This window comes from Oncorhynchus tshawytscha, linkage group LG20, assembly GCF_018296145.1.
Source record: "Oncorhynchus tshawytscha isolate Ot180627B linkage group LG20, Otsh_v2.0, whole genome shotgun sequence".
Classification (NCBI taxonomy): Eukaryota; Metazoa; Chordata; class Actinopteri; order Salmoniformes; family Salmonidae; genus Oncorhynchus; species Oncorhynchus tshawytscha.
The window spans coordinates 37379917-37481409 of record NC_056448.1 but is presented as its reverse complement, the minus strand read 5'-3'; the positions used below and the strand labels follow the sequence as shown (position 1 = coordinate 37481409).

Below are 101493 nucleotides of genomic sequence, written 5' to 3'. Positions count from 1 at the left end.
ACCTTGATGATGGGACTATGGTTGAATGATTGGTAAAAATATACAATGACTTCCAGAATTTAGAAATCCTGCCACATAGTGGTACAGCATCACTGGTTATTAAACTTGGTTTGGTACTGAGCTTTCAGCAGCTTGTTTCCATGGAAACCCCTCCCTTACTTCCACCATAGACCACTTGGTGCCTATGATTATTTTTCCTCTGTAAGCGATGATAGGTTGTTGTCAACGTTTTATACTAGGCCCAATTTGTTGAATTTGTCAATCTTACAAAATATCAGTCTTATGTTTGACTTGGGAAAGACGGAAATCGTAGCGGGTTACGAGGAGTCTTGTCGCATCTGCCAGACCAGGCATCACGGGAATATTCCGTAAATTCTACCTGTCTCTCACACGAGCTAAACACCAAGGGCTTTAAAGAGAGGAATATAACTATTTATAATTTCCGTAAAATAAATGTTAGTTATTTGACAAACATAGGGCCAGTGTGTGGCTCAGTATTGTATTTGACTAAATAGCCTACATTTAATCTACGATACATTTGCACACCAGTCTAGCCTATCATATGATGTCACGAAGGCCCCATACTAGGCTATGTGATCACATTTGTTTTTAATGCCGGCTTTGAGATTTTGGTGACAGCTACACTAGACTACAGCAGGCACCCAATATAGATTATATTCATGTCTGTAATGTAGCTATTTCAGATTGAGGTCAAATCTGCCCTGGCTGGCTGCGCACGCAGAATTCAGCGCGAGTGGGTCGTGAGGTTTGTCCGTATTCCCTCTGTTCTTCATCTCATCGACAACCGGCTGGCGGGGAGCGCGACTGATTATTCTGCCCGACCGGGACTACACCAAGGAACAACACTGGGACAATTTTGAGAATTAATGATTTTATGCTTGCTTCGGGGCTCAGAAATGACAATCCGCTCCGGCGCAGGGTATGCTGCGAAATTGACGTAAAGCCCAAGACACAGGCATCCCAGCCTCGTCAATAACAGCTCGTGGGTACCGAAGCGTTCCAATTTCATTTGCTAACATCGTGCGTTGTGGATGCCAGTGAATTTTCGTTTACTTGTACATGTCGTTTATTTGTACATGTCCACCTTTCTCGTTCTGTATTTAAATGCGTCTGCTTGGCTAAAACAGGACTCGCTTCTCACCATGCTATTTATGGGGTTAGTATTTTTTTCTCAACGGAACAGCCAACACCTCAGAGGCATATGAAGGAGGGATATGACAACGATTCCACACATCCCGAAGGAGTCTGCTCAGAGAAGAATATGAAAAAGCAAGACATTGGAGAGACCATCCATTTTGTGTCAGGAGAATATTTTGATGAAGGATACACTGGGATAATTATAGAAACGGGAGCCTCTGGATATACATATATCGACATGGGGAGCACCCAGCTCTGAAAATACATGTTGGGCTTATTAATTGTATGATTATAATGACTATAGGCTAATGGTTGGATCATATTCAAAACAAAATCATAAAATGTGATGGCATCTTGTCGGGAAAAATGCAATAGGAAAAGATGACCCAGAAATCGGAATCGCCCTGTCATCCATCTGTGCCTTCAGCATCATGTTATGAGGTGGAGTGGCTGCGAGAGAATATCAATTGAATTGTACATGGATATCGCTGATTTATAGCCCTATGCCGTTTTTTAAATTCATATTTCATAATGTAACTGACTTTTACATATTTCTTTCAAGGCCAACATTGAATTATTGTGTCTATCGGGATCGTATCCATTCCACTTGGTCTCCAAGTGTCAAATTAAATCAATATAATTGAGAATTTAAAGGGTGCAACCTCGATATAATCAAGAGTTATTTTTCGAACCAAGCAAACATCCCGTTTCACACAGATAGGGGGGCAGGTACCAGTAACAGAAAAGTCGCTGGTTCGAATCCCCGAGGCGACTAGGTGAAACATCTGTCGATGTGCCCTTGAGCAAGGCACGTAACTTTAATTGGTCCTGTAAGTGGCTCTAAATAATAGCGTCAGATACATTACTAAAATGTAAATATAGATACAGCATATAGCTGTCATATGAATATATGGCCTATCCATGCATGAAGTGAAGGCCGTTTGTTTTTCATTCTAATATTGTCCCACTGTGATCTATTTTTCTATTTTTCTCAATGTTATTTGTCCAAGCTCCGCCACAAATTTCTGGAGAAAAAATCGGACTGCGGGTTTATCACCCTGAATAGAAACCATATGTGGCCCACTTGATTTGAAACAAGTGTCTTTTCCATTACTGAGGATATTTTTCTTACTCGGCCATTAGTCTAACTTTCAAGTGCGATAAGCTTTTTTAATGCTTACAGTCTGATTTTTAGTGAGTGCCATCAACAGAGGTGGAATTGATGACACATCTGTACACGGCTGTTGTATTCCGAGGATATTGCACTGTAAAAGCCACGAGCACTAGGCTACTACAGTCACGGGGAATTCGACACGTTTCAAGTGCGCTGTCAGTGGGTTTTTGGCTGTTTCGCTCGAAATGTGGAGAGTTTTATTGTAGGAGTGCCTCACGACGCGTCGACATTTGCCAGGAAAAGAAAAGGAAGGGGATATGAATCCAAGAAGAAGATGATGATGATGATGCTGGATACACAGGTAACAAAATACTTATAGTTTGCTTTAAGTTATTTTTGGCAAAGGTGAAGTAATTCGTTTTTTTTCATCTGTTGCTCTAGTTGAAGTTCTAGGCTACCCGGACAGACATTTAAAGAGACAAAGCCTGATCGCTATATATAAGCCGTATTTATTTACTTTCTCACGGTAAATGCAAAAAAAGCATTCAGAATAAAAACTAAGATAAACAACCTGCTAGAACGCAGTTGCTAGAATGGTTTGGAATGAATTACCATAATAATGCACTATTCAAATAACTTCCCCAGGCAGGGGATCATCATTGTATGGTCTTTACAAAAGAGATTAGGGCCTGGCACAAGGCCATGTCTTTTGTACATCTGTCATGGCATGCAGAATGAGGGCAGTGCGGGGGACATGGGATGGTGTAGTGCACAGCACTGCCCACCCTCCTTCCTCAACATGATGGGTCAGAAAAGCTTGTTATAAAATAGCCTAGAGTACTGTGTATGTGTGAGAGAGAGAATGTGTGTGTTCCCCATACTGAATCCTGAAAAACATTTAATCCTGAGATGCTCTAAAATGTTGATGTGGCGTTTTTCTGTGCTTTAGCAGAAATCATCCTGTAAATGGCAGTCACACTATGTTAACAAAGCCAATGAGGGAGGTTATGAGGATATTAAGGAAGTGATCCTCCACCACATTTCCTCTACACTAAAAAATACAAATAAAATAAAATGGTTTGTCACATACACCGGATATATGCAGTTTTACAGCCATAGTAGTATGGCGCCCCTGGAACAAATTAGGGTTAAGTGCCTTTACAGCCTGGAATTGAACCAGGGTCTGTAGTGACACCTCTAGCACTGAGATGCAATGCCTTAGACCGGTGTACCACTCGGGAGCCCGTGATATGATGGAATGTCACAAAACATTTACAAGAAGGAATCAATCCAAAGGCAACACGTGTAGGAGACGAGGAGAGGAAGTCACGTAAGCGCATTAGACCCAACCTCATCATCCTCTCACACTCCATCCATGTCATATGACCTGTTGGCCACAGAGTAATACTGTTCCATTTCACCTCCTAAGGCATTCAAAATCCATTGAGATTCCGGCCCTGGGGGCTCCATTTGTTGCATGTGTTTTGGGAAGGTCCGAAGGGTTGAGCACTGGGGGGCCGTCGTTGGTTTGTTTGTTGGTCCGACTCTCGGGGTCGCAGAAGGAGTAGGTGGTTGTGCTGTTCCCTTGGGCCTTGCCTCTACTGCAGAGTTCTCCAACTCCAGGCCTGGAGCGGCACTACCACACCAGTTCCACGAGTTTGGTGATATGAAACTATTTACAACATGTACCTATGATGTAGTTGCACTACCAACCTATGTAATTACTTTATTATCAAGTAAATACAAGGTTTTGGTCCATAATATAAAGTAGAATCCATCTTTTCATAAAATATTTTGTTACTGTGATTTTTGTCAGTATATCTGTTTTTTTGTTTGTTACTGCTTACTGTTTGAACTCTCCTGGGTGTCTGTCTGTCTCTCTCTCTCTCTCTGTTTCACCTAGTTACAGTGTATTCCTCTATGACTTATTTATTCATCTTAATGCATTATACATTGGTCCGATTACCTTGGAGCTCCTCAAATGCATTTTATCCAGATCTTCCTTTCACTATTACCTGGAGGACTTGTATTTAATGGCCACAAGACATTAGCGGGTGCAGCACTGCAACATTGGATAACCAGCCTGGTCTCATAGACTAGATGTAAATGTAAATCCTGTATGTTACGTTTGGTATGGTTACTAAGACAGATGGTTAATTAAGTAGGGTGGTTGGATGGGTGGGCGTATAACGCAAACTTCTAGCGATCATAAGGTTGCAAGTTTGAATGTCATCACGGCCAACTTTAGCATTTTAGAAACTTTTCAACTACTTAGTGCTTTTTAGCTACTTTGAAACTACTTAACAAGTTAGCTAACCCTTCCCCTAACCCTTTAATCTAACTCCTAAACTTAACACTAAGCTTAACCCTGACCCCTGACCCCTAACCCTTAGCCTAGCTAACGTTAGAATTCATACCATATTGCATCAGAATAATACGTAATGCTCTGAGACCAGGCTGGATATTCCCACATCTTGAGGCATCAGTATGGTAAAGTACACCTTTAACTTGTGGTGCTAATGTTAGGCTAACTCAGTGTGGGAACTGGGAAGCAGTTTCAGTTTAGGTCTCATTCTCTGGCAGTCTGAATGGGAACAAATGGGCTGGAGGGAGTTGTAGGTGTGAGATTGTGAAGTCTCGCTGGGCTTGAGCTAGAGCCAGGTCAATAAATAACAGATAACAGGGTAGAGTGACAGATGCTGCGTTGGAATGTATCCGGGAGGGATCAATAGATAGACACTTTGTACATTTTCAGAAACTTCATGTCCTCGATTAGCTACACTTCCAATCTCTGTTTCTCTCTGTTCCTTTAGTCTTTAAAGCTACACTCTGCAAGCCTCCTATGACAACAAAAACATGAATGCAGTAGTAGGTCTTCATTTTTAAGCATGACTCAATAAGACAGCTGTACTAATCTGATTATGAAGCTATTTTGAAGTCATATTTTTCCAAATCAAGGGGTGTAGGCTATTTCATTAGTTAAAATTAGTAGAAATCTTACAGACTGTGGCTCTTTCTGCTTTCCTTCTCTTTCATACGATTTGTCTGATTGGAGATCAGTCTCATTGTGCGGGCCAAGCACACCCATTCACCCCAGCCAGATCAGTCTTATTGTGCGGCCAAGCACACCCATTCACCCCAGCTAGATCAGTCTCATTGTGCGGCCAAGCACACCCATTCACCCCAGCCAGATCAGTCTTATTGTGCGGCCAAGCACACCCATTCACCCCAGCCAGATCAGTCTCATTGTGCGGCCAAGCACACCCATTCACCCCAGCCAGATAAGTCTCATTGTGCGGCCACACACCCATTCACCCCAGCCAGATCAGTCTCATTGTGCGGCCAAGCACACCCATTCACCCCAGCCAGATCAGTCTTATTGTGCGGCCAAGCACACCCATTCACCCCAGCCAGATCAGTCTCATTGTGCGGCCAAGCACACCCATTCACCCCAGCCAGATCAGTCTTATTGTGCGGCCAAGCAAAACACATGCGGCCAAGCACACCCATTCACCCCAGCCAGATCAGTCTCATTGTGCGGCCAAGCACACCCATTCACCCCAACCAGATCCGTCTCATTTTGCGGCCAAGCACACCCATTCACCCCAGCCAGATCAGTCTCATTGTGCGGCCAAGCACTCCCATTCACCCCAGCCAGATCAGTCTCTCTCTGTGCAACCAAAGTATTGCTGTGTGTGTGCGTGCATGCGTGGATGCATGCTTGTGTGTGCACGCGTGCGTCTGTGTTACAGGAAGCACTGTAGGACCCCCCACTTATAATGTGTTTGTAATTTGACACAGGAACCGGAGATTGACACTGCTGTCTGTGACCCTTAGTAAACTTTTGGTTATGAGAATGAGTGTTCTCGAAAACAGATATATGTGTTTGTATTTGTGAGTGTGTGTGTGTGCAAGCATGTTGCCTAGTACTAGTACGTCTGACTTCAGGAATGGCAGCCTATGTACAGTATAGTGTGAACATAAACTTTAGAGTAGCCCCTATAAAACAGATCACACACTATGTGTCCTCTGCTGCCCCCTTTGCGAGAGCGTTGCTATGCTAACAGGTTAGACAGCCAAGCCTGTGGACCTAAGCCCCCTTTGGCAGACAGCCCAGCTCGGACCACTGGGGGAAAATGGGGAGTCCTCCAATTCACTGAGACAGAACTGTACTCACTGCCGTTGCACTGCCTTCAAAAATGAGTGCATTGTAGGAGACGACTTGAAAAGGATGGCTGCATGAAATTATTATGCATTCGTGGGGTTTCACAAATATAGTTTTTAGTTTGTAGGCTATGTGACCATCACAACTTAAATAGCTCCTAAGCATAATTTACACAAGTGAACTATCTACATATCTTCTATTGCTTGGGTGAACATGAGGAAGTAGGTGCTTCAGGTTTTGGGTGTGAGTTGGACGATACAGTGGAACCAGCTGAGATAGAGTTGTGTGACCTGGTATGTCCAGTAGGTGTCTCTGTCACTCCGGTGAATTGTTGCCCGACCCAACTGTTTACAGCTGTGGTTCTCAAACCTCTCCTCTGTGACCCCCAGACGTTTCATATCTTTGTTGTAGCCTTGAATTAGCTCACCCGATTCACATTCAGGGTTGATGATTAGTTGGTAAGTTGACTCAGGTGTGCTAACTCTGGAATAGATGAAATACATGGAAGGACTGGGGGTCCCTGAGGAGAGGTTTGAGAACCACTGGTTTACAGTGTGAGCTGGTCTTTTCCAGATGTTTCTGCTCGCTGTGCTGGTACTTGTATTCAGGGACTTCTTTTGAAAGCTCAGGAGAAGAATGTTATAAAAAGGCTGAAAAAAGTTGCATGTGTTCACAGGACATGAAGGCAGAGGTACATGAGCAATGGGAAAATAATCATCATGAATACGGTTAATGAACTTCACAGCTTTTCACAGTATCATGCTGATTTGGTGAACGTGATATTACGAATTGTCAGTGAGTTCATTCTATTTGTACATTGTGTACATTTATGCATTCCTTGCAATGGCCACAGAGAACACATATCCAAACAAATTTCAGAATAAGGATTGGATAACTATCAATTAACCAAATAGTCCAAATAGTACACCCAATATGGCCACCAAACCACACATCACGGAACATGGATTTGAATTGTAATGTATTTTATACCCATTGTAATTCTATGGCGTCAACTCCTCTAGGAATAGGGCCTGACAGTCATCCATGCTTTATGGGAAGTCACATGACACACTGCCCTCATCAATCATCATCAACAACTCCCCCAACCAACCACTACAGGGGATGATGTCACAAAGGGCCAGCCAGCCACCTTCCCATAATCCCCCTCCCCTCTCTCTCATTATAATGAACTCAAGGTCAACGATATGAATATGATCTAATTACCAGCAGTGTAGCTGATGAGCAACCACGAACCATGAGCGACACTTGCGGTTCATAGGCCAATGGCCGCACAAAAATGTTCTGTCCGTTACAATCAACCGTTAACATGGTTTCTCGTAGCTGCGCGTGGTCTACTTGTCGAGACCTTTGTTCATGTTTGAGTTTTTTTGCCTCCATTACGCTCATAGGCAGACAAAGGAGTGCAATCATGAAGAACGTGAGGGCGGGTAAACGCCACTTCCTTTGGCAAGGAGACAATACGAGGAGTTGAATGGAGTCTGACCTCTGGTCACCAGCCTAAGGTCACGCTGTCACAATGTGAGGGGACACTAGTTGTTGTTTCTGCCTGGGTGTTAGTGTGTATGACCGCGAGGGGCCGAAGGTGTTGTGCCATCCTCATGTAGGCTAGTAGTGAGAGCTGCTTGAAGCTTAAATGTGTTGTCGTTTTGTAGCCGTCCGTGGAGTTATCGTAGAGAAGCCTGAAACTGCGGAAAGGAAATAATGTTAAAAGTCTAGTTTTAGCCTAGTCAATGTGTTTGATTGGTTTGGTGTGTTTTGATTGGGTGCGTTTGATTGGTTTGGTTTGGCTTGAATGTGTTATACAGAGTAGTTATGTCACTGGTGACATCTATACACTCACAAATACATATTATTATGCACACACCTCTCACTCTCACTGATTAACCTTCAATATCAATCACAGAACAAGCAAACATACACACTCTCTCTCTCTGTTTCTCTCTATCTCTGTCTCTCTATTTCGTCCTTTTTCCGTCTCTCTCTCTCTCACTTGCTTTCTCTCACTCACTGACGAATAGCCCAGAGACACCGGAAGGATTGTAAAACGTTTGCCTGCAGACAGTACTTAGTATAATCTCTTTTGTGTTCACACAGCAAAGAAGTTGAAGTCGTCAGCCACTCAGCCTTGTTAAAATACTCCAAACCAGAAGGTGGCAGTAGCATTGTTTGGCAATGCATGTCCTTCTGTGTTGCTTAGTTAACGGTCTAGAACCCAATGTTACCCAATGATGACGAAGAAACAATTTAATTCACTCTCCATAATCCCATACTGCCAGTGCAAGTCCATAGCCAAATGTTTAGCTAGCTGTTCCCATAGGAGAACACTTTTGGATTCCAGGTAGAGCCCTTTTGGGTTCTATGTAGAACCTTCTGTAGAAATGGTTCTACATGGAATCCAAAAGGGTTCTACCTTGAACTAAAAGGGTTCTACCTGCAACCAAAAATGTTTTTTCTCTAGCTAGAACAAAAATGGTACCCGCTGCGTGCCGACCCGCTAGCGACAAACCTGGCATTTGCAATTGTAGAATCGCAATGCTCGTCAGTGGCCAATAACTTGACTTATAGCCAATCAGAGAGCAGAAACTCCCACGTGAAACTCCCACGTGGGGAGGCCAACAGACAACAAAAATAAATGGGGCATTTTCTCTGTAAATACATGATTAAATGTCATCAGCCAGTCATATTTCAAATGAAAGGTAGGCTATGGGATTGTAGCTAGCTAAATGCACAGACACAATGCACACAACACTAAATACTACCTCCAAGCTAACTAACCACTGTAGCTAGTATTGACATTATAATTCAATCACAATGAATTAGTTTGCTCTGCTAGCTAGCGAATATGCTAAAGTTAGCTGGCCGAAGAACCCTTTTTTCTAAGTGTGTAGTCAGTTCTTCATTTGTTGTGACTATACCTGCAGTGCTCGATCCCACTGCTGACACCAACTGTTGTGTTATTAGCTGTATGGATGAGGCAAAGAGATGTGAGTTAAGATAACATGTTTACTGACAAGATAATGTAGCAACTACTATTTGCATTACTATCCAGGATAGTCTATTTTTTAGTACTGGGATGCATCTCTCTGCACCTCATTCCATTTTCTCACTTCCTTCCTTCTGAAAAGGCCTTATGTAGTGCTGGGTGAGGCTTCTCCCCCAGCGTTTTGAGCTCATTTGTGCCTCTGTCCCTTGGTTGCAAATTGAATGATAGACTGCACCTGGTTTACACCCCCCCTCACAGATGGTAGGCAATGCCCAACAGAACACAGGTCATTTGCCACTAACAATAGTGTCATGTCTGAGGCTCCGTTTGTGTGCCTGTCTGCAGTGCTGTCGCCTTGATTGGCTGTGCATGGTGTTCCCGGACGCCCCAGATGTACAGTGGGGCAAAAAAGTATTTAGTCAGCCACCAATTGTGCAAGTTCTCCCACTTAAAAAGATGAGAGAGGCCTGTAATTTTCATCATAGGTACACTTCAACTATGACAGACAAAATGAGAACAAAAATCCAGAAGATCACATTGTAGGATTTTTAATTTATTTATTTGCAAATTATGGTGGTCAATAACAAAAGTTTATCTCAATACTTTGTTATATACCCTTTGTTGGCAATGACAGAGGTCAAACGTTTTCTGTAAGTCTTCACAAGGTTTTCACACACTGTTGCTGGTATTTTGGCCCATTCCTCCATGCAGACCTCCTCTAGAGCAGTGATGTTTTGGGGCTGTTGCTGGGCAACACGGACTTTCAACTCCCTCCAAAGATTTTCTATGGGGTTCAGATCTGGAGACTGGCTAGGCCACTCCAGGACCTTGAAATGCTTCTTACGAAGCCACTCGTTCGTTGCCCGGGCGGAGTGTTTGGGATCATTGTCATGCTGAAAGACCCAGCCACATTTCATCTTCAATGCCCTTGCTGATGGAAGGAGGTTTTCACTCAAAATCTCACGATACATGGCACCATTTATTCTTTCCTTTACACGGATCAGTCGTCCTGGTCCCTTTGCAGAAAAACAGCCCCAAAGCATGTTTCCACCCCCATGCTTCACAGTAGGTATGGTGTTCTTTGGATGCAACTCAGCATTCTTTGTCCTCCAAACACGACGAGTTGAGTTTTTACCAAAAAGTTATATTTTGGTATCATCTGACCATATGACATTCTCCCAATCTTCTTCTGGATCATCCAAATGCTCTCTAGCAAACTTCAGATGAGCCTGGACATGTACTGGCTTAAGCAGGGGGACACCACTGGCACTGCAGGATTTGAGTCTCTGGCGGCGTAGTGTATTACTGATGGTAGGCTTTGTTACTTTGGTCCCAGCTCCCTGCAGGTCATTCACTAGGTCCCCCCGTGTGGTTGTAGGATTTTTGCTCACCGTTCTTGTGATCATTTTGACCCCACAGGGTGAGATCTTGCGTTGAGCCCCAGATCGAGGGAGATTATCAGTGGTCTTGTATGTCTTCCATTTCCTAATAATTGCTCCCACAGTTGATTTATTCAAACCAAGCTGCTTACCTATTGCAGATTCAGTCTTCCCAGCCTGGTGCAGGACTCCAATTTTGTTTCTGGTGTCCTTTGACAGCTCTTTGGTCTTGGCCATAGTGGAGTTTGGAGTGTGACTGTTTGAGGTTGTGGACAGGTGTCTTTTATACTGATAACAAGTTCAAACAGGTGCCATTAATACAGGTAACGAGTGGAGGACAGAGGAGCCTCTTAAAGAAGTTGTTACAGGTCTGTGAGAGCCACAAATCTTGCTTGTTTGTAGGTGGCCAAATACTTGTTTTCCACCATAATTTGCAAATAAATTCATAAAAAATCCTACAATGTGTTTTCTGGATTTTTTTTCTCATTTTGTCTGTCATAGTTGAAGTGTACCTATGATGAAAATGACAGGCCTCTCTCATCTTTTTAAGTGGGAGAACTTGCACAATTGGTGGCTGACTAAATACTTTTTTGCCCCACTGTACCTTGTCTTTATTAGAAAAAAACACATTTAATTATCTGCTACATCAACAGCATCAGCTGCTGATGCTTTATTCTGGTCTGGTAGAAAGCAGATACTATTAATGCCTTGGAGTATTTATATCTGTGCCTTTCTTCAGTAACTTATAGCGGTGACATAATTTATTTTTCCCTCGTTGCTATAGAAGCGGTGGGCATGTTTTGCTTCAGTGTGATAATGGTGGTAGATCAGACTCTGGGCCCCTCTGGTCATGGGGTTGATTGGTTATGCCTGGCTGCACCAATCAAACTGTACAATGCTATAATTGTATATAAAGTTTGTGTGTGTTTTCGACATTGATACATATTTTATGTGCAAATTATAGCATTGTACATATACTTGGATTTAAGGTTGGAGTAGTGAGTGAGTGTAACTGGACAATTTAAAAAAATGTTTTTACCTTTATTTAACTAGGCAAGTCAGTTAAGAACAAATTCTTATTTTCAATGACGGCCTAGGAACAGTGGGTTAACTGCCTGTTCAGGGGCAGAATGACAGATTTGTACCTTGTCAGCTCGGGGATTTGAACCTGCAACCTTCCGGTTACTAGTCCAACGCTCTAACCACTCTAACCACTAGGCTACCCTGCCGCCCCGGGGTAAAGACGGATGGAAAGTTTACATGCATTGTTCCCCTCAATTATATCTGGCAGGGTAAACACTGGTTTATAACTTACTCCTGTTTTCTGTGCTAACCCCATAAATGACATCAACCACTATCACCATGTTTCCCCTCTACCATGCTTCCCTTGCTGAGGGCTCAAGGAAGCACATCCTTATGTCTGTGTACAGCATGGACGGTGTGTGCTGTACAGTACAGGGATAGGGTGTGGAAGCATCCGTCCTCAATTAAGGGTGATGAGAGCCAAATGGAGGAACATTCATGGAGGGGTTGACCAGGTGGGATGACTTGCAGACTATGAAAGGCCAAGGGAGGATGATCATGATATCATACGTCATAAAGGATATAAAGCACCAACCTCCAACCTCCCACTCAACCTTTTTTCAGAGCTAACATTTCAGCTTCTGGCGCCAGACCCTGTGACGTCTCCTCAATGCGCTTGTAATGAAACCCGACAATGGATCTGTCAGCGGTTAGCTGAGAAAAGGTAAACAGATGGGAGTAAAGGTTGGTGGAACAGGGAGGATATATGCTGTTGATGTCCAAAGCCCACCCTGTTTCACTATGGTACACGAAGTCTCAGAGACAAAGAGCATGTACATTGAGTTATGACACAATAATAGCCACAATTCATCGAAACACGTGTCGCTATAAAGAGAGAGTTTGGTCCTGATAGATGTATCATCTTGCACTGCAAATCAGCGAGACTGTGCCAGACCTGTCCAGAAGTCACTTAGGGCAAGTTCGAGTCAAGTCTTTGAGCACAAACCAGAGTCACGAACCATAGTCAACCAGAGTTGAACCGAGTGGCACAGTCGTCTAAGGCACTGCATCTCAGTGGTAGAGGCATCACTACAGACCCTGGTTTGATTCCAGGCTCTATTACAACCGGCCGTGATTGGGTGTCCCATAGGGCGGAATCACAATTGGCCCAGCTTCCTCCGGGTTAGTGTTTGGCTGGGGTAGGCCGTCATTGTAAATAAGAATTTGTTCTTAACTGACTTGCCTAGTTAAATAAAGGTTAAATAAAGTCTCAAGTCTTTAAATAAAGTCTCAAGTCTTTGAGCATGATTCAGAGTAAAGTCTCAAGCATTTGAGGATGAGTCAGACTCAAGTCTCTCAAGGCATTGACCATGACTCTGGGACAAGTCTCAAGTCATTGAGCATGACTCTGAGTTGAGTCTCAAGTCATTGAGCCAGAAGTCAAGTCTCAAGTCTTTGAATAAGTCAGTCAAGTCTTGAATCTTAAAGGACGATCATAGTCTCATAATCTGTTGTTGCTGCAAGACACGTCTGTGGGTTGTTGCAGTTTTATGTGTGTCTGTTCTGCCTCTATAACGACCCCTGACCTGACTCCTGACCTTTGGCCTCCCCTGTGCTGGGGTGGCTTGTTAGACTGTTCTGGAGACAGTGGGGATCAGGACATCAGATGGCTGAGAAGCTTCTTGGCTGTGAGCCCATCTCCATCCCTCTGACAGACAGTTGTTTTCCACTCTGCCAGTCAGACGCGCCGCTCGTTAATTGTTGAAAGCCTCTCAACGGGGATAAGCTTTTGTGATCAGGCGGCTGGGAGGACCCCCGAGGGGTCTTCCCTGAGACAAAACACATGAATGCGTGTCATATATGCCTAGTCAGACGTGGTAGTATTTATGACATGATGAAGAGTTGACATGAGACATGAAAATGCCTGTAGCTAGAAAGTCAATGTCCCCGTTCTAACAAAACAACTATGTGAATAGCAAAGCTGTAATTACGGGGCCTGCCAATGAGGCCTCAATAAATATCTCTCTGCCTATTGTGTCTTAAGGAGGGGGGGCAGGGAATGGTCACTTTGTTGCCATGGCAGCTGGCCAGTCGCTGCACCTGGCCAGTCAGGGACAGTATGTGAACAAAGGAGTAGCCTAGCGCTTGTTTTGCCACATCGTCAAATCCCGGTTTAGCTGCTCTTTGACACAGCAACCATTTTCTCCTTCCAGTTGAGTAGACGCAGGTCAAACACACACACACACCTCTCTGTCTCCTGTCGTCTGTCAGAGAGAGGAAGGAGGCTGATCCATCCCTACATCTGGGCTTCCCTGGAGGAAGCTGCTATCTCACTGTGATGATGTACTTTTGGATTAAGTTGTGAAGCATATAGCATGCACTTAAATGTGATCCTCTGTGGAGTGTTGACATGATACATGTCTGTATGGATGGGGGAAGATGTGGCCAGCACACTCAGGAAGTGAAATGCAGATAGAAACATATGATGATGGAGATGTGCCTGACCACCATCATCACACCTCCGTAGGTGTAGGTGGAGCCATGTTCTTATTTTCTACCGAAGGGGTATCAGGCAAAGAGCTGGAGATAAATATGGGACCGAGCATATGACCCACAGGAAGTGGAGTTGACTTATCATCCAGTGAACAGACTCCAGATCCTTCACACTTCCTGTCACATGACATGGGATCCCAAACACTTTGGTCTTCCTAGCCCTTGGTACTTATTTTTACTGTAGATGTATCTAATATGCCAGAATCTTACTTGGGCTTTAGGTTATAGAGGTTTAAAGAACATTCCCTAAACATTTGTTCCGGGTTCTCCTGATGCTCCGGGAACATTTGCTTTTTGTCCAGTGAGCACTCCCTCCTTGTCAGGCTAAACATGTTCAAGACATGAGAGGTGGCTACCTGCCTGAAAGGTTTTGGAGAATTACCAACATTTTGTAAAGCAGGATGAGACATTTACCATTTTGGACGTGTCCATCTTGGAGGAGTGCCTTGGTGTCTTGGCCGGCAGTCAGAACTCACACGGGCAAGGCTGGTAGTGCGCATGAGTGCTCGGCTGTCTCCATAACGACGGAAGCTCCGCGGCGTCGGCTGAGTTTGGCTTCTGCATCTTAATATGGGTTCTGCTGCTGCTTCCTAACATACCTGGTGCACAGATTCAGTCTTATCCCCAAGGTCTTGGTTTGTAATTAGTTTGTCTGCGTTCTCATCCATCCTTTGTTTGAGTGCACTTTATTTACTGTCAGTTTATGCATTTCCCCTCCATTTTCTCTCTTTAATCCACCCATTACTGTTTCTGTCCATAAACTCTCTATATATCCAATTCATTCTTTGACCTTTTCACCTCAGCTATCTGTTTAGTTTGCCCTCATCATCATAATTGCTATCTATCCCTTGATCCCCATGCTCCTTGGCACTGACTCTCTGAAGTCAAGCCTTGTTTGCCTTCATACTGCCACCTCACGCTCTGATGAAAGGTGAAATAATACAATCCTGACAACCGGCTTTGCGTCAGACTTGATAGCTATCATCCAGCGAGGGAATTTGACATTTGTTATGTGATAAGAAAGCGCGTCTGGTCTCTGTGTGATACCGCATTCATCTTAATGTCCACATTTCCCCCGAGGTGGGATATCACACTGATAATCATTAGAAGTGTCTGGCAGAGGCACATTTTCAAAAGAGCAAAGCATTTAGATGGAGTAAGACTCCTTTATTACAGTCACGTATCACGTTCCGGTCAGTGGTAAATCTGAGTCATAGCTGGAATAGCACTGTGGAGCTAGTTCCCATCCCGTACATATTCCACTCTGGACGTCCTGGATGCACATCCCAGATCAACCCCCATATTTCGTTCTACCCCGGATGATCCCCCCATATCATGATCCCCCCATATTTCGTTCTACCACGGATGATCCCCCATATTTCGTTCTACCCCGGATGATCCCCCATATTTCGTTCTACCCCGGATGATCCCCCATATTTCGTTCTACCCGGATGATCCCCCATATTTCGTTCTACCCCGGATGATCCCCCATATTTCGTTCTACCCCGGATGATCCCCCATATTTCGTTCTACCCCGGATGATCCCCCATATTTCGTTCTAACCCGGATGATCCCCCATATTTCGTTCTACCCGGATGATCCCCCATATTTCGTTCTACCCCGGATGATCCCCCATATTTCGTTCTACCACGGATGATCCCCCCCCATATTTCATTCTACCCCGGTCTGTTGTTGTGTCCCAGTTATGCTTTTGTGTAGAATTAACATTCATCACAAACTTACAGAACATTTTTAAGAGCAGGTGAAGTGTACTTAGTGGTGAATTTGCGAGGCACCTTGTCCTGTGTAATTATACTTTAACAGTGACTTCCGAATTCGGTGGCTGATGTGGTGTTTTATGGTTCAGGCATGCCGTCAGGTAACCTTACACATGAGAGACGCATAGAACAGGAAAAACAGCCGTGTTAGAGTGCTCTTTTTGTGCTATGTGCAGTGGAAAGAGACTGCTGACTGTATATTCCATGCTCATGCATACATTTCCCAATGCAGTGCTCTTAAACTGGTCAGCCATGGCCCTCAGCACTGTAGGCACACACACACACCAACACACATACATGATTTGTCCGTTGTGTCGTAGATGTTTATGTTAGATGATCACACACACACAAAGCATCACCACTGACCTTGGCAACAGAGGTCCCTTGGAAAATAAAGCATGTAGAAGCTTGTTTTCTTCCCTCTCTGGTACTCAATCATTAATAGTCCTCTCTCTCTCTCGCCCCTGGCTCATACGAACACCACACACACACACACACACACACACACACACACACACACACACACACACACACACACACACACGCTCCAGTAACACTCCATAGCCTTCTATCAGCAGCTGTTCAGAGAGGAGAGCGAGGGAGTGGTGAGTACCTGCTCGCTGATTCGCCTCCTATACACCCCAGCACTCCTTTAAGGTTTACAATGTGTGAGTGTCTCAAAGTAGTGGACAGGCGTGCTCTAACGTGTAGCAGCATGTCATAAGGATCTTACAGCGACTTTAAGAACAAGGAAAAGACAAGGAGAGAGAGTGGCGGAGGAGGAGACCAGGAGAGAGAGAGACGGAGAAGAGAAAGAGACAAGGGGAGAGAGAGAGACAGAGGAGACAAGGAGAGAGAGAGACGGAGAAGGAGACCAGGAGAGAGAGAGACGGGAAAGAGAAAGAGACAAGGGGAGAGAGAGAGAGAGGAGACAAGGAGAGAGAGACGGAGAGAGAGGGAGACGGGAAAGAGAAAGAGACAAGGGGAGAGAGAGAGACAGAGGAGACAAGGAGAGAGACGGAGAAGGAGACCAGGAGAGAGAGAGACGGGAAAGAGAAAGAGACAAGGGGAGAGAGAGAGACAGAGGAGACAAGGAGAGAGACGGAGAAGGAGACCAGGAGAGAGAGAGACGGGAAAGAGAAAGAGACAAGGGAGAGAGAGAGACAAGGAGAGAGAGACGGAGAAGGAGACCAGGAGAGAGGGAGACGGGAAAGAGAAAGAGACAAGGAGAGAGAGAGAGACAGAGGAGACAAGGAGAGAGAGACGGAGAAGGAGACCAGGAGAGAGGGAGACGGGAAAGAGAAAGAGACAAGGAGAGAGAGAGAGACAGAGGAGACAAGGAGAGAGAGAGACGGGAAGGAGAAAGAGACAAGGAGAGAGACGAAGAACAAGAAAAAGACAAGAAGAGAGAGAAAGACGGAGAAGGAGACAAGGAGAGAGAGAAGGGAAGGAGAAAGAGACAAGGAGAGAGAGAGAAAGGAAGGAGAAAGAGACAAGGGGAGAGAGAGAGACAGAGGAGACAAGGAGAGAGACGGAGAAGGAGACCAGGAGAGAGAGAGACGGGAAAGAGAAAGAGACAAGGGGAGAGAGAGAGACAAGGAGAGAGAGACGGAGAAGGAGACCAGGAGAGAGGGAGACGGGAAAGAGAAAGAGACAAGGAGAGAGAGAGAGACAGAGGAGACAAGGAGAGAGAGACGGAGAAGGAGACCAGGAGAGAGGGAGACGGGAAAGAGAAAGAGACAAGGAGAGAGAGAGAGACAGAGGAGACAAGGAGAGAGAGAGACGGGAAGGAGAAAGAGACAAGGAGAGAGACGAAGAACAAGAAAAAGACAAGAAGAGAGAGAAAGACAGAGAAGGAGACAAGGAGAGAGAGAAGGGAAGGAGAAAGAGACAAGGAGAGAGAGAGAAAGGAAGGAGAAAGAGACAAGGAGAGAGAGACAGGAAAGAGAAAGTCTGAGTAGAAAGAAGAGGCGTCTACTTGGTCTACTTTTGACATTTTTCCCCTTCGTTCATTTTGGAAAACAACAAGTGAGAAAAATAGATAAAGGAAAGTGCAGCAGAAGACTCATAAGGAGAGATCTCTTTGGTTCAGCTTCAGCCTTTGGTTCAGTTTCGCTCTGAGAACTGGAGGACCACAGCCCCAGCCAGGGGCGCCCTGCCACCCAAGCCCAAGCCAAGACTCTGTCCCTGGGGCCGCATGGGGTCCAAGTCCCCCTTCAGCCTCCACCGAGCCCTGGTACAGCCCATGATGATGTGCATGCTGGATGTTCCTCTCATACTGGACCACCTGGTAGGTGTCTGTTGTGGAGACTGAGAGGGGATCACTGACTGCAGATGTCTGGTGTGGAGACTGAGAGGGGATCACTGACTGCAGATGTCTGGTGTGGAGACTGAGAGGGGATCACTGACTGTAGGTGTCTGGTGTGAAGACTGAGAGGGGATCACTGACTGTAGGTGTCTGGTGTGAAGACTGAGAGGGGATCACTGACTGGGTGTCTGGTGTGGAGACTGAGAGGGGATCACTGACTGTGGGTGTCTGGTGTGGAGACTGAGAGGGGATCACTGACTGCAGATGTCTGAGACTGGGGGGATCACTGACTGTGGGTGTCTGGTGTGGAGACTGAGAGGGGATCACTGACTGCAGATGTCTGGTGTGGAGACTGAGAGGGGATCACTGACTGCAGATGTCTGGTGTGGAGACTGAGAGGGGATCACTGACTGTGGGTGTCTGGTGTGGAGACAGAGAGGGGATCACTGACTGTGGGTGTCTGGTGTGGAGACTGAGAGGGGATCACTGACTGCAGATGTCTGGTGTGGAGACTGAGAGGGGATCACTGACTGCGGGTGTCTGGTGTGGAGACTGAGAGGGGATCACTGACTGCAGATGTCTGGTGTGGAGACTGAGAGGGGATCACTGACTGTGGGTGTCTGGTGTGGAGACTGAGAGGGGATCACTGACTGCAGATGTCTGGTGTGGAGACTGAGAGGGGATCACTGACTGTGGGTGTCTGGTGTGGAGACTGAGAGGGGATCACTGACTGTGGGTGTCTGGTGTGGAGACTGAGAGGGGATCACTGACTGCAGATGTCTGGTGTGGAGACTGAGAGCTAGGACAGTGGTAGTGTGGGAATCTGTTGTGACTGCTTACAATATGCTTGTGTAATATGCTACAGTTCACCTTTGAATTGAACGCATATGCAAACTGATATGAACTCTATAGTGTGCACGTTATCTGGACAGTGGCGTGAGGATTTTTTACTTATGTACTATTTCTCTGATCCTAGGTCAGTTTCCTGTTATGTGGTAGAATCTGTAAGTTAACACCGGTTGGTGGGTAGGAGGTGGGGAGGAGACAGCCTATCAGGTCAGGTCGCTCTTTTAGGCTTTGGTCAGCATGGTTTCGCCATGGGAACAGGTCAGGGTGCCCACTCAGGCAGGTCCTAAGTGAAGTACTTTATTCTTATTGGCCAGGAGAAAGAATGTAGCTGTACAGTTGAAGTCAGAAGTTTATACACACTTAGGTTGGAGTCATTAAAACTAGTTTTTCAACCACTCCACAAATTTCTTGTTAACAAACTATAGTTTTGGAAAGTCGGTTAGGACATCTACTTTAAGTAATTGTTCCAACAATTGTTTACAGACAGATTATTTCACTTATAATTCACGGTACCACAATTCCAGTGGGTCAGAAGTTTACATACACTAAGTTGACTGTGCCTTTAAACAGCTTGGAAAATTCCAGAAAATGATGTCATGGCTTTAGAAGCTTCTGATAGGCTAATTGACATCATTTGAGTCAATTGGAGGTGTACCTGTGGATGTATTTCAAGGCCTACCTTCAAACTCAGTGCCTCTTTGCTTGACATCATGGGAAAATCAAAAGAAATCAGCCAAGACCTCAGAAGAAAAATTGTAGACCTCCACAAGTCTGGTTCATCCTTGGGAGCAATTTCCAAACGCCTGAAGGTACCAGGTTTATCTGTACAAACAATAGTAGGCAAGTATATACACCATGGGACCACACAGCCGTCATACTGCTCAGGAAGGAGACGCTTTCTGTCTCCTAGAGAGGAACGTACTTTGGTGCGAAAAGTGCAAATCAATCCCAGAACAACAGCAAAGGACCTTGTGAAGATGCTGGAGGAAACAGGTACAAAATTATCTATATCCATAATAAAACGAGTCCTATATCGACATAACCTGAAAGGCCGCTCAGCAAGGAAGAAGCTACTGCTCCAAAACCGCCATAAAAAAACAGACTACAGTTTGCAACTGCACATGGGGACAAAGATCGTACTTTTTAGAGAAATGTCCTCTGGTCTGATGAAACAGAAATAGAACTGTTTGGCCATAATGAACATCGTTATGTTTGGAGGAAAAAGGGGGAGGCTTGCAAGCTGAAGAACACCATCCAAACCGTGAAGTACGGGGGTGCAGCATCATGTTGTGGGGGTGCCTGGCTGCAGGAGGGACTGGTGCACTTCACAAAATAGATGGCATCATGAGGAGGGAAAATGATGTGGATGTATTGAAGCAACATCTCAAGACATCAGTTAAAGCTTGGTCGCAAATGTGTCTTCTAAATGGACAATGACCACAAGCATACTTCCAAGTTGTGGCAAAATGGCTTAAGGACAACAAAGTCAAGGTACAAAGCCCTGACCTCAACCCATAGAAAATTTGTGGGCAGAACTGATAAGGCTTGTGTGAGCAAGGAGGCCTACAAACCTGACTCAGTTACACCAGCTCTGTCAGGAGGAATGGGCCACAATTCACCTAACTTATTGTGGGAGGCTTGGGGGAGGCTACCCGAAACGTTTGACCCAGGTCAAACAATTTAAAGGCAATGCTACCAAATACTAATTGAGTGTATGTAAAATTCTGACCCACTGGGAATGTGATGAAAGAAATAAAAGCTGAAATAAATCATTCTCTCTACTATTATTCTGACATTTCACATTCTTAAAATAAAGTGGTGATCATAACTGACCTAAGACAGGGCATTTTTACTAGGATAAAATGTCAGGAATTGTGAAATACTGAGTTTAATTGTATTTTGCTAAAGTGTATGTAAACTTCCGACTTCAACTGTATTTATGTGTGCACTGATGCTATTATTAACATGGCACAGGGCAACAGCCTTTCATGGATGCTCATTGAATCAGGACTGAGTAGCATTGTAGCAAGCAAGCAACACAATACAAAACATGATCTAGTGTCACTTTGATATAATGATCTACAACCGAAAGTGGCCATTTTACTGTGTAAAACGTGTCACAATGACAAGTTATTGTCGGAACGTTTGAAGTAGGTTCAGAGGTATCTGGCGTGCGTGTGAATCCCTTTGCGGTCAACTTCAGACATGTTCTGTGTGTACTGGTTTGTGTGATGTGTGTTTGGTTTTATAGGTCAGGTCATGTATGATTGATGTAATGTAGTTCTAGAAAGAGAAGGCACTATTAGTGAGTGACAAAACTAAGTAGCAAAATTAGGATAATTTCCCATCTTTCCACAGACACCAGCCAACCAGCTTTGACTGAATTAGTTTCTCCTTGCCCTGTAAGTGGACCCATCACTTTAGAAGTCTATGGATCATGCCATGTCATGACATGCTTGGACCACCTATTGAGATGTGCCTTTTAAGTCAATCAGTTGTTAAATAAGGTGAAAAGGAGACTGGAGTGCCACTGTAATGGTTTCATGCCATTGTTATTTCTGTATTTTGAATGTTGCATATCTTAAACTTGAGTGCTGTCAAAGTAAGCATTTTGGGACTGGTATTTCTATTTTGACACAAGTTTGGAAAGTCACCAGATCATTTCCCATCTTACTTGGCAAATGTTCCAGTGGTTACTTTTATTTCCTCAGACAACCAGGCTTTTGCCAAAACGCCTCTTCATTTCCCAATTCACAAGCCCACCCGGCCCGGCTATAGTATCAGCCAGGCTCTGTTCCTGGATGTGGTGTCCCAGAGATAAGAGGTGGAAATTGGCAGTCTGTATTGTTGTCAGCCCCCTTGGAGTTTTTATCAGCTACAGTGTCATTACTCTGTAGTCTCTGTAATTTCCAGTATCTTCTCTGCTCTACCTTTCTAATGACAACTTATTTACACTTCTCAACCAGGAGGGGGAGAAGGAGAGGGGGAGAAGGGGGAGAAGGAAGGAGAAGGAGAGAGGGAGAGAGGGAGAAGGAGAGGGGGAGAAGGAGAGGGGAGGAGGAGAGGGGAGGAGGAGGGGAGAAGGAGAGAGGGTGAAAGAGAGGGGGCGAAGGAGAGGGGAAGAGAGGGAGAAGGAGAGGGGGAGAAGGGAGGGGGAGGAGGAGGGGAGGTCGACCACATCTGTAATGATGACCTCTACTCTGCTGTACAGTAGGTTGGGGGAGAGAGAATAAGAGAGAGAGAAAAAGAGAGTTCCATGTTTTATCCCCAAGCATTACTTTGTGAGCGTCTTTAAAAGTGTTGAACTTATCATACTATTTTTATGCCACTGAATATCCACAGTATCTCAGTTTTAAGATGTGAAAGATATTGATGACCTCTGCTGTGTGAGTGAGAGTGAGAGAGAGGGTGGGTGGTTCGGTCACCTACAATAGTAGGTAAGGGAACGGTTTATTCCAGTGCATCCTGAATGCTTTGCAGTTCAGAGCTGGTGAACTATGCCTGGTTTCAAATATATTTACCAGTGTAGTAATTATAAAGACGAGGTGAGGTGACACTGGGAGAAATGCTCTTCCATTTCCATCTCCTCCATTACACTCTTAGAAAGAAAAGGTGCTATCTAGAACCTAAAAGGGTTCTTTGGCTGTTCCCATAGGAGAAACCTTTGAATAACCCTTTTTGGTTCCATGTAGAACGCTTTCCACAGATGGCTCTACGTGGAACCCCAACGGGTCCCACCTAGAACCAATAAGGGTTCTCCTGTGGGGACATCGAAGAACCCTTTCAGAACCCTTTTTTTTAAGAGTTTATACAAGTGTGCCTGTACACTTTGGGAAGGTTTCCCGGATGAAAATTAAGAATATTTTTAGTCCAGGAATTGGCTTATTCTGTGTAAGCATGCTATTTTCAAATTAATTTCTCTCATCTAGACAGCAAAACATGTTTGATGAGCAAAAAATAAGAGGAAATCTCTGCAGTGCTTCACCCATTGGTGATGACAGAGGTTGATAGCTCCCACACCATTATATAAAGTGCTTGAGAATCATAAAAACTACAGAACAAATGCACCGCAGTAGCACACAAGCTATTTCCACTACAATAAAAATGTAATATTCTGGGATCACAAAAAAGCCAGTCCAACTAATAAAATGGCTTCCTATAATTATTTTCTGAACCTCACCTGCAGGTTACCGTGGATACTGACAAAGCGTCTAATTATAGCCCGTAGTAAGCCTCCACAAAGCAACAGGGAAGAGCCTCTATGCCCTGTCATTGGTGTTACATAACGACAGGAGCCAGGACTGAGTACCACACCAGTGTTACACCATAATCATGACTACTATATCACCCCCCGTTGTTGTGCTACAGGGACTGTTCGCTAACAGTGTGTGAACGACCTTGGGGTCCCATCTCTTTCCCACCCAGTAAATGACAACCATGTCTTCTTTGGTTAGTAGTAGACTCTGTGGCCTGCATCTGGGTTTATCTTCCCTTTGCATGTTTTCCCTTTTTTTTTTGCCCAGTAATTCCTGTTGTGCTTGAGTGGAATTCTGCATATGTGGGAAAAGGGCTAGCCAATCGGAGTGCATGTTGTTTTAATTTGACCAGCCTTGTTTGACACACGGCCCGCTAAGGGATGGATGGGAAGAGGATGGATGGGAAGTTAGTGATCAAATCACATTTTATTTGTCACATGCTTCGTAAAATATACAGTGGGGAGAACAAGTATTTGATACACTGCCGATTTTGCAGGTTTTCCTACTTACAAAGCATGTAGAGGTCTGTAATTTTTATCATAGGTACACTTCAACTGTGAGAGACGGAATCTAAAACAAACATTCAGAAAATCACATTGTATGATTTTTAAGTAATTAATTTGCATTTTATTGCATGACATAAGTATTTATTGGCAGATGAGAGAGGCCTGTAATTTTCATCATAGGTACACTTTAAGATATAAAATTTGATCTGATCTTCATCAAAGTCACAACAATAGACAAACACAGTCTGCTTAAACTAATAGCACACAAACAATTATACGTTTTCATGTCTGTAATTGAACACAGTGTGTAAACATTCACAGTGCAGGTTGAAAAAAGTAGGTTTTAATAACTGGTTGACCCTACTTTGGCGGCAATAACCTCAACCAAACTATTTCTGTAGTTGCGGATCAGACCTGCACAACATTCAGGATGAATTTTGGACCATTCCTCTTTACAAAACTGTTTCAGTTCAGCAATTTTCTTGGGATGTCTGGTGTGAACCGCACTCGAGGTCATGCCACAGCATCTCAATCGGGTTGAGGTCAGGACTCTGACTAGGCCTCTCCAGAAGGTCAGGACTCTGACTGGGCCACTCCAGAAGGCGTATTTTCTTCTGTTCAAGCCATTCTGTTGTTGATTTACTTTTGTTTTGGGTCGTTGTCCTGTTGCATCACCCAACTTCTGTTGAGCTTCAATTGGCGGACAGATAGCCTTACATTCTTCTGCAAAATGTCTTGATAAACTTGGGAATACATTTTTCCTTCGATGCAAACTTTCCATGCCCTGAGGCAGCAAAGCAGCTCCAAACCATGATAATCCATTCACCTTACTTTACAGTTGGGATGAGGTTTTGATGTTGGTGTGCTGTGAATTTTTTTCTCCACACATAGTGTTGTGTGTTCCTTCCAAACAACTCAACTTTAGTTTCATCTGTCCATTCTTGTTTAGTGTTTTACGTGTTTTACGTCTGCACTGTGCTCTTGCAGTCATCTTTGCAGGATGGCCACTCCTAGGGAGAGTACCAACAGTGCTGAACTTTCTCCATTTATAGACAATTTGTCTTACCGTGGACTGATGAACATCAAGGCTTTTAGAGATATTTTGCTAACCCTTTCCAGCTTTATGCAAGTCAACACCTCTTAATTTTGGGTCTTCTGAGATCTCTTTTGGTCAAGGCATAGTTCACATCCAGCAATGCTTCTTGTGAATCGCAAACTCAAATTTTGTGAGTGTTTTTTATAGGGCAGGGCAGCTCTAACCAACATCTCCAATCTCGTCTCACGGATTATACTCCAGGTTAGCTGACTCCTGACTCCAATTAGATTTTTGGAGAAGTCATTAGCCTAGGGGTTAACATACTTTTCCCAACCTACACTGTGAATGTTTAAATGATGTATTCAATTTGTGTTTTATTAGGTTGATCACAGTATGTATGTCTATTGTTGTGAGTTAGATGAAGATCAGATCTAATTTTATGACCAATTTATGAAGAAATCCAGATAATTCTAAAGGGTTCATTTTCTTTTTCTTGCCATTGTTTAACTAGGAATAGAGTGACTAGGCAACAGGATAGATAATAAACAATAGCAGCTGCGTTTGTTATGAGTTTAAAAAAAATGTGTTCAAGGAGGTTCAATGCAGATAGTTAAACAGTTAACCAAATAGCTACCTGGACTAACTACATATTAGCATCCTTATGGCTTGGGGGTAGAAGCTGTTCAGGGTCCTGCTGGTTCCAGACTTAGTGCATTGGTACTGCTTACCGTGCGGTAACAGAGAGAACAGTTTATGACTTGGGTAGCTGGAGTCTTTGACAATTTGTAGGGCCTTCCTCTGACGTGCCTGGTATAGAGGTCCTGGATGGCAAGGAGCTCGGCCCCAGTAAAGTACTGGCCGTACGCTTTACCCTCTGTAACGCCTTGTGGTCGGATGCCAAGCAGTTGCCATACCAAACAGTGATGCAGCCAGTCAAGATGCTCTCAATGGTGCAGCTGTAGACATTTTTGAGGATCTGAGGGCCTGTAGTCGACAATCCGCTCCTTTGTCTGGCTGACGTTGAGGGAGAGGTTGTCCTTGCACCACACTGCCTGGTCTTTGACCTCCTCCCTATAGGCTGATTGACTTTTGTCGGTGATCAGGCCTACCACGTCATATCGTAAATAAACTTAATGATGGTGTTGGAATCGTGCGAGGCCATGCAGTCGTGAGTGAACAGGGAGTACAGGAGGGGACTAAGCACGCACCCTTGAGGGGCCCCCGTGTTGAGGGTAAGCATGGCGGATGTGTTGTAGCCTACCTTCACCACCTGGGGGAAGCCTGTCAGGAAGTCCAGGAAGTGTTCAGTCCCAAGGTCCTTAGCTTAGTGATGAGTTTAGATGGCACAATGGTGTTGAATGCTGAGCTGTAGCCGATAAACAACATTCTCACATAGGTGTTCCTCTTGTCCTGGTGGGAGAGGGCAGTGTGGAGTGCAATTGCGATTGCACAATACTGTACATTTATTGGGGCAGTATGCGAATTGGAGTGGGTTCAGGGTGTCTGGGATGATAGTGTTGATGTGAGTAATGACCAGCCTTTCAAAGCATTCCATGGCTACAGACATGAGTGCTACAGGGCGATAGTAATTTAGACAAGTTACCTTTGCGTTCTTGGGCACAGGACTATGGTAGTCTGCTTGAAACATGTAGGTATTACAGACTGGGTTAAAAATGTCAGTGAAGACACTTTCCAGCTGGTTAGCACATGCTCAGAGTATTTGTCCTGGTAATCCATGGGTGAATATTTACCTGTTTAAAGGTCTTACCCACATCGGCTACCCACATCGGCACATCACATAGTCATCAAGAACAGCTAGTGCTCTTGCATGGTTCAGTGTTGCTTGTCTCGAAGCGAGAGAAGGTATTTAGTGCATCTGGTAGGCTTGCGTCATTTACATTTGTCATTTAGCAGACGCTCTTATCCTGAGTGACTTACAGTCATGAGTGCATACATGTTTTGTATGGGCCCCTGTGGGATTTGAACCCACAACCTTAGCATTCCAAGCACCATGCTCTACCAAGTAAACCACATGGGACGTCTTCACTGGGCAGCTCGCGGGTGGGTTTCCCTTTGTAATCCGTGATAGTTTGCAAGCATTTCCACATCCGACAAGCGTCAGAGTTGGCGTGCTAGGATTCGATCTTAGTCCTTTATTGACACGTTGGCTGTTTGATGGCTCGTCAGAGGTCGTAGCGGGATTTATTAGAGTCCTGCTACTTGAAAGAGGCAGCTCTAGCCTTTAGCTCGGATGTTTCCAGTAATCCATGGCTTCTGGTTGGGATATGTACGTATGGTCACGGTGGGGACAACGTCGATGCACTTATTAATGAAGCCAGTGACTGATGTGGTAAACACCTCAATGCCATTGGATGAATCCTGGAACATATTCCAGTCTGTGCTAGCAAAACAGTCCTGTAGCTTAGCATCCTCTTCGTCAGACCACTTCCATATTGGGCACGTTACCGGTACTTCCTGTTTGAGTTTTTGCTTGTAAGCAGGAATCAGGAGGATATGGTTTTTTAAATACATTTGATATGGTCAGATTTGCAAAATGGAGGGCGATGGTTTGTATGCATTTGTAACAAAGATGCTGAGAGTCGAGAAGCAGGTGGTACGTTTAATAAACCAACGAACATGGAACGAGACAACATCGTAGTGGCGTCTTAACATACAGAAACAATACTGACTTGGGAAAAAAAACCTAAGGGAGTGCCACATATAGGGTAATGGAGTCTAGGTGTGCCTCATGAAGTGCAGGTGTGCGTAATGATGGATGCCAGGACCGGTGGTTAGTATACCGGTGACGTTGAACGCCGGAGGGGAGGAGTGGGAGCGGGAGTAGATGTGACAGTACCACCCCCGACGCGCGGCTCTAGCCACAGCGGCAAAAGTGAAAAATCAAGGATGATGTTGGGATCCAGAATGTCCTCCACGACCCCCACAACATTGGGAGTCCAGTAGGGATCTGACGGCATAGGCTGGACCCCCCTTGATGTCCAGGGGGGAGGGTGGAGGGGTGTCGTGGGGGACAGCATCAGCTAGGGGACCAGGAACCATTGGCCTGAGAAGGGAGACATGAAAAGAAGGTGAGATACGGTAGTCACTTCCATATTGGGCGCTTCACCGGTACTTCCTGTTTGAGTGTTTGCAAGCAGGAATCAGGAGGATAGAGTTATGGTTAGATTTGCAAAATAGAGGGCAATGGAGAGCTTTGTATGCATTTGTAACGAAGACGCTGAGAGTCGAGAAGCAGGTGCAGGTGGTACGTTTAATAAGCCAACAAACATGGAACAAGACAACATCGTAGTGGCGTCTTAACATAGACACAGAAGCAATATTGTCTGGGACAAGAACCTAAGGGAGTGCCAGTGACCGGTGGCGGTCTGCCTGCTCCTTCTGACGGTGGACGGCACACTGGAGTCTCACGTGAGCGTCGCTCCACACTTCTGAGCGCCTGAACCACTCATCAACCACAGGCGCTTCGGTCTGGTCCGGGGTCCACGGAGCCAGGGCCGGCTGAAAACCCAGAACACACTGGAAGGGGTCAGCCCAGTGGAGGAGTGACGTAGCGAATTCTGGGCGTACTCCGCCCATGGAAGGAATCGGGCCCACTCTCCCTGCAGGTCCTGACAGTGACTCCTCAGGAACCTCCCCAGCCTCTGGTTCATCCTCTCCACCTGCCCGGAAGTGAGGCTGACCGTGACCCCGAGTTTCTCCATAAAGGTTCTCCATACCCGTGATGTGAATTGGGGGCCACGGTCGGAGACGATGTCCTCCGGAAGGCCATAATGCCGGGAGACCTGCTGGAGTAGTACCGCAGTGACCTGGAGAGCAGTAGGGAGACCAGAGAGATGGATAAAACGACAGGATTTGGAAAATCGATCCACAACCACCAAAATGGCAGTGAAACCGACAGAGGGGAGCTCAGTAAGAGCGTACGAAGTGCCGGCTCATTCCATCTGCTGGATGCTGCTACTGCCCGGAAGGTGAGTGCGTACTCGGCAGCCTTCAGGCCCTCCTGCCCTCCGATTGCTGATCGAAGATACATTTGAACAGAGCCATGAACCCCTCATATGAATATAGGTCCTCCTCTCCTCTCTCCAAGACAGCAGTGGCACATTCCAATACCCGCCCCGTCAGCAGAGAAATAACCGTGGCAACCTCGGACCTCTCGGTGGTGGGGGCTCCCATCTGGTGCGCAAAGTAGAGGGAGCACTGAAGTAGGAAGCCACGGCATTTAGATGTGGTGCCTTCATATTTATCCAGGAGGATAAACGGGGATCACTGACCTGAGCTTGTTGCTGAATGGGCTGTTGTGCTGGGTCGACTGGTTGTAGAGTATCCTCTGCTAGTTCACTGAAACACCTCCCGGGTATGCTCAAGATGTTGCACACTGCGAAGAACCTCTTCCATAGCTGTCTCCAGTTGTGCCAGCTGGTCGTGGTGTTGACGAAGAAGGTATCCCTGCTCGTCGACTGTCTGGGAGATATTCTGTTTTCCTGCTGCTTCCATTGTTAGAGTCAGTATTCTGTAACAAATATGCTGAGAGTTGAGAAGCAGGTGATATGTTTAATAAACCAACAAACATGGAACGAGACACATTCATAGTGGTGTCTTGACATAGACACAGAAACAATACTGACTGGGGAAAGAACCTAAGGGAGTGCCACATATAGGGTAATAAGTGAGGTAATGGAGTCCAGGTGTGCCTCATGATGAAGTGCAGGTGCACGTAATGATTGGTGCCAGGTGTGCGTATTGAAGGATGCCAGGAACAGTGGTTAGTATACTGGCGACGCGGAGGGGAGGAGCGGGAGTAGACGTCACAGCATTTCTGTGTGTGTAAGTGATCTCGAGTTTTTTGCCTCTAGTTGCACAGGTGGCATGCTGGAAGAAATGAGGTGAAAGGGATTTAAGTTTCCCTGCATAACAAAATCACTGGCAACTAGGAGCGCCGCCTATGTATGAGCATCTTCTTGTTTGAGTATGGCACTATACAGCTTGTTGAGGTCAGTCTTAGTGCCAGCATCGGTTTATGGGGATAAATAGACAACTATGAAAAATATAGATGAAAACTCTCTTGGTCAATAATATGGTCTACAGCTTATTCTAACTCAGGGAAGCACAACCTCGAGACTTCCTTAATATTAGAGGTCACGGACCAGCTATTGTTAACAAAGCTTACCTGAAGTTGTCATTCTGTCCTGCCGATGTTTAGGAAAACCAGAGATGTACATTATATTGTCCTTGTTCAACCACAACTCAGAGGAACATAAGATATTACAGTTCTTCAGTCTCAAATGGAGCTCGTCCATTTTTTTTTCAACCAGCTGTTTGAGGAACTGGCTCTCACTACGCAACAGGTGATACCCGGTTCCTGGGGAGCTACCCTTTTGAATGTTTTCACTTCAACCTCAGATGTTACTAACCTGATTCAGTTTATCAACCAGCTAATTATTAGCCTCACATCAAATATGCGTCTCAGATAGCTGCTGTTGTGTTTGGCTTTGAGTTTGAAATAAGATCCACGGAGACCATGGAATGTTTTAAAAATGTATTTTTGCATATCGGGTCTGGGTGGGAAATCCCCGGGTCCATTTCGGAACAGGACCTCTAACTTCCATCATCAATAATTTATTCTCATCGTTCAGATTATTCCAATTTAATCATAAAGTGTTTGATTTTAAATCAATTTGATTGAATGATTGAGTACTAGGCCATTTGTGACTTGAGGGCTGTTAGCAAGTTTGGCTATTAACGCCTATCAGCGCCATTCATTTACAGAGCGCAGTTTTGTAGTGGTTACCGTGACTCAACAGTCACGTGGAATTTGACCCATGACCGCTGGTGCAGCGTTAATAGGGTTACCATTACATCCCTACACACACGCGGGCACTCACACACACGCTCAAACACAAAATTAATACATACTATTACATGTTTTATTACAATAACACATTCACATTTCTGCAAAGATACACTTACATTTATATTTGAGTCATTTTAGTTATCCAGTCAGCTTAAGATAGCTAGGTGAAGCAACCTCATCTCACTTAAATATTATACTCACTTCAAAACCCACTAATGACCTTAGTTTTTCACTGAAAACAGCAGCACCCCAACATTGTCCCTAGCTAGTCAGCCCCAACCCCTAAACCCCCACCCCTCTCTGCTCTCCATTCTCCCTCTTCGCATTCCTCAGCCTCCCTGACTTTGTTTTCAGCTTGCGTTTACTGGCAGTGACTCGGGCGGCTCAGCCCACACATAACGCAAAACAGATGTAGAAAGTGGAGCAACCAAAAGGTTGCTGAGGATATGTGTGGGGGCAGCTCAGACTGCCCTGTTCTATACTCAACAAAACAAATGAGTTAGTTTCTGTCTCCTTCAAGTATTTCACATTCACAGCTTAATCTTTAAACTGTGAAAGACACATGGTATTTAAAACATTGCCTTTAATAATAATAATAATAATAATAACAATAACTTTATTTGAATAGCGCTTTCCAATACAGGTAACAAAGTGCTTATCGTAAAATAATCAAATACAAGTACTAACAAAGACTGGAGGAAGGAGAATGAAAAAATATGAAATATGCATCAATGCTTTAATGTAATATAATATATGTCAGTGTTTCTATCATGGAAGACAGTAAGGAGGCAGGTTATAATGTAGGTAGGCTTAATAGATTTAATAGAAATGACAATGAACAGAAGGTTAGGCAACACATACATACAGGATAGCTATAGCTAGGCCTATATTCAAAATGTAAAAAAAGGGTAACATAGCCTAATATTGCTCTCATGGTATGGATGCAGAGCATAGAAATACTTTGGACTCCCGAGTGGTGCAGCGGTCTAAGGTACTGCATTGCAGTGCTAGAAGCTTCACTACAGACCCTGGTTCGTTCCCAGGCTGTGTCACAACCGGCCGTGATCGGGAGTCCCATAGGGCGGTGCACAATTGTCCCAGCGTCGTCCGGGTTAAATAAAAATACAAAAAAAGCAAGTGCTATTTGCGAGTTCAAATTTCATGAGACATTTTTCACCGTTTACATTTCTGTTGGTCGCCCTCTCAAACGTACATTTTTGTAGTGCAAGAATACAGCATAGGATGGATAACATAAGGGTGTGAATCGTTTTAAGAGCTGTACAGTTTACGACCTATGTCCTACAGAACGACTTTCTGCCCACATCACGTTGCTGCGAAAATGACATCACCTTCCCACGAGGGGGCAGGCGTTCCTGCGTCGGGGGAGGAGCTATGGACCCGGCTGAATGGGCCAGTTCGTTTTGCATGGCCCGGTGACCCGGTAACGGAGTTTCAATATTTTTAGATCATTCCATTGGTCCTTAAGTTAAATCGCCACTAAACCCGGGCACCGGGCCATGCAAAACGAGCTGGCCCATTCTTTCCAAGCCAACCCAGCCAACCTCTGTCCCCGCTTCCCGGAGCAGAGCAGACATAAAAACAACAAACACAGAGAGCAGTCAGTAGTAGCCTACATACTCCTGGGTGTTCGGTTTGTCAAGGGCTTTTATGAGAGAAAAAACAGGACGCCGTTTTACCCGCAAGACATGGGGGAAGACTACCACGGTGTAGGCTTCATATGACATTGTTGCTGTTGTAGCGATACCGACGGACGACACCAATGGTTTATCTAACGGGAGCTCAGTGCGAGGGACGCAGTATCAAGCTGGGTTCCCCTGATGTGATGTTCGATGCCAGCACCTGGAGGATACGCAACATCTGGGACGGGGTGAAACTAGAGGTCGCCGGGGATGCGAGCCCTGTTGTCTTGCATAGCTTCACCCAACTGGACCCTGACCTTCCGCAGTTGGAGGTAACGAAATAACTTATTTACTGCGCACTGTAGCCTTGTGTGCGGTTTTCAATGCGTTTGTTAACAGATCTGTTATCCAAGCTACCACAGATGATCGATGAAGGTTTAACGCCTAGGGGTTTGAGAGGATACGATCTGTGTTCTGTTGTGTTTTGTTGTTTACTTCTGCCTTAGTGTCAATGACACAGTTATTGAAGTCCAATACGTTTAAGTGCGCATCAACATTAGTAGGCTATAGTTGTAATCCTTTTGAAATGCATCAACATAGTTTGAGTATCCCGTTTCTTTCCAGAAAAGTTCAACACACGTTGTGAAATCGATATGTTTTATTGATGAAGAACAAACATGTAACTGTTTATTATTTCATAATATAGCCTGTTTTTATTTGATTTTGTATGTATCCTTTATTTGTACAGGGATTGAACATTGAGACACATGTCTGTTTAGCAAGTGAGCCCTTCAAACAACATAAGTACCCTGATTTTAGTTTTTAGTACAACTAATTAGTTAACAATATATTGGTCCACAATGCATAGACACTGAACAAGAAAATCGTTATAGTCACTGTTATAATTTTACAAAAGTAATTGCTCAACAAGTCTATGCTGCTTATTAAATGAAATGAATACCAGTCATAAATAATCATCAATGAAACCCCTTTAGAGGACAAGGTTATATGAAAACAACTAGTGACACCCGTCACTAGTTGTTTTCCCCCAAAATGGTACAAGACAGCTTTTAAAACGAAGCCAGTGAACCAGCTACAATAATTGATTCAATTGGATCTCAATACGTCACAGTGTTGACTGCTGTCCAAGCAGTATGTTTTCTACTTTCCAAATAACACACTGCCTCGCTGGTGATGTCAGTAATAGGCTACGTCCCTCAAACTCAACTCTGGACTTCGAAGCCAGTTCCACTGCATTTCTTCATTTTCACCCTTGAATCAGGGACTGATTTTAGATGTGGGACACAACCTGTCTGGCATGGTCGTGTTTCGGAGGACGTATGCTTCTCGACCTTCGCCTCTCCTGTGTCCATACGGGAGTTTCAGTGATGGGACAAGACTACCAATGGGACAAGACTACCAATGGGATATCATGAAAAGGGGGTAAAAGTAAAAAAAATATATTTACATTATATTTACAGTACCAGTCTAAAGTTTGGACACACTTACTCAATACAGGGTTTTTCTTTCGGTTTACTATTTTTTTTGCATTGTAGAATAATAGTGAATTCATCAAAATTATGAAATAAACACATATGGAATCATGTAGTAACCAGAAAAGTGTTAAACAAATAAAAAATAGACATTTTATATTCGAGATTCTTCCAGGTAGCCACCCTTTGCCTTGATGACATTTTTTGCACACCTTGGAATTCTCTCAACAAGCTTCATGAGGTAGTCTTGTTAGAAGGTCATTTGTGGAGTTTCTTTCCTTCTTAATGCATTTGAGCCAATCAGTTGTGTTGTCACAAGGTAGGGGGGTATACAGAATATAGCCCTATTTGGTAAAATACCAAGTCCATATGTAACAGTATAACTTTAGACCGTCCCCTCGCCCATACCCGGGCGCGAACCAGGGACCCTCTGCACACATCAACAACAGTCACCCACGAAGCATCGTTACCCATCGCTCCACAAAAGCCGCAGCCCTTGCAGAGCAAGGGGAACTACTACTTCAAGGTCTCAAAGCAAGTGGCGTCACCGATTGAAACGCTATTTATCGCGCACCACCGCTAACTAGCTAGCCGTTTCACATCCGTTACACATATTATGGCAAGAACAGCTCAACTAAGTAAAGAGTAATGACATTCCATCATTACTTTAAGTTATGAAGGTCAGTCAATCCGGATCATTTCAAGAACTTTGAACGTTTCTTCAAGTGCAGTCGCAAAAACCATCAAGCGCACTGATGACATTGGCTCTCATGAGGACCGCCACAGGAAAGCAGAGTTCCCTCTGCGGTAGAGGATAAATTCATTCGAGTTACCAGAACCCAAATGAGTTCAAGTAACAGACATCTTAACATCAAACGTTCAGAGGAGACTGTGTGAATCAGGCCTTCATGGTCAAATTGCTGCAAAGAAACTACTACTAAAGGACACCAATAATAATAAGAGACTTGCTTGGGCCAAGAAACACGAGCAATGAACATTAGACCGGTGGAAATCTGTCCTTTGGTCTGATGAGTCCAAATTTGAGATTTTTGGTTCCAACCGCTGTGTCTTTGTGAGACGCACAGTAGGTGAACAGATGATATCCGAATGTGTAGTTCCCACCGTGAAGCATGGAGGAGGAGGAGTGATGGTGTGGAGGTGTTTTGCTGGTGAGACTGTCTGTGATTTATTTAGAAGTCTAGGCACACTTAACCAGCATGGCAACCACAGCATTCTGCAGCGTTTCGCCATCCCATCTGGTTTGCGCTGTTTTTCAACAGGGCAATGACCCAACACACCTCCAGGCTGTGTATGGGCTATTTGACCAAGAAGGAGAGTGACAGAGTGCTGCATCAGATGACCTGGCCTCCACAATCACCTGACCGCAACCCAACTGAGATGGTTTGGGATGAGTTGGACCGCAGAGTGATGGAAAAGCAGCCAACATGTACTCAGCATATTTAGGAAATCCTTCAAGACTGTTGTAAAAGCCTTCCAGAGTGTGCAAAGCTGTCATCAAGGCAAACGGTGGCTACTTTGAAGAATCTTGAATATAAAATATATTTTGATTTATTTAACATTATTTCATAGTTTTGATGTCTTCACTATTATTTTACAATGTAAAAATAAAGAACCCTTGAATGAGGGTGTGTGGGCAGGGGGATGTGGCTGTGTGTGCACTCTGCCGACAGCTGTGTGTGTGAGTCACTACAGCTTTCTAATTCTCTCTCCTGGCTCCAAGGCGGCAATAAGATCAGGGGTTTTCTAAAGCACAGACAGGTCAGACTGCCTCCAACCCACAGCCTCTCTGGTGTCCAATCTCAGTGTACGGGGTTGAAATCCTTCAACTCCACACTCTTCCCCTATTATAACCAATTAACTAAAATAACCAGAGAAAAAACTGGATGGGTTTGGGAGAAGCCAAATGTATTGAAGTAGTCTCATACTGAAATATCTTTTATGTCTGTGGGGGAAATAATGCCTCTTAAATGACTGAAACGTTCCTGTACAGTAATGACCTTTTGTGAGTAGTGTGTGACTGTGAAGCGTGTCGTCCATCCATGGATCTTCGAAATCTTTGTTAGAATAATTTTCTTTGTTCAAGTCTTCTCCCTCGTGTAGTTCTGGAGGGGGGTCCGGGAGAGTTGGCTAACTGAATAACTCCACTGCTGCTTGTCCTTTGGGAAAATAATGGCCTCAGCTGAATTTTACATCTGCTGTTTCATTGAGCAACAACTATACTTCCTCCACCCATACTGTACTGTACAAAATCAGAGGAAGCTTGAGCGAGAGCAACTGGCAAATTTCGTGCCAGGCTCTTAGTTCTAGTGTGCTGGCAGAAGGAAACGGGTGTATCGTGTTCACTGACACACTCTGTAGCCATATCTTATGGCCCTAAATCACCAGCAAAACTAGGTCAAAGAGAAGAATAGAAAGTGACCACACTGATTACTCTCTGCTTGGAGTCGTCTGCGCATTAGGAATGGAGGTGTAGTAGTTTGGACTGAATATTACCTGAACGATAGGGAATTCAATTGAACCTTGAATACAGTATTTAGTCAGTAGTAGAGATGTAGGATCTTACCTGGACCTGTATTGGTGCAGCAAAATAATTCTGCAGCGTTAGGATTTGAATGTTTTGTCTATAATGTTGCTTGATCGGTGGTTAGGCTATTAGCAGGTCAAAATGAGGCTACATAAAAAGTGGAATACATAACATTGTGTTAGTGCAGGTTTTCAGTGAATTTATGTAAATCCTAAAGCTTGTGTATTTCCTGTGACCCAGGAAAATTCTCAGCAACAAAAGAGTGATCAAATTAGGACCCTACATCTGTAGATATGCAGCAGTTTGCAGTAAAAATGAGATGAAATTAAATTTTATTGGTCACATACACATGGTTAGCAGATGTTAATGTGAGTATAGTGAAATTCTTGTGCTTCTAGTTCCGACAGTGCAGTAATATCTAACAATTCCACAACAACTACCTAATACACACACATCTAAAGGGATGGAATAAGAATATGTACATAAAAATATATGGATGAGCGATGACCGAGCGGCATATGCAAGATGCAATAGATGGTATAAAATACAGTATATGAGTAATGTAAGATATGTAAACATTATTAAAGTGACTAGTGATCCATTTATTAAAGTGGCCAAGGATTTTGAGTCTGTATGTAGGCAGCAGCCTCTCTGTTAGTGATGGCTGTTTAACAGTCTGATAGCCTTGAGATAGAAGCTGTTTTTCAGTCTCGGTCCCAGCTTTGATGCACCTGTACTGATCTCGCCTTCTGGATGGTAGCGGGGTAAACTCGGGTGGTTGTTGCCCTGGTTGTTGTCCTTGTCCTGGAGGGCAGGTAGTTTGCCCCCGGTGATGCGTTGTGCAGACTGCACCACCCTCTGGAGAGCCTTGTGGTTGTAGGCGGTGCAGTTGCTGTATACAGCCCAACAGGGTGCTATCAATTGTGCATCTGAAAAAGGTTTGGGAGGGTTTTGGGTGACAATCTCAATTTCTTCAGCCTCCTGAGGTTGAAGAGGCACTGTTGCTGTTGCTCCTTCTTCACCACACTGTCTGTGTGGGTTGACCATTTCAGTTTGTCCTTGATGTGTATGCTGAGGAACATAGTTGTTTTCCAATAAACTAACAGAATGGTTTTGAGTAGGCTACTCTAGCTTCCATATGGACTCCGCTCGCACACATTTCAGAACTGTTCAAGAATAAGACAGGTGTGTGTGTGCCCTGCGGGTAGTCAATAATAAGACCGGTGTGTGTGTGCCCTGCGGGTAGTCAATAATAAGACAGGTGTGTGTGTGCCCTGCGGGTAGTCAATAATAAGACAGGTGTGTGTGTGCCCTGCGGGTAGTCAATAATAAGACAGGTGTGTGTGTGCCCTGCGGGTAGTCAAGAATAAGACAGGTGTGTGTGCCCTGCGGGTAGTCAAGAATAAGACCGGTGTGTGTGCCCTGCGGGTAAAGAATAAGACAGGTGTGTGTGCCTTGCGGGTAGTCAAGAATAAGACAGGTGTGTGTGTGCCCTGCGGGTAGTCAAGAATAAGACAGGTGTGTGTGTGCCCTGCGGGTAGTCAAGAATAAGACAGGTGTGTGTGCCCTGCGGGTAGCTGTAAACAAAGATACTGAATACACATTGCTTGAACAGATTAGATTTGATTGTAGTTTCCATTATACTATAATGATAATATTACAGACCATAGAGATCTTCACGGTAAAAACATTTAGTTCATCCAGCATTTCCCCCCCGTAGACACAGTGGGACGTAGGTCTCAGCCGGCTGACACATTCTTTCCACGGCCAACTTTCCCTCCAATAAACATAAATAGACCAAATCGAGAAGAAAAAAGAAGTGACCAGCCAGTCACTCTATTTGAGCAATTTATGTGTTCAACCTACTTTTCAGTACTTCTCAGTCTGCAAGAGATATAGTCCTAGACCATAGTGTGTTGAAATGGTTTGCCTTGGCCTGTCAAGTACATTTTAGTAGTTCATGGAAAGGGAAATATTAACACACATACAACATCCATGTCTCTCAGGTGCTTACTGTATACCATTATTTCGTAAACAGAAAAAAACACTAAACTGTGTCAAACATAGCAGAGGTCTGTTAAGGCGTCTGCATGCTTCCTATCCGGAACAACTAATGCATATATTATGATGACATTTTGTGATGTTTTTGGCAATGGTTTTTTCGACTGTACGTGCACACACAAACATTTCTCGAGGCAAGCCCAAGTTCGGAGGCGAAGTCTATGCCCCTACGTCGGTCATTGGTCAACAGTAGGGATTCTTCAGTGAAGTGTTTGTTTTTTATTCAGCGATAGACAACTCATTTTCATTCACACTTTTTCACTTGAGAAATACTGCACCAAACATCTTAGTTAGATGTAAAATTACGCAACTAAGATCTCCTCTGCAAAAAAAAAAAATTATTGACAGATTTCTTGAGTTATCTTTCTGACTATTTTGAGGAAGTGTATACTGGCTACGGCGTCTCAAGATGGACAAACAGCACTTTTGCCGCTTTTTCATATTTTTTCAGGCGAAGGTCTTTTAAAACGTGTTAAGGATCTTGAGTCCCAATTGGGAACCGGCCCTCCCACCGTCAGCTGGAATGTGGCGCATGGAACGCAAAAAATATTCTTAAAAATATTTAACCTCCACACATTAACAAGTCCAATAGCTCAAATGAAAGATAAACAACTTGTTTATCCTCCCAGCAAGTCAGATTTCTAAAATGTTTTACGGCGAAAACATAGCACATATTTCTGTCAAACCACCACCGAAGACACACCGAAGACACAGCTAATTTCCATAGCCAAATTGAACAAAATATGCAATCACCAAACGCAGGATTAAAAGAAAAATAATTTCACTAACCTTTTGAAATCTTCATCAGATGACAGTAATATAACATGTTACACAGTACATTTATGTTTTTTTTCAATAATATGCTATATATATCCATAAATCTCTGTTTACAATGACGCATTGTTCAGAAAATGCTACTCGAATGTCCGGAGAAATGCGATAGCTCCGGCAGATGCCGTCAGCTAACAAGGAATACACATTATAAACTTTGACTAAATATGCATGTTCTACATATATATATAGAAAGATACACTTCTTCTAAATGCAATCACTGTGTTACATTTATTTTTAACGTTACAGATTTCGTTCACTATGTAATAATATGAGACGGCGCTCAGAAATTAGCATTATGGCTCCTCTACTTCGGAGTCCACAGAAACCCATAATAAACACATAAATATTCCCTTACCTTTGCTGTTCTTCCATCAGAAGACGTGGAAGGGTTTATACTTACCAAAAACAGCTTTAGTTTGGAAGTCTGTGTCTTTCGGTGATCAAACACGACATATTCCGGTTGAAATGCGGCCAAAAAGTCGAGTGGATGCGCACCAAAACGTTGAAATTACATATTATATGTCGACTAAACTTGTCAAACTATGTTCAGAACACAGCGTTAGCATGTTATCTAGGTTCACAGCAATCCTGAGGACGATCAGAAACACACGCGTCGTTTAATCAATCTTGGAAGAAAGACATCACCCGAGCAGAGCGCGCATGAGAGTAACCTGTTTTTTCGCGTGACCGAAAGGTTTCGGCCCGCCAAAACTCTCGTGAGCGCGCGATTCTCACAATGAGAAGCCCCATTGAAAGCAGACATTGCGCTGAAGACATAGAAACTGTTCCCAGGACTGTAGGTGCTTGGGAAGGGTGGGGGCGATGACGTCAAAGTTGGGCCAACTTTTATGATGACAAGAGAGAGTTTGGGAGAATTAGTGCCCTGAGAGTTCTGCTTTACATAGAGACATAATTTAAACGGTTTTAGAAGCTTTAGAGTGTTTTCTATTCAATAATAATTGTTATATGCATATATTAGCAATTTTTGACAGATTTCTTTTCTGTTTACTATGGGCACGCAATTCCTCCAAAGGGGGCAGTAATCAGCCCTATCTTTAACACTAAGGGAGTATGCGAGTACACTGAAGCATGCAGAAGCCTTTAGCCCTCTGTCTCGATAACCATCCGTAGTCAATAGGTCTACATTATGTTTTGAAGAAATTAAATGATTTTAGTCTTGGCTGAGTCCCTGTTTCTGAAATCCCAAACTGACAATATATAAATCTACTCTATATCTTCCTCTAAATGCAGAGAATGACACGAGGCTATCGAACAAGCATGGGGTTTGTCTCATGATTCCTGTTGATCAAGGTGGGGATCATTCCCCGAGCTGACAAGGTTAAAATCTGTCGTTCTGCCCCTGAACAAGGCAGTTAACCCACTGTTCCTAGGTCGTCATTGTAAATAAGAATTTGTTCTTAACTGACTTGCCTAGTTAAACAAAGATAAAATATATATTTTATTAAAGGCACGGATTGGCACATTTTCAGCTTGGCATTTTGGGAATCTGCATGTGTGTATCGCCAATGCTGGTCACGTGCCTGGAGAGTGGCGGTACTGTGCCTTCATCTAATCCCTCCAACTCTTAATCCTGTTAGTTGATTAAGGCTAATCAGTCTTCTCACTCCAGGGCACTCGCTGCATAAACACACCACTGCAAACCAAACACACAAGCTCCTTTTTGGCCTTCAAGAACCATCGAGAGAGCCAGCTTCTGCTGGGTGGCTTTTTCATCTTAGTATTATATTTTGTTTTCGTCTGCAAATTGACTGTGAGTTTGAGGCAAGAATTTCAGGCCGTTTATCTCATTTCTGTAAAATAGAACAGACATTTTCAAAGAATGGTTTGTTTGACGCATGCCTGTTTTATGTTTTCTTTGGTCCTCTAAAAAGCGGAGAATGTTACATTATGGCATTTCTGTCAAATTGAATGTCTCCCAACACTCACTTTATAGACCCTATTCTGCCTTTTCACTAGACATATAAATCCTCTCCGTGACCCTCAGTGAAAGTGAAGGCCCTCCCTTCCTACCACAGTCCTAATACCCTCATTGTGATTAGCTAACTTCTATGTCAGGTCCCCTCTTCTCTTCGATTTTAAAAGACAGGCCTCTCATACCCAATTCGTCTTACACCAGTTTCTCATTGGGTTTAGCTCAAGACATTCTGAAGATACATTTTAGCATTTTATCAGATGCTCTTAACTGCTCCTGTTAGTCGCTCTGGATAAGTGCCTTGCTCAAGGGCACATTGACGAGATTTTTCACCTAGTTGGCTTGAGGATTTGAACCGACAACCTTTTGGTTACTGGCCCATAACCACTAAGCTACCTGCACACTCACTCTCCACACCTGTCTTGAGGCCATAAAAGCAGATGGTGTTCAACTTCAGGCCCAGTTGTAGCTTTGATACCTCTGGAGATGTATTGACCCTCGACTGTCTGTATTCAGTGTTTTCCTGGAAACCCAATACCTGCCTTCTCCCATCTGATAGTGTGTGAGTGGTTGTGTAATCGTAGGATATTGAGCCAGTCTGGGTTTGAGAGAGGCTTCCCCAGAATCCTGTAAACACTCTGTCTCCACGTGTCAGTTTCCTTCTACCTATATTCTCCATCAGTCCCTCTCTTAATCTCTCCTCCCTCTCTTTTCATCCATTTTCCTCCCTCATTTTCCATGTCCCTCCCTCTTTCTGCCCTTCCTTTTAACCTTCCACTAGGAAATTCAATTAAGATGCTCCCAGCGAAGGATATCAGATCGATTCCACTCATCTACAGTTGATGATGTCATGCATCCAGCACTACTACTTAATTCCTTGTTATCCTCTGGTCATAAACAATAACATGATGTTCTTCTAGGTCAAAGCACTAAAGCAAAACGTATTTACGTGATTAGACGCCAAAGAGTCCGGGTCGTTAAAACGGCTCAGGGAATGCAGGCCGAACTTAACTGTTCACAACAAGACACTGGATGAGATTACTCTGCCCTCGGGTTAGAACTGTTGAAAAAGGTTTTGAATACCTCAAAAGTAATTCAGGATAAGGCTTTAGTTTCAGAAAGATTCAAAGCGTTATTGAATGGCTTTCAAGGTTCTGCTTTTATTATAAATGCTACGTCATTCTTCTTATGGTCAGGTCAGCTTTTTGTCATTTCTGTATTGCTTTGATATTTTCAGTTTGAAACTCCTGTGTTAGCTCTTGCAGATTAGAAAAACAACACTGTTGTTAAGCCTGTTCTAGTATGTTCTATAGGTCATGCATATAGATAAGGACCCAAACAGCTGAATGTAGTTGTTACCTTATCCTTAGGTCATAGGATCAGGGAGTTAATGGATTGCATATCACAACACATTGACAGCATTACATATTTTTCTAGGTCATATAAAGAAAAGGGAACATCTCTGGTTTTGGCTGGTAGTTTTGGTTTTGTGCCGTGGTGGAAAAAGTACCCAATTGTCATACTTGAGTAAAAGTATAGATACCTTTTTAATAGAAAGCTCCTCAAGTAAAAGTGAAAGTCAACTGGTAAAATACTACTTGAGTAAAAGTCTAAAAGTATTTGGTTTTAAATATACTTTAGTATCAAAAGTAAATGTAATTGCTAAAGTATACCTAAATATCAGAAGTAAATGTATAAATCATTTAAAATTCCTTATATTAAGCAAAGCACAGTACTTTACACCACTGGTTTTGTGTGTATTCATTGTCGAGTTCTCTCCGATCAGAGGCCTATAGTTCAGACATGACAAACCAAAGCAGAGTCTGCCCGGCACGGAGTCTGATAGAAACAGAGCTCCTTGTGTTGTCGTCACGTCATTGTTGTATTATCGATTGAGAGAACACTGAACAGCATTGAATGACAAAAAGGGCTGGACAATAGAAGGGACAGTGATTTAGAGTTGAAAGCGAGAGAGAGAGAGAGGGGGGAATTGATTTAGGGCAGTGAAAAGGAGTGAACAGGAGTGCTGCTATAGAGGATAGTAGATGTGAGAGCAGGGTTTGAAGAGGGCAGAATTGCAGAGGGATGTGAATGGAGGCCATATTGTGGTGACAGGGCTCTCTAAAGGGAGACTGAGGCTCAAGCAGTACAGTACTACAGCTGCACATCTGGACCCCATCAGGCCTAGTTCTTTATCTCCCTGTTTTCCCTTTAAACGTCCACCCCCGCAGAGCTCTGGCAGCCAGAGCTAGGTGTTGATTTACGGCCATTGAGAGAACATAATCATTTCAAAAACAAGTTTACGTTACGCTCGATCTGATTATCACATGGAAAAAGATGACACTTAAGTCTGGGGGAATTTACGGAACAGGGACAAAATATTTGCTAGCAATGTGAAAATGTAAAATAAAGATTGGTCTTGAAATTCAACCCTGTGGTACCCCTTTTCCCCCTTAGTTGCTTCCAGTCCTCATTCCTCTCCTCCATATTGTCATAGTAAAGTGCGACAGTGTTATTCTTACAGATTCCTGCACAGAGGAATGTGTGTGTGTGACCCAAAACAGAAGACGCAGGCTAGCAGCACACAGTGTTGTCTCCAATATTATCCTATTATCTTACACCTTCCCATAGCCACAGCAATGAAAGAACTTGACCTTCTTCACCGACACCAAACAAAGGAGGGTGAAACACAAAGACCCAACCTTGGGCTTGCTCCGGTTAGATATCCAATGGCCAGTCTGTGCTGTTTTAAAGGGAGTTTACTTCTGGTGATAGCATTACTCCTCCACGCTAACACTGGTCTAATAAATTGTTTTTGCGTGGGTGTCTTGCAGACAGACTCGCTCCTTTGGTCAGCTACAGATTGACAGTATCAATCCTTTCAAACCTAACTCCCACCGCTAAGAAGACTGATGGTGCCTTTTGGGTGAAATAAATACAGAGAGGATTTTCAGAGAGCCCAACTTTTCAGGTCTCTGTAAGCAAATGGGCACTAACACCCTCTTTTATTTATTCTACATTGCTGAAGTATTGATTTGGAATATTGTGTGCCAAATCATTTTAACTAGCCCAAAATACATAAATGAGGACAAAACAAGAGTTGTCATAACAGACTGAATTAGATCAGTGTCTGCTTTGCTTAGTCCTCCCCCGGTTTGCGTAGGTGTCCACCTGATGTTTCATGTGCTGACTCTCACTGCTCTGTTAAAACCAGCAGCAACGTGCCAGAACAAACCAGGCCAGATATCCTGCTCCAACTTCGGACCAAAGCACACATTTATTTAATTGTAGGGTAATCATTTCCTTAGGAGATGAAGGGCTAGTGTGTGAGATGGAAAATGAAAAGAAAGTTCGACCCTGTGACCCTTTGTTACCGTAGTAAAGGATACATGCGTTCAGTATGTTCCCTCACAAAATAACAGTTTATAATATATATATATATATATATATATATATATATATATATATATATATATATATATATATATATATATATATATGCATCCAGCACTACTTCTTTATTTTTATATATATATATATATATATTCGCATCCAGCACTACTTCTTTATTTTTATATATATATATATATATATATATATATATATATATATATATTCGTTGAGAAGTCATTAAGGACATGATCAAAAGCTTCATATTATTGAAGGACCAAAGGATATGAGATTCAATATTCTTTAGTTTCAAAAGGATACGTGTGTGTGCGTGTGTGTGTGTGTGTGTGTGTGTGCGTGTGCGTGCATGCATTAGAAAGCTAAATCAACCCCTAACACTGCACGGTGAAAGTGATCCAGCTGAGGAAGGACTTTAGAGATGTCACAGCAGACGCCACCAGCATTAGCCCTTTGCCAAAGAACTTCCCCTCTCTATCGCTCTCCTTACTCTCTCTCTGGCCTTCTCCTCCACATATCCTCTGTAGCATTCTCTAAAACCAAGAATTGATTCCATTAATGATACTTTGCCCACCCATACTGTACATTGTACACGTACCTGGATGGATAGTAGGAGGAGTGTCCTTATTATAACCACATTAATACATTATAAACTGACGGGGTTCGATCCCTGAATGCTGATTGGCTGACAGCCGTGGTATATCAGACTGTATACCATGGGTATGACAAACATGTATTTTTACTGCTCTAATTATGTTGGTAACCAGTTTTTAATAGCAATAAGGTGTTTGTGTTATATTGCCAATATACCACAGCCTAGGGGCGTTGCGACGTACCTAAAAATAGCCCTTAACCATGGTATATTGGACATATACCACACCCCCTTGGACCTTAGCTTAATTATAGCAACCATAAAGTCATCGTGAGAGACGTGGCTGAATGAGAAAAGGAGAGAGAAGGGATTGAATGTGGCAGCCGTGGAGGGACTGAAGGCAAGATATAAACAATCGCCCGGGCCGATCAGAGATCTAAGTGGCACATGATATCATCGCTTCACTTCAAGGGCCATCAGGGTTCGCGAGAAGGGGGGTAGAGAGTGACTGTTGGCCACTGAGACATCAGTCTCTGGCAGGGAGGGCTGTTCTGTCCCCGACACACACCCCCTTGTTTGATTTTTGGTTCAGTCCATTCGTAGGTTGGTGGTAAGTGTAGTAATTTAAGGGTGATGTTGGCAAGAGGCATTCCAAAATGTGTCCCAAAATGCAATCCCTAACCTTAAGTTAGGATTAAGTTAGCCAGCTAACTTAGATAAATGTTCAGATATAGCTCTTGATAGTTTTCTGGTTCATTAATAAAAGCACAACTTTCATATTGTTTTTTGTTGGGAGTGTTGAGTCAGTTATAGCATCCCAAAATATGAAGTTATTTCACAATAGGAAAGTTAGGGCCAATGAATTGATTCTGTGTTGTGACATACCCCAAAGGACAGAGTATGTGGCTCTAAAATAAATATATACAGTGCCTTCGGAAAGTATTCAGACCTCTTGACTTTTTCCACATTTTGTTAGGTTAGGTCAGAGCTAAAACCAAGTCATGAGTGAGAAGGAATTGTCTGTAGAGCTCAGAGACAGGATTGTGTTGAGGCACAGATCTGGGTAAGGCTACCAAAATATTTCTGGGGCATTTGAAGGTCCCCAAGAGCACAGTGACCTCCATCATTCTTAAATGGTAGAAGTTTGGAACCACCAAGACTCTTCCTAGAGCTGGCCTCCCGGCCAAACTGAGCAATTGGGGGAGAAGGGCCTTGGTCAGGGAGGTGACCAAGAACCCATTGGTCACTTTGACAGAGCTCAAGAGTTCCTCTGTGGAGATGGGAGAACCTTTCAGAAGGACAACCATCTCTGCAGCACTCCACCAATCAGGCCTTTATGGTAGAGTGGCCAGACGGATGCCACTCCTCAGTAAAAGGTACATGACAGCCTGGAGTTTGCCAAAAGGCACCTATAGACTCTCAGACCATGAGAAACAAGATTCTCTGATGAAACCAAGATTGAATACTTTGACCTGAATGCCAAGCATCACTACTGGAGGAAACGTTAAAATCCAATAACATTTTATTGGTCACATACACATGGTTAGCAGATGCTATTGCGTGTGTAGCGAAATACTTGTAGACATTGCACCATCCCTACGGTGAAGCATGGTGGTGGCAGCATCATGCTGTGGGGATGTTTTTCTGCGGCCGGGACTGGGAGACTAGCCAGGATCGAGGCAAAGATGAACAGAGCAATGTACTCGATTAAAACAACAGGACAATGACCCTAAGCACACAGCCAAGACAACGCAAGAGTGGCTTCGGGACAAGTCTCTGAATGTCCTTGAGTGGCACAGCCCGGACTTGAACCTGATCGAACATCTCTGTAGAGACCTGAAAATAGCTGTGCAGCGACACTCCCCATCCAATGTGACAGAGCTTGAGAGGATCTGCAGAGAAGAATGGGAGAAACTCCCCAAATACAGGTGTGCCAAGCTTGTAGCATCATACCCAAGAAGACTCTATGCTGTAATCGCTGCCAAAAGTACTTCAACAAAGTACTGAGTAAAGGGTCTGAATCCTTATGTAAATGTGATATTTTATAATTTTGCAATCATTTCTTAATGTGTTTTTGCTTCATCGTTATGGGTTATTGTGTGTAGATTGATGAGCGAAAAAAAAAAGTTTTAGAATACGGCTGTAACGTAACAAAATAGGGAAAAAGTCAAGGGGTCTGAATACTTTCTGAAGGCTCCATATATAAACAAAATGTTTCTCAATAAACTAACTCTTTTGACAATGTTATGATAACATTTATATGGTCTTTTCCACCACCAGTGCAGTCACATTTGTTGCAAGCTATTTTCTGTATAGTTTGGGAAGGTTTTTGTCCTGTTTTCTTTCTAGTGCTATTTGGTCTGCAAGTGCAGGAATTTGTGTGCCTGTGTGTAGGAAACTGGGTACTTGAGCTGATGAACACTCTTAAGAAACACACAAACATTTGCACACACACACACACACACACACACACACACAATTTTAGACTAATGGGGATTACACTCAGTGTGTGTGTGTGTGCATACTTGTGTGTTCTATGAGTATTCGTGTTACTTGCATGAGCCCCATTGTGGTTATGCTTCCAGATTACATTGAGGGAAAGGAACCAGGTGAAGCTTGGAGTGAATAGAAACTTTAGAGGGAAGAGAAAGAAAGAGAGAGGTGGACAGTGTCTTACAGAGGGAAGAGAAAGAAAGAGAGAGGTGGACAGTGTCTTACAGAGGGAAGAGAAAGAAAGAGAGGTGGACAGTGTCTTACAGAGGGAAGAGAAAGAAAGAGAGAGGTGGACAGTCTTACAGAGGGAAGAGAAAGAAAGAGAGAGGTGGACAGTGTCTTACAGAGGGAAGAGAAAGAAAGAGAGAGGTAGACAGTGTCTTACAGAGGGAAGAGAAAGAAAGAGAGAGGTGGACAGTGTCTTACAGAGGGAAGAGAAAGAAAGAGAGAGGTAGACAGTGTCTTACAGAGGGAAGAGAAAGAAAGAGAGAGGTGGACAGTCTTACAGAGGGAAGAGAAAGAAAGAGAGAGGTGGACAGTCTTACAGAGGGAAGAGAAAGAAAGAGAGAGGTAGACAGTGTCTTACAGAGGGAAGAGAAAGAAAGAGAGAGGTAGACAGTGTCTTACAGAGGGAAGAGAAAGAAAGAGAGGTGGACAGTCTTACAGAGGGAAGAGAAAGAAAGAGAGAGGTAGACAGTGTCTTACAGAGGGAAGAGAAAGAAAGAGAGAGGTAGACAGTGTCTTACAGAGGGAAGAGAAAGAAAGAGAGAGGTAGACAGTGTCTTACAGAGGGAAGAGAAAGAAAGAGAGGTAGACAGTGTCTTACAGAGGGAAGAGAAAGAAAGAGAGAGGTAGACAGTGTCTTACAGAGGGAAGAGAAAGAAAGAGAGGTAGACAGTGTCTTACAGAGGGAAGAGAAAGAAAGAGAGAGGTAGACAGTGTCTTACAGAGGGAAGAGAAAGAAAGAGCGAAGTGGACAGTGTCTTACAGAGGGAAGAGAAAGAAAGAGAGAGGTAGACAGTGTCTTACAGAGGGAAGAGAAAGAAAGAGAGGTGGACAGTGTCTTACAGAGGGAAGAGAAAGAAAGAGAGAGGTGGACAGTGTCTTACAGAGGGAAGAGAAAGAAAGAGCGAAGTGGACAGTGTCTTACAGAGGGAAGAGAAAGAAAGAGAGGTGGACAGTGTCTTACAGAGGGAAGAGAAAGAAAGAGAGGGTGGACAGTGTCTTACAGAGGGAAGAGAAAGAAAGAGAGAGGTGGACAGTGTCTTACAGAGGGAAGAGAAAGAAAGAGAGAGGTGGACAGTGTCTTACAGAGGGAAGAGAAAGAAAGAGAGAGGTGGACAGTGTCTTACAGAGGGAAGAGAAAGAAAGAGAGAGTGGACAGTGTCTTACAGAGGGAAGAGAAAGAAAGAGAGAGGTGGACAGTGTCTTACAGAGGGAAGAGAAAGAAAGAGAGAGGTGGACAGTGTCTTACAGAGGGAAGAGAAAGAAAGAGAGAGTGGACAGTGTCTTACAGAGGGAAGAGAAAGAAAGAGCGAAGTGGACAGTGTCTTACAGAGGGAAGAGAAAGAAAGAGAGGTGGACAGTGTCTTACAGAGGGAAGAGAAAGAAAGAGAGAGTGGACAGTCTTACAGAGGGAAGAGAAAGAAAGAGAGAGGTGGACAGTGTCTTACAGAGGGAAGAGAAAGAAAGAGAGAGGTGGACAGTGTCTTACAGAGGGAAGAGAAAGAAAGAGAGAGGTGGACAGTGTCTTACAGAGGGAAGAGAAAGAAAGAGAGAGGTGGACAGTGTCTTACAGAGGGAAGAGAAAGAAAGAGAGAGGTAGACAGTGTCTTACAGAGGGAAGAGAAAGAAAGAGAGAGGTGGACAGTGTCTTACAGAGGGAAGAGAAAGAAAGAGAGAGGTGGACAGTCTTACAGAGGGAAGAGAAAGAAAGAGCGAAGTGGACAGTCTTACAGAGGGAAGAGAAAGAAAGAGAGGGTGGACAGTGTCTTACAGAGGGAAGAGAAAGAAAGAGAGAGGTGGACAGTGTCTTACAGAGGGAAGAGAAAGAAAGAGAGGTGGACAGTGTCTTACAGAGGGAAGAGAAAGAAAGAGAGGTGGACAGTGTCTTACAGAGGGAAGAGAAAGAAAGAGAGGTGGACAGTGTCTTACAGAGGGAAGAGAGAGGTGGACAGTGTCTTACAGAGGGAAGAGAGAGGTAGACAGTGTCTTACAGAGGGAAGAGAAAGAAAGAGAGGTGGACAGTGTCTTACAGAGGGAAGAGAAAGAAAGAGAGGTAGACAGTGTCTTACAGAGGGAAGAGAAAGAAAGAGAGAGGTGGACAGTGTCTTACAGAGGGAAGAGAAAGAAAGAGAAGTGGACAGAGAAGAGAGACTATTTCCAGATGTGTCTTACAGAGGGAGAGAGGAGATAATTAGGGAGGGGAAGAGAAGGAGAGGATAAAAGAGGGAGTGAGAGAGAGAGGGAGAGAGGGAGTGAGTGGTCAAAACACAGCTGTCTGCCTTTCTAGACTTACAGGAACATTGCAACAACAAGGGAAATCCGTATAGCGTCCTTATCGAAACACTTCCTTACAGGAAGTTAATACTCTTAACAGCATTTTGTTATTTACATTTGGACGGATTGCATCATGGGCTAAAACTCAACAAAACATACACTAGTGGTTTGTATTGGCACCTAAACAAAGTTTGCTCAGTGTCAACATGGATCCTTTCATGTGTCCATTACACCACCCTATTGCATGTTGCTACCCATCCATTCACCATCCATCTGTCCCTTCGTGTTTTTTCCTTTAAGTCCAGAGGAAGGATGTCATCCCTCTCTCTTGCCCTAGTACAGGACACACACACACCACTTTTCAGTGCTGATGAAGTAGACAAATGCAGACAGGCATAAGAGATTCTCATTACTAGAGCCATGAGTGTGTGTGCGTGCAGTGTGTGTGTGTGTGTGTGTGAGGTCCCGTCTTCCCATCTCACCCCCCTCTTTTAAGTCCCCGCAGAGCAGAGAGAAGTGCCTAAACTTCAAGCCTCCACTTGTAACCCTCCTGGGAAGTCTGTGTGTGTGTGAGAGAGAAAGAGAAACCTTCCTGGAATAGGCCACAATAACCCCCAGAATGGTCTCACATCAGCACAACTTTGTCTTAGTACCACACACACACACTGATTATACAGTACACATGCACAAAGGTCCTTATTCCCTTTAGTTAACGTCCTGTCCCCCTTACTTCTCACTTTCTTTCTCTCTCCCTTTTGTCTGCCCTCTTTCCTTTTCTTCCTCTGTCTATTCCCCCCCCCCACCATCTCTATCCCTCTCTCGATGGCGGCAGGCTGAGACGGCCTGTGGAGCGCCAGTGGAATGTCTGTCTGTAAATAATAATAATGAGAGGAACCACACAAAAGAGACAGAGAGATAATGTCCAAGTAATCCAAACGCTTTCAGGGTTGTCAGTTTGTTGTAGTTACTAAGGAAAGTCAGTTGGTCATTGTGAATAATGTTCTGTGTGTTTCTGTGGTGCTGTGTGTGAGTAAGCCAATCCCAGCTAACTGTGGGGTCCTAGCAATCTGGTGTCTCACCCACTGGAGCCTGTTGATTGACAACCGTTTCTTCATGTGCTTTTTCTTTGCCTGCAGTGGGTGTGTTTGTTTGTATGCAGGATCTCCCTTATGTTGTCATAGTGACGTCCTAAACAGATCATACATGTATGTGTAGGTAAGTGTAACCAGCTGTGGGTGTATCCTCACTGCATACATCCTATTCTGAAAGCAGTTGAAGCTCTTGACATACTCTCATATCCGGTACTCACACACAGTCAGGGGAAGATCTGACTGTAGGCACGTAAGGTACTTCACACACACACACACACACACACAGACCCTGTCTCCTGAACTAGGAAAGTCCCCTGACGGTTACTGCTATGTGTGTGTTAGACAGGAGGTTGGGGTTGAGGGGATAATAATACCATCCAATACGGAGCACTGGGCAATAACTTCTAACAGCTAACCGACATCGTTATGGAGACAAGGGGTGTTTTATGACCCTACTGTCACCCCAAGGGTAGACACACTGACATTTGGAACTTAGGAACCGCCTTAAACATGCCAAAATGGAACGATCCATCTACTGTGGAGTGTGGACAGCCAGCAACAGATTAGAGGAAATACATTTAATAACAGGCAGATAGCTGCTTTTCAGAACAACGTTCTCTCAGACACACACACGCGTTTTGTTCTTCTGTCATGGGGACCTAAAATTGATTTCCATTCAAAATCCTATTTTCCCTAACATTAACCATAACCCTAAACCCAACCCCAATTCCTAAGCTTAAAATAGCCCTTGTCCTCATGGGGACATGGGGAAATGTACCCACGAGGGGGAATTTTCCTTGTTTTACTATCCTTGTGGGGACTTTGGGGGATTTTAGGTCACCACAGGGCTAGATGAACAAGACCACACACACACACTGGAGTTGACAACTCTAACTCTCTGTGGAGTCAAAGTTATCTGGTGTGTGTTAGGTGACATGCCAGAACAGCCAGACAGGCCGGGGCCCGGGACCAGACTACAGGGCAGACAGCCAGACAGACAGACAGACAGGCTGGGACCAGACTACAGGGCTGATAGACAGACAGACAGACAGGCTGGGACCAGACTACAGGGCAGACAGCTAGACTGGCCGGGACCAGACTACAGGGCAGACAGCCAGAGAGGCCGGGGCCAGACTACAGGGCTGATAGACAGACAGGCCGGGGCCGGGACCAGACTACAGGGCAGACAGCCAGACAGGCCGGGACCAGACTACAGGGCTGATAGACAGACAGGCCGGGGCCGGGACCAGACTACAGGGCAGACAGCCAGACAGGCCGGGACCAGACTACAGGGCTGATAGACAGGCCGGGGCCGGGACCAGCCTACAGGGCTGATAGACAGACAGACAAACAGGCCAGGGCCGGGACCAGACTACAGGGCAGACAGCCAGACAGGCCGGGACCAGACTACAGGGCTGATAGACAGAAAGAGACAGACAGACAGAGACAGAGAGACAGAGACAGACAGGCACAGACTACAGGGCTGATTAGACAGACAGAGACAGACAGACAGAGACAGACAGACAGAGACAGACAGACAGAGACAGAGACAGACAGACAGAGACAGACAGACAGACAGAGACAGACAGAGACAGACAGGCCGGGACCAGACTACAGGGCTGATAGACAGACAGACAGACAGAGACAGACAGACAGACAGAGACAGACAGACAGACAGACAGACAGACAGACAGACAGACAGACAGACAGACAGACAGACAGACAGGCCAGGGAGGCAAGCAGGCAAAACAACAACAATGCAGCATCTGTGTCCGCTCTCCTTGAGCGATTACATTCCCTCACCCTGGCAAACACTTCTGTGTTTTTTTCTTATCCCCCTCATGTGGAAGAGGCGCTCTCTCTCTCTCTCTCTCTCTCTCTCTCTCTCTCTCTCTCTCTCTCTCTGTTCTTGAAGTAATTTTACAATGGTACTGTGTATCATTATTTGAGTATAGTTTGTATAGTTTGTTTATCGACATGTCTGTAGACATTTGTCGTATGGACATCATGAAGATTCTATTGTCATCTGACAATAGTTAGGAAGAAGTATAAACACAAAAGACAGCCTCTGCATGACATCAGCAACCCGATGCTCCAAACAGCAGACTTGATATATTTTAACACCAATAAACCCATCTGTTGAAAAATGAATTCGGTAATTGTCAACCAAGCAGCAAGCCAGGCAACTAAAAGCAATTTTCTAAACAATGTTTTTGTTCGTTGTTAGCTAGCTGGCTAACCAGTTTAAATAATGACCAGCGTCTTCACTCTCTCTCCCTCTAGCTGACAGCGTCTTCACTCTCTCTCCCTCTAGCTGACAGCGTCTTCAATCTCTCTCCCTCTAGCTGACAGCGTCTTCAATCTCTCTCCCTCTAGCTGACAGCGTCTTCACTCATTCTCTCCCTCTAGCTGACAGCGTCTTCACTCATTCTCTCCCTCTAGCAGACAGCGTCTTCACTCTCTCTCTCCCTCTAGCAGACAGCGTCTTCACTCATTCTCTCACTCTAGCAGACAACGTCTTCACTCTCTCTCTCCCTCTAGCAGACAGTGTCTTCACTCATTCTCTCCCTCTAGCAGACAGCATCTTCACTCATTCTCTCCCTCTAGCAGACAGCATCTTCACTCATTCTCTCCCTCTAGCAGACAGCGTCTTCACTCATTCTCTCCCTCTAGCAGACAGCGTCTTCACTCATTCTCTCCCTCTAGCAGACAGCGTCTTCACTCATTCTCTCCCTCTAGCAGACAGCGTCTTCACTCATTCTCTCCCTCTAGCAGACAGCGTCTTCACTCATTCTCTCCCTCTAGCAGACAGCGTCTTCACTCATTCTCTCCCTCTAGCAGACAGCGTCTTCACTCATTCTCTCCCTCTAGCAGACAGCGTCTTCACTCATTCTCTCCCTCTAGCAGACAGCGTCTTCACTCATTCTCTCCCTCTAGCAGACAGCGTCTTCACTCATTCTCTCCCTCTAGCAGACAGCGTCTTCACTCATTCTCTCCCTCTAGCAGACAGCGTCTCACTTTAGCTACTTTTTTATTTCTTATCACAGGAAAATAAACCCACAACCACATTATAGTTCGCAAGTTAATGGTGAGCTTACAGAAAATAACATTACTGCCACAGTGTGACCAAATAAAAGTAGGTCCTTCTATCAGAGAATTTTAGAACTCCTGCATCATCTTGTCACAGGAGGATTTGGTCTGGTTGCTGTGGCAGTCCAGTAACCGCAACAACAGACGTTGCGACAGTCTCATAGACTTAAACTTTTTTCATGTCTGTGCATCAAGAAAACTGACAGTCGCAGCGACTTTCTACAGACATTCCACCGGAGTATAAATGAAATGTCGTTGTCACATTGTCATTGTCTACAGACATGTCTTTAGACCAAGTATAAACTGGCCTTAACATATCAAATTCTCCCAATCAAAGTCTTGAATAAAGACTATGGTTAGTTTACTAGTAAAATTGTTACTGCTTGGCTAGAATAAAAGGATAAGATTGCCCATCTTCGCTTTAGCATGTGAGATAAGTTCTGACCCATATAATAGCTCAAGGAGCGTATCAGTCATGAGACTGACTGTTTATATAGTCATAGACACCACAGCAGGATAACATCTGTTCTAAGATCAGCCCCTTGGCTGACACTGATCCTGCATGTGCAACACAGCACAAGCTCACATTTGGGTAAATATTTATACAACATGTTTTATGATATCTAATATTTTCCAGACGAGTTTCAGTCTGGCTCAAAACTTCCTCAACACGACCCAGAAAGGGAACGCAGGCTGTTTGCCTTCAACTTCAGACTGTTGACCCATCCGATTGCGTGGGTGTCCCCTATCCGTGGTTTAATGAAATTGCATAGTTGAATAGAGTGTCTTGGCAGTGGCTTTTGACATTGTGATCAAAACTTTCCATTGTGAAAAGGGACAACGGCACAGTCAATCAGCGCAACCTCAGATAAATGCAATCATCAATTTATTTAAACCATTTTTGAAGTGCCGTGAAACAAGTGCTGTGCTGGAAAGCCTAAAGCACTAGCAGCTACTTTAACAACTGGACTATTTTTAAAATATCACCCAGTGTGTCAGCAGGCAGTCATAATGTCCATCCTCTACAGCACAGCTGTTCGGTCCTCACTCTGTTTACGTCTGTCCGCTTCTGCTATCAGGCCTTATCCACATCCTGTATGCCATCTGATAAGAAGGCCGTGCTCTGTGCTGTGCCCTGTGTTTTGTTGTGCTGGCGAGGCGAGCAGCTGGCCGAGGAACCAAAAACTACTGGGAACATGTCGTGGCATAACGTTGCGTGCCAGAATAGTTTTTGGCCTGAGACTAAGGGGCTAGTTCAATTTTGAGTGTTATTGCATTGGACTCTGATCTAAAAATAACGCATATTGAACAAGTGGGTCACAGGATGATGGAGTGACTATTGTTTGGCCAGACTGGTATGGGTGTTAGTGCAACAAATCAACAGAAGGAGAGGGACCAAAGGCGTTGTGATGGTCTGTCACTGGGAAATGGAGTTGTTATAGCCTAGACCAGAGGCAAATAAAATAAATTCCTTCTAAAACTGTCACGCAATAATACCAATAACATTGGAATACTTGGATACTTGGAATCCTCCAATACTGTATTATACAGCAATAGTCTGTTAATCAATGGTTATGTATTGTATTACATAGCAATAGTCTATTAATCAATGGTTATATGTACTGTATTACACAGCAATAGTCTATTAATCAATGGTTATATGTACTGTATTACACAGCAATAGTCTATTAATCAATGGTTATATGTACTGTATTACACAGCAATAGTCTGTTAATCAATGGTTATGTATTGTATTACATAGCAATAGTCTGTTAATCAATGGTTATGTATTGTATTACATAGCAATAGTCTGTTAATCAATGGTTATGTATTGTATTACACAGCAATAGTCTGTTAATCAATGGTTATGTATTGTATTACATAGCAATAGTCTATTAATCAATGGTTATGTATTGTATTACATAGCAATAGTCTATTAATCAATGGTTATATGTACTGTATTACACAGCAATAGTCTATTAATCAATGGTTATATGTACTGTATTACACAGCAATAGTCTGTTAATCAATGGTTATATGTACTGTATTACACAGCAATAGTCTGTTAATCAATGGTTATATGTACTGTATTATACAGCAATAGTCTGTTAATCAATGGTTAAATGTACTGTATTACACAGCAATAGTCTATTAATCAATGGTTAAATGTATTGCATCGTTCAATGTGTAACTAAAGTAAAAGCCAGCTCCAATCTTTTAGAGAAAAAGCTAAATTAGTATGGACCAGGCTTCATTTGGTTTTCAGGTGTGTCATAGCCCCTAGAAGTAAAAAAGATTGAGTATCTAACCCTCTCTCTCTCTCTCGTGCCCTCTGTATTCCAGAATACGACCCAGGAGATCGGTGAGGAGGTGGAGGACGGGGCGGTGTACACCATCACCCTGCGGAAGGTTCAGATGCTCCACCACCACCACCACCACCATCCTGGCCATCACAGTGGCGGCAGCGGGGCAAGTAAGGGCCAGCGCTGGCTGGGTGTAGAGACAGACGCGGCCCTCAGCCTGTACGAGACGTGCAAGGTGCGCACCATCAAGGCAGGCACGCTGGAGAAGCTGGTGGAGTACATGGTCCGGGGCAACGATTCCACCTACGTCACCATCTTCCTCTGCACCTACCGCTCCTTCACCTCCACCAAGCAGGTCCTGGACCTACTGCTCAACAGGTGAGTAGAGGGAGGGCGGAGAGATAGAGGGCGGGATAGATGGATGAATTGACAGATGGATGGATAGATCCATCGGTTGATTGGTGGAAGAATTATAGATGGATGGAAAAGCTAGGTGGATGGAGATACACATAAATGAATGGATGAGTGGATGGGTGGGTGGGTGGAGGAGAGGATGGATGGATGGTGGGTGGAGGATGAGTGGATGGGTGGATGAGTGGGTGGGTGGAGGAGAGGATGGATGGATGGTGGGTGTAGGATGAGTGGATGGGTGGGTGGATGAGAGGATGGATGGATGGTGGGTGGAGGAGAGGATGATGGGTGGATGGATGGATTAGAGGATGGATGGGTGGATGGATGGATTAGAGGATGGATGGGTGGGTGGAGGAGAAGATGGTGGGATGGATGGGTGGGTGGAGGAGAGGATGGATGGATGGGTGGGTGGAGGAGAGGATGGATGGATGGGTGGGTGGAGGAAGAGATGGATGGATGGTGGGTGGAGGAGAGATGGATGGGTGGATGAGAGGATGGTGGGATGGATGGGTGGGTGGAGGAGGATGGATGGATGGGTGGGTGGAGGATGGATGGATGGTGGGTGGAGGAGAGGATGGGTGGGTGGGTGGGTGGGTGGAGGAGAGGATGGGTGGGTGGGTGGGTGGATGAGAGGATGGATGAGTGGGTGGATGGATGAGGGATGGATGAGTGGATGGATGGATGAGGGGATGGGTTGATGGGTGGGTGAAGGAGAGGATGGATGGATGGTGGGTGGAGGAGAGGATGGGTGAATGAGGATGGATGGATGGATGGGTGGGTGGATGGGTGGATGAGAGGATGGTGGGATGGATGAGAGGATGGGTGGGTGGGTGGAGGAGAGGATGGATGGTGGATGGATGGGTGATGGATGGATTAGAGGATGGGTGGGTGGGTGGAGGAGAGGATGGATGGGTGGGTGGAGGAGAGGATGGATGGTGGGTGGAGGAGAGGATGAGTGGATGGGTGGGTGGGTGGGTGGGTGGGTGGGTGGGTGGGTGGGTGGAGGAGGATGGATGGGTGGATGAGAGGATGGTGGGATGGATGAGAGGATGGGTGGGTGGGTGGAGGAGAGGATGGATGGTGGGTGGAGGAGAGGATGGATGGGTGGATGGATGGATTAGAGGATGGGTGGGTGGGTGGGTGGAGGAGAGGATGGATGGGTGGATGAGAGGATGGTGGATGGATGGGTGGGTGGATGGATGGATGGTGGGTGGAGGAGATGGGTGGGTGGGTGGGTGGAGGAGAGGATGGATGGGTGGATGAGAGGATGGATGGTGGGTGGAGGAGAGGATGGGTGGGTGGGTGGGTGGGTGGAGGAGAGGATGGATGGATGGGTGGGTGGATGAGAGGATGGATGAGTGGATGGATGGATGAGGGGATGGGATGGGTGGGTGAAGGAGAGGATGGATGGATGGTGGGTGGAGGAGAGATGGGTGAATGAGGATGGATGGATGGATGGGTGGGTGGGTGGATGGGTGGATGAGAGGATGGTGGGATGGATGAGAGGATGGGTGGGTGGGTGGAGGAGAGGATGGATGGTGGGTGGAGGAGAGGATGGATGGGTGGATGGATGGATTAGAGGATGGGTGGGTGGGTGGAGGAGAGGATGGATGGATGGTGGGTGGAGGAGAGGATGGATGGGTGGGTGGGTGGGTGGGTGGAGGAGAGATGGATGGGTGGATGAGAGGATGGTGGGATGGATGGGTGGGTGGAGGAGAGGATGGTGGGTGGAGGAGAGGATGGTGGATGGATGGATTAGGATGGGTGGGTGGGTGGGTGGAGGAGAGGATGGATGGGTGGATGAGAGGATGGTGGATGGATGGGTGGGTGGAGGAGAGGATGGATGGTGGGTGGAGAGAGGATGGGTGGGTGGGTGGGTGGATGGAGAGGATGGATGGGTGGATGAGAGGATGGATGGTGGGTGGAGGAGAGGATGGGTGGGTGGGTGGGTGGGTGGAGGATGGATGGATGGATGGGTGGGTGGATGAGAGGATGGATGAGTGGATGGATGGATGAGGGGATGGGTTGATGGGTGGGTGAAGGAGAGATGGATGGATGGTGGGTGGAGGAGAGGATGGGTGAATGAGGATGGATGGATGGATGGGTGGGTGGGTGGATGGTGGATGAGAGGATGGTGGGATGGATGAGAGGATGGGTGGGTGGGTGGAGGAGATGGATGGTGGGTGGAGGAGAGGATGGATGGGTGGATGGATGGATTAGAGGATGGGTGGGTGGGTGGAGAGAGAGGATGGATGGATGGTGGGTGGAGGAGAGGATGAGTGGATGGGTGGGTGGGTGGGTGGGTGGAGGAGAGGATGGATGGGTGGATGAGATGGGATGGATGGGGGGGTGGAGGAGAGGATGGATGGTGGGTGGAGGAGAGGATGGATGGTGGGTGGAGAGAGGATGAGGGATGGGTGGGTGGGTGGGTGGAGGAGAGGATGGATGGTGGGTGGAGGAGGAGGATGAGATGGATGGGTGGGTGGGTGGGTGGAGGGAGAGGGATGGATGGGTGGATGGAGGATGGTGGGATGGATGGGTGGGTGGAGGAGGGATGGATGGTGGGTGGAGGAGAGGATGGGTGGGTGGGTGGGTGGAGGAGAGGATGGATGGATGGGTGGGTGGATGAGAGGATGGATGAGTGGATGGATGGATGGGGGATGGGTGGATGGGTGGGTGAAGGAGAGGATGGATGGGTGGGTGGGTGGGGAGAGGATGGGTGGATGAGGATGGATGGGTGGGTGGATGGGTGGATGAGAGGATGGTGGGATGGATGAGAGGATGGGTGGGTGGGTGGATGGAGAGGATGGATGGTGGGTGGAGGAGAGGATGGATGGGTGGATGGATGGATTAGGGATGGGTGGGTGGGTGGAGGAGAGGATGGATGGATGGTGGGTGGAGTGGAGGATGAGTGGATGGGTGGGTGGGTGGGTGGGTGGGTGGAGGAGGGGATGGATGGGTGGATGAGAGGATGGTGGGATGGATGGGTGGGTGGAGAGAGGATGGATGGATGGTGGGTGGAGGAGGATGGATGGTGGGTGGAGGAGAGGATGGTGGATGGGTGGGTGGGTGGGTGGAGGAGAGGATGGATGGTGGGTGGAGGAGAGGATGAGTGGATGGGTGGGTGGGTGGGTGGAGGAGAGGATGGATGGGTGGATGAGAGGATGGTGGGATGGATGGGTGGGTGGAGGAGAGGATGGATGGTGGGTGGATGAGAGGATGGGTGGGTGGGTGGGTGGAGGAGAGGATGGATGGATGGGTGGGTGGATGGAGGATGGATGAGTGGATGGATGGATGAGGGGATGGGTGATGGGTGGGTGAAGGAGGGATGGATGGATGGTGGGTGGAGGAGAGGATGGGTGAATGAGGATGGATGGATGGGTGGGTGGATGGGTGGATGAGAGGATGGTGGGATGGATGAGAGGATGGGTGGGTGGGTGGAGGAGGGATGGATGGTGGGTGGAGGAGAGGATGGATGGGTGGATGGATGGATTAGAGGATGGGTGGGTGGGTGGAGGGAGGGATGGATGGATGGTGGGTGGAGAGATGATGGATGGGTGGGTGGGTGGGTGGAGGAGAGGATGGATGGGTGGATGGAGGATGGTGGGATGGATGGGTGGGTGGGTGGAGGATGGGATGGGTGGGTGGAGGAGAGGATGGATGGGTGGGTGGGTGGAGGAGAGGATGGATGGGTGGATGGATGGGATGGGTGGGATGGATGGGTGGGTGGAGGATGGATGGATGGATGGTGGGTGGAGGAGAGGATGGATGGGTGGATGGAGGATGGTGGGATGGATGGGTGGATGGATGGATGGTGGATGGGTTGATGGGTGGGTGGGAGAGGATGGATGGATGGTGGGTGGATGAGAGGATGGATGGGTGGACAGGAAGGATGGATGGGTGGGTGGGTGGGTGGATGGATGGATGGGTGGGTGGATGGAGGGTGGGTGGGTGGAGGAGAGGATGGATGGGTGGATGAGAGGATGGTGGGATGGATGGGTGGGTGGAGGAGAGGATGGATGGATGGTGGGTGGAGGAGAGGATGGATGGGTGGATGAGAGGATGGTGGGATGGATGGGTGGATGGATGGATGAGTGGATGGGTTGATGGGTGGGTGAAGGAGAGGATGGATGGATGGTGGGTGGAGGAGAGGATGGGTGAATGACAGGAAGGATGGATGGGTGGGTGGGTGGGTGGAGATGGATGGATGGGTGGGTGGATGGATGGATGAGTGGATGGATGGATGAGGGGATGGGTGATGGGTGGGTGGGTGGGTGGAGGAGAGGATGGGTGGGTGGGTGGGAGAGGATGATGGATGGGTGGGTGGAGGAGAGATGGATGGTGGGTGGGTGGATGAGAGGATGGATGAGTGGATGGATGGATGAGGGGATGGGTGGGTGGGTGGGTGGGTGAAGAGAGGATGGATGGATGGTGGGTGGAGGAGAGGATGGGTGAATGAGAGGATGAGTGGATGGATGGGTGGGTGGGTGGATTAGCCTGGATGGTGGGTGGAGGAGAGGATGGGTGGATGAGTGGATGGATGGATGGGTGGGTGGGTGGGTGGAGGAGAGGATGGATGAGTGGATGGATGGATGAGGGGATGGGTGGAGGAGAGGATGGGTGGGTGGGTGAAGGAGAGATGGATGGGTGGAGGAGAGGATGGATGAGTGGAATGATGGATGAGGGGATGGGTGGAGGAGAGGATGGGTGGGTGAAGAGAGGGTGGGTGGGTGGGTGGGTGGAGAGGATGGTGGGATGGATGGGTGGATGAGAGGATGGTGGGATGGATGGGTGGAGATACACATAGATGGATGGAGATACACATAAATGAATGGATGAGTGGATGGATGGATGGGTGGGTGGGTGGGTGGGTGGAGAGGATGGATGGGTGGAGGAGAGGATGGATGAGTGGAATGATGGATGAGGGGATGGGTGGAGGAGGATGGGTGGGTGAAGGAGAGGGTGGGTGGGTGGGTGGGTGGGTGGAGAGGATGGTGGGATGGATGGGTGGATGAGAGGATGGTGGGATGGATGGGTGGAGATACACATGGATGGATGGAGATACACATAAATGAATGGATGAGTGGATGGATGGATGGGTGGGTGGGTGGGTGGGTGGAGGAGAGATGGATGGATGGTGGGTGGAGGATGAGTGGATGGGTGGGTGGGTGAAGGAGAGGATGGATGGGTGGGTGGGTGGAGGGATGGATGGGTGGATGAGAGGATGGTGGGATGGATGGGTGGATGAGAGGATGGTGGGATGGATGGGTGGATGGGTGGGTGGGTGGAGGATGGATGGATGGGTGGGTGGGTGAGAGGATGGATGAGTGGATGGATGGATGAGGGATGGGATGGGTGGGTGGGTGGGTGGGTGGATGAGAGGATGGATGAGGGGATGGGTTGATGGGTGGGTGGAGGAGAGGATGGGTGGGTGGGTGAAGGAGAGGATGATGGATGGATGGGTGGGTGGATGGATGGGTGGGTGGGTGAATGGATGATGATGGATGGATGGATGGATGGATGGATGGTGGGATGGATGGGTGGATGAGAGGATGGATGGGTGGGTGGGTGGATGGATGAGTGGATGGATGGATGAGGGATGGGTTGATGGGTGGGTGGGTGGAGGAGAGGATGGGTGGGTGGGTGGGGAGAGATGGATGGATGGTGGGTGGATGGAGGATGGGTGAATGAGAGGATGAGTGGATGGATGGATGGGTGGGTGGGTGGGTGGAGGAGAGGATGGATGGATGGTGGGTGGGTGGAGGAGGGATGGATGGGTGGGTGGATGGATGGATGGGTGGGGGGTGGATGGTGGGTGGATGGATGGGTGGATGAGAGGATGGATGGATGGGTGGATGGGTGGGTGGAGGAGGATGGATGGGTGGGTGGGTGAGAGGATGGATGGGTGGATGGATGGATGGTGGGGGATGGGTGGATGGATGGATGGATGGGTGGGTGGATGAGAGGATGGATGAGTAAATGGATGGGTGGGTGGAGGAGAGGATGGATGGATGGGTGGAGGATAGCCTGGATGGTGGGTGGAGGAGAGGATGGGTGGATGGGTGGGTGGTTGGGTGGGTGGGTGGAGGAGGATGGGTGGATGAGTGGATGGATGGATGGGTGGGTGGGTGGGTGGATGAGAGGATGGATGGGTGGGTGGGTGGGTGATGGAGGATGGATGAGTGGATGGATGGATGAGGGGATGGGTTGATGGGTGGGTGGGTGGAGGAGAGGATGGGTGGGTGGGTGAAGGAGAGGATGGATGGATGGTGGGTGAATGGTGGGTGAATGAGAGGATGAGTGGATGGATGGATGGGTGGGTGGGTGGGTGGAGGAGAGGATGGATGGATGGTGGGTGGGTGGAGGAGAGGATGGATGGGTGGGTGGATGGATTAGAGGATGGGTGGGTGGGTGGAGGAGAAGATGGGTGGATGGATGGGTGGATGAGAGGATGGTGGGATGGATGAGAGGATGGATGGGTGGGTGGAGGAGAGGATGGATGGTGGGTGGAGGAGAGGATGGATGGGTGGATGAGAGGATGGTGGGATGGATGGGTGGATGAGAGGATGGATGGGTGGGTGGATGAGAGGATGGATGAGTAAATGGATGGGTGGGTGGAGGAGAGGATGGATGGATGGATGGGTGGAGGATAGCCTGGATGGTGGGTGGAGGAGAGGATGGGTGGATGGGTGGTTGGGTGGGTGGGTGGGTGGAGGAGAGGATGGGTGGATGAGTGGATGGATGGATGGGTGGGTGGGTGGGTGGAGGAGATGGATGGGTGGGTGGGTGGGTGGGTGGATGAGAGGATGGATGAGTGGATGGATGGATGAGGGGATGGGTTGATGGGTGGGTGGAGGAGAGGATGGGTGGGTGGGTGAAGGAGAGGATGGATGGTTTGGTGGGTGGGTGGGTGGAGAGGATGGTGGGATGGATGGGTGGATGAGAGGATGGTGGGATGGATGGGTGGATGAGAGGATGGATGGATGGGTGGGTGGGTGGAGGAGAGGATGGATGAGTGGATGGATGGATGAGGGGATGGGTGGGTGGAGGAGAGGATGGGTGGGTGGGTGGAGGAGAGGATGGGTGGGTGGGTGAAGGAGAGGATGGGTGCGTGGGTGGATGGAGGAGAGGATGGATGGGTGGATGAGAGGATGGGTGGGTGGGTGGGTGGGTGGGTGGAGGAGAGAGGATCGGGGGTGGATGGGTGGGTGGGGATGTGGATGGGTGGAGGAGAGAATGGGTGGATGAATGGATGGGTGGATGAGAGGATGGGTGGGAGGGTGGATGAATGGATGGGTGGATGAGAGGATGGGTGGGTGTGTGGATGGATAGATGGGTGGATGGAGATACACATAAATGACTGGATGGGTGGATGAGAGGATGGAAATCTGGGTGGATGGAGATACACATAAATGACTGGGAGGATGGATGAGAGGATGGGTGGTTGGAGGAGAGGATTAATGGGGGTGGAGGAGAGGATGGATGGGTGGGTGGGTGGGTGGATGAGAGGATGGGTGGATGGATGAGAGAATGGGTGGATGAGAGGATGGATGGGTGGATGGATGGATAGATTGGTGGGTGGGTGGATGAGAGGATGAAAAATATGGGTGGATGGAGATACACATAAATGACTCGATGGGTGGATGAGAGGATGGATGCATGGGTGGGTGCAGGAGAGGATGGATGGGTGGGTGCAGGAGAGGATGGATGGGTGGGTGGAGGAGAGGATGGGTGGGTGGATGAGTGGGTGGATGGATGGGTGGATGAATGGATGGGTGGATCAATGGATGGGTGGATGAGAGGATGGGTGGGTGTGTGGATGGATAGATGGGTGGATGGATGGAGGAGAGAATGGGTGGATAAGAGGATAGATGGGTGGATGGATAGATTGGTGGGTGGGTGGGTGAGAGGATGAAACATATGGGTGGATGGAGATACACATAAATGACTCGATGAATCGATGGGTGGGTACAGGAGAGGATGGATGGGTGGAAGAGAGGGTGGGTGGATGAGAGGATGGATGGATGAAAGGGTGGATGGATGGGTGGGTGGATGGATGACTAACAAACTGATTACTGTGTTCAGGTATGCCAAACTCCAGCTTGGATCAGAGGGCCACAGACTGACTCACGAGGATCGTACAGAACTGAGGAAGTAAGTCTATCTGACTCTGACACACATTGTGGACAATACATCTTACCCAAATAGCCTATATTCAACACATGCTGTACAGAAGACCTTGTTAGATTGTTTGCTTAATTTTCACATTTTGTTGCCTGGAATTTGTATTGCTTGCCTTATACCTATGACATTCTTCTGAGACAGGAGGACACTTCACAAGTCGTGACATCCCTACAAACGTGTACCTCTTTATCTCTCCATACCACCAGTACTATCCTGCTGGCATAAGCAGTTCTGCCATTGGGAACATTGGATATGTTTCTATTGTGTTCATATGGGTGTTGTATCGCGTTACAAAGTTCATCATTGTCCTATATTTTGTGACCCATATCCTCAGGGCAAACATTTTTTATGTATCTCTTTCCTATCCTTCTCCAGTTTCATGGTAGCTAGTCCCTTTATCTACTGTGTCTTTCCTACCTCCCCACTCTTTTTTTTCTCATTTCCACCCTCTTTTTTAACATTATAAAAGGTAATATGTTTAACTCTCTCTTTCACTCTCCTTTTTTGTCTCTCTCTCTCTCTCTTCCTCAGCACAATATCCTCCATCTTGGGGGCGTGGCTGGACCAGTATTCTGAGGACTTCTGGAAGCCTCCGGAGTACAGCTGCCTGCGACGGCTAATCTCCTACCTGCACCTCAACTTCCCAGGATCGGACCTGGAACGCCGCGCCTGCAACCTCCTGACACACTTCCACCGCCGACAGCTCCAGGAGCCCGAGCACGAGTGTAAGATGACCGGCCGACTCCCAGCTGAACTTTTGACCTTTGACCCTGACCCCAGCTCCTCAACATGAGCATGGAGAGTCCAAAGTATTAGTGGAAGGCCACAGATGTTTCCGGTGGTACTCCAAATCAGATAACACTGTTGTTAGTCAATCCCTTAGGGAAAGTGTTACAGACAACCAAGAGCTTGTGTGTGTGTGTGTGTGTGTGAGAGAGAAGCAAAGGAAGGAAGCAAAGTCAAACCAACACAGTCAGATGCTCTAGTTTAGTCCAACACATACCTGTATTGTCTTACAATACTTGATCCACATCTTCCACGAAAGGTATATTTGAGTCTGTGGGCCCTCACTTCCCTACATTAAGTAGTTTACTAAACCCAGCTGTGTGTTTCATGTTCTTTTGCTAATGAATGGTGATGTTATCCCTCAGTGCTGGACCATGGTGGCTATCCGTTCACCCTACTGGAGGAGAATGGCTACGAGGATGAGCAGCTGGACTTCCTGAACTTTGACCCGGCGGTGGTGGCCGAGCAGTTCACCCTCATGGATGCGGTAGGATGCCAAAACATCACGAAACTCAGAAAACTTTAGTCCCAAATGCACATATTTGTGTACACAAAGTTCATGTGTATTTTTCCATGCCAGCAAGTCTCCTTGGATTTGATCGAAAATGAAAAATTAAACACTGTAACTGTGTCCTGTTGGAGCCAAGGGGCTTCCTTGACCGGTCTTCAGGGGCTGTTAGATAAGACAGGAAGTGAGGACAGAAGACAGAGGGCTTTAGGCCCACACTGCTGTTGAGTTTCCGCTCATAAACAAATGTCACTCCAAAAGCTTTCTTACCTGCATTTATTAGGAGACTTGTGTACAACAGGCAATTTTATCAATTGTCCTCAAAGCCTTCTGAAGTATCTGCCTGTTTCTGATTTCTCCCTCGCTTCTGCATAGGAGTAAAAACATGTTCATCTCATCCAAAATACATCTCTGGTTGCAGCAAGAAACCAAGCCTCCATTTTGTTTGTCTTCCTCCAAACCCCCTCTTCTTTACTCCCCTTTTTCCTCATAGGAGCTCTTTAAGAAGGTGGTTCCCTACCACTGTCTGGGGAGTATTTGGTCGCAGCGGGACAAGAAGGGCAAGGAACACCTGGCCCCCACCATCCGTGCCACTGTCACCCAGTTCAACTGCGTCACCAACTGTGTCATCGCCACATGCCTGAGCGAGCGCTCGCTCAAACCCACGCAGCGCGCCAAGCTGGTGGAGCGCTGGATCGAAGTGGCCAGGGTGAGACACTGTTGTTAGCAGGAGTTGGTGTGGGATTACATTTGAATTAATAGTAATTTAGCAGACACTCTTAGCCAGAGCAATTTAGTAGTGAGCTCATACATTTTCATACTTCTTTTTCATACTGATCCCCCATGGGAATCAAACCCACAACCCTGGCGTTGCAAGTGCCATGCTTTACCAACTGAGCTACACGGGTAAAGCATGGTGTCCTTCCCCTTCAGTCCTGCAGAGGTGCAGTTTGTGCTGTGTAGCATGATGATTACAGTACCCATAATGCTCTGTTCCAAAGAGTTAGTCTTATTTGAGTAAAACAATTCTGAAGCTTATCTAGTGGTGTTCTGTCTCCTTACCAATACATTGGATTGATTTGCCCCTGGTGCTGAAATGAGTCCATTGATATTCATCTGAATATTTACTGTCTTTTTTTCTCTTCAGGAGTGTCGAATCCTGAAGAACTTTTCTTCACTGCGGGCTATCCTCTCTGCTCTGCAGTGCAACCCGGTCCACCGGCTGAAGAGGACATGGGACGAGGTGTCCAGGGAGAACTTCCGCATCTTCCATGAGTTGTCAGAAATCTTCTCTGACGAGAATAATCATTCGCTCAGCAGAGAGCTGCTCATTAAGGTAGGTTAATGAGCAGGTGTGTGTTAGTGAAGGAGTACTCGTAGAGGGGTGTGACCCCACACAAGGGAACCTATATCACTCCACTGCCTGAAATCAGAGGACTACTGTAGTCAGAGCAGTGTGTATATATATTTTTTTGCTAATGCTTTATTGATTCTGCGCCCCAATCACAAATGCGCTCTCACACACACACTCTGATTATAGTAGTGCTCTGATTTCAGGCAGTTAGAATGATGGGGTGTAAGGGTTTTCTTCTGGTGAAAGAGAGGCGGACCAAAATGCAGCATGGTTGTTCATGTTCTTTAATTTAGACGACTATACATGAACAGACTAAACAAAACAAGAAAAGTAAAAACCTAAACAGTCCTATCTGGTGCAAACACAGAGACAGGAACAATCACTCACAAAACCCAACACAAAACAGGCTACCTAAATATGGTTCCCAATTAGAGACAATGACTAACACCTGCCTCTGATTGAGAACCAGGCCAAACATAGAAATAGACAAACCAGACACACAACATAGAATGCCCACCCAGCTCACGTCCTGACCAACACTAAAACAAGGAAAACACATACGAACGATGGTCAGAACGTGACATGGGGTTTCCCCTGTGTGAGGTCACACAACTCTAGGGGTACTCCTGCTCTCACACAGACGGTGTCATCACCCAAGATGAGATGACAGTGTTACACTGCAGTAGATTCATGGTGTAACAGGGTGTGGTCACACACTACCCTGCAGTAGCATCATGGGGTGACAGGGCATGTGCATGCGAGTGTGACGCACTTGGAGACAGAATAAAAGGACATCCTGAAAGTCATTTCCAGCACATAAAAACACAAAGTGAAAAACAAAATATGGGATTTTGTCATCTGGAGTTTCCTATCTTAGTTGAATATCTTGGTGAGATATTTGGTCATCCTCCTAATGAGAAGAGTTCTTAGCTAACAATGTATTGCACTTTGGCAACATGATTCATAGGGCCAATCCATTATCAACTGTTATGGAACAGCATAGAACACTACAGAACAGTATAGAACAGAACAGTATAGCAGTATAGAACAGAACAGTATAGCAGTATAGAACAGAACAGTATAGCAGTATAGAACAGAATAGTATAGCAGTATAGAACAGTGTAGCAGTATAGAACAGTATAGCAGTATAGAACAGTGTAGCAGTATAGAATAGAACAGTATAGCAGTATAGTACAGAACAGTATAGAACAGTGTAGCAGTATAGAACAGTATAGCAGTATAGAACATAACAGTATAGCAGTATAGAACAGTATAGCAGTATAGAACAGAACAGTATAGCAGTATAGAACAGTGTAGCAGTATAGAACAGTGTAGCAGTATAGAACAGTGTAGCAGTATAGAACAGTATAGCAGTATAGAACAGAACAGTATAGCAGTATAGAACAGTATAGCAGTATAGAACAGACCAGTATAGCAGTATAGAACAGAACAGTATAGAACAGAACAGTTTTTAGAACAGAACAGTATAGCAGTATAGAACAGTGTAGCAGTATAGAACAGTATAGCAGTATAGAACAGAACAGTATAGCAGTATAGAACAGAACAGTATAGAACAGTGTAGCAGTATAGAACAGTGTAGCAGTATAGAACAGAACAGTATAGAACAGAACAGTATAGAACAGAACAGTATAGCAGTATAGAACAGAACAGTATAGCAGTATAGAACAGAACAGTATAGCAGTATAGAACAGAACAGTTTTTAGAACAGAACAGTATAGCAGTATAGAACAGTATAGCAGTATAGAACAGTATAGCAGTATAGAACAGAACAGTATAGCAGTATAGAACAGAACAGTATAGAACAGAACAGTATAGAACAGAACAGTATAGCAGTATAGAACAGAACAGTATAGAACAGAACAGTATAGAACAGAACAGTATAGAACAGAACAGTATAGCAGTATAGAACAGAACAGTATAGCAGTATAGAACAGAACAGTATAGAACAGAACAGTATAGCAGTATAGAACAGAACAGTATAGCAGTATAGAACAGAACAGTATAGAACAGAACAGTTTTTAGAACAGAACAGTGTAGCAGTATAGAACAGTGTAGCAGTATAGAACAGAACAGTATAACAGTATAGAACAGAACAGTATAGAACAGTATAGCAGTATAGAACAGAACAGTATAGCAGTATAGAACAGAACAGTATAGCAGTATAGAACAGTGTAGCAGTATAGAACAGAACAGTGTAGCAGTATAGAACAGAACAGTATAGAACAGAACAGTATAGAACAGAACAGTATAGCAGTATAGAACAGAACAGTATAGCAGTATAGAACAGTGTAGCAGTATAGAACAGAACAGTGTAGCAGTATAGAACAGAACAGTATAGAACAGAACAGTATAGCAGTATAGAACAGAACAGTATAGCAGTATAGAACAGAACAGTATAGAACAGTGTAGCAGTATAGAACAGTGTAGCAGTATAGAACAGTGTAGCAGTATAGAACAGTATAGCAGTATAGAACAGAACAGTATAGCAGTATAGAACAGTATAGCAGTATAGAACAGACCAGTATAGCAGTATAGAACAGAACAGTATAGAACAGAACAGTTTTTAGAACAGAACAGTATAGCAGTATAGAACAGTGTAGCAGTATAGAACAGTATAGCAGTATAGAACAGAACAGTATAGCAGTATAGAACAGAACAGTATAGAACAGTGTAGCAGTATAGAACAGTGTAGCAGTATAGAACAGTGTAGCAGTATAGAAGAGTATAGCAGTATAGAACAGAACAGTATAGCAGTATAGAACAGAACAGTATAGCAGTATAGAACAGAACAGTATAGAACAGAACAGTTTTTAGAACAGAACAGTATAGCAGTATAGAACAGTGTAGCAGTATAGAACAGTGTAGCAGTATAGAACAGAACAGTATAGAACAGAACAGTATAGAACAGAACAGTATAGCAGTATAGAACAGAACAGTATAGCAGTATAGAACAGAACAGTTTTTAGAACAGAACAGTATCGCAGTATAGAACAGTATAGCAGTATAGAACAGTATAGCAGTATAGAACAGAACAGTATAGCAGTATAGAACAGAACAGTATAGAACAGAACAGTATAGAACAGAACAGTATAGCAGTATAGAACAGAACAGTATAGAACAGAACAGTATAGAACAGAACAGTATAGCAGTATAGAACAGAACAGTATAGCAGTATAGAACAGAACAGTATAGAACAGAACAGTATAGCAGTATAGAACAGAACAGTATAGCAGTATAGAACAGAACAGTATAGAACAGAACAGTTTTTAGAACAGAACAGTGTAGCAGTATAGAACAGTGTAGCAGTATAGAACAGAACAGTATAACAGTATAGAACAGAACAGTATAGAACAGTATAGCAGTATAGAACAGAACAGTATAGCAGTATAGAACAGAACAGTATAGCAGTATAGAACAGTGTAGCAGTATAGAACAGAACAGTGTAGCAGTATAGAACAGAACAGTATAGAACAGAACAGTATAGAACAGAACAGTATAGCAGTATAGAACAGAACAGTATAGCAGTATAGAACAGTGTAGCAGTATAGAACAGAACAGTGTAGCAGTATAGAACAGAACAGTATAGAACAGAACAGTATAGCAGTATAGAACAGAACAGTATAGCAGTATAGAACAGAACAGTATAGAACAGAACAGTATAGAACAGAACAGTATAGCAGTATAGAACAGAACAGTATAGCAGTATAGAACAGTGTAGCAGTATAGAACAGAACAGTATAGAACAGAACAGTATAGCAGTATAGAACAGAACAGTATAGCAGTATAGAACAGAACAGTATAGAACAGAACAGTATAGAACAGAACAGTATAGAACAGAACAGTATAGCAGTATAGAACAGAACAGTATAGAACAGAACAGTATAGCAGTATAGAACAGAACAGTATAGCAGTATAGAACAGAACAGTATAGAACAGAACAGTTTTTAGAACAGAACAGTATAGCAGTATAGAACAGTGTAGCAGTATAGAACAGTGTAGCAGTATAGAACAGTATAGCAGTATAGAACAGAACAGTATAGCAGTATAGTACAGAACAGTACAGCAGTATAGAACAGTATATAACAGAACAGCAGTATAGAACAGAACGGTATAGAACAGAACAGTATAGCAGTATAGAACAGTACAGAACAGTATAGCAGTATAGAACAGTACAGAACAGTACAGCAGTATAGAACAGAACCGTATAAAGGTGGTTGTTCTGGTGGGTGGTCTTGACTTGGGCGTGGGGGTGTGAGACTGTGCAGGTGTTATGTAGGGGAGATAGCAACTAAGCCCACTTACACACAGACATCAAACCCTGACATTCCCCAAATTCCAGAACAAACACACATACATACGTCAGGGTATCTAGATGTTGGCCTCTATGTGTGTTTGGGGGGGGTGGGGGGTGCAACTTGGGAATATATCTCCCCCGCCTGATACTCTGCAGTAAAATGGGGGAGAGTGTATGTTCACCATTTGATAGCTTGATAAATTATAAGCTCGGTGCGCATTCCAGGTAAAAGTGGGTATTCTATCATTTAATTGAACAGAAACTAGTGTTATCTGATTGCTGAAATAGGGGCTTAGGCTTTAGATCTCACTGTGAATGTTGTCCGTTATTTTTTCTGTTTAGGAAGGCACGTCCAAATTCGCCACCCTGGAAATAAACCCCAAACGAGCCCAGAAGAGACAGCAGCAACCCCGAGACCTGGTAAGGACATTAAGAGAGAGGCAATGTAAGAAAGGAGGGACTTAGAAAGAGAGACAAAATAGTAGAAAGATTGAAGAGGAAGAAAAAATAGCTTTTACAAAAATGGAGGATGACATGAAAAGCAGAGAGAGATGACATGAAAAGCAGAGAGAGATGACATGAAAAGCAGAGAGAGATGACATGAAAAGCAAAGAGAGATGACATGAAAAGCATAGAGAGATGACATGAAAAGCATAGAGAGATTATATGAAAAGCATAGAGAGATGACATGAAAAGCAGAAAGAGAGATGATATGAAAAGCATAGAGAGATGACATGAAAAGCATAGAGAGATGATATGAAAAGCATAGAGAGATGATATGAAAAGCATAGAGAGATGATATGAAAAGCATAGAGAGATGATATGAAAAGCATAGAGAGATGATATGAAAAGCATAGAGAGATGATATGAAAAGCATAGAGAGATGATATGAAAAGCATAGAGAGATGATATGAAAAGCATAGAGAGATGATATGAAAAGCATAGAGAGATGACATGAAAAGCAGAAAGAGAGATGATATGAAAAGCATAGAGAGATGACATGAAAAGCAGAGAGAGATGATATGAAAAGCATAGAGAGATGACATGAAAAGCAGAAAGAGAGATGACATGGAGGATGACATGAAAAGCAGAGAGAGATGACATGAAAAGCAGAAAGAGAGATGACATGAAAAGCAGAAAGAGAGATGACATGAAAAGCATAGAGAGATGACATGAAAAGCAGAAAGAGAGATGACATGAAAAGCATAGAGAGATGACATGAAAAGCAGAGAGAGATGACATGAAAAGCAGAAAGAGAGATGACATGAAAAGCAGAAAGAGAGATGACATGAAAAGCAGAAAGAGAGATGACATGAAAAGCAGAGAGAGATGACATGAAAAGCATAGAGAGATGACATGAAAAGCAGAGAGATGACATGAAAAGCAGAAAAGAGAGATGACATGAAAATGACATGAAAAGCAGAGAGATGACATGAAAAGCAGAGAGAGATGACATGAAAAGCAGAAAGAGAGATGACATGAAAAGCAGAGAGAGATGACATGAAAAGCAGAGAGAGATGACATGAAAAGCAGAGAGAGATGACATGAAAAGCATAGAGAGATGACATGAAAAGCATAGAGATGACATGAAAAGCAGAGAGAGATGACATGAAAAGCAGAAAGAGAGATGACATGGAGGATGACATGAAAAGCAGAGAGAGATGACATGAAAAGCAGAGAGAGATGACATGAAAAGCAGAGAGAGATGACATGAAAAGCAGAGAGAGATGACATGAAAAGCAGAGAGAGATGACATGAAAAGCAGAGAGAGATGACATGAAAAGCAGAGAGAGATGACATGAAAAGCAGAGAGAGATGACATGAAAAGCAGAAAGAGAGATGACATGAAAAGCATAGAGAGATGACATGAAAAGCATAGAAAAGAGAGAGATGACATGAAAAGCATAGAGATGACATGAAAAGCAGAGAGAGATGACATGAAAAGCAGAGAGAGATGACATGAAAAGCAGAGAGAGATGACATGAAAAGCAGAGAGAGATGACATGAAAAGCAGAGAGAGATGACATGAAAAGCAGAAAGAGAGATGACATGAAAAGCAGAGAGAGAGATGACATGAAAAGCATAGAGAGATGGCAGGGAGAAAGCAGAGAGATAGATGACATGAAAAGCAGAGAGATAGATGACATGAAAAGCAGGGAGAAAGCAGAGAGATAGATGACATGAAAAGCAGGGGAGAAAGCAGAGAGATAGATGACATGAAAAGCAGGGAGAAAGCAGAGAGATAGATGACATGAAAAGCAGGGAGAAAGCAGGGAGATAGATGACATGAAAAGCAGGGAGAAAGCAGAGAGATAGATGACATGAAAAGCAGGGAGATAGATGACATGAAAAGCAGAGAGAGAGATGAAATGTTCTGACAGACAGAGGATGAGAGTATAGGGGAGGTCAAAAAATGAAGACCGAGTGAGAGCCAGAGAGCCTTACAAGAGCGAGAGATGACAGTGCATTCATCTTAAGATAGTTAGTTTGGTGAGGGATAGCTAGAGGGACAGAAGGAGGGACAGAGAGACAAAGAGGGAAAGATATAAATGAAAGAGAGAGAGAGAGGTGACAGATGTAGTCCAAGCACCCCCATCTTGGCCCTGTAGATTAGACAGGCTGGAGTCATTGTTTTTTTTAAGCCGTGTCAGGAAGTGTTCCAGCGGGCAAGACGCCATAGAATAGAAAACAAGCGTCCCTCTGTCCTCACTGAACTCTGCTGACACGCTCACTCAGACACACACAGTCACACATGCTCCTATTGCCATGTTTTCTGGTTCGAATCCCTGAGCTGACCAGGCGAACAATCTGTCTGTGCCCTTCAGCAAGGCTCTTAACCCAAATTGCTCCTGTAAGTCGCTCTGGATAAGAGCGCCTGCTAAATGACTCGAATGTCAATGTTATGGATCAATGCTCTCTCACCCTTTCACTCTCACTCATCTGCTCCACTTTAAAATCACTCCCTTTGAAATTGACTCACTTTGTAGTAAATGGCTGTCATGGATGCCTCTAAAGAAAATAGCTTAGAGGTGCAGTATTTTGCTGTTCACAATAAGGGGATTCATGTCATTGTTCTCTCTGTGGTGTATAGAAATAGAATGAATAAGAAGGGACACACCGCCCTCTAGTGGTTGTTTGGGGAATCAATCTGACTCGCAAAATGCTCACAGCTCACTCTAGTGGTGATATGCAACTTTACAGCTTAATTTGACTGTAATTACAATGTAATCATATGACAATTGCGCATTTACTGGGAACAGCAGCCAGCTGTAGATAGCTCATTTATATAAGCAGTGTCCACAGAGGGAGATGGAGATATTCAATTATTGATTTCCATATACTTTTTTCCCCCTGATGAAAAATGTATGTTACTCATTATTTAATCACTAGCAAAGTCATGCATGCACACGTACACACATACACACACACACATAACATCAACGAGCTAACTACCTCCGTCATCGGCTTAGGGTTCGCTGAGGGTTCGCTGCTTCCCCAACCAAAAGTCCTGGATTAACACCAAGGTTGGCACTAAACTAAAGGACATGGCTACCCCATACAGAGCTATCGTAGACAACCCTGAGGCTATGGCCGAGGACAGGAATAAGTACAAGAAGTACCGCTATGACCTCCACAGAGTCCTCAAACGAGCAAAAAGACAATATAGGAATAAGGTGGATTCATACTACACAGGCTCCGACGCCACCCGCATGTGTCAGGGGCTACAGTCCATTACGGATTACAAAGGAAGACCCAACCGTGATCTGCCCAACGATGTCTCTCTACCAGACCAACTCCATGCATTTTATGTACGCTTTGACATCGATCCGGGTGCGAGTACTGTCACCGACCCGGGTGTGAGTGCTGTCACCGACCCAGAGGACTAATCTCGCTCTCCAAGGCCGACGTGTGAAGGGTCTTTAATCAGGTCAACAGCTGCAAGGCCGCGGGCCCCGTCGGTATTCCAGGGCACGTTCTCTGCATGTGCAGAACAGCTGGCAGGCATGTTCACGGTCATTTTCAACCTCTCCTTGTCCCAGTATGTAATCCCCACATTTTAAGATGACCACAATGATCCCTGTTAATGAGATCTCTTAAGGATTCATGCCACAATGATTACCGCCCTGTTGCACTCATTTCTGTGAAGTGCTAATGAAGTGCTTTGAGAGGCTGGTTATGGCACACATTAACTCCACCATTCCAGCTACCCTAGACCCACTCCATTTTGCATACTGCCCCAACAGACCCTTAGACCCAATCTCAATTGCTCCCCACACTGCCCTCACCCACCTAGATAAGAGGAATAACTACAGTGCATTCGGAAAGTATTCAGACCCTTGATTTCTTTCCACGTATCATCCTTATTCTAAAATGGATTTTAATTGTTTTTTTCCCACTCATCAATCTACACACAATAGCACATTATTGCAAACAAAAAACGGAAATATCACATTTCCATAAGTATTCAAACCCCTTTATCAGTACTTTGTTGAAGCACCTTTGGCAGCGATTACAGCCTCAAGTCTTCTTGGGTATGACACTACAAGCTTGGCACACCTGTATTTGCGAAGTTTCTCCTATTCTTCTCTGCAGATCCTCTCAAGCTCTGTCAAGTTGGATGGGGAGCATTGCTGCACAGCTATTTTCCAGTCTCTCCAGAGATGTTTGATCGTGTTCTAGTCAGGGCTCTGGGTGGGCCACTCAAGGATGTTCAGAGACTTCTCCCGAAGCCACACCTGCGTTGTCTTGGCTGTGTGCTTAGGGTCGTTGTCCTGTTGGAAAGTGAACCTTCGCCCCAGTCTGAGGTCCTGATCGCTCTGGAGCAGTTTTTCATCAAGCATCTCTCTGTACTTTTGCCCCATTCATATATCCCTCGATTCTGACTAGTCGCCCAGTCCCTGCTGCTGAAAAATATCCCCACAGCATGATGCTGCCACCACTATGATTTACTGTAGGGATGGTGCCAGGTTTCCTCCAGATGTGATGCTTGGCATTCAGGGCAAAGAGTTCAATCTTTCATCAGACCAGAGAATCTTGTTTCTCATGGTCTTAGAGTCCTTTAGGTGCCTTTTGGCAAACTCCAAGCGGGCTGTCATGTGCCTTTTACTCAGGAGAGGCTTCTATCTGGCCACTCTACCATAAAGGCCTGATTGTTGGAGTGCTGCAGAGATGGTTGTCCTTCTGGAAGTTTCTCCCATCTCCACAGAGGAGCTCTGTCAGAGTAACCATCGGGTTCTTTGTCACCTCCCTGACCAAGGCCCTTCACCCCGGATTGCTCAGTTTGGCCGGGCAGCCAGCTCTAGGAAGAGTCTTAGTGGTTCCAAAATTTTTCCATTTAAGAATGTTCTTGGGGACCTTCAATGCTGCAGACATTTCTTGGTACCCTTCCCCAGATCTGTGCCTCAACACAATCCTGTCTCGGAGATCTACAGACAATTCCTTCGACATCATGGCTTGGTTTTTGCTCTGACATGCACTGTCAACTGTGGACCTTATATAGATGCGTGTGTGCCTTTTCCAAATCATGTCCAATATATTGTATTTACCACAGGTGGACTCCAATCTTGTTGTAGAAACATCTCAAGGTTGATCAATGGAAACAGGATGCATCTGAGCTCAATTTCGAGTCTCATAGCAAAGGGTCTGAATACTTATGTAAGTAAGGTATTTCTAAAAACCTGTTTTCACTTTGTCATTATGGGGTATTGTGTGTAGATTGATGAGGGGGAAAAATTATTTAATACATTTCAGAATAAAGCTGTAACGTAACAAAATGTGGAAAAAGTCAAGGTGTCTGAATACTTTCCGAATGCACTGTATGTGAGAATGTTGTTCATTGACTACAGCTCAGCGTTTAACACCATTATCCCCTCCAAGCCCGTCACCAAGCTTAGGACTCTTGGGTCTGAACACATACCTCTGCAACTGGATCCTGGACTTGACGTGCCGACTCCAGGTGGTAAGGGTAGACAACATCACCTTCACCACACTGACCCTTAACACAGGAGCCCCACAGGGGTGTGTGCTTAGTCCCCTCCTGTACTCCCTGTTCACCTACGACTGTGTACGACTTCAACGGATGACTTCAACGCCATTATCAAGTTCACTGATGACATGACGGTGGTAGGCCTGAGCACCGGCGACAATGAGTCAGCCTACAGGGAGGAGGTCAGTGTGGTGCCAGAGCAACAACCTCTCCCTCAACGTCAGCAAGACCAAGGAGCTGATCGTGGACTATATGGAATGGGGGGGTGAGCACACCCCAATCCACATCGACGGGGCGGCAGTGGAGCAGGTCGACAGCTTCAAGTTCCTCGGTGTCCAAATCACTAAAGACTTAAAATGTCCAAACACACACGTACAGTCATGAAGAAGGAGCTAATGCGCCTCTTCCACTCAGGAGGATGAAAAGGTTTGGCACGGACCCTCAAATCCTGAAAAGTTCTACAGTTGTACCATTGAGAGCATAATGACTGACTGCATCACTGCTTGGTATGGCGATAGCACCGCCCTCGATCGCATGGCGCTACGTACATCACTGAGAACGAGCTTCCTGCCATTCAGGACCTCTATATCAGGCGGTGTGAAAAGAAGGCCCGGAAAATCGCCAAAGACCCCAACCACCCAGGCCGTAGACAATTTTCTCTGCTGCCTCACGGCATAAGGTGTGTCAGGTCTGACCCCAACAGGCTCTTGAAAAGCTTCTATCCCCAAGCAATACAACTGATAAATAACAAACAAAATAACTACACAGACCGAGTTTACCTCGTATCTTTATTGACCTTTTTATTTCAGTCTCTCTGGACACACACAGGGCCCTACACACACACACACACACACACACACACACACACACACACACACACACACACACACACACACACTTTCACTCCAACACACACACAAACACTCACTCCATCATCTGCTCTCACACAATATGCACATACATTTATACTGACTCTACACACCCACTCACCTGCAAGCTGCTGCTACTCTGTTTATCTTCTATCCAGTTGCCTAGTCACCCCTGTACATATCTACCTCCATCACCCCAGTATCCCTGTCCCCTTACCCTTATACAGTGCCTTGCGAAAGTATTCGGCCCCCTTGAACTTTGCAACCTTTTGCCACATTTCAGGCTTCAAACATAAAGATATAAAACTGTATTTTTTTTGTGAAGAATCAACAACAAGTGGGACACAATCATGAAGTGGAACGACATTTATTGGATATTTCAAACTTTTTTAACAAATCAAAAACTGAAAAATTGGGTGTGAAAAATTATTCAGCCCCTTTACTTTCAGTGCAGCAAACTCTCTCCAGAAGTTCAGTGAGGATCTCTGAATGATCCAATGTTGACCTAAATGACTAATGATGATAAATACAATCCACCTGTGTGTAATCAAGTCTCCGTATAAATGCACCTGCACTGTGATAGTCTCAGAGGTCCGTTAAAAGTGCAGAGAGCATCATGAAGAACAAGGAACACACCAGGCAGGTCCGAGATACTGTTGTGAAGAAGTTTAAAGCCGGATTTGGATACAAAAAGACTTCCCAAGCTTTAAACATCCCAAGGAGCACTGTGCAAGCGATAATATTGAAATGGAAGGAGTATCAGACCACTGCAAATCTACCAAGACCTGGCCGTCCCTCTAAACTTTCAGCTCATACAAGGAGAAGACTGATCAGAGATGCAGCCAAGAGGCCCATGATCACTCTGGATGAACTGCAGAGATCTACAGCTGAGGTGGGAGACTCTGTCCATAGGACAACAATCAGTCGTATATTGCACAAATCTGGCCTTTATGGAAGAGTGGCAAGAAGAAAGCCATTTCTTAAAGATATCCATAAAAAGTGTCGTTTAAAGTTTGCCACAAGCCACCTGGGAGACACACCAAACATGTGGAAGAAGGTGCTCTGGTCAGATGAAACCAAAATTGAACTTTTTGGCAACAATGCAAAACGTTATGTTTGGCGTAAAAGCAACACAGCTCATCACCCTGAACACAACATCCCCACTGTCAAACATGGTAGTGGCAGCATCATGGTTTGGGCCTGCTTTTCTTCAGCAGGGACAGGGAAGATGGTTAAAATTGATGGGAAGATGGATGGAGCCAAATACAGGACCATTCTGGAAGAAAACCTGATGGAGTCTGCAAAAGACCTGAGTCTGGGACGGAGATTTGTCTTCCAACAAGACAATGATCCAAAACATAAAGCAAAATCTACAATGGAATGGTTCAAAAATAAACATATCCAGGTGTTAGAATGGCCAAGTCAAAGTCCAGACCTGAATCCAATCGAGAATCTGTGGAAAGAACTGAAAACTGCTGTTCACAAATGCTCTCCATCCAACCTCACTGAGCTCGAGCTGTTTTGCAAGGAGGAATGGGAAAAATTTCAGTCTCTCGATGTGCAAAACTGATAGAGACATACCCCAAGCGACTTACAGCTGTAATCGCAGCAAAAGGTGGCGCTACAAAGTATTAACTTAAGGGGGCTGAATAATTTTGCACGCCAAATTTTTCAGTTTTTGATTTGTTAAAAAAGTTTGAAATATCCAATAAATGTCGTTCCACTTCATGATTGTGTCCCACTTGTTGTTGATTCTTCACAAAAAAATACAGTTTTATATCTTTGTTTGAAGCCTGAAATGTTGCAAAAGGTCGCAAAGTTCAAGGGGGCCGAATACTTTCGCAAGGCACTGTACATATCTACCTCCACCACTCCAGTATCCCTGTCCCCTTACCCTTATACATATCTACCTCCACGACTCCAGTATCCCTGTCCCCTTACCCCTATACATATCTACCTCCATCACCCCAGTATCCCTGTCATCTTACCCCTATACATATCTACCTCCACCACTCCAGTATCCCTGTCACCTTACCCCTGTACATATCTACCTCCATCACCCCAGTATCCCTGTCCCCTTACCCCTATACATATCTACCTCCATCACCCCAGTATCCCTGTCCCCTTACCCCTATACATATCTACCTCCATCACCCCAGTATCCCTGTCCCCTCCCCTATACATATCTACCTCCATCACCCCAGTATCCCTGTCATCTTACCCCTATACATATCTACCTCCACCACTCCAGTATCCCTGTCACCTTACCCCTGTACATATCTACCTCCACCACTCCAGTATCCCTGTCACCTTACCCCTATACATATCTACCTCCATCACCCCAGTATCCTGTCACCTTACCTCTATACATATCTACCTCCACCACTCCAGTATCCCTGTCACCTACCCCTATACAAATCTACCTCCACCACTCCAGTATCCTGTCACCTTACCTCTATACATATCTACCTCCATCACTCCAGTATCCCTGTCACCTTACCCCTATACATATCTACCTCCACCACTCCAGTATCCCTGTCACCTTACCCCTATACATATCTACCTCCACCACTCCAGTATCCCTGTCACCTTACCACTATACATATCTACCTCCACCACTCCAGTATCTCTGTCACCTTACCCCTATACATATCTACCTCCATCACTCCAGTATCCCTGTCCCCTTACCACTATACATATCTACCTCCACCACTCCAGTATCTCTGTCACCTTACCCCTATACATATCTACCTCCACCACTCCAGTATCTCTGTCACCTTACCACTATACATATCTACCTCCACCACTCCAGTATCTCTGTCACCTTACCCCTATACATATCTACCTCCACCACCCCAGTATCCTGTCACCTTACCTCTATACATATCTACCTCCACCACTCCAGTATCCCTGTCACCTTACCCCTATACAAATCTACCTCCACCACTCCAGTATCCCTGTCACCTTACCCCTATACATATCTACCTCCATCACTCCAGTATCCCTACACATGTAAATATGGTATTAGAACTGACTTTTTAAAATATTCCAAATGTTCTCATGTGATTTTTTTTTTCTGCTAGTAATATATTATTCTTGACTATTGCATTGTTGGGTTTTGATTTCACAGTACTTGTGCATGTGACATTAAAACTTGAAACACATGCTAACACCAGTCTCTGCCTGCCTGTTTGTTTATTTCAGAGTGTGATGCAGGGGACCATTCCCTACCTGGGCACTTTCCTTACAGACCTAGTCATGATGGACACAGCCATGAAGGACTACCTGGACGTGAGTGGCACACACACACACTCACACATCCCCTCTTTCCTCAAAATTACACACAACCCAATTTCTGTTCTGAATAACATCTTTTCTTGTTTACAGGGAGGGCTGATCAATTTTGAGAAGAGGAGGAAGGTGAGAAAAACAATATGAATTTCAAGTGTGATGATGATTATGGTGATTACAATGATGATGAAGATGTGAGTGCATATTGATCATTTTCTTTCCTCTGGTTGTATAGGAGTTTGAGGTGATTGCCCAGATCAAGCTTCTGCAGCTGGCCTGCAACAACTATAACTTCACCCGAAACAAGCGTTTCCGAGAGTGGTTCTCCGGTGTGGACAAACTCACAGAGGCTGAGAGGTAAGAGAGAGAACAGATAGTATTCTGTTACAAATACATGAAAGAGTATTTTCACACTGCACCAGAAATAGATTGCTGTGGGTGTGAGGAACAGTAGGGGGGAAGAGAGGGAGACTTTAGAAAAAAGAAGTAATGAAAGACCGGAACACACAAACACATGCTCTTCTTTGTGTGTTTTTTCCACAGCTACAGCCAGTCATGTGAGATCGAGCCATTGTCAGAGTCAGCCTCCAACACTCTCAAGAAGAAGAACACAGGAATCATCAAACGCTGGAGCGAGTAAGTCAATAAATATTATTGCAGGAAGTTATTTCTGTTCAATAGGTGCTATATATGATTTACAGTCTATTTGTGTCAATGTGTTTTAACTCATTATTCACGCTCTTCTTTTCTCACACTCTTGCTCTCAACCTGCATTTTCTCTTCCATCTCTCCCCTCTCTGTCTCTCTCTGTCCCTCTCTCTGTCTCTCTCTGTCTCTCTCCGTCCCTCTCTCTGTCTCTCTCTGTCCCTCTCTCTGTTTCTCTCTGTCTCTCTCTGTCCCTCTCTCTCTGTCTCTCTCTGTCTCTCTCTGTCTCTCTCTGTCTCTCCCCTCTCTCTGTCTCTCTCTGTCCCTCTCTGTCTCTCTCTGTCTCTCTCTCCCTCCCATTTCTTCACTCCCTCTCTCAGTCGCCAGCCTGCCAGTTCGGAGCCAGGCTGCAGCAGTGCGGGCAGCTCCCACTCCAAGTCCTTTGACCAGCTGCGTTACGCCCCCTGCCTGGGGGGCTCGGGTGGAGGTGGAGGGGGTGATGGAGCGGACTCCCTGAGCGTCACCTCTGCTGGCTCCAGCAGCTCCGATGTGGAAGAGATCAATATCAGCTTCATCTCCGACTCACCCGATGTCCACGAGCGAAAGGTGTGAGAGAGAGGAGATCTTCTATATATCTATTTATTTCATTTATACAGGAAAGTCGATCAAGAATATATTCTTATTTACAATGATGACCTGTCAGTGGACAGGGATGTATTACTACGAGTGTGTGTTGACATCTGGAAGCTGGAAGTTGCCCCACCATGTGTGATGGGGATGTCATATCTCTGAGTCTTGCTTTAAAGACCATGATACCTGTATGATCACTATAGCCATACTACTGTCTTAGCATAGTATAACTCTTCCATCCCACAAGAAACTGCTCATGTGAGGCCCACTGGTGACTGTAGCTCTTAATTCCTTTTCTGTAGACCTCCACGCCTTCCGTAAAACATTCCAATTCCACGTTAGGGAAGTGCGGCCCCTTGCCTGACCTGGCACCCACGGTACTATTTAATACTTCCTGTACCATTTCTCTGTTTCCCCTGTGCTAGCTTTTGGTGCAGCCATTTCACACTGCCATCAGAGGAGTGTGCTGCTTGCACTGTGTCTATCTGAGTGACGTCACCATCACATCACCCCTGTAGCCATTTTGTGAATGGGCGAGAACGGCGTGTGTGTGTGTGTGTTGAGTAGTTTCCGAATGTGTGCAGGTGTCGATTTATTCGTGTGTCTGCTCCCTTTGATCACCGCTGCACCTTGACCTTTTTTGTTTTGACTGGTTTTATTTGTTGTGTCTTTGGTGAAGAGTTCACCTTGTATCCATACTACTCAGTAGAAGTAACAGTTCACCTTGTATCCATACTACTCAGTAGAAGTAACAGTTCACCTTGTATCCATACTACTCAGTAGAAGTAACAGTTCACCTTGTATCCATACTACTCAGTAGAAGTAACAGTTCACCTTGTATCCATACTACTCAGTAGAAGTAACAGTTCATCTTGTATCCATAGTAACAGTTCACCTTGTATCCATACTACTCAGTATAAGTAACAGTTCATCTTGTATCCATACTACTCAGTAGAAGTAACAGTTCATCTTGTATCCATACTACTCAGTAGAAGTAACAGTTCACCTTGTATCCATACTACTCAGTAGAAGTAACAGTTCACCTTGTATCCATAGTAACGGTTCACCTGGTTGCACATTCTTCTGTCCACATATTTAATTGTGTTTTCTACATTTTATGTGCATGTCATATTAGTAGCAAGCACTCTTGGAGATCCCATTAGAGAAAAAAACACCAGCCTCAATTTCAGTGTTCCCAAGTATTTGTCTTAATTCACTGGAGTTCATTCAATAGATCCCAGTCATGTTAATTGATCATGTTTAATATGCATTGCTTAACTTGATTGCATCTCAATATTCTTAAGTGGCACTGTGATCTAACCTGTGCTTACCCCCCTTCTCTCTCTGTCTCTCTCCAGTTCTGGGAGTCCACCTCTCTGTCCTCCTTGGATGCCTCTGGTCTGGGCTCTGGCTCGGGCTCCAGTAGCGCCTCCTCCTCCTCCATGTCCTCCACGCCTGTGGCGGGTGCGGGCTCCCGCTCACACAAGCGCTCCGTGTCGGGCGTGTCCAGCTACTCGTCGCTGTCACTGCCCCTCTACAACCAGCAGGTGGATGACTGCTGCATCATCCGGGTCAGCCTGGACGTAGACAACGGCAACATGTACAAGAGCATCCTGGTGAGCTGCTGCGTCCGTTTTGAACATGATAGATTAGAAAAGAGAATTTCCCTGCCAATGTGTTTAGTGGTTGTGAGGTCTGGTTGAGTCAAATTTCTTGTGGTCATCACATGATCTCCAGGTGACCAGTCAGGACAAGACGCCGGCAGTGGTCAGGAAGGCCATGGTGAAACACAACCTGGACCGGGAGAGAGCGGAGGATTACGAACTGCTGCAGAAGATCTCTGAGGAGAAAGGTCAGTCAGCTGTTTGTCACGTTCACTCAGGACTTATAGTAGAACCTGAAAGATACAAACCTCAACGTTCATGCATTTTGAACTACATTTCACACTTACAAACATTTCAGTTTTCCCCACACCCTCCATTCTGGACCTGTTCGTATCTCTGGTCACTGTCATTTTTAGAAATAACTGCACATGCCTTGTCTAACAATCTCTCCTTCCATCTTCTCTAACAGATTTTGACATTCTCTCTTGCCTGTTGTTTCAACGTGTCTTTTAACCATGCCAATGTTTCTTTTGCACCCCCCTCCACAGAGCTGAAGATTCCAGACAATGCCAACGTTTTCTATGCCATGAACTCTTCGGCCAACTACGACTTTGTCCTGAAGAAACGCGGCTTCCCCAAGGTGGGCCGGACCAAGCACGTGGCCAGCTCCACCCTGCCGCGAATGAAGCAGAAAGGCCTGAAAATCGCAAAAGGCATCTTCTGAGGGGCAATGCCATGTCACCAGAAACCCTCACCCACCTCCCTGCTTCCTGCTGGGCTTTCTGGGTGCCATCTTTGAGTGCCACCCCTGCTGTGCCATGGTAGAGGGGCCTGTTGCCAGCTTGGCCGTGTTCAGCATCTGAGCGTGAATGCCTCAGAGGACTAATAAAGCTGAATGGAATGGAAATCCCTATTGGCCAATGAACTTGCACTCAACTCCATTTTGCGAGGCAGGTGACTGTCCTTGTGGAAGTAGTGACTCTGTGTGGATGCTATGTATGCTTACCCACATCTGACCCCTCTCCCAGGTGTTTCCTAACCAGGCTACAACCCATGTTCAGGGCACTTCCTGTGAGTCCACATCACTTCCTGTTAGCTTCACAGCTCTCTGTGGATGCCCTAATCGAGAGGGGAAAACCTGAGTAAAAATATAACTATGTCATCTAGGTGCGTAGGAAAATGAATTCCTCCCCTCTAAAGGAGTTACACTCCCTCTAGTTTCTACAGACCTCTCCCTCAGCAAAGGTTCAGGTACTATTTTTTTACACTCCTTTCTAGACTTACCATCAACTGCATCTGTTTCTTCGATGTTCCGCGACACGCGGACTGAGACAGATGGACAGATGCTCAGTACTGCCAGCTAGCGGAGGGAAACGCGTTCCAACGAACCACTAAAAGGATTTTGGGAGAGAAAGGCCCCTACTGGATAGATACATTGGGTTGTTAACCAATCATCAGAAACTTTACTCCTTTTAACTCCTCACTGCTAATGGGAACATGTCCCGTTTGTTAAACTAACACTATTCACACAAATAGGGCATTATTATTACTACAAACATTCAATAATAGCTCATTTTGTCACTGCTTTGATGCGGCGGCACTCTGCATTTGTGCATTGCGTCTTATTTCTCCAAGTGGTGCTAACAGACAATGAAATGCTACAGCCAGCCCGCCCCCTCCCTCCCCCTTTTATTTCATGCCTGATGTCTTTCAGTTTCACGCTAGATTTTGAGAGAGAGGCTCTCTCCTGACATGAAGGAGTAGGCAGCCATGAGGGCTCAATGATGATGGTTCATGGAAATAGTGCAACTGAGGCATCCAGCATGCATTTTGGTTCAGTATTTGTTTTAATGGGTGCATTTCTGGGAAGCCAAAAAAAGCGATGTGGCCAGTTAGAGTACATTATGGTGACCTGAAATGCACAAAGTCGGGCGGCCATTGCGGCTCAAACACGATGGCACTAAATGGCTTCTCCTCGATTGGCAATGCCTTAGAGAGTAGAACTGCCTACATGTGAGCCGAATGGCACAAAATGTCTGTTGTTGGCATGGTGACCACTCCCTCAGATCATCAAGAAAGTTAGCTCCGAGCCATTTGATGGACCCCAATGTGTGCTAGACCCTCTTGTCAATGATTTGCAGGAGGAGAGAAATGTATGTAAAAGGACACTGTGCTCCCTTTTAACTAGAAGTGCGTGTGTGGAAAGTACTCAAGCACTTGGAGAGAGAGATGTATGTTGTATTGTGAAATGAAGCGTGGTTTTTAAATGTCCAGTCTTTTTGTTCCCTATAGTGTAAAGAAGAAGAAACGAGAATGAAAGGACTGTCCCTTTTGTTTGCTCCCTTCCTTTCATCACAAGGCCTTTCATCCTTGTGTACCAGGGTTGGAGGTCAACTTCATTTCAATTCAGTTAATTCAGCAGATAAATGAAAAAGAGGAAGAGAAAGTACAACTCAACTAAAACATTCAACTCCACGTGTGCCAAAGACCGGTGGACTATGATGAAGTATGAGGTGGTTTCGGGAGCATTGAGATTTGAAGTGGAGGGAGTGAGTTTGCCTGCTGTTGAGAGGCTCAGAAGTTGTGTGATTCTTTGTGTATGAGATGAGTCCTTGGTTTGTAGTACCCCATGTCTATCCATTTCCTACAGTATTGCAGCACTTTGGATCAAACCTAATATCCCCATTTAACAGCAGCCATGACAGTAGTGTTGTGGATTACAGTGTTAAAACTCAAGCCTTTGCTCAAAGAGTTTTCTGAAACGAGTGACTTTTTGACTGTGACCGTGTCACACTGAGTACGGTTACATGCACACAATAATACAATTATTGTGAATAGACAAATTAATATAATAGTTTGATTAAAATGTTTACATGCTTTGCAAGAATAAATGATTTCCCTCATAGTTGTGTTTACATGGAGCCATCTGAAATCAGACAACCTGGTGGGACTTTGATGAATGCAGAATATCAGCAATCAAAATAAACGTTCTACCACAGCGACCATGTTATCTTTGTAAAGCATAGTTGATTCTGAGTTCGGACATACAACGTTTATGTGAAAACGACTTCTAAGATGTGTACTTTAAGTTTTTCCTAACTCACTTCACTCGTGCAAAACAAGGAAGCTCGCCCTGCTTGCACTAACACACACACACACACACACACACACACACACACACACACACAGATCAACACGCACACACACACACACACACAGATCAAACACACACACACACACACACAGATCAAACACACACACAGATAAAACACACACACACACAGATCAAACACACACACACACACAGATCAAACACACGCGCACACAGATCAAACACACACACAGATCAAACACACACACACACACAGATCAAACACACACAAACACAGATCAAACACACACACACAGATCAAACACACACACACACACACAGATCAAACGCACACACACGCACGCACACACACACACACAGATCAAACACACACACACACAGATCAAACACACACACAAACACAGATCAAACACACACACACACGCACACACACGCACACGCACAGATCAAACACACACACACAGATCAAACACACACACACACAAACACACACACAGATCAAACACACACACACACACACACACAGATCAAACACACACACACACACACACACAGATCAAACACACACACACACACACACAGATCAAACACACACACACACACAGATCAAACACACACACACACACACAGATCAAACACACAGATAAAACAAATGCACACACACACAGATCAAACACACACACACACACAGATCAAACACACACACACACAGATCAAACACACACACAGATCAAACACATCGCTATAACTGATTAAAGCGTTTACATGTCCTAAAATCTTTAAAGATGGCTCAGAAAATCAGGTGTTTTAATTGGCGTATGCTTACTTCGAATAGGTGTTTACATGACTAATGCCATACATACTCAGCCTTCTGCCATAATCAGTTTAACATCAAATTATTCATGTGTATGTAACCGTACTCAATGTGTCATGTGCAAGACAGTAAATGTTCTAATAAGGACATGGGATTGCATCTCTATCAGAGGGCACATCTAAACTGGCTATACTTCACTTTTATAGCCTTTTTACACTTGTGCTAACCTGAACCGTAGTGTGCTGGCTCGATCTGAGATTTTCTTTTGACATGGTACGTAACCAGGCCAACGCAGTACAGCTTGGTTCAGCTCAGTACAGTAAAAAGGGTATGTCAAATGCCACATAAATCCTATAACACGCCACAGCAGTCGTCAGACTACATTTCACAACAAACGCTTAATGTGCCTAACAGTAAAGCCATGGAAATGGTTTCATGTGCTATGATGATCGTGTTTCACATGTCAGTTATCAGAAACATGGGTGGTCATATTTATCGCATGTTAGTACTGCATTATGAATGCATTACGGCAGTATAATATAAGTGATTTTCATGCTTTCAAGTGTGCTGGTTGGTGGTGGTGTTGAAAAGGACGCTGTATGTTTGTGGATGTTGGGGTCCGGTAGTCTACTGTGATTACATGTGATTTGCTGGACTTCATATTAGTGGTGTTGATGGAAGTTGCCCTTAAGCCCTGATTCAAGGTCAGACATTTCTACATCCTATTAACAAGATTAGGATTTGTGTTGGGAAAGTTGAACCTGGATCTGCAGTTAAATACTTTTTGTGGTTGATCAATGAGTGAGAGATGGATTCTTTAACTGGAGATCCTTAAACTTTTGTGAAAAATCATGCATTTGTGTCAGTGGGTTTCCAGTTAATGTCAGTAAGCGTTCATCCCGGAATGTGTGCTTATCTTTATTTTTTGCTAATGTCTTTGTGCCCTCCCCAGCTACCCAGCCTATCTACACTGAGTGTACACAACAGTAGGAACACTTTCCTAATACTGAGTTGCACCCCCCCTTTTGCCCTCTGAACAGCCTCAATTCGTTGGGGCCTGGACTCTACGAGGTGTTGAAAGCGTTCCACAGGGATGCTGACCCATGTTGACTACAATGTTTGTCACAGTTTCAAGTTGGCTGGATGTCCTTTTGGTGGTGGACCATTCTTTATACACACAGGAGACTGTTGAGCTTGAAAAACCCAACAGCGTTGCAGTTTTTTTGACACACTCAAACCGATGCACCTGGCACATACTACCATACCCTGTTCAAAGGCACTTAAATATTTTGTCTTGCCCATTCACCCTCTGACTGGCACACATAAACAATAAATGTCTCAATTGTGTCAATGCTTAAAAATGCTTCTTTAACCTGTCTCCTCCCCTTCATCTACACTGATTTGAAGTGGAGCTTTCAACTGGATTCACAAGGTCAGTCTGTCATGGAAAGAGCAGGTGTTCTTAATATTTTGTACACTCAGTGTATATATCAGAGGTTGGATAGGGGGATCTGACAAAAAGATGTCAGCATTTCAGGTCCACAAATGCTAGTCTGTGTGTGTACGTGACACACACACACACACTCTTCTGTGTCTATTGTAAATGAAGGGCCAAAGACTGCACCTCTCCACCTATCCCTCTAAGTTAGTCCCTCTCAGAAACCCAGACTGATCAGGAATATGTCACCTTGCCTCAACCTCTCACAATGATCATCCTTAAAACCTTTGTGCCATCGCTCTCCGTCACTGTCAAAGGCTCTGAACTTTCTAACGATTACCTGTTCAATGTTTTTTCTATGTTCTTTTTGTATTTTTTGTATATTAAAAGACTCAATGTCCTTTGTACTTTAGATTATTTTCTTCATTTTCCTGTTTTGTGTTTGCTGGCTTTATTTATTAACTTGTAAATACTTTTTTGTAGCATTGTACATTGTTTCTTTTCCCATGCAATTACAAATTAATATATATGTAAATATAAATATATATGCGAAGTTTATACCACAGTATTTGTGGATCAACTTGTCTCCATATCCCTTTGACTTTGGTTGCTTTACGTCAATCCTCTGTCGTTTTTGTATAATGGTCAGTTTTGATATTGCTTTCCCCCTTATTGTGTTTAATGTTGTAGAAAAAACACCTAATAAAAACTTACTGTGTGTCAAAACATTTGCATATGTCTTCGCTGGCGGAGTAGAGGACCTTGTGCATTTCGGGTAAAATGTCAACTCAATGTTTATATCCCAGGACAAATTAGCTAGCAACTCCAGTACAGCTCGCATTCCTCCAGTACAGTGCCAGACACTTGTAGAATCTATGCAAAAGCACATTGAAGCTGTTATGGCGGCTCTTGGTGGCCCAACGCCCTATTAAGACACTATGTTGGTGTTTCCTTTATTTTGGCAGTTACCTGTATCAATAAACAATACATTTGACAACAAATCAAAAGCAAGCTCTGTGTACAGATACAAGACATCAGTACAAATGTCCTGTGTGTCTAGTACAGCTAATGAGCAGTGACTCCTGTTGCCAGAAACCCAGTAACTCTTCTCTGTTAGACATGTGAGCTTCTTGCTAGTTCAAAGACTAATTCAGTCAAATCATATTCAACCAAGAGCAGTGTACTGAGGGGGATCTCCTCTCACAAGTTGTTGTTACTCTGTCTTCTGTCTGATGCCCATTAGCCACACAAGTCATTGACACTAAAGGCCGGTGTTCAATCCGATCACGCATTTGGAAAATGCCTTTAAATTATGCATTGCTGACACAAAACATTGCCTTTAAAAAATATACATTGCTGATCTGATTGAATCCTGGCCTGACACAGAACCCAAACCGGCTGCGTGTGTGCGCCATCGTGCATAAATGTATTTTGTCCCCCCACACCAAACGCGATCACGACACGCAGGTTAAAATATCAAAACAAACTCTGAACCAATTATATTAATTTGGGGACAGGTTGAAAAGCATTAAACATTTATGGCAATTTAGCTTGCACGTTTTAGCTAATTTGTCCTATTTAGCTAGCTTGCTGTTGCTAGCTAATGTGTCCTGGGATATAAACATTGAGTTGATATTTTACCCGAAATGCACAAGGTCCTCTACTCCGCCAATTAATCCACACACAAAACGGTCAACCGAATCGTTTGTAGTCATCTCTCCTCCTTCCAGGCTTTTTCTTCTCTTGACTTTATATTGCGATTGGCAACTTTCATAAATGGGTATAACCAATGAGGAGATGGCTGCTTCTATAAACCAATGAGGAGATGGGAGAGGCAGGACTTGCAGCTCGATCATTGTCAGAAATAGAACCGACTTCTATTTTAGCCCTTGGCAACGCAGACGCTCGCTGACATGGGCGAGCAGTGTGGGTGCAATAATTGAATAACATGTATGTCTAAATTTATTTTGCAACACTCGCAGTGTAGTCAGCCTGTTAGGCTATTCCCCCTGATTTGCTCCTTATAAATATAGTAGCACCTGTCGACAATTGTGTCTCTATCTTCGCTATTCCTTGTTTCATAGGATGACCTTGGTTACGTGGTAATATGTTCTAAATTACAGTGTCTACACAATGTTACAATGTAATGAGTGCTTGAGTAGTTCTTTGACCAAATACTATTTTACACTCAAGTAGTTTTTAGAAAGGCTACTTTTACTTCTTCTTGGGTGACGGTGCCTTTGTAAGGACTCCTTCGTATTGAAGCATTTGCCCCAACCATGGCGCCTATAGAAATGTTCACTCTGTTTTCAGTGTGACTTTTTTATGTGTACCTAATGCACTTGCTGAAATATAGCATTTTCTACATACAGGGCACACATAGGATTTATCCCCTGTGTGAGTCCTCATGTGAACTGTCAGAGAAGCACGAGCTGCAAAATTTATTTCACAAAAACTGCAATTAAGAGGTTTCTCCCCTGTGTGCCTCCTCGTGCACTTTCATATCTGAACCATGGCGGAAACATTTACCACAAACACTTCAACTATGTGGTTTCTCACCTGTGTGAATCCTCACATGCAACTCCATGTTTGCTTTCTGAATGAATCCTTTGCCACAGAAGCAACAGGGATAAGATTTCTCCCCTGTGTGGCTCTTGATGTGAACTTTTAGATTAGAGCTACTGCTGAAACCTTTGCCACAATGAGGACATTGATAGGGTTTCTCCCCTGTGTGGCTCCTGATGTGTTTGCTCATATTAGAGCAGTTGCTGAAACATTTACCACAATTTGAGCATTTGAATGATTTGTCCCCTTCGTGAATCGCCATATGCATTATTAGTTCAGTACTCACAGTAAAACGTTTACTACAAACATAACAAGAAAACCTAGTATCAATATGAATTGGAGATGTTGTTGCATACTCTCTGTGGAATCAAAGTGTTTTCTACACACACCACAAAGATGGTCTTCATCCGTCATATGCATTGTCATGTGAGTTACTAAAGAAATCATGGAGATAAAAGACTTCCCACACACTTTACAATAACAAAGAGGCAGAGCAGGACTTTGACTTACACTACTAGGTGATTTCAGATGGGATAACTCCATGGATATCCTACCCTCATTCGTACTGATGCAGGACCATTGTCCTTTTTAGTCTGTATTCCCATTAATCCAAGTGACTGAGGTCCTCCTCTTTCCCTCTGATAAGCATCATTATTTTCAATCTGAGCTGCAGAACACTGTGGGTTCGCAGCAGAGAGGGGCCGGGAGTCACTGGTTGGGTCTGACACTGTAGTTCTCTTCATCAGTTTCTGTGTTGATCTGTTCAGTTGAGGTGCAGAGAAGAGTGTCTCTCTGTCTGTTTTCTACACTTTGGGTTTGGTGAAGATCTGAGGACTGAGGTCCTGATCATTGTCAATTTTCACAAAGGCAGAAGAGAATATGAAGTCTTCCTCTAGCCGTTGAAGCTGCTCTTCCCCCTGATTGGTCCGGAGTTCCTCCTGTTCCTCTTTAACCCCCCTTTTTTATAACTCGGACAAAACCACACAGAATTTTCCCAAGAACTGTACACATTAACAAGCAATACTGTATTACAATTATCAATCACATTTTGATTTGATAGATATTGAGTAATTATTTGGATATGTATAATGGATATGTAGGCCCAGATATCTCCAATCTTCAAATAAAATGGAGCATACATAAAATAAACAAGGTATTACAATTTATATACATTGGGGCTAGTGTGTGTGTGTGAGAGAGAGAGAGAGAATGTTGTGTTTTATTTTTTCTTGTTAGCTACCCATCTCTGCTTTTCTGCTTCATAAAAAGCTGAGGCCAGGAACTTCCTACAGGTCATCTTTCTTTCCATTCCTTGGCTTTGGTACATCGAAAATACTTTTGCAGGACAATAAACATATTTGCCTGTCACTCCTGGGAACGCTGTGTGTATGTGAGGGCTGTTGGGCCCCTGTTTCATCTGCAGATGACAAAACCTGCACATATACCTAGAGGGTTGCAGGTCTGCTGACTTCGTTTTGGTCTTCTTTTGTGCCACACGTTCTTTTGTGGCTTTAAGTTCACGCTGACAGAATTCAGTGGAAGCAAAGTCGTCAAAAGACATGTTGGGGTTTGTGAGGCCCTCTGCACCATAAGTCTGGAAGACCTTGGTGGAACAGTAAAAATACCTCTCCCGTCCACGCTGATAGAAGAAGTGGACAGACGAATCATTCTTGCGGTATTGGGACTTGGCCTGACCACAGGAAATACACGTTTTTCTCTGCTTCTGCTGCTGCCACTATTCTTGTTGTGGCCTTGCTAGCTGCTGTTGCTGCTTTTCCAAGATGCCCAGGGCCATCCTCTCATCTTTAGTCAGAGGGACGTCTTGGGTTGACAAGGATGGTGGATTGACAACAGCAGGTGGCAGGGCTATGACTGGGACACTGACTGTGTCACTTCCCACAGTCAGCCACTGGCACAGTTGTGGTGTCTGGAGGAGCTTCTCAGGGCTGGTGTTCAGTGAGGAGCCAGTCTTGATAAGCCTAGTACGTGCACTTCTGGAAGAGGCGGTCAGGGGCAGTGGTGGAGTGCAGGACAGATCTAAAAGAGAGATGCACAAAGTGACTGATTATACAGCTCAACAATGTGTTTGTGGTGAGTGAGAGAATGAGTGAGTGAGTATGTAATATCATTTTGAATGACCTGTATCTATTAGGGGCTCCTCAAAAGTTTCTCTCTTCACGGCCAGTGTATCAGGAACTGGTGCAGCTGGTAAAATAAATACCACAGAGGACTGCTGTGACTGCAGCTGAACTGCTGGGGGTGGCAGATCTAAAAGAGAGATGCACAAAGTGACAAATATACAGCTCAACAACGTGTGAGTGAGTGCACTTACAGTTGACCAGGGAAACTCTAGCAGGGCAGAAATTTTACGAACTGACTTGTTGGAATATTATGACGGTGTAACGCTGAAAGGCACTGAGCTCTTCAGTACGGGCCATTCTGCTGCCAATGTTTTCCTATGGAGATTGCATGACTGTGTGCTCAATTGTATACACCTGTCAGCAACATGTGTGGCTGAAATAGCCAAATCCACTCATTTCAAGGGGCGTCTACATACTGCTGTAGTGTAGTTCCAAAGGTGTTCAAAACCGTATTCGCAAGAGAGGATTATTAAGTATTTATGCTGCAGTAGTTTGTGTCGGGGGGCTAGGGTCAGTTTGTTATATCTGGAGTACTTCTCCTGTCTTATCTGGTGTCCTGTGTGAATTTAAGTATGCTCTCTCTAATTCTCTCTTTCTTTCTCTCTCTCGGAGGACCTGAGCCCTAGGACCATGCCTCAGGACTACCTGACATGATGACTCCTTGCTGTCCCCAGTCCACCTGGCCGTGCTGCTGCTCCAGTTTCAACTGTTCTGCCTGTGATTATTATTATTTGACCATGCTGGTCATTTATGAACATTTGAACATCTTGGCCATGTTCTGTTATAATCTCCACCCGGCACAGCCAGAAGAGGACTGGCTACCCCACATAGACTGGTTCCTCTCTAGGTTTCTTCCTAGGTTTTGGCCTTTCTAGGGAGTATTTCCTAGCCACCGTGCTTCTACACCTGCATTGCTTGCTGTTTGGGGTTGTAGGCTGGGTTTCTGTACAGCACTTTGAGATATCAGCTGATGTACGAAGGGCTATATAAATACATTTGATTTGATTTGATTTAACGTTTTTAGACAGCGTGTTGGGTCTGTTTACATATCAAATCAAACTTTATTTGTCACATGCGCAGAATACAAGTGTAGACTTTACCGTGAAATGCTTACTTACAAGACCTTAACCAACAGTGCAGTTCAAGTAGAAGAAAATATTTACCAAGTAGACTAAAATAAAAGGTAATAATAAAAAGTAACACAATAAGAATAACAGGGCTATATACAGGGGGCACCGGTACCGAGTCAGTGTGCAGGGGTACAGGCTAGTTGAGGTAGTCTGTACATGTAGGTGGGGGCGAAGTGACTATGCATAGATAATAAACAAACAGCGAGTAGCAGCAGTGTACAAAAGGAGGGGGGGGGTCAATGTAAAATGTCCGGTGGCAATTTTATGAATTGTCTAATGGCTTGGGGGTAGAAGCTGTTGAAGAGCCTTTTGGTCCTAGACATGGCACTCCGGTACTGCTTGCCGTGCTGTAGCAGAGAAAACAGTCTATGGGTGACTGGAGTCAATTTTATTGGCCAGCCGCAGCATGCATAATTGTACTGATGGGAACTCAAAGGACGTGGGCCGTTATAGGATACAACTCAAGGTGTCATAAAAAAAATGCACCCCCCCTCCCCAATGTTACAAATATTTTCAAATGACCCTCTCCTTGAACTGTAACAAAACAATGTGCACACCTTCCCCACTCAAATAACTAACTAATAATAACTGTAGGGACCCTGTGTTTAGAACCGTGGATATCAACTTTGCCACTTCAGCATGCTTTTGTGTCACAGCTGATGCCATGTAGGGCTACAGGCCTAAAGGTTGAGGTTTCCCTGACCACCACGCGACGCACAAGCTCACTCTCCCTGCCAGTTTCATTTACACTGCAATCAGAGCAGGCTACAGACAATGATTAGCTAGGGGAAAATCAGATTTTCAACATTTTGATGCCATATTTATAATTATATAAAATATACGCAACAAATTTCCCACCATCAGGTTTTGTACCAACACACCACACAACCAATAAACAAAGCATACCAACTTCGGGCCCTTCAATATAATGACATCCCTCCCTACCTTGTAGGCCTACCCAGTATCTAAGGCTTGACTATCTCAGAATGTCATTCAACTTTGTTGTTCTGTAACAGATGTCTCTTTCCATTCATCAAATGGCCGCTGCACAGTTTGGAATGACACCCAACTACATTACCATTCAAAAGTTGTGTGTCACTTAGAAATCTCCTTGTTTTTGAAAGAAAAGCACATTTCTTGTCCATTAAAATAACATCAAATTGATCAGAAATACAGCATAGACATTGTTAATGTTGTAAATGACTTTTGTAGCTGGAAACGGCAGATTTTTTATGGAATATCTACATAGGCGTACAGAGGCCCATTATCAGCAAACATCACTCCTGTGTTCCAATGCCACGTTGTGTTAGCTAATCCAAGTTGATCATTTTAAAAGGCTAATTGATCATTAGAAAATCCTTTTGCAATTATGTTAGCACAGCTGAAAAGTGTTGTGCTCATTACAGAAGCAATAAAACAGGTCTTCTTTAGACAAGTTGAGTATCTGGAGCATCAGCATTTGTGGGTTCGATTAAAGGCTCAAAATGGCCGTAAACAAAGAACTTTCTTCTGAAACTCGTCAATCTATTCTTGTTCTGAGAAATGAAGGCTACTCCATGCAAGAAATTGCTAAGAAACTGAAGATCTGGCACAACGCTGTGTACTACTCCCTTTACAGAACAGCGCAAACTGGCCCTAACCAGAATAGAAGAAGGAGTGGGATGCCCCGGTGCACAACTGAGCAAGAGGACAAGTACATGAGTGTGTCTAGTTTGAGAAACAGACGCCTCACAAGTCCTCAATTGGCATCTTCATTAAATAGTACCCACAAAACACCAGTCTCAACGTCAAGTGAAGAGAAGTGAAGAGCTGACTCCGGGATGCTGGCCTTCTAGGCAGAGTTCCTCTGTCCAGTGACTGTGTTCTTTAGCCCATCTTAATCTTTTTATTGGCCAATATGAGATATGGCTTTTTCTTTGCAACTATGCCTAGAACGTCGAGACTGGTGTTGTTGTGGGTACTATTTAATGAAGCTGCCAGTTGAGGACTTGTGAGGCGTCTGTTTCTCAAACAAGGTAGGGGGGGTGGATCAGAAAACCAGTCAGTATCTGTTGTGATCACCATTTGCATCATGCAGTGTGACATCTCCTTTGCATTGAGTTGATCAGGCTGTTGATTGTGCTGTTTAATCAGCTTCTTGACATGCCACATCTGTCAGGTGGTTGCATTATCTTGGCAAAGTAGAAATGCTCACTAACAGGGATGTAAACGAATTTGTGCACAAAATGAGAAAAATAACCTGTATGGAACATTTCTGGGATCTTTTATTTCAGCTCATGAAATATGGGACAAACACTTTACATGTTGCATTCACATTTTTGTTCAGTGGAGATGGACACATTACAGGAAAGAATCGGACCCTTTTTTCCAATTTTCGCCTAAAATGACATACTGTACCCAAATCTAATTGCCTGTAGCTCAGGACCTGAAGCAAGGATATGCACATTTTTGATACAATTTGAAAGGAAACACTTTGAAGTTTGTGGAAATTTGACATTAATGTTGGAGCATAACACATTAGATCTGGTAAAAGATAATACCAATAAAAAAAACATGCGTTTTCTATTTCTTTTTCTTTCTCATCATCTTTGGCCAAACATTGATAGGATCCTAGGTGTAATTTAGATTTTGTCCACAAGATGACAGCAGTGTGTGTGCAACGTTTCAGACTGATCCAGTGAGGAATTACCTCACTACACAATATTTTGTATCAGGTCTGCCAGGAGTTTGTCCAAAAGTGCCGAATTGATCAATTCATACATTTTCAAGTACATAACTATATTTTTGGCCGATACCGATATCCGATAATAAACATTTTAGCGGCCTTTTAAGCATGCTAGTACAGTTAAATAGTTAACACACACGGACGCAGCGGTCTAAGGCACTGCATCTCAGAGCCGCCACTACAGTCCCTGGTTCGAATCCAGGCTGTATCACATCCGGCCGTGATTGGGAGTCCCATAGGGAGGCTCACAACTGGCCCAGCATCGTCGGGCCGTCATTGTAAATAAGAATTTGTTCTTAACTGACTTGCCTAGTTAAATAAAGGTTACACACACACACACACACACACACACCAAAAAGTTATTTTGTTGGCATTTACGTATAGTGGGGCAAAAAAGTATTTAGTCAGCCACCAATTGTGCAAGTTCTCCCACTTAAAAAGATGAGAGAGGCCTGTAATTTTCATCATAGGTACAGTTCAACTATGACAGACAAAATGAGAAAAAAAATCCAGAAAATCACATTGTAGGATTTTTTATGAATTTATTTGCAAATTATGGTGGAAACGATGCAGAACTGCAGTCAGGTCAAGACCCTGGTGAGGAGGACCAGCATGCAGATGAGCTTCCCTGAGACGGTTTCTGACTGTTTGTGCAGAACCTTTACAGGAAGCCAGTGTAGAGGCCAGCACTGGAGTAATATGATCACATTTTTTGGTTCTAGTCAAGATTCTAGCAGCCGTGTTTAGCACTAACTGAAGTTTATTTAGTGCTTTATCCGGGTACCCAGGAAGTAGAGCATTGCAGTAGTCTAATCTATAAGTGACAAAAGCATGGAGGAACTTTTCTGCATCATTTTTGGACAAAAAAGTTAGATTTTTGCAATGTTACAAAGATGGAATAAAAGCTGTCCTTGAAACAGTCTTGATATGTTCGTCAAAAGAGAGATCAGGGTCCAGAGTAACGTCGAGATACTTCACAGTTTTATTTGAGACGACTGTACAACCATCAAGATTAATTGTCAGATACAACAGAAGATCTCTTTGTTTCTTGGGACATAGAACTGGCATCTCTGTTTTGTCCGAGTTTAAAAGTAAAACATTTGCCGCCATCCACTTATGTCTGAAACACAGGCTTCCAGGGAGGGCAATTTTGAGGCTTCAACATGTTTCATTGAAATGTACAGCTGTGTATCGTCTGAATAGCTGTGTACCCTAGAGTCAGGTGTGTTAGCTGAGGCTGGGGCAAAAGTATGTCAGCAATCAGGCCGCAGAGGACTGGAGGTTCCCATCCGTGAACCAGTGCATGGTGCTGTGGTTCTCAAACCTTTCATCTGTGACCTCCAGATATTTCACAACTTTGTTGTAGCCCTGAACTAGCTCACCTTATTCACCTCATGTAAAGCTTGATGATTATGCTGCGTTCATAACCAAGTGTGAATTTACCACACGACTGGGAAAAATCCAACTTGTAATTACTAGAAGGAAACTCATCTATCGTCCTGAGCTAACACTTCTCCCACATCTAACGTCACGTACTAACGAAATGACATCGACAACAGCATATTCAGCAGTTAAATGTAACAAAACATTGTTTTTATAAATAATCTATTAATTTATTGTTTGAACACTAATTTTTATCAAGCAAGTTCGCTGTACTTTTAGTTTATGGTTTATACTGCTGGTTGGCCATTTAGCCATTCTGCATTTCTCAACGAGGTCAAAGCACGTGAATGCATCAACTGGTATTTACGACTTCACAACTGGTAAATTCCCACCTCCCACTTGGTTACGAACGCAGCATTAGTTGACAAGTTGAATCAGGTGTGCTAACTCAAATACATGGATCGGCTGGGGGAGGTTTGAGAATCGCTGGATAGAGGATGATCTTTATCAAGTTGTCATAGCCCCCCATCAGTCTGCAAACTCACTCAAGTGCCTATTTCCAAATTGATCTCCCTTTTCACTTGTGGATATTGGATAATAACCAAGATACTAAATATCC

General features: G+C 44.8%; 1 protein-coding gene across 4 annotated transcripts; it reads left to right on the top strand.

Moving 5' to 3' along the window:
* Positions 1–18054: 18054 nt before the first annotated feature.
* LOC112220069 (ral guanine nucleotide dissociation stimulator) lies at positions 18055–88746 on the top strand. Of its 4 annotated transcripts, XM_042302623.1 has the most exons (18): positions 32912–32973; positions 33924–34084; positions 57024–57361; positions 65480–65548; positions 66110–66303; positions 66730–66851; positions 67366–67581; positions 68020–68208; positions 72884–72961; positions 82601–82687; positions 82784–82816; positions 82923–83044; positions 83231–83323; positions 83713–83938; positions 84265–84339; positions 85321–85578; positions 85700–85814; positions 86115–88746. In XM_042302623.1, the coding sequence occupies exons 2-18, from the start codon at positions 34064–34066 to the stop codon at positions 86288–86290; spliced, it is 2412 nt and encodes an 803-aa protein (XP_042158557.1). In that variant the 5' UTR covers positions 32912–32973; positions 33924–34063; the 3' UTR covers positions 86291–88746. The 4 variants fall into 4 exon arrangements, with proteins under 4 accessions (XP_042158556.1, XP_042158555.1, XP_042158554.1 ...); XM_042302622.1 differs by lacking the exons at positions 32912–32973; positions 33924–34084 and adding an exon at positions 18055–18464; XM_042302620.1 differs by lacking the exon at positions 33924–34084 and having other exon boundaries at positions 32448–32973.
* Positions 88747–101493: the final 12747 nt, after the last annotated feature.

Excerpts from the sequence above, each read along its gene's own strand:
- LOC112220069 (XM_042302620.1), top strand. The coding sequence starts at position 32,782 with ATGGTTTATCTAACGGGAGCTCAGTGCGAGGGACGCAGTATCAAGCTG. Across the intron at positions 65,549-66,109 it reads GATCGTACAGAACTGAGGAA|CACAATATCCTCCATCTTGG; the intron begins GTAAGTCTATCT and ends TCTCTTCCTCAG. Across the intron at positions 85,579-85,699 it reads ACATGTACAAGAGCATCCTG|GTGACCAGTCAGGACAAGAC; the intron begins GTGAGCTGCTGC and ends CATGATCTCCAG.